The sequence below is a fragment of the Falco rusticolus genome, chromosome Z, assembly GCF_015220075.1.
Source record: "Falco rusticolus isolate bFalRus1 chromosome Z, bFalRus1.pri, whole genome shotgun sequence".
NCBI lineage: Eukaryota > Metazoa > Chordata > Aves > Falconiformes > Falconidae > Falco > Falco rusticolus.
The window spans coordinates 30,566,253-30,710,431 of record NC_051210.1 but is presented as its reverse complement, the minus strand read 5'-3'; the positions used below and the strand labels follow the sequence as shown (position 1 = coordinate 30,710,431).

General features: G+C 44.3%; 1 protein-coding gene across 1 annotated transcript; it reads left to right on the top strand.

Moving 5' to 3' along the window:
• The first annotated feature begins 38,621 nt into the window (after window positions 1-38,621).
• On the top strand, window positions 38,622-118,256 carry TRABD2A (TraB domain containing 2A). Its single transcript, XM_037373888.1, has 7 exons — window positions 38,622-38,759; window positions 46,508-47,068; window positions 90,790-90,936; window positions 93,104-93,278; window positions 108,133-108,223; window positions 113,546-113,803; window positions 117,333-118,256. The coding sequence occupies exons 1-7, from the start codon at window positions 38,655-38,657 to the stop codon at window positions 117,511-117,513; spliced, it is 1,518 nt and encodes a 505-aa protein (XP_037229785.1). The 5' UTR covers window positions 38,622-38,654; the 3' UTR covers window positions 117,514-118,256.
• Window positions 118,257-144,179: the final 25,923 nt, after the last annotated feature.

Below are 144,179 nucleotides of genomic sequence, written 5' to 3'. Positions count from 1 at the left end.
CATGGCAATGAGTTCTTTATAATGAAAACTGGATAGTAGTCCCAGTGCAGTGATGAACTGTCACATTTGTGCTGTTGCTCAGCCTGACTGGCAGAGGCTGTAAGAACCACAGAAATGCACCAGGATGCTTAGAAGACTGCTACTTCAGCTGTGTCATGCACATGTGCATACCACTTCTTCTCCCCCATATGACTTAGCAGCACCTGATGAGCTGAACAGTAAGCCCATGAGCGAAGGCAGTGTATCAATACATCACAAGTCAGATCTTCACAAGTACACACATATGTCAGATTCATCACAAGTATTAGATGTATTACAAGTCAGATCTTCTAGGCCAAGTACAGTAGATCAGTTTCATATATAAGATTAAGCATACACAGCAGGCCAACACACAGTGATTGAAGATCCCATCCTGTGCACTTCTGGAGCTTCCACATTGTCTGTGGGTGTTTTGTCCATTTCTTCTTGCTTTATTAGTTATTATTGCATACAGAGATGCAAGATATCTCTGATAAAGGACTCTGGCCTGCTTCCATGGAAATGTCAACATCCTTCATGTTAGTTTATGTGACTTTCTATTAGTCTTTCTAAGTGGTGATAATTGTATGTCACATGTACATAGTGACAGAACTCTGGAAAAGAGAAAGGGACCACTGAGGACAAACCAGAGTCCAGAGCTTCCTCCTTCCCCCCCCAGTATTGGCAGCAAGTGCATTAGAAAACCACCTATAACACACCACAGGACAGTCAGTAGGATAAGCTCTTTCCATAAGTAACCACAGCACTGCTGCCATCAGTTCATGGAAGTTTTCTTCTGAATATCCATTCTAGGTGATTTGTCCTGAGTTGAGCAGGACTGGCCTGTACCGCTCAATCCATTCCTCTATAACTTCATAAAGCTGCAGAGAGTCCTTGGGGTCTGGAACATCTCCTTGGACATTTGCTTCCACACACTCTAAATTCCTGCCAGTAATATTGACTGGGCATACCTGCTTGCTCTTTCACCTTAGATTTCACCTTATATTATCTGTGAATGATCTTGAACAGATCTGGCTGCTCTAGCTGAAAATGCCAGCTCATCACAATGAAGCAATTCTAATTAAATACATTGGGAGAGGCAGGGAAGGTATAAAAGATGAAAAAAAACCTGAAAACTTGATCTGGTGGAATATTTCAGTGAGAAATCTAGATCCTCTAAAATGGCTTTTCATGCACCAAGACTCATTAGGGATGTTGGTATAAGATTGGCTATTATGGAAACAACCAATAAGGGATGTCACTTCCCAGAGCTTTACTGGGAAATATAACCATTACTATATCATTACTTCCACCCCACAAGTAAATAAACAGCCTGAACCCAGTTCAGTATAACATGGGGAACACTTAAGCATTAGCAGAGCTCCAGTGTTTTCAAGACACACCTGAAGTGAAAAACTGTCATCAGAATACCAACTTTACACCTCAGACTTCAGGAAGAAAAAGAGCTGCACCTACATGTTCTCTGGCTTGAGTAGTCAAAAGTGGTCACCTAACTTTATGTTTGGCATAGCAGGCCATAGTATTTACCCGTATTCACTCCTTCACTTAAACAAGAGCACATTTTTTCCTGGACCATCCCAATGGCTGTAGTATCTCTTCTCTATTGAAAAGCGTCCACCACATTTCTGGTTCAAATTTATCTTAATTCAGCTTCCAGACTCTTCCCAAGAGGCCTTTGTACCTACACCTTTGCCAGCTCAGAGAGGCTGCTATGTTCAAATTTCCCATGGATGAACTTTAAGACTGTTGATCAATCTCTCCCTCCCTTTATGCCCCAGGAATCTCTTATTTTAATGCTTCTCAACTTCTAATTGTACTCAAGAGTCCTTGCTAGAAGCCTTTGTAGCTGAATAGCATTTGTCTGGAAATGGTGCTTCCTGAATTGTTCCCCACTCTTTTCATTTGTTGTACCCTTTTGCACTTGTTAAAAGAGGTTATGGATCCTTTTTTGCACAAGACTGGAAAAGCAAATTTCACTGGGGAAGACTGCCTCTGAAAATCAAGATCACTTTTCTTACTTTCGTATACTGTTTCTACTATACCGTATTTTTTTATGACCTTTGACATACCTTATTTGGTCTGTGCCTTTGCCAGATGGGAGATAAACTTTCCTTCGCGGTAGAAATATGTAGCCCATGCTTCACAAGTTCTTCTTTTGTACTTAAGCCCCCCTGCAAATGAAGATAAATGAATATTCTCTAAGATGCAACTTCACTGTAAACACGTCTGTTGCTGTGGGCTGTGAAAACATCTAACTTGTAGTCATCTATACTGAACCAAAGCCACACCTGTAACTGAAACTTTAGTGGTAATGTTTCCTGTCTGGACAGAAATTGAAATAAATTTCAGTAGTCCACCACTCCCGTTTACAGAAGAACATTGGCTGAGTCAATATAAAAATGCCTTAAACTTTTAAGCACGCTACCCTTTTTTGAGCATGCTAAATCTTTGTCTGTCTTAGGTAGTTTTCACATCCCAGTCCTTTCCATGCAACAGGTACTTTTTCTAGAGCATCCATTAACATTCAACTTCGTTGATGTGCCTGATGCTGTGCACACAGAGTGTGCTAAATTTGAGTCTCTGCAGCACAAAGGTGGTGAGCTGCCCCAGCTGTTTGAAGCCCTGTTCTTTCCTCCCTCAAGGCTGTACTCCCATACCTCATCCTTCTGACCAGCCCCCTTCATAGACAACCCTTTCTTCTGTCCCTACTTTCATGTATAAAATGGATGTTTTCTTACCACGTACTTACCACAGATGAATTCCTAACTTCAGATTCATCACATATCCTCTCGCACTTCTCCTGTTTGTGCCAGGCCCTCTCAGTGCTTGGTGATACTGACTGAAACATAGGCACAGAAGTCGTATTGAGCCACTCCACTGTACCAAAAGAAAGCCTGCCATATTCTTCCTTCCAGCTCACCTTTTTAGTCTCTTTCTCCTTGAAGAGGTCTCCATTTCCAAAGTGGTCCATGCACTTTGTTAGGGGCACTTTTGAATAGGAGGATGAAGGGAGACTGTGCCCTATGTGTTGTGTTAGGAATGACTGGCATGGAGTAGCAGCTGAAAACTTCAGGGAGTTAAGTGGGGAGTGTCGCTTGTACAAGGACAAGGGAGACACATGCAGCATTGGCAGGGGCAGAACAACATTCTATTGTTCCTTTTTGCATCATTACACCATTTGTGGCCTTCCAGCCACCCTGAAAAGATATAGTTTCCATGATGATGTCCAAGGTTTGTATGGTATGTAATCATTGAATATGATGGACACAGTGAGGGGCAGCAGCAATTCCTTGGAAAGAGAAAGAGCAGGGAACCTATGTGTCAGCCCTTGCAGGTGACTCATCAGTAAGAGTAAACATGTCTGACCTCTTCCCAGGATGCGGTATTCCCTTTACTACCATTTAGCCTCCTCTCTGCCCTGTGATACAAAACTAGCAGCCCAGGGTAGCAGTTAGTGGTCTGAGGTTCAGCACATTTGCAGTCTGCTGGGAAAGACTGTGGACCACGAGAGCAGAGGTGCTTGTAGGGGTGCTAGCTCTTGAGAAAAAGGGAGGTGAGGCACAAGTGGGCTTCTGAGGGGAGCTTCTGCAATGAAGGATGCCTGAATAGGGGATTTGTATCCTTGCCCAAAGTTACTGTCCAATTTCAGGATTCAAAGTTGCTTGTGCAGAACCTGAAGCAATCCTGCCAAGCTCTGACTTACTTTGTTGTAAGTATCTGCACAGAATAAGCAGCTCTGAGTCTCACAAGAACCACTGAAAAACACAGTTCCCTGCATCTTCTCCCCAGGAATTGGACTCACAGGTCTTCTGGACATCACCATGGCATTCAGACAAAGTCAGGACCATAGTTTGGCTCTGCAGAGGTCTGATAGGTTCATAGTGTTCTCTTATTTGAAGAGGCCTCAAACAAGCAGGACAGCCAGCTGAAGTGTCTAGGTGTATGGTGCAGCTCAACACTGGAGCCAAAAAACTCATTCAAGGTGCTAGCAAACATCCAAGAGTGTGCTACTCTGCAGAAAGTCTGTGAGCCTTCATTGTGCATTGACACATGGTAGTTTCCTCAGCCTGCTGGACTTAGGAGCTCTCCCCTACAGCCTGGCAGCTGCTGTTAGCAATCCCAACACACTCTTGACAGGAAGCTGGGTCTGCAGTGTGTTGTAAAGGTAGATATTGCTATTGCAAGTGCCTGGTTTGCTTTGCAGGTATATAGGGAATAACCTTGTGCACCAGGACAGGCTGGGGGCCAACCAGCTGGAAAGCAGATTTGTGCAAAAAAGCCTAGGAGTCCTGGTGGACACCAGGTTGAACATGAGCCAGCAATGTGTCCTTGCCACAAAGAAGGCAAATGGTGCCCTGGGGTGCATTAGGAGGAGCGTTGTCAGTAGGTGGAGGGAGGGGATCCTTCCCCTCTCCTCGGCACTGGTGAGGCCACACCTGGAGTGCTGGGCTCAGTTCTGGGATCTCCAGTACAAGAGAGATACGTACATACTGGATAGAGTCCAGCAAAGGGCCATTAAGATGATTAAGGAACTGGGGCATTTCTCTGGTGAGGGAAGACTGAGAAAGTTGGGTCTGTTCAGTCTGGAGAAGAGAAGATTCAGAGGGGATCTCATCAATGTATGTAAAGACCTGAAGGGAGGCTGCAAAGATGATGGAGCCAGGCTCTTTTCAGTGGTGCCCAGTGATGGCCAGGGGCGATGGGCACAAATTGAAACATAGGAAGTTCCTTCTGGACAACAAGAAATCATTTTTCACTGTGAGTGTGACTGAGCACTGGCACAGTTGCCCAGAGGGACAGTCGTTCCCTTCTTAGAGATATTCAAAAGCCATCTGGACATGGTCCTGGGCAACTGGCTCTTGGTGGCCCTGTTTGAGCAGGGGCGTTGGACCAGATGACCTCCAGAGATCCCTTTCAACCTCAGACAGACTGTGATTCTTCATGATTTAGTGTCACTGAAATCAGTATCTCTCTGCTGGAAATACTCACTTTTTGGTAACTGGTATAACTATGTTATGCAAATGTTCTGCCTGAAAGGTTTGGGCTGCTACAATATGAGCACATCACACCTCTAAGTGTGTATATTGGTTTGAAGTATGTGCTGAATGTCATCCCAAGGAAAGGACAGTACAGAAACCCTTTATGATATTTGATGCTGTAAATATATTTGTGAAGCAAAACTACTGCCCTTACAATAGACGGCAAAAACCCCCCAGCCATTTGCAATGTCTCTCTAAAGATATCTTTAGCAAAAAGTTAACTATTTTCTAGCATTTAAAATTTATAGGCATATGGGAACACCATCACCACCCTTCACCAAGATGGCTTTGAAAGAAGTTATTTGAAATGGCAAATCTAAAAGTTGGGGGGTGTGATATGACAGGACTCATGAAAACGAAATAACCAAATGAGGTGAAGTGCATTTAAAATTATTGAAAGGATTTACTGCAGCATGTAATGGAGCTGTCAGGCAGACTAGATATCTCACTTGGTTGTTACTGTTGCCTCATTGCATTTTCATACAACGAGGTTCTTATTCCTCTAAGGTGACTGACTGCTGCATCCTGACTGCATTGGATTCTGTGACAAGCATCCTTCATCCAATGCAGGAAACATCTGAGCAGTGCCAGGGGAAGTCTGAGCTGCAGTTAACTTAAAAGACCTACCTGACATGGATGCAACAGTTCCAGTGATCCTGGCAACATAAGTAAATCTACAGCAACAAGATGATGGAGAAGGCTTCTGGTACGAGCAGGAAGATGGGCCCTTATTTTCCAAACAGAGTTTTTTATGGTTTGGTGAGATGCTGAGCTTGTTTAGCTGGCTAGGTCTGTAGGAAAGGCTCAGATCATGCTGCACACAACATGAGCTCTCGGTCATCAAACACCATCCAAAACAGCATTTCTCCTCATAACTGCCTGTGACTAACCTACAAAGGCTCCATGACCAGAGGGCATGGAAGAAAGAGAGGCTTAGGCCAGACATCAGTTGTAAATGTGCTCAGTAGACTACAGAGCTAATAACCAAAGGGAATAGTTACATCAGGTAAATCATTCACAGTTCACAGACTTTGCTGGTCCTACAGGACCCAAGGATTGTGCTGCTATGCCTTCTGGAGTGCCATCCATCAGGATTATTTAAGTACATGTAAGCAATGAGTGCTCATGTAACAATGCTCTTTTTCACTGGTGACAGACCTAACCACAGAGTGGACTTTCTTGTATTGTAAAACAGTTGAATACAATGGGGCTAAGCATAGTGTAAATGCCAAGACAGATTACAGCAAAATAGTTTGGAAAGGGCTGGAGCGTGGCCAGGCAATGCATAGCTGTGCTGGGGAGCTGTGAGGCAAGACCAGGGTAGGGTACAGCCAGCCGTGTGCCCCCACCACCACCCTCCCCCGCCCCTCCAGTGGAATTGCTGGGCTTTGCCTTTGCAATGGTCTTCCACAGCAGTGTGCCGGCTGTGCTTCCCAGGCACAACACTGCACGTAGCTTGGTTGAGCCTTTTCCCTGCAATTCAGCACAAATCCAAGCATTCAGCCTTGCCTCCACAGAAACTGCCTGGAAGCCAATGCTGGGAGCTGGGCATTTTTCATTCCATTAAGTATTCACACTTTCTTCCCCTGTCTTGCTGTTGTTTTTAAACATGACAGACAATAATCATAAAACAAAAGCATTTACATTCTCTCCACTGGCAATGCAGCACATTCACAACCAACATCAAAGGTGGGGTTTAGTGATCATTAGTGCAATATCACCCTTCAACATGATCAAAGCAATCAGTGCCCAGGCACAATAAAGAAGATGGAGCTCTGATTCAGCTCCTCCATAAAAGGCAATGATAAAGAGGTCTAGGGAGAGGGTGAGAGCACAGTAAGTATATGAGGGCATGTGGCTGAGATATCCTTTTACATCAAAACCAATTCTCATTTCATATCCAATTATACCTCTGAGCTCTTCAGCCCAACATCACTGTCATCTCTGGCTTTCAATTGACATTGCAAATTGTGAAATAGAAAAAGCTACCATAAAGCATGTCTCAGTTGAAATTCCTTCTGAAGTTTGTCACTGCAGATGGGTACCTCTTTGAAAGCTGGGATATTTGCTTTAACCTTATTGATGCTGCCAGCCAGCCTCTTTCATATTTGGGTGAGGGCATAGTCAATGAAAATAACCTTTTTGCCTCCTGTCTGATACAGTGCAGAAAGCTCTGAGTGCAAGGACAATGGACTTTGCACTTTTGGTTCCCCATAGCCAGGGAAACAAACACCATTGAAGGCAGGCATAGAGATGTCATTCATCAGGCCACGGTAAGGGACTGATCTTTATGTCTCTTGGACTTGCGCAACTCAGGCTACAAAAGTGAACCTGGAAAATCCCACTCTCGTGTTCTGCCTGAGTGGGAGCACCTCTGAAGCACAGGCTTTTCTATATTCCAGGGGTGTTGTCCCAGTTACTAATTACAGCACTTACATATTCAGTGCCCTGTCCTTTAAATTCAGGTTCAAACGTAAGATTTGCGAGGTGTGGTGGAGAGGCTAGGAGAGCTTGTGGTTTGTGGGTGGGAGGGACTTTTGGTAGGGTATGTGAGTTAACAAGACCTCAGATTCTGGAAATCTGGCCCCAAAGTACGTAGCCCATGACTGCGACTGAGTCACCCTGTCTTCTCTTGTGTAAACTAAACTACAAGAGCTTCTTAAGCTTTTCTCTGGAAGATAATTTTTCACACTCTGAATGGCTTGTAAATAAGATGTTCTAAAATGTATCTCAGGGGGAGAATACAAACAAAAGATTAGACCCAGTAAAAAGAAAGGCATTTAGTGATACCTAGCAGGGCAGGACACTTGTTTGAAAGTAGCAAAGCATCAAGAAATATTGGCAAGTTGAGTTGGCAGCAAATTAAATATGGGTTTGTCGACCACTAAGGGACTAAGAAAGGGAAGTAACTGAGTCATGTGTACTGAAGAAAAAGAGCTATGGTAAGTTGCAGAGGATACAGAACAATTCAGGAACAGAACAGAGATGTTTTTCAGAGGGAGGAAACTATTTTGCTTAAAAGGATGAGATAGGTAATAAATTTAAGGCAGAGAGGTACTTATCTGTGTTGACAGTGAGCATAAAACTGATGCTGTTTCACTCATTCCCATAAAGCTTCATCAGTATACACAAGTGAGCAATGCAGCTCTTTGCCTGAATCGTGAAATGGCTTCAGCTAGATAGCTTCCCATCTTGCTTTAGAAATACTCTCTTCTGAGTAATAGCAGCATAAGATGTTCTACCTGCTGGAATGTCTTTAACTTCACCTCCTTCCTATTTCAGAAGTATAATGGGTTTTCTTTCCCAAAAGCTCCAAAGTCACGCATGAGGGAGTATAGTGGCCTGTGGCTCTTCAGCACTGAGCCAAACACCCATGTAATTCCTGGGGAAAGCAGGGTACTCAGGTCTAGGATCCTTGGGGGCTGGCATATGGAGCAGAGGGTGCAAACCAGAAAGCAGCGCTGTGTAAATTACAATCTGATCTGAAAGGTGCCTGGGCACTTTTTGCTGCTCTGGTTTTCCACTGTGAACCCCTTCCCCTCTGTCTGCACTCTAGGCCCTTCCCTTTGGAAACAGAAAAAAGCAGACATGCCTGTTTGTGATCTCCAGCCTGATGGGCAGAGCAACCTCCTGAGTGGCCCTGACTTGCACAGAGCAGAAGACCATGCTGAATGAGGCATTCGCAGGGGGTTTGACCTCATCTTCAAATAACGAGTTTGAAAATTGATCCCCATCTGACCTAGGGTTTTTGGCACCTGTGCACACCAATGCCTGGCCACACTGGGCAATGCTGAGCAACTCTGTTCTTCTTATGACTGTAGCCACTGCTGAGGCCAGCAGGACCTGCATCTGTGAACTCTGGCACCAATGGCATGCATAGCTTTCTGGAGCCTCAGCTTCAAGAACTTTGGTGCCCCTGTCATCTTCAAACTAGGATTTTAGCTTTCTGAATTGCTTGTATATTCTGAAGAATATAGCTTAGGCTCTCCACTGAAGCAAACTCTGACACAGCTCCTCTCATCCAGTGGGATCCTGGCTGAGCACTGTCTTTCTCCATTATCCACTGCTCAGCCCCCTTCCTGCTCTGCCCACAGCCAGTTCATCTGTTTTAAGTGGTTCTAGCTCTGCATAAAAGACAGTGTCTCCTTTCCACACCTTCCCATGGAAAAGTGCCTCTCCCTTGGGAATCCTGCCTACCAGCATTGGGCTGCAGGTCAAGTGGTGCGGCTCTCCAGAAAATATTCTGCTCACATCCTTCACTGGCAATCATCCGCTCCACTCTACACAGTTAATATTTTTACACAATCACCTCACATAACCCTCCTTCATTTGTGGCATGGTGGGAAACAGTAATATGTTCACACCTTGATCAGTCCCACTGTCTCTTCTGCTCAGATCCAGGCAAAGGCTATTACTGGAAGATTCCTGTCTCTTTGCTTCAAGTGGGAAGGAACAGGTGGAGCACTGGCACAGAGAGCAGTTCCTCTTTCTCTTCCTTCACAGCCAGGGCAGCAGAGCCCAAGTGCACTGGTTTTTTGTTGGGTAACAGTGAAACAATACAACTGTAAGAAAGGACCAGCAGTTACCTGTTTTCCAGTACCTTCACCTAAACAGTACCTTCAGATTCAGACTTTCTGCGTAGTCTGATCTGTGCTCAGAGGAAATACAGAAAGTCTCCCTGTCTGTCAGCCATTTTTGTGAATCTAACCACCATGTGAGAAGGGATGCAGTAGCTATGGGACAGCTCACCCTTGCAAAGGATGTGTATACAGAAGAGACATTTGGTATGGTCCTACAAATACAATAAAGGGGCATCTTCCTCCGGGCTCAACTCACACATGATTCCACATTCTGTATGCTGTAGTGGACACAAACTGGTCCTGCCACCCACCAGCAGGTGAATTTGAGTGGTGTAGGTAGTTTTATGCAGCAAGGGTGTGCAGAGCTTGACTCCAAGCCTGGGTATATGAAACACCTGAGGTAATGTGAGTGTTGTTGGCAGTGCTCTGAGACAGCATGAAGCCTTGAGGGAACCCTTTCAACCTACACATCTTTCCAAGCAGATTTTCATGTCCTCTGTGAGTCCCACATTACCAAAATACAGTGTTGCTTATTTACAGGGATAGCCAGAGATGTAGTGCACCATACACCACCTCACAGAGGCTGAATCCCTGTCCTGAGAGTGCTGTCATAGGCAGAGCTGACCCTGTGATTTGGGTCTAAGTGTAGGGCTATATACACTGCAGGAAAAGGCAGGTCCTGTGCTTCTTCCTGCTTTTCCATGTGCCTTTCTTTTCTTTAGCAGCTAGAGAGACTCCAATCCAGAGCACCAGACAAGGTGTTTGCCTGGAACAGTAGCGTATGCTATTCAATGACTCTTTTTCCATCTTCCCCAAGGAAAAGGCTTGCAGACCTAGGAAACAGAGACAATATGAGGAGAGCCACTGAGTCCAATAGTGATGGAGGGTTTTCAAAATGACTTTGTAATTAGGGGCTGGGGAAAAAGGGACATGGCTGGTTCCATCAGAGAGTTTGACTATTCTCTCCCCAGGAGCTCCCCGCTGGGCCATGCCCTGGCTGCTCACAGCAAAAGTGACTGTGAACACAGGCTCACAGTTGCCGCAAAGTGGTCTGTGCCCCATTGCATAGTGCCCTTGACCTGTCCTCTGGCCACCCTGGCTGCACACTCATGCTCTGGTAGTAGGTCTCCCCCTCCTTTGGTGGAGAGCTGGAAGGATCTGCCTGGCCCTTGCAAACAGAGTTGGAGTATGAGATGTGCTCATTTGTAGTCTCTTGGTGGATGGTGGGGACAAGGCCACAGGGAAGTGTGTGCACTCACATGCCAAGCAGTCCCACTGTAAGGGGGGTATGCACACAAGCAACAGTGGTCCTGTTGGAGAAGGAGAACACTTTCCCCACAGAAGAAGCAGGCATCAGCTGGGAATTCCTGGGAAGCAGATGCACTGCGATGGGAGGGCGACACCACTAACCACAATTGTGCATTATCTTTCAGAGCAGTGGTTTATTTGAAACCTGTTTCCAACTGACCTGACAAATTCATTTCCAAGGCAACAACAGATGGCAGCAGACAGATGGCTCAGTAATTTCAAAGCCTCTCCAGAGAAAGGAAGTGTCACTTTAAGCCCGCACTATCCTGACATTAGGAGAGAATGGGATCTTAACATCTGCATTAGCTGAAAACAGTGTTAGGAAGACATGTTGTAGGCTGGATTTTTATAGTTATTCTCATGATCTCCACTGGCATAGCTCTATGATTCTCAAGCCTTCTCCTTATCTCAAAATGGTACTTTGAGCCAACATTTAAATGACTTATTTCATTACTTTAGATGTTTTCTCTGCATCATCTCAGTCAAAACATGTTGTTGCTTGATGCTTCAGTTTCTTGTCTGCAAAGCAGATAAAAATCCTCCGCTGCTCCTGTGCTTTTAGATGGCAGACTCCTTGGCAGCGAACTTTTCCATAATTTTCTTTTTCTCTTTCTTTTTTTTCTTTCATGGTGCTGGACTCTACTTCGACTGCTTTTTTGTTATCTTTGCTTAATCCCTTGTTTGGGGGGTTTATTTTTTTTAACTATTATTTACACTGGAACAGGTTTGCTTTTCCTTGTTGCAGTTTTACTGCTGCCTGTGCCCTCTCAAGATTGAACTGACTCTTGTGATAGTGGGGGAGGGGGGTTCATTTTCGCCTTCTCTTGGATACTTTGTTGCTGTAGCTTTTTGAAAGAATTAAGTTTGTCCTTCCCCCCTGCACTCCTGTTGCATGGTACAAGGCCCACCAAATGCTGATTCAGTAACTAAATCATTCCTTTGCTTTACTAGAAGTGACCTCTTCTTACAGAATCCAAGTTGCTCTCATTCTCAGCTCTGACTGGTCCCCCAGAGCACATATAACTTTCTTGTCTTCTGAGAAGCTAATCAAACATCATCAAAAGGAATCAAAGGGCTGGCTCTGTCTTCTCATCTGGTGCCTACCCATTAAGCAAAGTCAAAAGAGAGGAGGATTGTGGCACAGCATAAATTCTGTTTAGGGTGAAATGGAAGGATGAAGTCACGAGCATCTCACTTGGGGTACATCACAGCTCAACCCAGCAGAGCTATATGCTTATGAAGTTTGCATAACTGAAAGGAGCACCAGATCAGTTTTCCTTGTTCCAGGAAGCCCAGTCCCTCTGTGCTGTCATGACTGTACTTCAGGGGTTAGAAGGTAGTTGGCTGTCCTGAACTCCCCCTTCTCCTTTGCTAGTGAGAACAAGCTTGGCCACTCAGAGGTACAGAGAAGGCACAGCTCCAGCCGGTGGTGATGGGGCTTGGCTGAGCTCGGGCCCAGAACTTCATGAGGGTTTCAAAAGTAGGAAGGGCCTAGGGGTGATAGAGAGTGGGTACTCTGCCATCAGAGGGAAAGGTATAAAAGTATAGATAAAATGGATGTGAGAAGGTCCTCATTGTCATTGAGCAGAAAACGACATTGGACACAGAACAAGAAAACAAACAGCATCAGGTTTATTATCTTGTGGGAAGATGCAAATGGTGTGAGGAAAGAACTAGTCCTTAGTATGAAGCCCACAAACAGTGGCATAACCTGAACCAAGCAAGGGATGAGCTGAGGAGCAAAAAATGGCAATGCCCATTGAAACTAGCACACAGAAAATGACCAAGCTGAACGTCAAGCAGTTACCACAGGTCTGTTCACTGATCAGAAAACGCGGGGGTGGGTGTTGCGATGCAGGCCCCCCAAACACAAAAGGGCAGACCACCCTGAAAGGGAACATGACTAGCGTCTGTATGCAAAGGTGGGTTTGGCACAGCTGTGACACAAAAAGGGCAGAGGCGTGCTAGGATGGAAATGGCAGGCCACTGCAGGCCTCCCATAGTGTGGAAGGGGGGTACATCTGCCTTTTGAGATAACATGGGTCTGCGAAAACTCTGGCTCTGCTTGCCGCTGCAGAAAGGATATAGAAATTTAGAAGGCAGGAGATGCTAGGAGCAATGCCATTTTGTCCACAGCTTGTACCAAAGTGATCTTACTGTGCTGCTGCCTCTCACCTTTCCTCATCAGCACTCAGCAATAAGAGCTATCCTGCTTACAGAGTGTACCCTAAGATCAAGCGTGATCTGGGAGCTGATGGATGTCATTTTGTCCCTCTAGCAGACAGCTGGGCTCAGGCCTACTATTATTCATCCAAGTGAAACTTCTGATCCTGGGCTGGCAGCTAGATGATGTGGGCAGGCCTCCACTGAGAACAATGGTGTCCGCTACACAGCAGTCTGCCTTGCTGGTTGAAGGTGGGACCTATAAAAAGATGTATGTGTAACTGTGGAAGCTGGCACAAGCTACTGTAGATGGAGGAGGCACCATTCCCTGGGGGTCGTTGGGGAGAGTTAAATCCAAACCTAGAAGGACAGGAACTGAAAAACATAGTGGACTGGGAAAAGGACAGGGAGGGAAATACAGTGGCCTAAACTTTTGAAAAATCAGCAGACTGTGTAAATTGCAGTCTCAGCTCCAGCAAGCATGCAGCTGCCTCCATACAAGCCGTGAAATTACAGAATTAACTGCTGGATCTGTCAGAGAGATTCAGAGTAAAACAGAGACATCCTGCAAATACTCAATAAAACAAAAAGCAGGTTGTCGATACAAACATTGCTTCCATCATCAGAAACAAGGCAGGAGAGCCCGGTAACTGCTCCAAAGATGTTGGCAAAAACAATGCAGATGAAGCCAGATTATTTTTCTACAATATGTTATTGACTCAATGTCCCCTGGAAATGAAATTTTTCTGCCAGAAGTCTACTTCCAGCCAAGAGCCTTCCCTCAGCAGACAGGGAGCAGGCACTGTTCTCAGTCAGCATGTGGCTATGAGGGTAATTAAATAGTGCAGCAGAGCAGGTTTGGGACACACCAGAACTCCAGGGATTTAAAATGAGGTTAGGCAGTTCTTTAAAAAAGCCAGTTGTACTCTAGCATCTAAGGAAAATGCTATTGCTGGGTGAAATATTTCTGGGTATTTAACAGGCAATGAGGTAAAGCAAACATGGCATCTCTGCTGCCCAGTGAGGTATTGGCAAGTCTTGACCGTGGGCTTGGAGGTCTGGTCATCACCACAGGTAAGAAAGGGAATTTATTGATGTCATATGCCATTCATGTTCTCCTATTAAAGCTTCCTTAGAGAAGGCTTTAAGATCTGCAGGTGGAAGAACGTCAGACAAGAACTGGACTTGATAAGACACCCTTCTGTACTTACAGATGTTATCAATGATACTGCACACCATCACACAATATGTAAGCTATTTCCACTTGGCAAAGGGCAAGTAACTCTTCACTCACAGCTGGTGAAGGTGACTTGTTAGTAGTATGTTTTGTGCGCCTGTTCAGAACTTGGCATCAGCCTTCTGAGTTTGCCTTTAATTTCTGGTATAACAGGATCAGATAATTCATTGGAAGAGGAACTACCATGTTAGATGTTGGGAATTTTTATGGTACCCCTTGAGGTGAATCAAATGCACATTTGTTCTTAAATATAAAAGAAACCTTTAATGAACAATGCACGGTGAAAAGTCCTACAGCAACAAGCGGTTCTACATGGAGTCTGCAAAGATACATCACGAGCAGATTCCCTATAAACGTTTGCACCAGCACCAATCCCAAGCGTGGTTGCATGGGGCACCTCAGTTCAGATGTGGATCCATCCTCCAGCCCAGGTCTGCTGCTCGAAGGTGGCCTCTGAGCTTGGGCCCCTGTCAGCTCCCATGCAAAGATGGCCACGAGGTTTCTTATCTCCTCACCAAGGGAAACTTCACTCTCTTGAAAGGAGTCCTGTCTCTGGCAGTCCTGCTTCCAGCCATCTTAACCCTTTTTTGGTTTTGGCCCTTTTTGCCCTCTATGCTGTATCATTCTTCAGTGACAAATCACCACTGCTAAGCAGTTACATTTAGATTTTCCACTTCATAGATCAAACAGGCTGATGAAGGGGACTTGTTAGACTCAAAAAATATTCCTGAGCAGCATTTTAAACAGGGGAACAGAGACTCTGAGCTGGGGTTTGTGTCAAGAGAAGAGCCAATGTATGCTTATTTTGGCCAGTACTGTTAAGGAGATGGGCTGCAGCCATTCTCATTTCAGTCCTGCTTTGGAAAAGGGACGTGAGGCCAGACTGTTGCAATTGTTTGGGAGGCACTAGACACAGCACGTGCAAATCAGCACATGCACAGACCTGCTGTGGCATGTCATGTACTCCCACCTCTGACCCCTGTGGTGTAAAATGGCACTGACATAAGCTCAGAGAAGCTATGTGCATTGCCCAAGGTCACACAGGACATGTGTTTGAGCTGGAATTGGTGCTGTAGTCCCCTGCGATACCACATCTCAACAATACCAGCCTCCTTCTACCCTTAGCCTGACTCTTCTCTGTCTGCTTAAATACTAGCGCATGTTCCCATTTCCCTTAGCAAGAAATTAATTAGCAAAAAATGTTATTTTATGAGAGAAAAAATGTCTTTCTCAGCCTGCTGTCTGTTTAGACAACTGTCAGTCTCATGAATAAATTGATTTAATAACTATAGTGAATTTATAAATCCTTATGGAAAATAACCATTACAGTTTTTATGTGAGTGTGTGTTTATTAACTCAACACCTCCCCAAGGAAGATGAGACCTGTTAGGCCCGAACAGGCACTGGACTTCCAGGCAGTGAGAGGCAGGGCTGCTGGTGCCTTGCACCACCTTGTGGGTGAGGAAATTCTGCTATGGAGTTTGCTGTCTTGCACTGCCCAGGTCCATAATCTCGTCCTCCCGCGGGCAGGGGCAATGCAGCCTACGGTGCCCTCAGGCAAGGAACTGGTCTGCAAAAAGTGGATTTGAAGAGCACAGGACAGAGCCCTGTCCATGCAGCCATCCCTGTGGTACACAGAGGACAGCTGCCCTTCCATGGTGTTACCTTCTTTATCGCTATGCTGTTCTAAAAGCTGGTGCATCGGCATTCATTTGAAGATGTGGTACCCCTGTGTTGATCCCGGTTTGCTGTGCTCTTATGCCACTCTCCAGTGAAGGCCAGAGCTGATGGCTTTTGTGACCGCTGAGCTCTTGCTCTGCAGGCTCAGTTGACTGTGAGCTGCTGTCGCATTAACAAAAAAATCAGTGAAACAGGTGGTGCCATCTACTGGGAATCGAGATTTTTACTCTGATTCACAGACAAGACCGTGGAATCTAATCTACTGCCATCAGTCAGACTCCCTCCCGACTTCATCTAGCATCTTTGCAGCAAGATGTTCGTGGGCAGGAGGCAAAAACCTTTCCCAGTAGCACCATTACGAGTCAGGATCTGAATTCAGTCTGTCTGCGCAGAAATTTCTGTGGGGCTCTGGTGTGGCTTTTCCCCACCACAAATTACTGATGCAAGAGTACATGAAAGGGCCAGGAAGAACTGCTTCTGGTTTTTTGACCTGGTCAGAGAAAATATTCATCCTGCTGTGGCAGAATGTAGATTAAATGCCCTGCAGCTGCGACAGACAGGTGCAGGGTATTATGGAAGGCTGATAACAGGGGAAAGCATTGAGCTTGCAAAAGAGTTTTTGGAGAGATTCTCTGCTGTGTTTTTACCCAAGGTGTTTCCCAAAAAACCTGATAGAACACCCTCATAAAACAAGGTATAATTTTGTCACTAACCTCTGCCTCAGTGCCTGAAGTGTCCAAGGATCAGAGAGCTCTGGAACCTGCGGAGTGACCTTTTGGAGTGCCCCCATCTAAGCATCTGGGAAACTGGATGTGACCATAGTTCTGGTAATGAAACAGAATGGTTCAGACTGCTCACCAGCCCCTGTGTCCTTCTGAGCAGCAATTTCTCTTTGCTGATTGATGAGATACATCTTTGCTAGTCCATAATACACACAGTCAAGCACTAAGTCAGGCTTTGCTGCAGCAAAGTGCCATTTAGTCAGACCACTAGGTAGACAGAAACTTTACTAAACCATTTGCTGCCTGCCTGAGACTGCCCTCCATTTAATTCAGTGGGAGTTTCATCTCTGATTTCTGTGGAAGAATACCTTAGAAAAATCCCTTCTGAACTGTAACTTTCTCTTCTTTGTAAATGTTTGAAGCCTCCCTCCCTGCTTCTATGTATTGCTAGCAGCTTTTGTCTAACAAGCAAGAAAGCAGTTAATTCGTACTATTTTAAATGCTGTCTCCAGAAGTTATTTTAGGTGAGCTATTTGCTGTATTAGAGCTGCAGCCCTCCTAGACACAGGAATTCATCAGAGCCATATAAACACTGTCAAACAGACCTGAGACATTATCAGAACAACAGATTAATATATGGTTTGGATCCTGACAGAATCTTCAAAGCAGGTACAGCACAGAGGTATGAAGGTGCACCCCAAACCATAGTCTAACAAACTTCTGTTGAAGTGAAATGCAGTCCTGTTAATGGAGGGACTTGAGAGCAGCCTTTTCCAACAGGCTTTGCTGAGATGGGCAGGCTTCTTGCCATGGTCAGTGCTCCTTCACCGGAAGAGGACCTGGAAGCTGGATTTCTTCATCAATGGGTTCTTGTCTAAAGACGGATGATTAATCCTTCTGTTCTCTGCTTTGCAGGGTTTGTTAGGATTTTATTTATTTATTTATTTATTAATCCAGCTGTCTGTCCTTGCTGCTCTTTCATGTGCCTGAAATAGCTGTCTGATATCAAAGAGGCTGTTTTGTGTTTGGGTAGGAAAAACAAAATAAAAAACCACATGAAATTTCTTTGACTCCAGGAGTGGTTTCTTTATTCTCTGTGAGACAAGCCTCACACATTCAACAGCCCAGATAAAAACTGAGCAGCCTCCTGGTCTGTAAATCTTTCAGTCTTGTGGCTTTTTTATGTGCAGGTGGAAGAAAAACCCTTTCAAAGCTTTACCTTGAAATCCCAGCCTGAAATACTACAGTTTCTGGAAGAAGCCAAAAGCATCTACAGGGAAACTGCCTTTGGATCTCTTGCAACTGCTGGATGTGAAAGCCTGCTGAAAGAAGGCAATATTGTCCCAATTCCCATGCTGCCTGGTCATTCTGAAAGCTTTAGAGATTTTTATGTGTAAGATTGGTTTTCTTCAAAAATACCGAAACTCATAGCCCCCCTTTTAGGAATGCCCAGATGCATACTTCTGTGTGCATAAACTCCTTTAATGTTCTTCCCATGCTTAATCCTTGACTTTGAGAAGGTTTAAGTGCCCCCTTAAAAGGAAGAGCAGGAAAAATTATTGATTTGGAGAAGAAACTTAATGCTTCTAGCCTTAGGAAGTGGAAATATACTGCTCTTCTGAAAATTATGCATGAAGGAGAGGGGACAGGGGTGCAAAGAAGCAAGGGTATGAGACAGCAGAGGAGGGGAAGTGGGGATGTGACACTTAAAATTATTTCCTGCTTAGCCATGATGCCAGCCTGTGTCACAAAGCCTCTTTCGACAGAATTTTAAGTGAAAACATGTCTGAATAATTCGTGTGCTCTCTTCCAAGATAATAAGTAGTCTCAGAAAAAAAAACCCACCACTGTTTTTTTCTGCTAGAAATGGTTTATTTTCAAACTGTGAGGCATGATGCCATTGTTGTTTATGTAGTTTTCACATTCCTGAAAATAGTTTCACTGGCTCTAACCAAGTTGCTCCTGATTTGCACCAGTGTCCAGCATGACATCCAAAGGACAGTAAGAAGACTTAGGGGGGAGGAGCAGGAGGGAGCCCCACACCAAACAAGAATGTCCCCACAAGCTTCAGAGTTGGAGCTTAAAGCAATATAAAGCATATATCATATCCCTTGCCTTGTGAGCCCGTGACCTCAGAAACTCTGGTTTATACACCTTCACCCTTCGTTTGCTAAAAGGAAAGGGAAAAGATTGTCATGGTACATTAACATAAAGGCTGTGCATGCAAGTGGCTCCAGGAAGATTTATAACCATGGAGCTTTCTTTACAAATAGCCCTTGAAATAGTGCTTTGGGATGGGAGAAGTCAAACGCTCTTCTAGTACCAGATGGAATAAGCAGCTGAGATTTTGTTCTCTTTTTGTGATCCAAGGAGAGAAGAGCTGGCCTTGTCTGAGTTGCCTCACAGAGGCAGTGGTAGTATTTACCCACTAACACTGGTTTGTTCCTATGTACCCCTGGAAGATTTTCTGGGGGCAGAGGTAGATATTGCCTCCTCCTTCCCCTCTGTGAGGAACAACTTTTACTAAATGTTGCTGGAGGGGAGTGGATCAAGTCTGAAAAACATGGTATAGGTTGTTAGGGGCAACGGAGATACTTGTATTGGTTTCAAGGACATGCAGAACTCATGCGATCAAAGGAGCAGTAGGCTGACAGTAATATAATACACACTTCAGAAGTGTTCCCCCCTTTAGCTAGTGAGTAACTCAGCTTACTGGATATAGTGCAACAGAGGGGAAAGGAGACTCGTGACATGTACCTGCTCTTCTTCCCCAAGTACACTTTCTTGGAACCAGAAACACCTCTCAGCAAGCCTACGTGAAGCTGTGTCAGACTAGCAACAATTCCATGCTGTACGTGTAAATCATACTGTGCCTTTTGACAACTCTGCACACTAAGTATTTGCATAATTTATAGAGAAATGGGGAGTTTCCACCCTAAAGCCCCTTCTTCTCCACATGACATGTTTTGGTGGAGCCCCACACAGTTCTGCCCATTCCTCAGCTGGCCATGCTTGGAGACCGTGGGGTGTGATTTCTGGCAGGACTGGGTGAGCCAGGCACTTTGGAAAGTGAAATTCAGGTTAGCAGCATCACGGGACGAATTTGTAAGTAGTGTGTTCAAGTGGCAAATAAGCCTTATCTCTAAATACAGTGGCTTACGGCCTCCTTTGGCTGTGAAGATGCCTGGCTATGAAACTCCACCCTCATGTGAAGCTTCTCCCACTGAATGCTTGGCCCTGTCTCCCTGTAGCATTCCCCATCCACCAATGTCTCTACCTCATCCGTCATCATCAGGCCAGCTGGTGATCCTTCATGACCTCCAGTGTTGCTGCAGGCAAGGGGGAGCTCGACACTGTTGTAAAGATGCAGTAATTCCCTCTGGTAACTGCAAAATAACTTCAAGGATCTTTCCCATCCTCCCTCCTTGCTAGCGAGGGCAGCACTGCCTGTCATTGCACACCAGGCTGTTGCCCAGGCCCCTGACATGTCCCACACTTCCTACCTGCAGTTGTTACGGCCTGCAGCACCTCCATCTTCTGGGAAAGAGCTTCTCTGTGGGCAGTCTGTGTCTTAAACAGGGCAAACCAGCTGTTTGTCCTTGTTCCCTTGCCCTCGCCCTGTAGGGACTAGCAGTCTAGGTTGGTTGTAGGAGTCCTGAGGAACCAGGGATGTGAGACCACAGTATTGTGGGGTCAAGCTTCCAGCTCTGCCTCAGCGAAGCTCTGGCACCCATGCCTAACTTTTCAGCACATGAAGACACTGGTTGGCTACTCTGCATATTTAAGGATTGCAGCAAACAAGGGCCAAGGCAGGGTAAAACCAAAGGGTTCCCTGTAACCTGACAGTAAAGAGTGCCCATTTCCCTTCTGGGATGACAGCTCCATGCTTGCAGACTGATTCCTGCCATCAACCCAGGCTACTAGGTACAACAATTTGGGAATGGATCTGTTTTAAAGGTTACTGTGGCGGTGACACTCCCTCAGTCACTAAGCCCTACTATTTGACTTCTCCAGAGGTTTATGGAAGTGGCACAGGCTGGAAGGACCTGGCGGGGACAGTCCTACAGGGGTGGATTGGATGCATTGGATGCATTGTCTTAAGGTTTGTCAAGCTGAGAGCACCACACAGTATGCACACGGATTTGGTGTTTTCATCTCCTGCTCTCAGATCATAGGTGTGTGTGAAAACCAGGGGGACTAAGAAATCCCCTCCTATATTAAGTCCCTTCCTGTTTCACTCTGGTACCATGTGCCTTTGGTCCCTCATGTACTTCTTGTGATCCTTGTCTCTGTGGGTACATTGTCACAGGCCAGACCTGAAAAGGAGACTCTAAATGGGAATCACTAAACAGGAATTGCATAAAAGGTTCAAGCGTGGAGACCTGGTCGGTCATCATCGTGCATTGAGTATGTTCCATAAGGAAGGACTCCGAATGCTTCAGCTTGTCCTCTAGGACATCTCTGTGATGAGCAGGTGAAGTCTGATGGTCAACAAGTATTCAAATGCTATTGGAAGTCCAGGAAAAAGGAATCAGATGACTTGGTCTTTGCCAAAATGTTTTCCAACAGTTCCCTGAAATGGTTTAATTTCTACATGGTAGCATGAATGCAGGTTATGCAGGGCTGAAGATTAGCTGCACTTGAGCTGATAATAGCCTTTAGCTATGCCCTGTTGAGCCAGAAAGGGCAGGTTTGTCTTTAAGAGGTATCTGTCTGAAATGGATATACAGCATGTTTGAAGGAGAAAGGGCAAGATAGATCACTTCTTTGAATGACAGGCTGGCTATTTCAGTGAGGAGCAATGCTGCCTGCTTTTGACCTTTGCAAGCCAGAGAGGGCAAGAGTTGAATGTACATCTTTCTGAGTCTGCAGCCTACCACTCGGAAAGCACAAATGGTGTAGGAGGCATGTTGTTTGAGGCTCCTGAGACAGTCACCATCCCCACAGCTATGGAGTATCCCTGCTCCCTGCCACAGGCAAATAGTTTTCATGAGGTTTTCCTGCCTTCAGAATTTTTTGGTGCAGGATTTGATGGCTCCCATGGAGGTGAATAGGACTTTGCATACTTAGTCTACATACTGTCCTCCCAAGCTGAGAGTCACATAGTCCTTGGTGACAAACACAGTTTTCATGAAGCAGGCATTTGTAACAGCTGAGATTCACAAAAAAGAAAGTGAAAACTGGATACATCGAGTACTCAAAACAACACAAAACAAATTGAACCTCTATTTATTTTTCTATCTGATGTTTTCAGGCCTGTGCCATGATTTTTCAGGAACCAGAACTGATGGTGCAGATATTGTCAATGCTAAGCTGAAGAGTTTAGTGTTTTCAGTACTGCTGCCAGGCTGATCGTGTGTGTCACCCCAGCTGCAGCTCTGAGTGTAGCTGCCCCTTAACTACACAGACTCTTGGACACGATCTCCAATGGGCTGCTTGAATCTCCCCACTGAGTGAAGCAGCCAGTTTAGCAGCTGTGACTTTAATTTCAAATGCAGCCACACAGTCCTCAGTACTGGCAGTAATCAAAGGTACCTTTGGAACAGCTAAAACAAAGTTCTCCATGCTTCAGAAATGGCTTCAGCAGTTTTCCTTTCAAAGGAGCAACACCTACAATGCAGCCAACTACAAACCCCCCCCATCCTAGCTGAGAATCCCAATTTGTTTTCCATAGGAGAGCGATGCTGTGGCTGACCAAAAGTAAAAAGTATAAACTTATTTGCAGTGGATGGAGGAATTTCTTTCTTTTTGCAGCGTCTGTGAATGATCAGCATCAGGATTCTGTCTGATTGCTGGATAGCTAGCAAATCCAAGTTAAAACATCTGTGTCAGATACTGCATCGCTGCTGATCCATCTGCAAAACACATCAGAAGTCAGTTGATTGATTTGCACTTGATTGGGCTGGGTAACCAACCAGCAGGAAAAGAGAAACTACATAGCACAGTAAGAGTAATTTCCCCTCACCCTTCTTTCTTTTTAGCTCTACATTTTTGTTCCTCTGCACGCATTTTTGCAGTTCTTTTTCTTACATGGTATAGTTACGGTGTTGAATATGGATAGGACAGTGAAAGCCCACATTCCGAGAAGGTGGGAACACAGCTGTCCCTGGCAAAAGCAAGTGTATCTGTGACTACCATCACCAAAAGCATAAATGAAACATGTAATGAAATCTTCCAGAATCTGCTTTGGGATCTCAGCAGGAATACTGGGGAGAGTTGTGGGTGTATTTCTGTAACAAAGATTTGAACACTTTTGGTTGTCTTCTCCTTTGACTTTTAAATCACATTGACTCAAACACAGTTGTGATACTGGAGTTTGTTGTTTGAAGTTGATGTCATATTTTCTGTCTTGCTAACCACCTGATCACATTTATGCTGGTCACCCCTACTCCTCATTGCTTCCTACTGCCTGCTTCCCTGGGTCACATGCACATGCAGTTGTTGAGGTCTTCATCAGAAATACTTTTGCTGTTCTGGGTGCTCCTTTTGTGACCTGTGGGGGTGCAAACACGCATGATGATGATTTACAAGACTTTCATTGTTTGTTTTTTAATATGATGTGCAAGGCAATGCAGCCTGGCTTATGACTTTGTATATCTGTCATAGCAACCACTGTATCAATGATTACTGCAAAGTTAGCCTGGATGCGGGGCTTGTCTCTGCCCTTCCAGAAATCAGTGAAGGATTCAGCCACTCCCACTTCAGCAGCAGGTCTCCTAACAGTGCTTGAGAAGACAAAATATCTGTCTTACTCACTTACCTTTACATTGTTTCTGCAACACTGTGGGAAGTGATAGCAGCATGTTGCTGTGTGGTCTCTGGGCAAATGCGATCATCAAGACATGATAGAGGCAGCAGGCAGTGAGTTAGAAGGTGATATCTTATACAGACAGCTTTCTGACTCTAACTGCTGTTGATGTGCAAATCTGGAGATCCAGCAACCAAATCCTCAGCTGAGATCATGTCATGCTCCAGTTCCTTATGCTGCTCTGAGAGCAAGAGGAAAAAAGTCTTTCCGCACAGGCAGTATTGGTAAACCCCAACATTTCTGAGACATAGATAGTTCAAGGCTTGCTTTAACAGCCTTATGGGATTCTGTGGCTGTTATAGCTGGCAGAGGGGATCTGCCATACAGTTTAAAATCAGAGCCACCGTCCTTTTAATTATTTTCCCTCTGCAACTCAATGATAGCTTGTTAGCACAGTAGTTCAAACTTCCCAGTATGACTGTGATGTCTGGGTAAGTTCTTTGCAGACTGCTTTTTAATCCTGGTAGGAGCAGAGCAGTCATTCAGCAGCTGGCTGGCCTAGCAGATGAATCCCCTCTTCTGTAGGCACCCCCTGCATGAGATCACAGATGTCTACATGGGAAAGGAAATCTTTTCATCAAAGGCTGTGGCTCAGATAAGTGTGCATGAGCTGTTTTATTTGTATCATGTCAGTTGGAGGAAGAAATCTTTGCAGGAAAGGTCTTTCTGTATCAAAAAACCCCCAAACAAACAGGACAACACAAATTGGGAGAAAAGTGTGAAACTCATCGATCTGTATAAAGACCTGAAGGGAGAGTGCAAATAAGTTGCAGCTAGTCTCTTTTCAGTGGCGCCAAGGACCAGAGGCAGTGGGCACAAACTGAAACACAGGAGGCTGCCTCTGAACATCAGAAAACATTTTCTCACTGTAAAGGTGACCAAGCACTGGCACAAGTTGCCCAGAGAGGTGGTGGACCTCCTTCCTTGGAGGTAAAGCCATCAGGACACAAAAGCCTGGGCAACTGGCTGTAAGTGGCTCTGCTAGACTAGAGGGGTTGGACCAGATGACCTCCAGAGGTCCTTCCAACCTCAGTCATTCTGTGATTCCGTGCCAGTGAGTGAGACGATCTCTTCAGACCAGTCTGATGTGAGCATGCTCTTCACCCAGGTACTGGGAGCAGGGTCTGTTACCTGATAGTGAAATGCTTTAGCCATGATGCTGTGTTAGTAGCAGTGCTAACTCCTGTGCAGCTCCTCTCTGTTAGAAACATGGAAGCACATTAACAACTACCTACATTTAACAACCAGGGGAAAAAGTAGCAGTAGGAAGTTGATATATCATCTAGATGCAAGACAGCTTCACAGGCCAGTGTACTAGGCAATACCACTTAGTGCATGAGGTTTTGCAGTGCCATCCTTAGGAACAAAGAAGCAAAGCATTTCAGCATTTTCTGCCAGGAAAACTCGGAGGCATATTCCTTTTGCTTCTCCCTTTATGCCTGGGGACAATTTGACTGGTACCTGACAAAGGTGAGATTGCTGAAAGTGTGCCCAGCTCAGATCTAAGAAGTCACATAAAAATGGAAGAGGAGCAGAACTGGAAAAGTCCCCAGACAATAAGCACTAGTAACAACCTGTTACCATCTATTAAACTTGAAACACAAGCAAAGGCTTGGTCAGTTTTGTTTCAGAACTAACTAATACTGCAGTATGAACAAAATGAAATCCTGCAAGAATGTTTTCTTCCACTATGTGGGGGAAATGTGCTCTAGACACTTGCAGTCTGTTGGTAACAAACAGCTGTATGATGTACCAGATGGATTTTGAAATGATGCCTCTAACTGATTTAACAAATATGCAATGATAAAATGTCCAGCAACTGGCTAGGTGGAAATAACAAATGGAAGATTGTAATCCAGGCCTCAGAAATGGCTTTCTCTGTGCTTCACTGGGGCAATTTTTAGAAGCCAGACTCAGAAACAGCCCCTAATGTTGAATGATTCATTCTCTTGATGTACTGATAGAAAAAGAGGCAATTTTCCAATGCCTGTCAGGTCTAAATCCTAGTCGCTATTTTGAGCATGCAGCACTGGAAATGAAGAAGAGCAACATTACTGCTGAGACAGTTGGCTGCCTGTGGAAGTCAACCTTGGGTCTGTGAGAGCTTTTGGGATCTTCTCCAGCAACAATAATCTAGTCTTGAGAAAGAACACAGGCACTGAGAAGAACAGGGCAAAGCATCTAGAGACATGGAGTTTCTGAAGCTGAACCAAAAGAGAATTTGGCCTCAGCACACACTATGTAAGATGCCAAGGGCATTCTGAAGGGGTCTTCTCCCTTCTGCTGCCACAGCAGAGCTAGTTTGTGATTCTGGCGGCAGGGTCAATCTAGCCTGTGCAAAACAAGTTGCATAGCAGGTCTCTACACAAGATCCTGTGTTCTCAGTGTTGGTATTTACAGACTACCTTTAAGGCAACCATGGCCCACAGTTAGCAAAGGTTTTATGGCTAGAAGACAAGAAAATGTGCTCATGTTGCAGTGTGGTGACTTTGGCTGAAGAAAAGATGTCCTGACTGCTGAGCTGACCACTGCAGCATGAATGTCCTATGTCTCCAGTGGTTTCTGCGGTGACTGACCTCTACTGCACTCACCTGTGTTTTTCATGCTTGTGGAGGTGCAGCCATAGTTTTTAAGTTAAGTGGGAAAACATTTGGTGCTATAGTTATCACCCAGTAATTCTGCTGCTAAAAAATTTCAGTTCCCCTGGGGGAATGCTGGGAAGGCACTGGAATACTTAGCAACATAAGGCAGAGAGTTTGTCTTGCCTAGCCTTTACCAATAAAGTCCATCTTCTCATGTGAGCTACTGCAAGACTCTGGGCTTCTTTGTACACAGCACAGACAGAGAGAGTGCCAGAAGATGATTCCTCTCAGCCAAAGATTTATTCCTGAAACCAAAGGAATTTCTTCTCAGTCCTTGTCTTTGCTACATGAAATTTAGGCATTACTAGCTCCAATGAAAACTATGTGAGCTCCAACAAGCCGTCCACCTCCTCTTCCTAGCTAGGTTTGCTTGAAGAACTGCTTAGATTAGGGCAGAGACTTCTCTCACATAGGTGAGAAAAAATAATGAGGGGGAAAAAATGGCCTAACTTCTCTGTATGTATATGTTCTCTGAATTGGGACCAGGGACAGTAGAAGGCTTTCTGCTCAGTAGTGAAGTCTAGCTTCAGAGAAAGCAAACGTGCAATCTGCAAGCAGCCCTGCACAGTATCTCTCCTGAATGAAAAAGTATCCAAAAATCCACAATCCTTTTTCTGAAGCAGTCGTCACAGAAAGGGAAGTGGTAGGCAGAGAGGAGAAGCCATCTGTCCTCAAGGATGTTGAAAGCAGCTGTTTTCTGCAGTTCCTTTGGGAAAAGACTCAAGAAAACTATAGACATGCATGGGTCCATGTGCCTTCCACTACTGCAGTGCACAATGTGCCATGAACAGCTGAGAAAGAGCAATTACCATTAGATTTCCAGTAGCACTGGCCTGACTACTTGCAGGACAGAGGAATGATGTGCCTTTAGAGGCAAGAAGTAATTCATCTGGCAAACAAGGTATAACACAGCCAGAATACTGAACGTAGCAGTGGGAATTTCTGTATGAAGGAACAGAAGAGTGTTCAAGTCAGACTAAACGGATTTACTTTTGCTTTATTTAAGCCAAGCCAAAACAGATTTCTGAGTTGCCCTCACTTCTTTGTGTAATCAGTTTAAGGGGACATGTTAATGTAAGCTGAAGCTCATCTGTTTGTGAGAAAGACATCAATATAGATTTGGATCAGGCAGTAATTCAGCAATGTTGATTTCAAGTGCAGTATTTGCAGGAAGAGGTGACCTCTTCTATCACGTGTGGTGGTGCAGCTGGGGTAGATGGCAAATGTTTAGGTGTATAGGCTTTTGAGCTAGAGAGCTGAGTAAACACTGCTTCTTTACCAGAACATAAGAGGAAACTAGTACTGTCAGCTGTAACTGGAACATTCTCTCCCTTGTAATATTTTAGTGAGGTTATAATAGAGAAAGTAGGTTGTCATATAAACAGAGACAGGTCTTGGATCCAGTCCTAAAGCTCCGAGGAAACATTACTATCCTTTCTGTCAGGCTTCCCAGTTTTGAGGGCAGCTTGTCTCTGTTAGTTCTCTAAGGCACCTACTGTAAGAACGTCTCAGTTCTAAACTCTGTTCTGCTGTTTCCAACACTGAATAATAACATTTGTGACAGGGGTGGCTGCCATAGATGTATCAGCATGCTTGATTGCAATGGTTTACCTTGAGGTACTTTTCATCCTCATTTAGCATGGCTCCATGTCTCTGGCCACCAAAGCAGAGCATGGATCACACAAAGAAATCCAGAAGAGGCATAGCTGCTTCAGCACAGTGCTACATGAATGCACCACGCAACCTGGCCCCTGCATAGGCTATACTGTTGAGTTTTGCAACCCTCCTAGCCTTTGAACTTTGTTTTCTCAACATAACACTACATATAATAGCATATTCATCCCGCTATGTATCAAGGACCGTAAACCCCTATAGCTTTCAAGTAAATTTGAACACCAGTGCATCGAGCTGCATCCCTCAACTATTCTGAAAACAAACTGTACCGTAAAATTATGTACAATTTCTTTCACAGGGTATGCTCTGTTGGTTAGAGCAAGGTGACCAGTCCCAAAAGCTGGTTAGATTTACGTGACAGCAGGCAGTTTGCAAATACTCATTGCTTCAGCTTTTCACTGTCTGCAACAAGACCCACCTTCAGATGGCAGAACAGGTGTTTGAGGACAGGCGAGTGGGCTAAGTTATGGTGAAAGTGCTTCTGGAGGCCAGAGCCTCCTCTGGGGTGTGCAGGCACTACCTTATTGTTAGCAGACAAGGGGCAAACTCACACTAAGTCTCCATCTCTACATTAAAAATTTCCTTGAAGAGGATCAGAGGTAGCAGGCCCATGAAAATCTGCTGGAGTCTGGCAAGAAACGGACCTCTGGGTAGGTGCTGGGTAGTGAGAAGAGTACATTAAAGCCAGGAGGGCTTGACTGCCAGGCAGGAAGTGACAAGGTATAATCGTGTCCCCAGGACAGGGAGAATCCCAGGAAGTGGGGTGTAAATTATCCTGCTTCCTCTGCTGGGGTCTGGCCAAGGATTAACACCCCTGTTTGCTTAGGAGAGGTCCTGCGGTGCTTTTAACATCTGCAAGGGCCCACACGCTGCTGCTGTCTCACGCAAATGTGCTGAAAGAGCACTTCTAAGCAAGCGTCATGAATCAACACCAGCCCAGGCTCCACAGGAAAAACAAATAGCCGGCCCTCCAGCCTTTACTGAGGGTCTCTCTATAATTTATGGGGGCCCAGGGGCACGCTTCATGAGGAAGTGTGATCTCCTCCCTGCGTTTAGGGTTACAGCCTGCAGGCCATTTTTAGAACCCGCCAGGAGTTTGTCCTGTGCCAGCACAGGAAGAACATGTCCTGGCAAAACTGAGCCTTGTTGTGGTCTCCAGTATAGGAATATTAGCTGCTGATGATGAGCATGTGGAGGGAATTTCCTTGTAGGATGACCTTCACTACAGCCCTAGAATTGTTACTGGAGAGTTAGCCCTTGTGTTTCTAAGATCACCATCTTGCAGATGAATTCATCATGGGTGATGAGGAGGTATACAGTCACCTTTTGCTATTCTGACACAACCAGGATTCACCATCAAAACCAGAGCAGTGGCGTCTTCCTTGCTCCCCTCCCAAGGCATTGGCCTCACCCTATGTGCCCTACCTGCCACCCCCATCAGAGGTCTGTCCTTTAAGTGATAATGTTTTTCAAGTGCTTATCTTAGATATAAAGGTTGACATTATATAAGCATATGGTAAGGAAAACCCCTTCCATACATAACTGATGCTTCAGTATCCACTGCAGTTTAGTCAGTCTGCACCTAAACCCTACCACTGAGTGCTCACTTCAAGGCCTCCCACACAGCCAGCCTGGGACTAGAAGTGATTTTACTGTCTGTGCAAAGCATTAAGCCCAAATTCACAAGCCATGCCAGGCATGAGTTGGCGTTCTGGCAGCATTGCAAGGCAGGATGAAGGAGTGAGAGGTTGAGAGAAAGAAGTCATTATTAGCAGTGTCTTGGGGGTGTGGTAAGTGCAAACAGGCAGAAAACTACTCCTTTGCCAGATAGGTCCAGGAAAGCAATCATGCGGGTGGTGCAAAAGATAACAGGGCAATACAAAGACTGGAGGTGCAGCAGATGCAGCAAGGCTGCTGAACTGCTGTGCACCATAGTCAGTGTGTAAAAGAGGTGATGAACAAAGCCATGTTCTGGAGCAATGGGGTTTGTGACAGAATTGTAGAATCATTTAGGTTGGAAATTACTTTTAAGATCAACAGATCCAACCATTAACCTAGCACTGCCAAGTCCACCAGTAAACCATGCAGCTGCAGAAAATCTCTTGCACCCTGGTCCCAAAACGTATGATGGGTATGTTCCTGATAAGAAACTGAAAAGCTGCTAGGGCGCATTTGCCTGGATTCTAATTCAGGCAAAAAATATATATAGGCTGGAGTAAGGAATCATCCAGGCTGGCTCCCTGCTCCAGCTTGTATTCGGCTTTTAGAGGCCCAGCTTTGCAGGATAGGTAATGAAAATGTTGTTTGGTTTTCATGAGTTACTCACTGTCAAACATTTGGAGAAACCTCTTCCTGCCCTCAGTTCCCCATCCATCTGACCTTCTGACTTGAGAATGATATATTCTGCAAGACTTGACATTCAGCTGAAAATATTTCATTAAATTTTTAGACATTAAGGAAATGCAACTGCTTTTGATGTTATCTCTCCCAAAAATCTTGCTATCTTTAGAAAACATTTTCTGTCCACTTCACTTACATGAGTGTTACTCCATCTCATTGCTGTACGTGTCCAGAAACAGCCTGACACATCTATATAATGACCATTCTTGCTTTGTTGTCATATTGCTTGAAAATGGAAAGAACCACAATCAAGAAGAGAGCAGTGGAAAGAAACGTTCTCAAACTGGATTTAAAAAGCTATCTGTAACCTTTCTCAGTTCTCTATACTGAACTGTCTGGCATTTATAGATCAGTCAAATAGTACCAGGAAGTGAAAGTCCAGAAAAAACTAGTACCTCCCTTATTCCTTCTAGTAGAACTGGGCAAGACTGCTGCCTGTGATGAACCCAGATGGTTTTATTTGTGTGTACGGTCCTCCTACCTTCTGTGCAGAGCTGTGAGAGCTGGCTCACCACGGCACTTGAATGCTTGGTACCAGTCAGCATGCTTTGTGTGGAGTCTATATATTGCCCTTCTTTTTGGCTCTGATGTTGGCAGCTGATGAGCAGGAGGACCCTGGGGCAGATGGTTCATAATGGCTAAAAGATATTTGGGCTCCTAGTGAGGTCTGAAGCCTACTAAAGTGGCCTGAAGATGGATAAGGAGGAAGACTGGCTGAGGAAAAATACAATCCTATGCTTTAGAATGCATCCACATAAATCATGTCATCTTCTAGTCAGAATACCTCTGTGGGTCAGAAGAGAAGTACAGGCAAAGAACAAAACATCCCAAACCCCTTTATCTGCAGAGAAGGAAGATTTGAGTCTATGCTGAATGCATTTTAAAATCCCCCTCAGTATCTAGTGCAGATCTTGCTTGTGCATGGGTGTGCACTTGGGCTGCAATCCTGTGCTGTCCAAGCGGGAAAATAGCTCTGACCCTTTGTGTGCAGTTTCAAGAAAGCAGATGAGATAAGTCTGTGGGTGGGCTCCTGTCACTGATAAAAGTCAACCCCATGGCCTGGGAAGAATTAGGGGGTAGCAGCTAGCTCAACTACTTCTGAGCTGTGGAGATGAAGAGCCTGGGAGATTCATGGAAGTCCTGCTTTGGACTTTGCATTTTCCAGCTATGGGAAAAGTGTCCTGGTCTTGCTGAAGGGAGGCTAGATGAGGTCCACAGGTCCTTCTGCTTCTGCTTCATATGTTAGAATTACTTTTTTCCATCCGGAATTTCACCGTGAAGTGTGAAAGCCCATGGCTCATCCTAGCAAATGCCTCTGAGGTTTAAAAAATGAGGCTTTGGCTTAAAAGAGTTGAAGATAGTCATGGCAACTATGTAGGAGTCCTGTCCTTCATTGAAAAGCAAAGAAACAGGGTGGAGTAGCTTTAGTGTGTGGGTCTGGGGTCTAGGGAAGAATGGGCTGGCTTGCTAATGGCTTGGTACCAGGTCCTGGTTTGCTAGTGGTGTGGTACTGATGGCTTGGTACCAAGTCTTTCACCTTCACATGATGGGGAGATATCCTTGGGGAAGAACTGTCTCCCCAGGAACCTCCATCCTAAATGGTTTTACTTGTATTCAGTATTAGCCACATAGAGCAATGGAGGGTTCAGCTACATTTGATTGTCCTTGGTTTGGTTTTATTTTCTGCACAACGGGGTGTTTGACTAGATCTCAGTCTCGAAGTAGAGATCTGGTTAAGCTGTGGTACTGTCCATCTGCTTCAAGTTAAGCATGCATCCCATAACCCTCCTGGTCTGCAGCTTGAACATGCTCCTGCTGCTTTCAAGTCTCTGGCAACTCACTTACTTAAAAGACACCATAATGATGAAAAAAGTTGTTTTATGTCACCACAGTGGGTGCAAAGGAGGTAATTTGGCCTCTGTTTGTAGCACATCTTTAACACAGGACTTAGGGGGTAATCCTGTGGTTGCTGAAGTCCTGGATAGAGCTCTCAGTGGAGAGAGTGCAAATCAGATCCAGACTGGCCAGGAAAGTTATACAGCATTTCCAGTAGAAATAGACACCCCACCTGATAAGGGTTAGATATTCTTCCAGCTCCTTGAAATTAACTGTTCTGCAAAGCTAGGTGTAATAGCCATGACTAAAGGGCAGTTATTAGCCCCCCCTCCACACCCCAAAATACTGTTTCAGTGAAGAAATTCAGCATTAAAAATCATCAGGCTAGAGTTGTGCCATTTTTTGGAACAAGTAGAAAGCACATTTATTGGCTTTTTTTTTTTTTTTTAAAATCCTTATGAGAAACTGAAGTAATTTTCCCGAATATTTAGTGGGGAGAAAGAAAATTCCACATTGACTGAAAGCAAAGAAAGTGCTGACTAAAAGAAAATTACCAATGAAAATAGAACTAGAATAGAAACTTAATTTCAGCTCTGCTGCACTGATGGGCTGACAAGAAAGAAGAATTTCTACAGTCGAGTAAAGCATAATCACTGGCAGGCTCATACCCAGCTATGTGGTCTCTTGAGAGAGCACAAGGCTAATACAAAATTGTATGGAACATTTTCAGTATGCTGTTTCTTTAATTCTCCTGGGGCATTTTGCAGTGTGTGAAGCAAACCATCTTTGTAAATCTTCACAGGGTCTGAGCTTTAAACCCCTTGAGGCAGGGACGGTCATCTGCTGTGCATGTCTGTATAGCAAATAACCCAGCAGGACCACCATTGGCTTACTGCCTTTCAAGGACACATTCAAGTGCTGCTGAGAAGTCAGGTCTGAATGGGTTGGCACATGCAGAGCCATTCTGTGGTGCCACAAATGCCTGACCTGAGGTCCACCACCCCGAGGAAAAATCCCACCCCCTGAAATCAGTATTGAAACTATGTGGTTCCCCTTGTGCTTGAGCTTCACCTCATGATGCACTCCGTGTGTCTGTTTCTGCCTTAATAACTTCAGGGAGTTGCTCACCACGTATTTATCTGTTTTTCCAAAAACGAGGCACCTTACACACTGCTAAGACAACATTTTGTAACAAGTTAAGAGTGTCACCTACACTGTTTTCAAACCTGACAGCTTTGCTAGTATTTTTTTAGAGCCAGTTAGAAAACCAGGACAAGATTAAGTGTTTTCTCTTGGAAAATTCCTCCCCTTTGTGGAAATCTTTAATTAAAACTGCTAAAAAATCAGGATAGCTTTTCTCCACCAAAGACATCCTGAAAAAAATCATGCTAATTCAATGCATTTCTACCCATCTCAGATCTTCTTCGGTTGTGCTGCAGTGAAGTTGTCCTGGTATTTCCTGGAAGCCATCAGAAATCTACCCATGCAAACTGAAGGTTTTGTGGATCTCTCCTGGGGCCTCAGACTTTTCAGCTGCTTCCCAGATGGATGGCTATGTGCACAGGACCAGGATCTACCTAGGTTTCCAGGACTGCATCTTTCCCTCAATCCAGTGAAGGGCTCAAGAAGGAGTGAGAAGCGGGACGGTTGCATCCTTCTCTTCCAGTGCCTAAGCAGCTGTTTTTCAGCTAGTGGGGCTGAAGGCCATGTATAGGTTAGTGGTGGAGCTACAGTTCCCAGAAAGAGAGAGATGGACTAGCCTTCAGGGACCTGCATTTCCCTTCCAGCCCTGCACAGCAGTTTTGGCAAACATGTTATTGTCCAGCATGTGATTTCATGACACAGCCATGCTCAACATCGAGGAGCACCAAAGCATCAGTTGAGAGCATAAACCATGGGCTGATTAGGGTGGAACATGCCTTTTGGTGGAGAAAAACAGTTAATTTTGCTCAGACTACTTGCGCTTCACTGTGGAGCTGTGGTCTGTTTCTGCTTCTCCAGTTGCTGTATGATGACAGTGCAACTCAGCCATGCCTTTAAAAAACCTCAAGAAATACAGTATTTTCTGTGTGCATGAGATATGGGGTCCCTATTTACTGAATGTAGTAAAATAACACATTAATTATATTTATTTTGGCAATGCTTTGCATTTTTTCCTCCTATTTTCCTTATTAGAAATTAATAGCTGAATAATTCACACTTTTCTTACTATTTTGTTAGCACTTTATTCTCACCTTTTAAACAGTTTGGGGTTTGATTGCTCTCTTATAAAGAATACTTTCAGTTTAGGGAAAGGTGTTTGTAAGCTGTTCTTTAACTCTTTCTAGCCTGGCTTCAAATGATCCTCTCCTTTATTTCTGAAGTGCTGGGGCCTAGTGCAATTCAGAGCTCCCTGTTCTGGTCATGTACTTTCCCTTCACCCCCTTTCAATGCCTAAGAGATTTCTCTCTCCATTCAGATTGAGATTACTATTATTAAGTTGCATTTAGAGAACAGAATTCCACTCTTTATTTTTGGCTTCTGGCTGACTATGCTTGATAATTACATGTAACCACTTCACTTTGTAATATATTCCCCATATTTCCCTTCCACCTGACCTAACACTTTCATACAGTAACATACTGCAAAGTTCACTAACCCTTTTTATCTAGAGGCATAATTGGGGCTCTGTGTTCCCGAATCTCTGAAGTCCACATCAATCCTTCTAAGCAAACTTCCTTTCAAATGCAGATAAAGTAGAGTACTTTTTCTCAACTTGATGAAGAAAGCTCCTTTGCCTCCTTTATTATCTGCTTTATGATACCTGTTTCATAATTTTAGATGGTAAGAAATCCTCATGCTTAATTTTCATGGTGTTTAAAATCTATGTTGAATGCAAAACCAGATGAGTCATGTTTGATAGTGGGTGAATCACAGCTGACCTGCCTGTTAAGGGAGTGTGAATATAATTCTGTCCTGAAGTCTGTGCAAATCTCTTTTGTGGCAGCTTCTTTCAGTCAGGGCTTGCTGTGTTTGGCTTTCTTTCCCATTGTGGGTTAATGTTGGGTAGCAAAGGCACATGCACAAGCCAGAGGTCTGTCAGGAGTGTGTGTACTGTACACACACTGTGCCATATGCACATGGATGTATGCCATCTGAATTAGCATGCACAGGTTTTGGACTGTGATCCTCTGCAGATCTGTCCGCAGTAACACCCACTTAAGGAGACTTAGGCTTCTGACAGCCTCTCAGCCATTTCCATGTAACTGCTCCTGTGGTCTGGGAAACTGACTCAAGGTAAACATCAGCTGACACACACACACACAAAAAGAAAGTTGCTACTTTTTACACACAGCCCAGGTCACAACTGGACCCACCTTTACGCACACCTGAAAGTGTGGGATGTGAGTGTGAGCAACTGCCTGTGCATGACAGCTACTTAAACTAGCTGCTTAAACTCTGTTGTTCTGAGAGACACAACTGTGGAGCCTGCCCCTTTGGTTACCTTGAATTAACTACTAACCAGACAGCTCAGGTCACAGACTGTCTTTTAAGGCCCTGATTCAGAAAACCATTTAAGTGCATGCTTCAGTTTACTCTTTCTGTACAATGTATGTAAGCAATGCTTAGCCTTAAACACATGCTGAAGTCCTATTGAAATCATTTTGCAAGGGACTGGGATAAACAAATCCCAGCCACTCAACAGGGAGAACTTTATTAAATGAAAATGTTGGGTTTATCTCTTCGGTTTCTTTTAATAGGTCTAGGATGTGGCTTTCTACTGAAATGTTGCAGTGAAAGTATAAATTACTTCGAAAGTGTCTATAAAACATTCCCTTTGTCCTTCCCTCGTTCCCTATTTTTCACTAGCAATTCATCACAAAGAACGTATTTCTCACCAATTCAAAAATGAAGCCAAGCAGCAGCTTAATCTGCATTGCCTGTATGCCTGCAAGCTGCGTGTCTCTGGGAGTGTTATGTATTTTGTTATTTTAGAATGAAAAGCAACTGAAATTGTCACACAGAAGGTACCTAAGCAGTCTGGCAGCAAATCTCTGTTCCATGAAAGATTTATTCTTATTCTCTATAGCTTGATCTAGGTATTGTATGAATGCTGTCTAGCTTCCGTGCCCAGAAATACATACAACCAAATACGGGTCTGGCTTACTGCATTACAGGGCGGAAAAATTTTGTTGCTATGTTTTATACCTGGCTGCTAAGAGTGGTGTCTGGAAAAGCTGCTTACCTGTCTCTGACTGGTGGGCAAACTCACTATTTGAACCCCCATTGTGGAATCAGGGTTTTTTTTGGAAGTGATGATGATGTCTCATCCTCACTTCTTGCTCTGATAGATACAGAAATATCTAAAGTGCTGGAAAATTGCAAGGTGCTATTTCCCCCAATGTAAAAAGGGAATAATAATTGAAATAGTTAGGGATTATAATTACTATACTATATATTGCATATAAGCCATATTCTTTGTCAGATAATGATTTTTGTTATAAATGGTTGGCATGACCTAGCAAAAAAAGACGCATTGCATATATTACCAGTATCATTCTCCTCATCAAAATCCACAGTATTCAGAAATAGAGTAATGCACATAACAGAAGTCAAGAGAATGAAGAGTTTTGGCTCTGGCTACCTTCTTCTGGAGGCAGTTACTTCACACAAAATTAGGTTCTCCCAGTAAAAGTAAAGAATGGCATCTTTACTTTCTTTAAGGTTGTGGGAAGTTTGCTGTTTACTCAAAACCAGAATTTAACCTTAGGGACAGAGATGTGGATCTCTGGGATTGAAAAAAAGTAAGAATAGAATAAAGCTAAAGAAGTTACTATCTGAGTCTGCAAAGAGCCTGAAACAGTTGTTCTGCAGCTCGCCTGTTGCTTTGCGCATGGTATTTTCAAACACACAACTTCAGAAGGAACAGTCAACACTGTAAAGAAATTACAGTAGTCTTCCAAGACCATCTTTGTATATCCAGTATACCCAGCCCACGGGTAGGTCAGGTCCACTAGCTATTACAAAAAAAAACCCCAAAAATGCAGAAGGATCTCCATTCATCCTCATAGGACAGTGAGCATGGCAGTGACTACTGAAGTAGAAATCATAAAAATGCTGAGAAAAGGTGGAGAAATTAACTGTGGAGAAAGGTCTGCATAAAAGCAACACCTTTTTCTGCTAAACAAGCAGACACTGGTTCATAAAGTGGCATCACTTTTTTGTCTTCATTTGACCTCTCTTGACTCTGTTTATGGCTTCAACAGATTTTGGCTTCTTTTGTGTTTGAAAATACTTAATTAAAACAACTGGGGGTGGTGCAGGAGGGAATGTACCATACAGTAGCACCACACACCGTGATGGTTAATGGAGAGTTAATATTTTAACTTTAAAGGTTTTCTTAGCTTAAGCCCTAAAAGCATTGACAGTTTTGCTATACGCGAATCACACAAGCTGTATTAAAATCATCAGGAAGATCCTATTGTGAATATTTTGAGAGCTATGGAAGTTCATTCTTTTAATTTGCGCCAAACTAAAAACTGGCATATTTCTGGCTTTGCTCAGTATTTTTAGACTGTGATTAATAGCAATATGTGCTTTTATAAGGCTTTAAATACGACTTTCCTCAGCAGATATGGCTAAATTTTACAATTAAAGATGCTGATACATCCTTCAGTGCATTTTTGATCTGAAGTAGATCACACTGTTTGTGCAAAGCACGCCGGACACACAGTTTTGGCACAGGCGTCCTGGAACAGGAAAACGAGAGCGAGTCAAAGCAGTTCCCCGATGCGAAGCTGGCGGACAGTAAACGAGACTGGGGAGAATCACAGTATTGGATGTCACACTCACTTCAGGAGGGGCAGGCTGGGCACAGACTGGCAGGCAGGGCAGGGGGCAGGCAGGAGCCGGGATGCAGCGGCAGGCAGGGCCGGGCCGGGATGCGGAGGGGAAGGTAGGGCCCGGCAAGGCAGCGGGCAGCGGGACAGGGCAGCAGGCGGGCAGGGGACGGGCAGGTCCGGGGCCGCTGCGCTCCCTGCGGGCTCCGGACGCGGCGGGGGGGCGGGGGCTGCCGGGGGGTGGGGGGGCGCAGCTGCCCCAGCCCCCAGGGCCAGGCCAGAGTCTCGCCCTATGCGGGGCGCCCCCCGGCCCCGCCGCCGTCTGCCTCAACCAGGCGGCGGCGAGACCCCCCCGCTGCTGCCCTGTCACCCGCCCCCGGTGCAGCGGGCCCCGCGCCCTCCCCTTCCTCCCCCCGCGCTCCCCCCCCCCCGCCCGGCACGGGACCCTTTAAGAGGAGGGGGCAGCGGCTGGAGGGCTTGGCTAGGGGACGGGGCCGCTTCTCTGAGGGCTCTGGGATTGGGTCGACCGGCCGAAAAAAAAATAATTAAAAAAAAAAAAAAAGAGAGGTGGGTGGTGAAGGCAAAAGAGGGGGAATTAAAAAAAAAAAAGGGGGGGGGGGGAGGTGTGGAAGCAGGACAAGAGGGGAAAAAAAAATAGAAAAAAGGAAGCCGTCCTCAAATTGTGCCAAGCCTGGGAGCGAGCAGGGATGGTGCACCCCGGCTGGCTCTGCCTGCTGCAGGGCTCCCTCCTCCTGCTGGCCAGAGCGCGGCAGAGCCGCGGCCCCGCCGGCGCCTGCCCGTCCCACGGAAAGGTAAGCGCCGACGCGTGGGGGGCACGGCCGCCCCCCGCCCCGCGCCGCCCCGGCCGCCGGGCACTGCCGCGGTCCCGCAGGAGCGGCGGGGGTCCCGGGTCCCGGCGCGGCGGCCCTTCCCTCGGGGGCGGTGGCGAGGGGACGGGGTGCCGGGGCTGCGGAGCTCGGGCAGCGGCCGGGGCGGGGGTGGCTGGCGGGAGCGGGGCGGGGAGGGCGTGCGCGGGGCTGCGGCCAGGTGGGGCGACCACCGCCGGTGCCGACGGGGCAGCGTGACGGAGGAGGAAGCCCCGGGACGGGCCCTGGCAGGACCTTTCCCTGCGCCGTGCGGGCGGGGCTGCGCCGCTCGCAGCGGGACGGGCCGCCGGCAGCGCCTTGCCCCAGCACCCCTGCCCGGCGGCGGCCCTTGCCCGGCGGCTGGGCGCCGAGCGGGCGGGGCGGGCTCGGGCCGGCAAGCGGCCGTGCCCCTGAGGTGGAAGCACGGCTGTAAGTTGTGCTCGGTTTTGTGCGTCCTCTAACATCCTCAGCTTGACTGGAGCGACCAGGAGCAGCACGGGCTGGAAGGTAGTGAGCGCAGCTGAGGGACCCTGCTGCGAGTTAGGGGTGATGTTCTGTCCAGCGTGAAGCTCGAGGGAAGGGTGTGATTTCTGTTATAAATCGGACACTGAGAAAAAGCAGGTCTTGCTGAAGTTTCTGGGATGAAAGGACCAAATACCATGTAGGAAAAGACTTCCTGAACTTTGTCTTAATGTGTCTGTTGGTGTTAACAGACCATCCATGCTGTCTGTTGGCATCTGCTTGCACCTGGAAGCAGCCTGACCAGAGGTGCTGTGCACCGAGATTTCCCTGGGACATGTGCCTTGCCATTTGTGTTCATCTGCACCAGGCAGGGTTACCTCATCCAGCACAGCTGGGAGCCCTTAGGAGTAAGTGCAGGAGCACTGCGCTGGGGAGGTGCCAAAGCCACAGTGGGCTCACTGCAGGGTAGGTGTGAGAAGGCTTCGCAACTATGAAGAAGGTCTGTTCTGTGACCTTTCTTCTCTTTCTCTCACTTGGAGGTGCACCTACATATAGCTGCTGGTCTAGGGGCCTCGCTGCTTCCAGCTAAGCATGCCAGCCTCCCTGCAGCTGTAGAGGCTGAGGCGTCTGTCTCCTCCCAGACATAGGGCACTGCCAGTTCAAACATATGCCAAGCTGCGTGTGCCTCACTGGACCTGTCTGCCTGACCTTGGGCTAGAGCTTAACCTTACCTTGGGGGATGGTGCCGTAACAGTTCGCTTGTGCCTGGAACCAGTTTGTCAAGTGGATTTATAGGTGGCCAGCTGTGACATTGCCCTAGAGTCAGCTCAAGCCTCTGGGGTGGGTGCCCCTTTCCTCCTGAGGGCATGAAATGCAAAAGCTGTGGGCTGGCATTAATCTATTGCAAGGAGCTAGTGAGAGCAAGAAGAAGAAAGGGGACAGCCCCTGAGAGCCTAAGCATACTTGTGAATTACTCATTTCCACTAGTTTGGTGGGACACGAAGGGAGTTTTTCTCAGGAGCCATTGACTAGACTTCTGCCAGTTACCAGCAAAACTAGAGATGAAATGTGTTAATGGTATCTCATTATCTGCTGATTACTCTGTCATTAAAATGTGAGACCACCTGTAGTTCTGGTATTGGCAGGTTGCTTCCTAGGGTCATTAGAACAGTGGTGGTAACCACACTGTCTAGGAATGGCAGCACCTGCCTTATTTGTGAAGCTGAGTGTATTCTTACCCTTACACCAACCCCTTGGGAAAAAATATTCCTCCTTGTCCCTGTGTCATCAGGGAAGGCTTTTTTGCTTGTTTTTATCATAATTCTTTATGGCACCTCTTTTCTTACTTCTCTAGGTTACAAGTATACCTTTCTTCTTTTTGTCAGGTTGCCTAAAGCTTCTGTCTTGAAAGAAATATGTACATCAGTGCCTGAAAGAGAGAAGCTGCTACTTTAAGGAATGAACGTACAATACTTGAGAGGATTTTCTCATCATCATTCCAAATTATAGTTAAATCTGCAACCAATAATGTGCACCACCCTCCTTCTTCTAAAAGGAAAAAAAGAAAGACTTTGAAAACAGTTAATCTAAAATAAAGTATGCTGGAATCCTTTGGGTTATGTTCCAGTTAATAAGTGGTGTAGTCTGGTGATGTTTTCTTTTTGCTTAACATTGGAGTGTATTGGTAAATTTAAAGCCAGAATCCAGAGATTAACAGCGGAGTGCTTATGGTTGTAGCCGGTTAGTATTTTGTGCTGTGTTGTACCTTACAGGGGGGTAGTTCATTGGAATGGCTACTTCCCCATGCCCTTCAGCAGGGCAAGTAATCTGTCTGCTCTCAACCCTTGGCTTTTTTGTTAAAAGTTTTATTTTTATTTTTAATCTATATCAAACAAAGACTGAATGTGTGTTCTTTTAATAGTTGTAGCCACTGTGGTGTTTATCCCCATGTGAATTCTACTTACAGTCTTAAGCTGAGTTTGAAAGCCTCAGTAATGCAGGTGAGCAAAAGCTCAAGACGGTGACCTTTGAAAGCGTCCCTAGCATTTCTGTGTGCATTGCCACAGATGCATGGGGCACTTTACATGGCGAGTAAAGGCACAGTCTTTGCCCCAATTAGGTATAAATGAAGATGACAAGATACAACACCAATATAGGTAAAAGGGAGGGAGCAAGCCATATAGGGAGGGTGATAGGGCTGCCTGCCTGGGTAAGATATTGCATATCACATGCTTTGGCTCCTGTAGCAAGCAAAAAAATGTTAAGAGAGTATTATGGGTTGAGAAACAGTGCAATCCTGGGCTGAGGTTTGGAAGATGTGGCTGTGGCGCCAAGTGGTGAGTATGAGTGTTAAGGGTTCTGAAAGACACTGAAGCCACAGAGGGCACCAACCTGCACGGCGAGCTACACACATTGTGCTGGAAAATCTATCGTCTACATAGATGAAACAGGCAGGAGATGGAAGGAAGCAGAAGTGATGTAGAAGGGAGCAGACGAGGTATAGGTTTCCCATGTCTGGAGTTTGCATCTGGTTCCTCAGTCTTTGGACAGCAGTTTTTCTTTCCCTCTGAACCTCTGTTCCTGTATCACTACAACTGTCATTATTAAATTTTTTTTGGCTTTTGAACTCCCATGCTCTTCTAGACACTGAAAGTGCTGCCACTAGGTGCATTCTTTGTTCCTCCTGTTTCTTGCTGAATTATTTTCTGGAAGTTTACCATAATTTTACTCTTGACAGTCAGTATGTCATTTGGCCCGATTTGAGCTATTTTCTCAGAAGAAAGATGACACTTTCTCTGATCCTCTTTGGCACCTCTCTTCCAGCAGAATCATTGCTGCCTTAGCTGAAGATGCATGATGTCTGACAAACACAGTATTTGTGTATTTGAAGACTACAGGTTGCATCCTATGGTGGACTGTAAATACTGCTAGAAAAGCAAGCTGCTGGGGTAGTTAAACAGAATCTGAGGCTTGGGGTTTGGGGTTTTTTTGGTTTGTTTTTGTTGTGTGGGTGTTTTTTTCCCCAAATCTTAAAAGAAACAACCTATTGGAAAGATAATGAAAATACTTCTCTGTCAGAGCCTGTGTTCTGCTGAAGCAGATAGAAGAAAGGCAGGAGGTCATGGCACTTTCCAGTGCCACCTGTGGACAACCAGCTATGTGATTAGAGGGCAGATGTGATATGGGATGAGCACGTGCTGGTTTCAGCTAGCAATCTGCAATGCATCATTTCGCTGTCCCTTTCTTTAAGTTTTTTGTTGTTCTTGCCTAGACCCCTCCTCAGCTCCTGAGGAAAACCCCTTGATGTGTACCATGCTTTTCCAGGATTTCTGCAGTGCCTGACGCTCTTGTCCATACATTTTAGGAAGCACTGTCTGGCCTTACATGCCCCCAGTACATCTCATGGGAGGCAGTGGAGTTTGTCCTTTGTGCAGCCCTGGCTCGGGAGGGAGACATCCTCAGTCTTTTGGTAGGGAGTGGATCCTGTAGCTCCCAGTATGTTGTCTCTGTTGACAGTGTCAGCTTAAGCAGCTCCTTTTTCTTCTCCCTCATTCCCCTGCTGGCTAGGGAAAAGACTTTCTCTTTTTCCTTTTTTTGTTCCAAGCCATTTTTTGGCTGGGCTGATACCTTGAATTAGTTCATAGCCAGCTGTTTTTCATCTGGGGAGGTGAGGTAGGGGAGAAGGCACTGTGCCATAGTGCTGAGCATTCAGAAATACCTTGATTTGGGATTATGTAGTTGGAGGTCAAACTTGAGGCATGGAGGAGGTGTGGTATGGCTACTGTGATGCTGCTTCAGGTCTTGATGTGCCCGCAGATGGGGAGACCTGTGTTCTCTTGTGGGACTGCTGCTCTCTTCATTAGGCTGCCCCTCATTTATTTTTTTTAACCCTTGTTTCTACTTTCTCCTGTCACAAGTAATGTGTTGAGTACCACCTGTAACTTGGAGAGCGGAGACAGAAATATGTGTCTTGATGTAATACATGAACCTGACTTTTGTTGTTATGCAGCCGAAAGTGAAATTCCTAGAGTTATACAATGCAGCTCTCTTAAGCCTCCAGGACACCACTTTGACTGTAATTTATGCTGGTTTTAAAGCACCCCTCTCTGATGTAACAGCTGTGTAGAAGGATCCTACTGCAAAGGAAAATTGGGTTGTAGCACCTTTATCTACTGAACGCTGTCAGGGAAGTGAGGTGAGGGAAAGGCAGTGCCAGTGACGGCGTATACTGTGATGCTGAGCAAGCCTCGGCACTACTCCTGTGCTGTCTCACAGCCACCTAAAGCATTGTTTTAATGGCTTCCCTTTTATGGTCTTGGGGAGAGATTATACCCTTGCTTTTTGTTCTCTGAAGAAGCTGTAGTGAAACGCGTGTGAGCTCTGGGAAGGGGGATGTGAGGGTGCCAGAAGGTATAGCAGGGGAAGCACAGACCTGCTCAGGCACACCAACGACTTTGCTCCATCCTGTCTCACATAAGGCAGTAGCAAGCTTTTTGTAGGGGTCTGGCATAGAGGCAGAGCAAAGCTGGGACTCCAATCTCCACCTTGTGCAAGAAAAGGAGATGCCAAAAGAGTGTGAAGCACTAGCATGTCCCGAGCAGCTGTAATGCTACCTTTTGGAGGGAAAGTGAGCTTTGTGAGCTCCTGTTGTAGCATCACCTGGTAAGGATGACCAACTGCTAGTGCCTGGAAACTGTCTATGCAGGGTCTGGGGAGGTTTCTCATGAGGTTTCTCATGTTTCCTGTAAGAAACAGGACTGTTCTCCAGCCCCTCACACTGGCTTCTAGCAGTTCTGAGAAGGGAGGTCTGAATGGTGCTTGGGGTGGGTTGCAAAGTTCGTGATAGCTCCTGGTGGCATAGAAGTATCAACAAGGGTGCCCAGCTGCTCCCCTTTTCAAGGTCTCAGTCTCTAGGACTGTGTGAGAAGTTTCATTAGGTTGAAGCCTGCTATCTTCTGCCTGCGCTGCAGGCTCTTCAAAGGAAGACTATTTACTGTGTGCCTGATGGCCTGTGTGATTTCCTTGGTAGTACTACTAATAGTTGGCAGTATTACTCTGCTTTCAGTATCTGATTGTGAAAGCTGGAGTGATTTGCAGAGCAAAAAAAAGTGAAAGTGAAATGCCAAACATCTTTCTGGCTGGGCTGTGTGAATTGTCCAGAGCAGCATTGATGATGGGCATTAAAGCCTGGTACCATCTATCTGGACTTGAACCTTCTGGCTTTGTTCAGGAGCTGAATTGAAGTTTTAAGCTGGCTGGTGACCACTAGTTCCTTATGATTCCTTGCAGTTGTGACTGCTCTTGTGCACTGCCATGTACATGATCAGACTTGTGTGAAGTGAAGGAGTGTTGACCTCTTGACCTCGTGCCTGTCCTAGATGCCTCTTCTGTCTTTTTGCTTGCTTATAGATAAAAAGTAGCACTTCTGGTCCTTCTTTGTTGCTGGCTGATGACTACTTCCCATTAATTTCTCACTGTAGTGGTGTGTCCTTCCAGTTTTCCCTCCTGAATAACAACAGGAGGGAACCCTGTGGTGTTCTCCCTCTTGTTTTACTTTGCATATTTATTTTCCTGTGTTCTTCCTGGGTCTATGTCATACTCATACTCACCTATTGCCCTGTATCTTAATTACCTCTCTGTGCTGCATCATGTTTTTTCTCCCTTCTTCCCGTGGTCTTCAGGAGAGTTTTTATGCTCTGTAAGTCAGGAGTGAACTCCAAGAGTGTCCTATGGGATCTGGAGTTGTAGCATGGTGTTACCAAGGTCTGAAGTATCCTTCAGACTCTTTACATGCTGCAGAAGCGTGTGAGGAGCTCTTTGGAGTATAGTTGGTTTGTGGATCTATGTGGGTAAACTGGACTGGTGGTAGCACTTCACTGAAGTGCTGCCTGATCCATGGCCTGAGTTTGACATAGAGAGCTGCTGGAGAAGGTTGTCCAGGATGAGCCGTTGCAGAGCAGTCCTTAAGATTAACCTTTCTGACCCTGGGTCTTTAGTATCAGAAATTTATAGGCAATGTGCTTCCAATAAATTCCTCTAAGCAGCCTGTTCTGCATTTGGCAGGCAGGCAGGCTGCTTAGATCAGCACACATGCACACTTAATGCTAACCTCAGCTCTGAGGCTATCTGCTGGCTAAAGGCTGACCAGATGTTTGAGTGCATCTGGAAGCCTGTTCTCTTACTTAGACATGCAAAGGCTACCTCTTCCTGTCTGCACAGAAAGATAGAGACTGTGTCCATTGCACCAGTAAGGACAACTGCACCAGCAGGGTGCACATGGTAGGTGATGGAGGTCATGTCTGCTGTTGGTGTAAAGTGACTTGGCAAGATCCATTTTGCCCCATCTGCTTTCCTGTCCCCCAGGATTGCTTAGGGCTCGAGCACAGCCCTGTGCTCTGGTATTCCTGGGGATGCTATGAGGCACATTTTGCAATGGAACAATCTTAGTCTGATTCTGACTTCCTGATGGCTGTGGTTTATTGAGAGACTTTAAAAGCTAAATTAAGAAAGAAGGAAGCTTTTTCCTCCTTTGTGTTTGAAATAGTATGCCCTGGAACCACAGGCCGAGTTTGGTCTGCAGAATTTTTTCCCTCACTTTCCAAGGTATTGCATGCATGTCTCTGCTACTTAAAAAAGGTAGCTCAGCTGGAAGAGGTCCTGTACATCCCTGTAAAATTTCTGCCCCATATTTCTGCCTGCTCCAGCAAGTCTGCCTGCCAGCAGTGTTGTTTCTCATTTGTTTGGTGTCTCGCTCAGAGTGGAAAGTTCTTCTAAGATGCTGTGGCATTCTCTAAGTGTCACATCAGTTTCTTTGAAAGGTGCCTTGCTATGCTGAAGTGCTTCAGCAAAGTGATGCCAGCTTTTGCCTTGTTAAAAGGTGGGAATGTCTGGAGCATGGCCTGCTTGGGCTGTGCTCTGCAGCTGGTTTTGCCAGATGCTTGGGTGACAAGCCAGGGGGTGTTACTGTTGAGAAGACCCAGTGTTAAGTTTCAGGAGGAGAAAGCCAAGGCCAATCTTCTTGTGTTTTTAATTAGTGAAATTAGAATTTTGACCTCAAGAGCTGAGAGAAAGGATGGTCAGAAAGTACTGACTCTGTGTAAGCAGAACCACCGCTGGCAAGCTGCTGAGACAGATGACCTGCTGGCTTGGCACCATGCTTTACTTAAGCCCTGGACTGCAGTGCTGTGGTGTAAATGTTTGTACTTACTCAGCTGTGTCTCCCTCTCCCCCAGCAAAGCGAGCTGAACTCCTTCCTGTGGACCATCAAGAGAGATCCCCCATCTTACTTCTTTGGCACTATCCATGTTCCGTACACACGTGTCTGGGATTTCATCCCAGAGAACTCCAAGAAGGCCTTCCAGCACAGCCACATTGTGTACTTTGAGCTGGACCTCACTGACCCCTACACCATCTCCGCTCTCACCAGCTGCCAGCTCCTGCCACAGGGGGAGAACCTCCAGGATGTGCTGCCCCATGACATCTACCACCGGCTCAAGCGGCACCTGGAGTATGTCAAGCTCATGATGCCATCCTGGATGACCCCAGACCAGCGGGGCAAAGGGCTGTATGCAGACTACCTCTTCAACGCCATTGCAGGCAACTGGGAGCGGAAGAGGCCGGTGTGGGTGATGCTGATGGTGAACTCTCTGACGGAGGTAGACATCAAGTCGCGAGGCGTGCCTGTCCTGGATCTGTACCTGGCCCAGGAAGCGGAGCGGTTGAAGAAGCAGACTGGGGCTGTGGAAAAAGTGGAGGAGCAGTGCCACCCGCTCAATGGGCTGAACTTCTCCCAGGTGAGACAGTGGTGTGCTGGGTGCCAGGCTGGCTGCTTGGGTGGATGTCGCAGCAGCAAGAGCACGGGCTGGGGTGTGTGCTAAGTGTGAGACTTGTGTTTGCTCCCTGTAGTCCCTGCCTTTACCTGTGCCCCCAGGAAAGCTTGCTAGCTGTAGGAGTTCAGGCCACATCCTAAATTTATTTAGAGCTGCCCTGGAGAGACCCCTGTCCGCTTCCCTGGGCCGCCTTGGGCAGGCTCCACCCAAGAGGCACCAGACCTTTGGATGTCTGTTCACTGACATTGAGTGAGCTGCCCTGCTGGAGCCCAGGGCAGGCTGGGGCTCACTGTCTAAGCTTGATTTTGTAAAAGCTAGTTAAGAAGAAAGCACTTGTGGGAAGCAGAGGTGCTGCGAGTAAAGCTGAGAAGTAAGTGCTGATTGGGAAAGTATGCCAGTGGACCTCTTAGTGCCTTCAGAAATAAGGGCCCATCCTTTGCATTGGGAAAAGCGTGTTTCAGTTTTGGGTTTGGTGGTTTTGGTTTTTTGCTTCCTTTAAGACCAGATGAGGGTCAGCACAGCTTCCTGCAGGGAGCTCCACAGGCTACTGTGGGCCCTTGTGCAAATGCCTTCATATTTTCAGACCAGCTGGAGTTTAGCACTGTTGTTCATGCAGTATCACATCAGGCAAGAAGACTGACCTCTCTTGCCCATGAGTTGGATGGGGCAGTTATGGGCTCTGCTTTCTGAACTAAATACACCAGGGAGCTGCATCTGTTGCTGTCCCTGCCTGCCCAGTGGGATTACAAGCAGGCATAAGGCAGCTCTCTGGCCTGGGGTAACTTTGCTGCAGGGAGGTGCTAGTCTGGGGAGAGAAAGTGGTGTTTGCTTAGGAATAGGCAAGACCGGCTGTTGCAGCGTGCCCTTGTAGCCCACGGTGGGGGGACCTTTCGTCGTGGGGTGAGGAGTTTCAACTGATGCCCGACCCTTTCCCCTGTGTTGATGCAGTCTCCCGTGCTGAAGGGAGCTGCAGCCCAGCAAAGGCAGGGACGGCAGTTTGGGGCAGATGTCAGAAATGCTGCTACCCTGGCCAATCTTGGCAGGGACCATAATGCAGGGAATGGCACTGCAGCCCACACTGCATTTTACTTATGCTGTCCTTAATTGCGTGCAGGATATCTGCACTCTTCTCTTCCCTTGTCTGGAGCTGGGCAGTCTCATTTGCATCTCCAGTCTTTTGCTTAACTGTGCTTTGAATACTTGTGCTGTCGCTGTTTGCTCGCAGCCGCCCTAAAAATGGCCTGGGAAGTTTCATCTCCACCACCTCTTACCTGATTAAGGCTTTATTAACATTGTTATTAACATTATTGCCTATGTTTTTATGTTGCTGAAACTGCCCCTTTGGTTTAGTATGATAGAAGTGGGAGGGCAGGGGCGTGTGCTTCCTCCACTGCCTTGTAAGAAAGTAGTAGGAAGGCTGAGAAATACAGGTTGCAAGTCATGTCCCTGTCAAGCTTATGCAACTGTTGACACTTGCTTTAGGCTGTCACACAGCTTTCTTCAGAGTGGCTGTTGCTGTACTGTTTTGCAGGCGGAGTAAATGCCAAGTGAGCTGGCAAACTGCATGGGTGGGAACACAGACCCGCAACATACAGCTGCCCGGCCTGGTGACATTGACTGTCAGAGCCCAGCTGAGGAAGTCAGGGTAACCAGAACTGCAGGAGAAACTTAGCTCTGGTTGGGAAAATCACAGCCCGTGATTACCCCATAGTGGGTCGAAGTGTGCACGTGCACCATGTGAGCTGTGGCTGCTCTCACACCTGCTCACTTCCATAGGGAAGAGGCATGTTGTCCCATGTGGGAGCAGGTCTGGAGCAGCTCTTGCACTGCAAATTCACACCCTCACTTCTGCCCACAGCTAGATTTCCAATATGGGCAGCTCAAGGAAAAGGAGAACCACAGGCAGATGCTTTTTGTGTTTCTAAGCCAATTAATTTCAATTCCAAGCCAAGGCATTTCAGAGTCTGACTTGTGAACTCTCATGGTTGGCAATTCTGTAAATCTTTGATTTCAGAGCTTTCTTCTCAGTTTGTTGAGGCAGTTGATTTAATTATGTGTTTATATTAAACCAAACAAATACTTTGAAATAAGCTCTTTGAAAATGATTTTCCGTGGTATTGTGCTGCTATCTGGGAACTTCCAGTATCAGGCTACTTCTGTGTCTATCTTTCAAGTGGGTGAATACACAGGGACAGCTTATAAACTTCTGCTGGGGAAAATGGGGACACAAAACCAGAAGGAATGGTCTAATCCTGTACAATGAATGTTTTTTGTTGCACAGAGATGATTTCCTTGCCAGAGAAGCAAGTTCAGTACTTTCAGTTTATGCTTCTGCACAGGGTTTGCTCTTTCTTTCATTTATGGCATGGTTGTACTACTTGATGAGGAGGACTCCCAGGCCAGTTAGAAGCAATACACTATTACTGGCTAGGTCCCACTTTTGATCCATACTGTTGAACAAGGCCCGTTTGGTGTGGGTAGTGGTTATTGCAGGTGAAGTCTGCAACAGTTTGTTATTGATTGTGTTGATGGAGTTTTACAATGCTCAGTAGCTGAAAAGTGCAGACAAACCCAGGCTAGAGACTTCCTCCTCCTCCTTGTGAGGAGAAAGAGGAGAAAATATACAAAAACCCACACACATACAACAGCTAACACTGCCTGTCATGGGGCTCTTTTTCTTTGACTGTATTTGTTCCAGTTTCCTCTTTATCTTTTGTTTTATGACTCTCTTATTTTACCTGCCAAATCTGTCTTGTTCTTGCTCAGCTCAGGCTGGCTGCCCACATAGCCAGGCCATAAAAGTATCATTTCTATATGGTACACAATGATGTGTAAACAATCTGTGAAATACCTTACTGCCTCCTAAATCCTCCTCTCTTGTTCAAAGATCTATGTAACTGTAGGGAGTACGGAAAGATTAGTCTGTCTCCATGCCAGGACCATGGTGTTTATTTTCCTGTTTCGCAACTGTTTCTGTCCTAGTTTGTCTTGAAGACTTTATCCCACCCCACCTTTTTTCATGGGTACTGCCTTTCTTGTTGCAATACCGTATAAGGATGCTGGTCTCACTCCTAGCAGCAACTGGGCTTCTAGAAGATAAAAGGCTTTGTAGCTATACACAATCTACCACTGCTGACTCCCAGCACTGGAGTCAATACCTCAGACCTCACGACTGTTCCTTTCAAGTTACGCATGTGCTTAGACGTTTGCAGGATTGGAGGCATTAGTGCTCCAGCCTAAAGCCCATGCAGCTTTGCTGTTGGCTCTAGCTGTAGCATCATGAACATCAGTTTGGTATTGACTCACAAAATGAGCTGGCCTTGGCCCTTGCTGTGCCACACACTTGAATTGGCTGTGCTTTGGCACACTCAGATGGTGTCCAGGCTGTGTTTCTGACAGACTCGTTTGAGCTTGAACACAGAAAGTTTAGGCTTGTGACTACCCTCTGCATGGGACCCCGGCTTGAGCCATCGCTAGTTCCTAGCCAAGACCATAACCTGTTTAGCTTCTCCAAGCTTGGGATGCTTGATGGAAGACTACCTGTTAGATGTTCTTGATTTGAGAATGGTTTTTGCCATGTGGCTTTCCTGTGTCCAGACCCTTGCCACGGCACTCTGTTCCTACCTAAGCATCTGAATACATGCCTACATCTTTAAAAGTAGTCTTCAAAGCTGCTGGGGTGTCAGTAGAAAGCAGAGAGCCACTAAGGACTGACTGCTCTTGAAATCCTTGCTCCAGCTCTGAGACAGAGCACTTGAAAGTCTTATCTTTTGCATCTTTCAGCCACTTCCCCAAAGAGTCAGTTGTAGATAGAAGATGAAGCAAACACTTCTAGGATTGATCATTTTGCATTAATTAGGACATCAGTTGTTCATGTTTTTACTCGAAGGGCAACCCCTGCAAGCAACAAAGTGGTGAGAGATTCCTGCTTTTCTCTAAAGGGTTCTCAGGTATTCCAATTTCTGGATCACTAAGAAGACTGTGAGAGCTGTAGACTCCTGCTTAGTAAATACAACCCTTCTGACTTACCAGTATAATTTTTCTTGCTTAATCTATGTACCCACTTGGGTGAAAGGACTAGCCTTGATTGCCCCTGGAATAAAACTAGGAGCACATCTGTGGGGCAAAGTAGGAAGCCAAGGCACCCACTGCCTTGTTAGGTGTGGAGGGGGGAGCTGGTTGATTTTTTTTTTCCCTAAGAAAGTTAGAGGAACGGCAGTGATGGCCTGCAATTAGGCCCAAAAGGCATGAAGTTAAAGGGAATTGTGCTAGTCTTCTCACTTCAAACAAAGGGCCTTTTTTCTACATTGAATTGATCATTTATAACATTCGTCTTTAATTTCTGGGGTGATGAGGTCAGATCTGGCAGTGTTTCCATGCATGAGACCCTGGTTCAGGTTCACTTTTGCCAACAGCAGTAACTGAGAACCTTGAGAAAGAAAGAGCAAGGAGAGGCATGTGGTGGGAGCTCTGCAAAGAGTAGTTCAGATCCAAACTTGGAGCAAAGTGAAGAGCAATTGCTTGATGAAAGAGCTGACAGAGGAGCAGAGCACTCACTGCTGAACAAGTTGGACAGGACACTACTTGTGGTAACCTGATTGCATCTTCTGCCCTGAGGGTGTAACTTCAAGATGTATGCATCAGGAACAGCCCTCCCTTCTCAGGTGATGGGAACATCAGGGTTTTCTGCACATGAACTGGAGCTGAAACAACTGCATTGATCCTATTTGCATCTTTGGCTGCTTGAGTCTATGACCTACATTTGTTTTTGTTTTCAGTTTGTATGTAGACACACCTGCAGCCTCCACGTCTAGACATCAGGCAAGGGGAATGGGCTGGCTGGTGGGAACCAAAATAGCTAAGGCTTCGCATTTCCATTGTCATAATTAGAGTTTAATTAAGATCTTATTAAATACCTGAAGAGTTCAGAGTTCTTTCTTTACTGAGAGTGAAAGGGGAATTCAGTTACTGATCTGCTGTCTCTGCATTCAGAAGGGTGGAGACTTTGTTTCAAACAGCCTGGACTCTGCGGTAGGGCTTTGAAATCCCAAACTGCATTTTGCTGTGGCACTGGTTTACATGTGCCACTGTAAGCTTCTAGCATTTGTACTCTGTGTGCCTGTCAACCAGCTGGATTTGCCTATTAAAAATGCCCTTTGTTCAGCATACTACACAGCAGAAACAGAAGACGTCAGGTGGTAAATGTGGCTTTGTCTCTCCTTGCAGCTCCCACAGATGGCCCCTTGCCTGGGCTGGCTCCCAGTGTTACGATGTGAGCATGCCAATACCTTTCCCCTTTTCCCAGTTCGTGAGGGCTGGGTGATGAGTTGTGTGTACACTGCTGTGAGTGTGCTCGTAACTAGGTTATCCTGCTCTCCTCTGACAAGTCAGCATTAGGTTGGTGAGCTGGTCGGCAGACACACTCCAATGACACTTGATATCCTCTAGCTTGGGTTGAGAGTACTGCTGCTGCAGAGGAGCACAGCCCTGTCAATGGGCTGAGGGGTCCTGGGCATTGGGGGCCACTCAAGGGAGTGCACAGAAGCTCTGGACTAGATGCTTTTTGGAGCAGCTTAACCAACAGTAAGGAGTGTGGAGCAGGAAGGGGATGTGGGCTTGGCTCATTCAGCTGGTCAGGTAGTCAGGTGTGTCCATACTAAGCTTTGGTCTGCACATCCTTAGGTCCTGGTGCAGACTTATGGTGACCAGTCGCAGTGGCCTGATGCTGTGGCTCTGTCTGACACCTGATCCTGAGCGCTCACTGCTTATTGCCAATTACTGAACCCAGACTGTGGGACTGTAGCTGCCAACTTTTCCCTTGGACAGGAAGGTTGCAAGCTGTCAGGACAACCTAAAGGCACATGCCTGCAGAGTTGTAGAAGACCAACTTCCTTTCTGATTGAAGAGCTGGTCTGCACTGCTGTCACCTTCCTGCCCAACAGCTGTAGAACAGTTCCTATTTGGCCCAGACTGCATTGCCAGGTCCATGGGTATACCACTTGGCTCCTGCATCCCAGTGACATGGTTTCTGTCCCATGGCAGTGGTTCTGAAGACTAATTTTTAGTTTTCTTCAACAAACCTAGACATATCCAGACCAAAAATACAGCCCAGCTTCAGCTCTCAGCTAGTGGAATTTGTGAGGGTTTGTGATTCGCTGAAAAGCCTCTACTATCAAATTTCTCTACCTTGTGCGGGTGCTGCAACTGTAATCAGTTTGCCCTTGAATGTTCGTTTTGTTAAATGAAGCAAGTGGAACCCCTTGAGCCTTGGCCAGCAGGGCATGTTTTCTATGTGTTAACTATTCCTCAGCTTTTCCCAGGCCTAGCAGAATCTGTCTTGTGTCATGGCACTCAAGCGTGTGCTTCGTGCAGTGCTGTTGTCACTACCCTCATCTTTCCTTGTTTATGCATCGGAGTTTGTCTGTGGTTCTTCCAGGCACAGTGGTTTTCTCAGAGCTCACGCCTGAGCGACTCAGTCTTTTTTACTCTTCACTGCTTCCCAGGAAAGGGAGAGTGTAACCTGTGGTGGTGTGGTCCAGTCTCTGCCTGCTCTGTGGCCAAGATGAACCAGCAGACAATTTTTGTTGTAACAGAAGTTCCAGATTTCACAGCACCTCTGCTTTCTTCCCCTTATTATTTTGCTCCTCTGACCTTTGTTTTACCTGTAAAATCCATTAATGATAGAGTTGGGGGTTGCTGGGTGTTTTTTGCTCTCTAGGTTGTTGACATGTATATTGAATGCTGTATGGCAAAGAATTTCCCCTGCAGAGGTGCTTAGTAGCTTACGTAGTGTTCTCATCTGCAGTTACATATTCAGGTCTACTAACTACCATTTCTTTTCTCCACGTCTTCAGTGTGTGATGTGTTGGGTTTGTGTTTCTCTAAATTCCTACTGCCCGTATGCTTTATTCAGAATTCTGTTCACTGATGCCATTGCCTTTACCAAGTAAACTTGAAAGCTCACAAAAAGCTATCAGGATTTTGGAAAGGGTATGTTTTCCATTGTCCTTGCTGTTCTGCAGTTTTCTATAATCTTGTAAGTATTTCCAATAATCTTCATGAAGGATTTTATTAATTAGAAAGGTTGATTTCAAGTAGGATGAGGAAGCTGAAAAACAGTTTTAAGATGTCTACTGCTTTATCTGGCCTAATGCAGAAAGGGAGCAGCAGGAACATTTCTTCATTGCTTTTGATAACCTAGGAAAGATTGGGTCCCTCAATAAAACTATTATCAGGCAGAAATCTTAGCAGGTAGATGCACATCCGCACAAGGCATCATTCATTTCCAGCGTGCTTGGGTGAAGGGTGCTTGAACACAAAGACGTGTGAACAGTTTTGAAAGAATTAGACAGATATATAGTCACACCAGGGAGTCTCATGTGATGTGTGTCCCACGTGGCATCTTTGGCTAAAGACATCCCTCAGCCCCTGACAGCTTGAATTGAGGGCAAGTGCTAGGGAAAGAGCCACTCTGTAGGTGCTCTGCTGACATTGGAGATAGGGTGCTGGGCTTCTGCCTCACTGGGCAGGTGTGGGAACATCATTCCCAAAATGTTACTGGGGCTGCATTTTCCAGAGGGTTGGCTGAAGTGAGCAGCTGAAACAAAGGGCATGACTTGTCTCTGGAGATGCTGAGCTATGCCAGCAGTGCCAGTGGGGACAGAGCCGTGCATCCACATGGGCCTGGCTAGGTGTCCTGTGTGGGAGTCGCCTGGTGCCAGGCTCAGCTGAGTGCACCGGTAGCTGGCTGCCCACTTTCCTTCCTCCAGGTCAGCCTGTTTGCTTTTGGAAGAGAGAGGCCAGGGTAGGCTGGGTGTCTGGGTTAGTGTTCCTGTCACCCCTGCATGTGCTGTGCCCTCAGAAAACAACAACCTTTCCTGCTGGTTTTCAGGTGAGATGGTGTTACCAGGGGTGCAACAGCCCTTTTCCTTCCAAAGCCTAGCCCTGGCACGTGTGATGGTCCTGCATGCAGTGCCTGCAGTCCAGGTTGTGCTCTGGGTCATGCTACATCTGTCCAGTCTCTTGGAGCATGCAGTCTGTGTGGGCAGATGCTTGGAGACTCAACCTGAGACAAGTGGCAGTAAAAGTTGGTGCTCAGACACAACAGCTTTCAAGCTCCATTGGCTCACCGGGAACAGGAAGTGGTCTTGGAAGTTGATAAGGAACAGGTCAGCAGACCTAACCTTGGCGGTGTCTTGGCTGGAGCACTCAGACTTCCACATTTCCTTCCTTTTCATGAAGCTTATCTTTATTGAGCGTGCAAAGGTCAAACAGACAAGCGTGTGAGGAGCAGTTAGCTGCGCAGTCTGAAAGCAGGGAGAGGTTTATGAAGGGGTCCATCCATGCAACTTAAGACCGGTCCTGTCAATTAAAAACAAATGTGTAACAGTGTTTAGTCTGCCACTTACTGTGATCACAATCCTGTCATAGAACCGTGTAAGGGAAGATTTAGGTAGCTGGCCTTGTGCATTTCTCAGTCTCTTTGCTCTAACAAGATTAGCAGGATTGCTGGTTTTGGCCAGAACTCAAATTAACCTTTGGCAAAAAAAGATAGGCTGTTTCAGACTTGACCTACATGAAGTGCCTGGTAAATGCAGTATAGGAATGTTCTAGCAAATATGTATATTTTTTTAAATGGTAGCTTTTATGTGGTTTTGTGTTGCTCTATTTTGTTTTCTGAGCATCATTCTTTTTGCACAGAGGCTGCATCATCAACGTACTCAGTACTCCTGTCTGACTTTCATCTTATTTACTCAAACCCTTAATTTCTGTGTGGATTACCTATAATTTATCAGTGTGTCCCACAAACTGTACCATGTGAGAAAAATATTTCTACATCTTTATGGACCATCAGGCTGTCAAAGCTCAAATGAACTGTGTTTGCAACTGTGCATCAAATCTTGCTGCGATTTTTTTTTTTTTGCTGCAAGTAAACCATACTACTTGATCCAGACAGCAAACATAGTCCCATGGATGATCCTCTCTCTCGAAGATATAAGCTGAGGTGTTGGCTACCTTTTCTGTGTATGTCTGGTGGTGAGGTGTCACACTCGCCACTTGCAGTAGCTGAGAGACCCCACTGAGATGCGTGGCTCTGGGAGAGCGTCCTGCCTTGTTGCTGTCTTGAGAGTGTCCCAAGTACAGTTAGCACCCTCCACCTGTCAGAAGTGGCAGTTGTTGGCTTACTGTGATGTCACACAGGATGAGCCATTTAACCTGCACCAGGGAGACAGGTTTCATGGTGTGTTCCACTTGGCTAAGCAATGAGCCTGCTCCAGGCATGGCTCAAGCTTATTTTCACTCATGCTTGAGGCAGGGCAGCAGAGGACTGCATCACTAGGGTCCTTGGCTTTCCTTTTGTGGCACCTTGTGGCACTTTGAAGAGTTTCCTGCAAGCTCAGAGAAAGTGTTTGGACTTCTTGTGGGAACCAATTATATAAATAAAACACCAGAAGCTCTGAACCAGCAGGAAAGCTGCAGCCCTGCAGTGACGTGCTGCTGGATGTGTCCCAATGCAGGGTGTTGTTGAAGTCCCTCTACTGACACTACAGCCCTGGATTCCTCTCATTCAGTGTAAGCTAGATTTTCAGTTATTTCAGCTAAAGGCTTTACCTTTTCTGAGGCTCCTGGATTAACTGCTTAAAGATTTTAAGTGCTGAGAAAATTTGACCTTTCTTCTGGACATTTTCCTAAACATCTTCCTGCCTCTCCACCTGCAAACCTTTCACCAGATCATGGAGTCTTGGCTCACTGGTACATCTGAAGAAACAGGGTGAAAAGCAGGTTTTATTATTGCTTTGGGCTTCTCTTGTACTTCTTTTGTAGCGGGGAGATGACTAGATCACTCAGGTGCTCGAAATCCACTGGTCTCTTCCCACAGTTCTATCCCTCTGCTGTGCACCCAGAAAGACAGGTAAGTTGTGTCAGAATCCAATGGTAAAGAAGGCTAAAGCAGGTTAGCTTTCCACAGTTGCACAGGATCAGCACAAAACTAACTCTCACAGGTCTTTCACTAGGCATCTCAGGGCTGCGCAGCTTTGGGAAGGCTTGACAGTGTGGTTGCTAGCCCACTTGACAGGGCTGTCCCAGGAGGGAAGACGTGTCCTTAGCCAGCGCTAGACAGACAGAGGTTTGCTGCTGATGTTCTGAGCTCAGTTTTGAAGCTCTTAGGATATTCTGGCCAAAGCAACCTGTTCTGCTGGGATTGTGCAGTAGTTTGACTACCTGAGTGTATTGATTAACTCAGCTTTGTGATGTCCCATGCCTATATCATATAAGAATCTCCCTAACTTCCGTGTATGCTGGGGGAAATTCCTGCCCATGGAGCTTTCAGGGTATCCCCCAAAATGCAAACATACCATATTCCTCTATAGCTCTTTGAGACAGGATCTGAAGTCCTGTCACTGTTGGTAAGTCTGGTAAAATGGTCTCTAGGGATATTTAGGGCTGAGATTTCTGTACTTGAGCAGTTGCAGACATCCTGAGGTGAGGTATATGTATCCTGTCTTTGAGACCATGGTGGGTACCTGGTAGCCAGATAGTGTACCTTTCAGTCTTGCATTGGTAAGAGATGACTAAGCAGATCCATTCTGCCCAGTCTGGCTATGTGCTCCCAACGGCTCACCAGTCTGTGCTCTGTGACAGATTGAGCGTTTAAAAATAAATTGCACTGGACCCTGTATTTCTAGTTTTCCATATGCCTGCAAAAAGGCTTGACCCTGCAAAATGCAGACATATAAGGAGTGGTTGGGAGCTGCTCATGGAGGCATTAATGCGGAAACAGTTCATACAGTATGGCCAAAGTCTGGACAGTCTCTGCTGCTTAGCCAGCATACAGTGACTTGTTAAGCTGGGGTGTTTTGATCACGTTTCTTCTTTGTATGAATTTATAAGGCCTGTTTATTAAGATAAATGGGCTATTGTTACAGCTGGAGTCCGGTGGGGTGAGTTGCATGTTTGGAATGTTTAAAAATAAAGTAGCTACAACCCTGCTTTCTAGGAAGGATGAAATGGAGAAGGAAGATGGAGTGACACCATATCTTTTTTTATTTGCTGTGAAGCTGTTGGTAGGTCAAAGGAAGAAGACTTGGAAAGCTCAAGGTTGTAGGTGATCAACAGCAACATAGAGGATGGAAATAACTTCTTAGCAGTGTTGCATAATGCCTGGGTGAGCAGCTCCTTGAAGCTCTGCTAGAGGAGAAGAAAGAGAAAAAATTCCATTTAGGTACCTGAGGTATGGTTTTGCAGCTCTGGAAGAAACCTGTTCACTTAAAACACATACGTGAATAACACTCTGTCTAGAAGGTATCACAGCTGGCTTGGAGTAATGCAATTTCAGCCCTCATCCAGGTTAATGAAAATGAAATAATCACTGAACTGAAAAGGAAGTTTGCTTAGGTACAAGTAATTGTGACTGAACTTCATTCGCTACGTGAAAAGGGAACATATAGTCCCAACTAATAATATGTATGATGGGTGCTTTTAGGGGGCTTAACTTCCCCAAACTGAAGATAATTATAGGCCAAATAAAGTGGGAGGAAGAACTTAAGCATAAAAATGTGAATGATAATTGGGAGTTGTTCAAGAATCCTATGTTAGGTCCCTGAGAAACCACAATCCTGCATTTGCAAAGATGAATTCTTTAGTAAAAAAAAAAAGCTGTTTTGGTTAACAGAGGAGATGAAAGCAGCAATAAAAACCCCAAAATACAATGAAAGGAAAAATAGAGGAAGCGGCGTGGACAAGTAATCTGCAAGGAAATGCAGACAATTGATGAAAGAACTGAAGGGTACCAATGAATAGCCTTTGGGCAGTGGGTTTGGAACAATAAGACAGGATTCTTTAAATGTATCAGGGATTCATGAAATCCTAGCAGTGGTACAGGCTCCATACTGAACAGGGTTGCAAAATTGTTGCTTATGAAAAAGAAAGGCAGAAATAACTAGTAACTATTTCTTGGTGTTTGGAAAGGGGAACACTGGGTATTCATAGCTTGGTCAAAAGGGAATATTTTCTGCTCCAGTAAGAAATTACTTCCAGTAATTAGGAAAAATGTTAAATGTCAGTGTTTTTGAATGTACGAAACATTAACGATGGTTAACTTACAGTCCAGAATATTTAGAGACTAAGCCAAGGAACTCTTTGAATCATTAATATAGGCACTTGAAAAGCTTCAGGGGAGTGGAAAAAACTTACTGTATCAGCATTATTCTGGGACAATGAGTGGGTAGCTTGTCAAGCTCCCCAAACTTCAGTTTGCTCAAAGCATAAAAAGGCTGATAAACTCTGCAGCTGGTGAAGAGCTGAGAGAAGGCAGGATGATGCTAGCCAGTTTCCCTTGAATGGGAATCTGGCCTTGTCAAACAAACATGATTCCACTTCTTGATAAGAGTATGACTTTTTGGTGATAAAAATCATTGCGCTGATTAATTATACATAGATTTGAAGGCTTCTGATTTTGTTCCCGGGGATACTCTGATACAGGAGTACACGCTAGACAAAATCAAAGTGGCTTATTGTAAATACCTGTGGGGAAGTGATCATTCTCATAAAATGGCTGCAGATGGAGAGTCATCCTCCACCAGGGAGGAGGAAAGCTAGAAGGTGCTTGTAAAGAAGTACTGAAAGTATCAGTGGCTTTGTAAGTGATGCAAGTACCAAATAAATGTTAGCACAAACATGGAGATCCTGCAGATGGATGGGACGTGAACAACGGATCAGCTGTGGGAGCGGAGCTGAGTCACCTGGAAAACTGGGCTGATCTCCTGCTGTTAAATGCAGGGCCGTACATCTTGGAGCAGAGCATGGAGGTCAAGCTAGCGAGGCTGGAGGAGGCCTTATCTGGAATACATTAAAGGTGCAAAAGGCTTGAAAGATAACTTGCTAACATGACTGCCAAGCCCAGTACTGCAGTTGAGAGGGAGATTTCCCTGCTCCTACCACTCACCTGAGGATGGCAGAAATGTGCTGAGGAGCCCAGTGCAGAAACACTGCGTAGTCCTGGTGTCAGCACTTCAGAGAATGTTGAAGAATTGGAGCAAGGTTAGAGAAGAGCTACACAGTTAATCTGGGACCTGAAGACCATGCTGCACAACAGGAGAGTGATGAAAATTATTCTACAAAGTTGTGTGTAGAGAAACTGAGTCATTTCATGAGCATGCTTGGGTATCTGTCTGAAGAAGAGGGACAATGCAGCAAAACCCCTAAGTCCAGTCGTCTGGCTGCTGAGGATACACACTATCAGAATCAATAGAATTGGTTTCTGAAAGTAGCCAGCTGAACAAATTTCCTTCATTCCTGGTGGAATTGCTGTTGTTCAAGCTTTAAATCACAACCAAATTGTTCTCTGAAATGGAAAAGATTTCTAGGTAGTGTTCAAGAGCTGCTGATTCACGCATAGGATCAATGTACATTTTGTTTTGTCTTATAAAATACCACTTTGGGGCATGTAGACATCTGTAATTAAGGCTAGACAAGCAGTTTCAAGCAGCTTCCAGTTATTTTTTTTTTAAGATCTTTCCTGTAGATTGAAGCTTCATAAGTTTGTTGTCAGTGCCAGCGTGACTTTCTTAATGCTGATCTGAAACCAGACCTTTTTTTTTTTTTTTTTTTTTTCTGACAGTGAGACATAGGACAAGAAATTATTCTAAAACAGAGTTACTGAGGTACTGTGACTTTTTTAGCATGGAGGCAGGCAGGAGTGGGAGGCAGCTGCAGGTCAAAGCTGTGTGCTTTCTGCTGCACATCCACTGCAAATGGGCTTGAGCTTTCAGGAGCAGTAGTACACCACCACCAAGCAGAGGGGTCTGTTGTGTGCTTGTGGTACTGAAGGCCTTTGCTAGCCAGTTCCAAATGCCCTCAGGCATCAGACAGATGTGTGTGAGTGAGAGGGACCAAATACTTGTAGGGCTGCATTCAGTGCTGCAGTACCTGCAGAGGAAGATCCCTAAGGAACAGGCGCCAGTTCTTCTGGGCTCTGTTTACCTGCTTAACAAGGAATGACGTGTGACCATAAAGACATAATGCTGCCTGTAAGCCACATTCCTGCTCAGGCTAGTCACGGGTGAGTGGTTAGAGTTCAATGCCCCCTTCATCTCACTAAGCTCCCACATTAAACTTGTGGCTTACGAGACTGTAAAGGGCCTGTCCCTGCCTGGTGCAGGACATGGATGCTGCAGAGATGCATGGCATGTGGGCTCTGAGTGCCCTGCCCTGCAATTGTTCGGTATCGCACTGCTCCCTTTATGTTCACGAAAGCCCTTGCCATACCTTGTGCTGTCAAGTAGAGGGCTGGGATTTTGGCAAGTGACAACAGCCCTTGGTGCCATTGGCTTGCCCTTGATTTGTGGCACTAAGCACAGGGAGCATCAGCCAGATGAAAAGTCATTTAAAAAGTACTTGTGTTGCCAGGTCCCTTTAGTTGGAATGCAAGACACTTTCCTGGGCACTTCTGTGAAGATGGCTTGAGCTGGTCCCCAGAGCAGTGCTTTTTGGTAGTTACTGGGACAGCAACAGTGGTGGGGAGCCTGTGATGCATGCAGGTGGGAAACTGAGGCATCAGTGATGCTGCTAAGTAGCAGAAGTTGCTCCTCTTGCTCATACTGTCTGGGAAACCTACAGCATGTCTGTACAGTAGCATTGTAATGGATCCTCAGGGTATAATCCTGTTTCCTTTGCCTAAAATTTGGTTGCTGTTTTAGGCTAGTCCACTTTGACATTAAGAGCTAAAATTTCCAGGCTGGATTCTTCAGACTGTACTGAATTCTGGCCAGCTGGCCAAAGCAAGAGTTGGAGGTCATTACTGCTGGTGCAAAACTGTTTCCAAAATGTCATCGTGGTGCCGCTGTTACAGATAGCATCGTGGATAGATGGGGATGTCTTTTCTGTCCTTCCCATGTTCAGTGAGGACTGGGAACCTGGCCAAATGCATTAATTGCCTTGCTTAGGCAGTTTTCAGGCTGGTAGTGTTTCAAGGCCGTTACAGTGTTTTGAAGACCTGTCTTGTATGTATCCGTCCATTCCTTGTTGTGGTGGATTAGGGAAGCTGGGTCACCTGCATAGCAACCCATTGTCTGTGACTGCTGGAGTGTAATGTTTTTGTAACTTCCAGAAGTCGTGGGGTCACTGGGGAAAGTCCTTGAAAGAAGGCACTGTCCTCTTTTTCCAGTGCCATCGTGTGTGATTGTGCATATGCAATAGCTAAGCAGACATCCAAAATTTAGAGGAATTACATCCTTTGGCAGCTCAGGAACCTTAAGTGAATCAAAGGCTGTGTGACACTGAGACAGGAGAAACAGGTATTCCCAGATACTGTTGCTTTTAAGAGATGTGTGCTGGTCCATAATTGATGTTTCTATATATCCTTCTGCCAGCTATGTCTCTCTGGAAGGAGCCACCCTGCAGGCTTCTTGCTGAGCTCCATGCTGGTGGCTTTTGTTTGGAAGGGAGTGTGCAGGACAGTATGCTGGCATAAAGCAGGTTCCCAGGCCATGTGGTGAAGTGATGGTAGTGGCTCGATGGTATCTGCCTAGCCTCCACCGTTGTGATCCCATGTGCCACATGCTTTTCTGTTCTTGCTCTTAAAATAGAGGATGGAGATCTCTTGAGAGATTGTCCATGTCTAGAGATCAAGCAGTTGTAGAGCTGCTGCATGATGCTAGACCTCCCTAAATAAGGTGTCTCACCATGTGATGTAGAACCAGAGTGGTGGATCTGGAATGTGTCCCCCAAGCCAGAATAGGCTTGGCTTAGGAAAGACTGTGAAAAGGAATCCTGCAGCTCTCAGGCTGTTAGAGAGTCCTGTGTAGCCAAACAGAAGGTGAGCTGCTTCAGATCAAATCTAAATTTTGCAGGAAAGCTCTGCCCTAGCTTGTAGTGCCATTTTCCTTGTTCTCCTAGCTTTGGTGAAGCTCAGAGCCTGGCAAAGAGCTACTTCTGCATGCAGATCAAGTTGGTCAATGGTGGAGCAGGTAGACTGTGGAAACTGGAAAGGTAACAATAGCCTTGTCTTAAGGATATTTGTGAAAAGTCAGCTGCTGTTTCTTGGTGCAAAGCTCGTGAAAGTCAGGAAAGGATCTCCTGCAGACATCAGTGGATTTCTGCTTCAGTCCTTTTAGAAGAAATGGGAAAAGTCCTAGGAATAAATTCTGATGTTAGATCTCTTTATACAAACATGGGACCTTTATGGGTCTTTATGGAGAGTATGTCTCTGGAAAACACATGGTATATGCTGAATTTACAGCTGCTCCTCTGGGTCAGGGGTGCTGCTGACCTTCATTTTTTAATCCCTCCTTGCACACTGCTTTCCTAAGATGTGTCCCAGCCAAGGAAAGCAGCAATTCCCTGTATCAAGAATGTTATACACGTTTTTGTGGTGTAACATTGCAGGGTGCTAGTTCTGCAGTCACATGCCTTAGTCACACTGGTTTACATCCTGAAAACTGCCTACTCATTAAAATGCTCAGTGGCTGCAAATCAACATTGATTTTACTAGAAATAGACAAGGTTTTTACACTCATCGCTCTCTTTTTAGTCTTTATATGGGTACCTGTGCACTCAGTGCTTGAATTTTCAATGGAGACCAATGTGTTACATGGGCTAGAACCAGCACAAATGATCTCAGCTCATTAGGAAACTGTTGCAAGTGACCCTCCTGTCTTCCTGCTGTTTCAGGTCAATCAGCTTTTCCTTGCTGTCCCTAAAACGTCACTCCTCCAGTTCATGTGGTAAAGAGCCTTACACATAGCGTTACGAAAAACATTCTTTGCTCAGTTGTGCTTTCCCTTGGCTTGTGTTTTTTTATTCTTCTCACCACCTCTTGACATAAATGCAGCTGAGGTCAGACTGCTGGTGATGCAGAAGCTAAACAAAATGTTACTTCGCACTCACGTGGTTGCAGGCACAGCAACAGCCCCCAAGGTGTATGTGCAGCAGGAGAAGGGGAGAAGTCAAGGGGACCGGGACTTGAGTTAGTCTGTTTCTGCCTTGGGCTGTCATTCTGCACTTCGTCCCACATCCAGGGCTTGGTTTTCTAGAAACTCTTTAGTCAGATCTGGCTTGCTTGACACCCTGGTACTGTGGCACTATGTACTATAGTGCTGCTGTCACTTTCCCCGCTGCCTCTGAACAACACAGGCATTGGGAAATACACTCCTGTTCCACTTCAGTGTGAACTGACTTTTTTTTAAACTTTTTTCCCCCCCTCTGGATACTGACCTTATGCCCTTTTTCGGAGTAAGAGTAAAGGGGCAGAGCTAGAACTGAGCTTTAACTACATTTCTGCCTGGCTCCTTTTTCCAGTTTAATATCAACATTTGGCCAGAATTTTGTTTTTTCCTTTTATTTCTTTTTTCATGGAATACAGAGACACATTTATTCCCAAGACAGTCAGACAGGTCTAGCATGAACCAGTGGAGTGCCTGAGGACTGACTCTAAGCAAGCAAACACTTTGGACTCCACCAGGGTTCGTGTTTAAAAACAAAGGCAACTGTTAAGCAAACTTTCCTGGACTGGTGGGTGACAGGCATCAGCTCTGCAAGAGCATCACTGCTTGCCCCAAGACACTTCAGCTCCTTGCTGAAGTGCTGCAGGCCTCCTGGGAGTCAGTGTCTGCTGGAAGTTTTCTTCCTCAGCATTGGGTGCAAGCACGTGTGACATTCTGGAAGATGAGTGCAGAGCTGGGGGCAGCAGGTCTTCCGGCTGTGCTCCTGCCCTTAGTGTGTGCACACCAGGTGGTGGCCCTACCTGCCAGGAGGTGAGTGAGAAGGAAGCCCAGATTCCTGGCAGTCAAACTGCCTGTCTCCCACGACCTTGTTACGCCCAACACAGAAAGTGCCCTCTGGGCAGGATTGTATTTCTGGCTGGATTCATACATCTGCACAGTCTGCAGGTTGCACAGCCAGAGCTGCAGGGAGACATCAGGAGGATGCTGAGAGGGGATGCGATAAGGCTTAGGTTTCCAGTCACTTACAGCCTCTTGTGAGGTAAAAAGAAATGGTCTTTCCTCCAGCTGGGAAACAAAGGATGGGGTGAGAGCAGGTGAAATGGGTTTACCAGGGCACGTGGTGTACATAGACCATGCCATCCCACAGAGGGTTAAATAGCTTCCCAGGGACTGCAGTGGTGTTTGCTGCGCAGACACCTATCAATTTCTACCTGGCAGAGGGAGTAAAACATGCAACTTGTTGGAAGGCTGGGAACAAGGCAGTTGCTCTGATGGGTGCTGCTGCATTTCCTCTGCATTTCCTTCCCAGCTGAGTTTCCTGGTCTCTGTGCTTACCTACCTTCCTCAGGGACTTCCACAATGAGCCAGAGGTTGTCCACATTGCCTTTTTGTCCCAGGGGACAATGCAGTCCTTCTGTCCGGAGCCTGTCTGTAGGCTTTTAATAAAGAGTATTTCCCTTCCTTCCTTTCTTCTTGTGTCACCCGTGCCAGGCAGAGGTGCAGCACTGCTGAATTAGGAGGAACATCTGCTTTGAAGCTGGGATCGCACACCTGATTGAGCAAGATCCTCTTCAGCCCCAGCATCTCTGCCTGCAAATGCCTGTCTCTAGGCTTCCAGAGCATGTATGTGCACTTCAGCACTGCTGGTCTGCTTGAACTCCTGTTTTTTTTCTGTTCCCACTGCTTTTTAATCCACCCTGGCTCCCCGAGAAACTAGTCAATGTATCATCCAGGGTCTAGCCACAGGTCGTGTAATGGAAACCTGGAGACCCACCAATGTATGAATCTTCACCTTACATATTGTAAGTATTATGTGGGGATTTCAAACATCCTGTAGATAACTTACTGTTTCTAATTGCATTTGCCCTGGCCAAGGTATTTTTTTCCATCCACTTCAGTCCCTAGGGAAGAGTAATTGCAGATTAGTTAGCTGATAACGAGAACTTTATCTTGGCCACATAAGAGTCCAGCAGAGGATTTTATTGATGGACTTTCATAGCTTAGACTTAATGCTGTTGGGAAAGCATCTTTCTGGAAGCTGTGATGCATTTACTTTTGATGAGGGCAGAAACTGTACTTACTCAGACTGATTTGAGTAGAAGCAGTTGTCCCTTATCTTTGCTATGATTTTTAAAAAGAGTGGGAGAGGAAAATTAAGGTACTGTCTTGTTGCTAAGAATCATAGGAATTTAAATGGGGTAAAGTCTCTAGGGCCCAGATAATGGTGCCTGAAGACAATCCGTTTCTCAGCCTTAGCTCCTACCAGGAAGGTGGTTTTCTTTTCAGTCACGTGCCATCTTATTTGTTGAGGAGGGGCAGAACTATGGTAGGAAATGGCTTTGTACCAGCATGAGTCAAACAGCAAAGGGATTGCTGGATTTGGCTTCAAAACTGCACAGCATGAGCAGCCATAGGAAGAGGGGTTGTGAAATAGTTGGTCCAGGATTGGAGATGGCTGAAATCAAATTTCTCAAGGACAGAGACTACTTAAGCCTCAGAGATATTAGAGAGTCATAAGTGAGAGAGTGTGCAAGGAATATAGCACAAGAGACTGGCTTCTGGTTTTGGCATCGCTGCTTTCCCCTCTACCTCCCCAGGCTATGCCAGGTTGGCAGTCGCTCAGCATGTCCTGTAAAGGTCTGGTTGCTCTTAAGAGTTTGCACTTTGCACATATCTGCTCATGCTGGTTTTATCTGATTTTCAAACAACGTGTAACCTTGCAGAGTTTGGCTCCAAAGCTTTTCAAGGTGCCTGGTCTTGGCTTACACCAGGCTCTACCACTGAAATGTCATAGAGGTGAGTCACTTGTGCTGCACATCATTGGGCAAATGGAGCGGCAACTGGAGAAAGCAATGCTCAACTGCAGAGTTAAAGACACAGGGTACAGTTTATGAGATAGGTGCTTGATGTTTTCACTCTTTATATATCCTTTAAAGTTTCAGATGTCAAGGTCTTTTGAGAGCCTCTGTGGAGAGCATCACAACTGGTCCTACTGAGACAGTGAGGACACCACGTGGCTTTGCTAGCCAATACTCCTTGTGCTAATTTGTAGCTAGGCTAGGCTTTGTAGGTTCAGTGCATCAAGAGAGGGGTGTGTTTAGAAGAAGCAGTCCGGTTGTGGCATTGAGAGACAGAAGCAGCCATAGGGGAAGCCTGTTATGGTATTTATTGGAGTGCAAGATTATAATGCTGTACAGCAAGCTGGCTGGAGAGGATTGCCTAACATTACATCAATAATTATTAGTGGTGTAGCCTATGGCAGCAGAGAGTCCTCTTACTTTGTAGTTGGTGAAAGTCTTTCTCACCTTCTCGTTCTCTTGTTTTGTGCTGAAACAACTCATCTGGCTGTACCTGATTTGCAGCCTGCTGTTCTGTGGACTGTGCTGAATTTAATGTACAGTTCTGTGCTCCGTCTAATCAGATGTGGCAAGGAATGCTCCTGTTCTGCTTTGCAGATCCGTTCACCTCCTCTGGGCTAGGAGTGTTTACAACTGCAAATTGTGCAATAAGGCAAATTTTATTCACTTAGGTTCTTTCCAGTGAGCAGTGAAATGGGAAATTCCTGGACAGAGAGTGAACATAGCAGTTCCCACTGTCCCAGCTCAGCCTGACTCTTTAACAACAGCTTTACATTTGCTGCTTAGCTATAAAAAATAGGAGTCATGGTTCCAGCTAGATTTCACCCACAGGGTACTTAAGGAATGAGCGTAAGAAATATGCCATGCATAAATTTACTTCCCCCTGTGTGATCTTTCAGTTTGTGGTTATCAGAGGCATGGGGACTTCCTGAGCTACAGATACATTATGGCTGAGGGATGATGAAGACATTACAGCTGCTCTGCTGAACTTGGCTAGCACAGAGATGCTGTCCAGGCAGGCACAGACATGAAGGAATTGTTTTGTTTCACTACCTTGTAATAAGATTTAGAGAAAGTTAACCTACATTAGCCAGGCAGGACTAGATAACTTTTCCAGAGCCACATATCAAAAGCATTATGGGTTCGGAGATACAGTACGTACTGGATTTGTTTAGCTGGAGAAGAATTCCTGAGAGGAGGTCGTGGGCAGAAGACAGTATGTGGGTGCAGCAGGTAACTGTGGGATGCAGCATACCATTGTGTTGCAAGGTAGTCTAACAGTTATGGCCTTGAAGACCTTGCTGGTTTGTCATTTCCAAGTCTAGGGATTTCATTACTCAGAAAACCTTTCAACCATCCAGGCCTGTTGGTGCTGTTGTAAAGAATGATACTTCAGTGGCTTACAAACCAGAGAAAGGTCCGTTGGTGACAGAGACAGCATTGTGGAAAGTGCATTCAGGAAAATGCAGTTGGGAGCAAGGAGGGAAGAAGGGCTGCGAGGAAGAGCCATACATGCTATTATCAGTGATGTACTGTTAAAATAGATCATTGTATCTTCTACTGTAGAACAAGGTGTGTGAAAGACTGAATGCTTCATCTGTTGTCTCCATTGGTATTTGTAATTTGAAGTGGAAAACCTCACTAGAAATGAGAAACCAGCCCAGGAAAAGGGGCTAGTTTGGGACTCTGTCTACAAGAAAAGAATTGCCCTTCAACCATCTTCCTTATAGTGGGTTTTTTTGTTTTGTTGTTTTTTGTTGTTTGGGGTTGTTTTTTTTTTTGTGGCTGCTGATCTGGACCTGTGGGTAAACAGTGTGACCTGTTCAAACAGGTCAAAGCATGTGCATCATATCAGCTGAATTGAGTAAGTGTTGGCCTCTTCTTAAATGTCTTTCAGGCTTAGTATCCTGTAACGTTGCTCTTTTCTAGATTTTACTTTGTCTGCTGCAGGCAAGCAGTGTAGCAGTTCACTGGGGAGCTGGGATGCAACGTGGTGGCACAAAACCAGCAAGCAGGCTTTGAACTCCCAGCAGCAGGTGAGCTGGTAGCACAGCTAGTGCATCCATCTGAGGCCTGGCTAGCATCTTGTCCTGGTTTAGGTGGGAGGGAAAGCTGAACAAGGTGCAGTCCTATAAAGGAGTGGATTGGAGTTTAACAAATGCTATAGGATAATTACCTCACTGTAATAGGTTCAGAGGAACAGCATGCTGATATATCCACCTTAATTGTTCACATATAATCTAGACTGGCCTGGGCCCTGTGGTGTAGTGTAGCATGTTTTGCTAATACCCTACCTGTGCAAAATTTGTCTTCCCTTGAAAAGAGAAGAGCACAGGACACCTCTGCTGTTGTAGGACTGGGGTATGTGAAGTGAGAGAGGATGCTACAAAAACATAGTCTACGTGTGAGGACACCCAGCTGCATGGTCTCTTCTCCCTTACCTCTCTGTATTTGTCTCCTCAGAGTGATTAGTTCTGACACATACCAGAGAGATCTCACCAGATAAAAGCTGACGTAGGCTGTGCCCAGGGTTCATGTACAAGAACACCAAGCAGAGCTTGCAAGACAAGTTCCAGAGTTGAGGCAGGCTTTGGTAACCAGGAGAAAGAGATAGAGAGCCTTACTTGCAAGTGGTGGCTGGAGGAAAGTTTCTGCAAATGGGTCCTGTGGGCTAGAGGGGAAGCAAATGCTGTTGTGCTTCTGTGAACTTCCATGTGTCTTGTTCAGGATGACAACACAGCGTAGTGCCTGCCACGTCTCACCTATGCCTGTTTTCTGGGCCAGCTCTGTGGCAGCACTGTAGTCCCTCATTGGCAGTTCTATAGAGGGCTTTGACTAGGTTTGGTCTGAGGATTTAAGGTAGACTCTTTTCTACCAAAAGTTTTGTCAAAAGCACAGGGAGTCTTCAGTTTGGAGGAAGAAAAAAACAAAACCAAAACCCCAAACCCGTCAAATGTAGTCTTGATGGTGGTTTGGAAAAGAAAATTTCTAAGACTGTTATTTGGGTTTTGTTTTTTGTTTGGTTTTTTTTTTTTTTTTTTTTTTTCCCCAGGAACATTCCTTCCCTTTGAAGGATGCTGTGGCATGGTATGTGATGAAAAAAGAGCCTGGTGTCTCCAGGCTGAAACCTTATAATTGGAAGACCTCACTTCAATTCCCAACCCTGCTTCTGTCTTCCTGCCCCTTCTTTGCCTTCTGTTACTTGTACAACATCAGGTTTAACAGTGCTGTGCATGGCTGTTGTGAATATGTTGCAATCAATACACTGTTTTGCTATTGCTACAACAGTATCAGAACAGCCCACAGGAACAGAGTGGGTAGCATGCTGCTTCTGCTGTTGGTTTTCCAAAATGGATATAGCCTGTCCACATGCTTTAGTCATACTCTAGGTTCAGTTTTTTAAGGACTCCTGAGGAGCTGATCCTTTCCTAGCTTGAGAATCTAGTTTCCTGAGTAGCAGCAAGCCATTTCAGTAGCCTTTTAGAGAGCTGGAAGTGTGGTTTTTAGTGCAAAGGAAGCTGAGGAGATGTGTAAGGTAGCCTGACTGCTTTGAATGAAAGTGGATTTAGCTCCCCATAAGTCTAGATTTTTCACATGCAGTGAAACTATGTTAATAAAGTAGATTTCAAATGTTTTCTTTCAGGAGCTAAGAATGTCTTTTTGGAATGGTGAAAGGTAGAAAACATGCGTTAGGATTACAATGGGTAATTGTAATTACAGTTCATTCGTGGATGGATACAAAATCTGTTCTGTAAGCAACAAACAAATAATTGCCTAGCAGAAAAGGAAGTACCAGAATAGAGTTGTTTTTCTTCCTTTCTCCACTATTCCCTTAATGTGTCTGTTAACCTCAGGTGATGCTGTTCTTGTTTTGATTGTTTCTATTTCAAAAAATGTTTTTCTGTTAAATGATTTGGTGAAGGTGGATTTTGTTAATTTATCTTAGTTTAATTTTAGCCCAGATTTTATTAGGATTGACAGTGGCCTAGCATTGCAGTGTCCCAGCTGTAGGGTGTATTTATTGTGTTTTGCCTCTTAATACATCTCTGTTCCTCTACAGGAATTAGATTGACATGTTTGAGAAGATTATCTTCTAAAACATAATTAGAGCATAGTGCTGCACCAGTGACTCTCTCTCTACATGCTTCTAGGGGAGGAAGGTAGGTGAAGTCTCAAGATTTCTCTGTTTTCAGGGCTCTGATCAGCATAAATTGAACTATTTTGGAGACTGGAACAGTATTTCACACTCTGTTGTCAATGGGCATGTTGAAAAATAGCAGGAGGGTAAATCCCTTATAGTAGGGAGGTTCTGGCAGATTGTGCTATGTGGTCAACCTAATGTTACTATGTCTCCCATGGTTAAATGAGTGACACTGTGTTGTGGTAACTTTTAGTTCAAGCCTATGGCTTATGTTGGTGAGTTTGTGCTTAGTGCAGGGAGTGATGCCCAGTGACTGCTGGTGCTGTAGAAGATGCAGAGCTGAAGAGAGGAGCATGAGACAATGTGTGCTGAACACAGTTGGCAAATCAGTGCAGAAGTCACCTAAGAAGTAACTTGAAAGTGCTTCTGAAATCCCTGTATGTTTTTCTGTAGATTTCTTGCAGAGTGAAGGCAGAACACACTGCTCCTGGATGTGATGTTTGCCAGATAAGAAAATATTTATTTGCTGAAGCAGATTTTGGAAAGTGCTAAGTGGATTAGAAGAACAAGTCCTGTTAGTCTCAGTGGGTTGGGAGCTCCTATGTCCTCTTTCTGCATCTGAAAATCTTTGCTCATTAGGGCTGTCTGAGATAGACCAAAATCTGTATAGTTTTGGATTGTTGAAGGAGTTCTTTAAAGCACCCTTGTTCTTTTTAGTGACACAGTTTGTAAGAGGATGTTGGGTCTGAATCTTGTCACAGTTACTTTGTGTTGTGACAGTCCCATCATCAGTGTTACTGCAGAAGGAGCTGTGAACAAGTGATTTTTCCAGCTGTTAAGAAAGTGCATGTATCTGCTCAGATTTCTGGCGTTGAGAAGACTCTTTGCTTCTTAGTGGTTTGGCTTTGCTGTCAGCTGTGTTGCTTTGTAACAAAGATGCAAAGAAGTGTCAGCATGCTTTTTGGCCTAAAGCAGAGGTGAACGTTGCTTTCCAAGTAAAGTGCTTTGCTGAGTATCTTTTCCATGGATTATGCTTATAGCAGAGACAGCAGGATAGGCAAAGACAGGTGCGAACAAACATCTAGTGAACCTGGGTGGTGGGTTTTTTTTGGCTTTTTAAAAATGTGTGCTTGGTGTAACTCAGATCAAGGGAAATTTGAACCTTTTACAGACACAGTTCACACTCTGTAAATAAATATTTTTATTTATAAAATGAATGAAACAGGGGGGAGCCTGAATTGGAGAAGAAAAGCCATGCCCTTGAGTTCTGCAGCTTAAACAGTCCTTCAGCACAGTCCTGGTAGCTGATGCTTATTCTCTGTCCTCACTGGACTGATCATGGCCCCAGGTCAAGGAATCATATTTTCTCGGCTATGGCTGTTAATGTTAATGTTACAAGTAAAAGTGGGTGGGAAAGGGTTTCTTTTTCCATTAGAATTGTCCAGGCTACAAAAAGTTCCCTCTGTTTTTAATTATAATGTGTGGCTGTAATCTCAAATTTACAAGAACTGGAGACATAAAAGGACTTTAACTTAGCTGAAAATCTTTTTGGTAGCTCCAAAATGACGTATTTCTAAATTGTTATCTCATTACATTTGTTTGTAAAAGTTAAATTTTGTTTTAGAGGTTCTAACTCCAATGATTTCAGTTGAGGTGAAAGAGGCACAGGATTTTTGAAATGCAGTCTCATTATATAGAGAAACTTAATCATAGGTTGACTTTGGAGAACCAGTTTTGAAAAACCTTACTATGACTTCTGGAAAGCTGGCTGGATATGCCTTGTACTGACTTCCTGGGCTTGTTCTGCAACTCTGATAGCTTTGATTTCCTTCTTCAACTCCAAGAGCACCTGCGCGCTTGCTATCTTGGCAGTCACTAAAAGATCCAGCTGTTGTATGCAAATTTCTTCTGGGCTTTCAAGTCACTGGCATGTAAGGCATCAGGGAAAGATTAGAAGTGTCTACCTGTGAATTGCTCTGACTGATGAAGGCAATATGAAGTTTATAATCTACACTGAAAGACTTCTGTTTATATTTGGATGTTGCAAGCAATTTTGTGGAGAATTAAGAGGTCTGTGTAAATGCTGTGTCACAGAATCCTTTTTTGTCTGCTTTTGTCTCCCACAAGTATGTGAACTTTTATAATTCATGGGGAGGTAAGAGCAGCTGGTACCATTCCAGTCAAGGGAAACATGCACATGTGGTAATACTAGGCATACTGCAACACCTATCTGCTACCAAGATTTAAACTTGGCTTTTGCTTCTGCTCTGCAGCTTCTTCTGCCAGTCCTCTCCTGCAGGAGCTTTTCCTCCTGCAGCCTGCTGATTGCTGCTGACAGTACCAAGCTTCTCATATGTGGGAGCTGGCTTTGTGGCAGCGTGGCAAAATATGGGCAAACTGCTAGTTATCGTTATTCCTTCTGCTGTTCAACATGCTGCGTGGCAACACTGGCATCCAGGTGGTTGTGTGGTGCTGCCTCCAAGTAAAAACCTTGAGCAGCCAGTGCTAGGGATGCAGCTTTAGGTGCTGCTGATGCTGCTGCAGTTGTGGCTTTTTGTGTGTATGCATGTAAGTGTAAGCTTGCTATTGTGGGCGAAGTCTTGCAGCTGCTGCTGTCTCATCAGCCTTAGGACTGGTCATCAATGCTGGGTGCATTGCCTACCATGCCTGAGTCTCAGAAGGAAGGTGAATGCACTGGATCCATCTCTCTTGGAGCTGTCCTGTGCTGGGGAGCAGCCTTAGCTGCTCCATCACACTGCTCTGAAATGGCATTCAGACTTCCCTCGGTGAATGTGTTGGTGTTCCTGGAGCATGCGAGCATACTAAGGTGAAGCAGCAGTACGATGGGAGGTCAGATGTGTGAAGAAGATCTGAGAAAGACATAGGGTTGAGGGGCAGGGTTTAGCAGAAACTGATTTATCAGGAAGGACTGGAGTGCTGGGAAATCATGACTTTTCTTGTGAAAGTTGTTTTTGGTTGTTTTTTTTTCCTCTGCCATAAAGACTTGTGGATGGGACCCATGTATGCCATCCAGTCCCTTGGCTGCAGTCACACTTTCGGCAACATTTTCTGGTTGCAGAAATACATTGTGAAGCTGCCTGTGCTGTACAAACAAACTGAGTGGCCTGTGAGCTCTGTGGATATGCATGAATGATTTCTGTTCAGTAACTAAATTAACAGCTAATTTAATGACACTTGGTATGTTAGGTTGGTTTATAAACTAAACTGATTTATTTAATTAATTTAATAAAATAGAAATTGAAGGACCAAGTAAGCGCCTGCAAGTTGGCAGTTATTAAAATTCCTGACTGAGCTGGTTTGCAGACCACTTCTGTGGGTACTGAGCTCATATGTGGGTGATTTTATTGTCATCAGGTGCCATGATCCAGAGAAAGTTCTAACCACCACTATGTAGACAGTCTCCATGATGAAATTATTCTGTCATGTAACAAACAGAAACATTTCAGATTTTGTGGGTTTACCAAGTTTAATGAATTTACCAGGTAAGTATCTTATTATTTTGGACACTGACTTTCTGCATACATTTATTTTCCTTATACTAGATGCCTCTTTAATTATTGTGCGTACAATATTCTGTTCTTTAGCCAATTTCAGTTTTGTATTACAGTAGCATCTGGAACTTTTTAAATAGGGACACACAAATATACAAAAAAGACTTGAGATTGGAGCAACCTGTCAGTCAATACATCTCTTGGCTTCATTTTAGTGCTGTTTTCCAGTGCTAGAAAGTTCCAGTATTCTGGTGTCACTTGAAACAAGAAGGTTCTGGGCAAAGTAGCTAGGCCTAGAAGATAGGGAACATTGCAGAGATAACTGGGAAAACAAGACTACAAACATCTTAAGATAAAATCCTCAAGTGTTATGTCAGTTCAAAATGGAGATGGACTTGAACAATTCAGTTGATACTACTACAGTAGGAAATGCCACTTTGAGGCACCTTGCTTGGTTTTGTCTGCGTTTTATAATACAGTTTATAAAAGCAGAGCTTGCTTCCTTTTTGTCTTTGATTTGCTGGACACAGTTAGTAACTTAGTATTTTACTTAGTTTACTGTCCAAAATGAGCCATTTTTTGAGCATCCATTCCTTAACAATATAGCCCGAGGAGGATGGTAAGTAAATGATGGTTTAGGTGTCAGAGGCTGCAAAACTATCACACGTGCCTTGCAACGCAAAAACATACAGTGGGAAACATTAGCAGGCCACTTCAAAGCATCCCCTATGCGCTGGACCCTAAAGACAGGAGACAGCCAGGAGTTCTAAACTCACGGCTTTCAGGGAAACTGTCTGAGTGGTTCACAGTGAGTTACAACGTGTGGTGGGAGCTCGGTGGCAGGAGGACCAGGTGTGCTCTGCACCCAGGCTCTGCTGAGCACACTCAGCCTTTCCTAACAGCAGTGTGTCTCTCTGTCTCCAGTTAATGTTTTCTTACCTGAAGAAGCAGTTACTTGTAGCATGTGAGCATTTGGCTATGACAGCTAAAGAGACTTGCTGAAGGTCTAGAAACCTAATAAATCTTCTTGTCCAGGCCAGAGAAGTACAACAAAATTGTGCCTGGGAAATAAGGCCAATGATGTCTTAGATCCTGTGGTGGAGACTGTACAGTGACCCTGGAGAATCCATCCCTACTTCATTCCTTCCCATCTTAGCTTCCCTCTGTACCTAAAACACTTGCTGTTGCAAGCTGAACTGGTGTCTTCTTGTTGTCCCCAAGCTGTGGACCACAACTTGATGGCCTTTTCCTTTGTTAATCACCTTTTGTAGGCAGGGTGAACTGTAGTGATGCCTGTCTCCTTCCTTGGGCTTCCTTTTCCTGAACTGATTAAGCCAGCTTCTTCGTCCTTTCCTGTAGCTTATGTTTCCAAACCTTTGAACAGTCTTCCTTTTCCCTTCTGGACTCTGAATTTGTTTCTGTCTCAGCAGCATTCAAAACTGGATGCAAGAGTCTGGCAGAGGCCTCGACAGGGATGGATAAGACAGGATAACTACTTCCCAATGTTTGCATGTTACACTCTTGGAAAATGTCTTTTGCAAAAGCATCATGTTGTTGACTCAAATGTTTTTGTGCCCTGCCACCCACAGATCCTGTGTGAATCCTCACATTTACTTGTGTATTGATTTTTGTTTTTTCCTCCCATATTTCTATTTGATCCATCTGAGATTATTTATTAATTTTGCCACGGTTGCTGTGAAATATTGCTGTGGCTCCAAAGAAGTTCTGAGGACCATTTTGACCTTGAAATTAAAAACAGCAACAAAAAACAGAAGATGGATTTGTCATAGTAAATCTCCCTGTACTAAGATAGAGAGCCAGGAGTCACAATCAATTTTGTTACTTTGAGCTCCTTAGCCTGTTACAGAAAGACTCATTTAGTTTGCAGTGAAAGCCCCTGTCCTGAGCAGACCTCATGAATTAGCTTGCTTGAGCATATTTGCCTGTTTGTAGGTATGAAAAATCCTTTGATTTCAGTACCCTTTCAGTTTGGAAGCTCAAAAGATGTGACAGACTTGAGACCAAATTTTGTCAGAAATGTTACAAATGAATTGTAATTATGCATTCATTCCATTAATGTAGTAAATCCCATAAGCTTTTGCTGGATAGGAAATACGTATTAAATAGTGTTAGAAAGTATCAAGAATAAAATGGAATGTGGAATGAGTAAGTTTCATTATTATAAATCTTATAAGATTTAGTATACTTAGCTGTACTAGTTTGTGCAGTGGTCCTGGACGAGTTATTGGATCACAGCATCTGACTTTTTGCAGTGCTGCACACAGGTCACAAGCCATGTGTGACTACGGATTCCCCAAGCCATAGTACAGCCATGGCTAGTAGCGCAGGGTGGTATGTGTGCTCCAGCTAAAGTCTGTGTTAGATGTGCATTGCTATATGGAAAGAGGAGCAGCAAAAGTTTTGGGAGATCTGTCCTAAACAACTGTAGCAGTGTGTGTGAGATCATGGTATTTCACATCTGCAGAGGAGGAAGAGGACTTTTGCAGTCAGAAGTGTTAGTGCCAGCAGCCACCCCAGGGTCCAAGTTCTTAGTAGTTCCCAATGAGCTGTTTTGGCAGGCTTGGTGCATCTGTCTGGTCACTCTTTGTGAAAAGGGAACCTGATGGTAGGTAGCATTTGGGCTGTTTGGGGTTTTTGCCCTTCTAGAGCGTGTGCTTTCTGCAAAAGTTTCTTTTGTGTGTTAGCTGTAGTGCTTGCCAACACCTTTGAAATACATCCCTTGGTCCATCATGTTTTTTTTAAAAAGATCAGGACTGAGGATGAGGTCCTCATGACAAAAGCAGAGGTATTTTCTTATGTCAGCAGTTAGGAATTTAAAAGACGCCAAGAAAACTTTACGGAAGCAGACGTGGGGCTTCTGCTGCCCCCTCCTGCCCTCCTCAAGTAGCCTGTAAATGTCTAGCTGCCACTCAAAACCATGGAAAAGTTTCAGAGGGCTTTCTGGGTTCAACCAAAGTAGTTATTACTGCAGCTGATGCTTTGTTGCTTATGTTCCCTTCTAAATGAAGTAAATTAACTGTACAAATTTGTGCTCATTTAAATTCAGCACTTTTTACTTGAGTTGTTAAATGAAGAATTTGCTTCTAGCATAGATAAAGCCATGCAGTCCAATGAGTGTGATAAGAAAATGGTGTAGGCAGAAGCAAGAAGTGTCTTAAAATGGATTTTTTGCTGGCCAGATTTTTTGAGAACTCTCCACCAGCAGGTCTGCACTGGTGGAAAGTCCCTTGTGCTGCGGAAATATTCATTACATCATTTTGCATCAGGGGAGCAAAAGTTGTGGAAGTAGGAAAGGAAAATATAAAGAGAGAAACTCTTGAAGGAACAGCTTTGGAGTGTCTGAGGATGGCAGAAGGGCTGAAGCAAGCAAATATTTACTAGTGCTGTTATGGAACATCTTGTAAGGAATGGAATAACCTGTTGGTTTAGCCAGCAAGTTATTGATGAGGGAAGGGTGAGAGGAAACCTGGTAAAACTAATCATTTCAAAACCAGCAGGACCAGATGACACAGTGCCAAGGCTTCGAAAGGAACTAGCAGAGGATACCATGAACTGCTAGCCAGCCTTTTTGAACATTCATGGAGAACAAGTGAGATCCAAGACAACTGGACTAGGAAAACATAGTAACAGCCTTTAACAAGAAAAAAGCATGTCCTTGGAAGTTGTTAAACAGAAAATGTGAATTAAAACCATTTTGAAATGTGACAAAACATCAAACATGGCAGCACTGGCATCAAGCAGCGTTTTTCAGCTATTTTAAGTTTAAATTGAATTAGCCCTTTCTGGTGGTGGAGAATTGCAGGCCATCTTGTGTAGTGCTGTTGCAACAATTCCATCAGCAAAGAACAATCATGCTAGGCTTAAGGTGTTAATTATTTTTATTTCATGATTGCATGGGTCTGGTTTTTGATGGCTTTTAAAATGTGCAGTCATCTCATGGGCTGATGTCCTTGGATAACTGGTCTGACTGACCACAATTTAAATAATCACTGAGCTGCACGAAATACATCCTTGACACAATGTACTGAGGGCTGGCCCAGTGGCTTTTGAGTATCATGAAGTCATTCAAGGTAAAAGATTGTGCTGACAAAACTTTGATGGCCTCTGGAGCAGAATTATGTGATCACTGAGTAAGCTGAAAACACGGGCCTGAATTAACTGGACCATGAGTAAAATTGTATGTTCCTTTCTGGAGCAAAATAAAGGTACTAATAATATTTTTAAGGGCCTCTGCAGAGGGGTGATATAGTCCCAGCAGAAGCTGGCTATCTCTAGTGGACAGACTCAGAAGGGAATTATGATTTGGATTGACATTTATTTGATTGTCTTTCTTGCAGAAAGAGAGCTTGGCAGAAGTCCTGTGTCCCAAAGCTGGGCTGGCTTGTCAGTTCCCATACCTGAGGATAGTGCCAAAGTGCACAGTTTCAAGTTTTGTTTTACTTGGTTTGAAGTGTTTGGAAACATATATGCAATTAGACACACTAGCTGTGAGCCTGGTGTATGACTCAGGTTTACACTCCTTAACCAGTGGTGCTGCTATTTTTATGTTCGTAAACTTGCACTTTCATCATGTGCACATTAGACAAGCAAGCCGCTTGTCAGGTAGCAGTGCTCTCTGCTTCGTGTGAAAGGTCTCCTGGAAGGGACTATACAAGGGGGTTGCAGTAGAGGCTGCAAAAGATTGGGGTTCTGGGTTTGGTACTACACTTTGATGCTGACCAGAGGGCATACCAAGGGAGTGAGTTTCCTCCCTTGGATCTCACTCTCACCATTTAAGGATAAGTGTTGAAGCACTTCCTTCCTCTAACGCTTCTTTTCACCTGGCAAAGCATCAATACTGTCATGTTAGAAGAATCTGATACATCAACATTGCAACTAGAATTTGATACTGAAACCTATTGCCATGGACTCTGGGAGGCATGGACAGCCTGATCATAAAAAGCAAATGTGATGGCAGTTAGCATTTGAGGTTGAGCACTGAGCATGTGACCATCAGGAATGGAACCTACCCTTCTCCTGTCCACCTTTGTAGCAGCAAAGAAGCCCAGGAGTGTTGCATTGAGTGAGTTCTGGCTGAGCTTGTCTGGTTTCAAGCCCACCAAGGGCACTTTCAGTGACTCTGGGGGTTATTTGAATAATCATGCAATCAAGCTGAATGCCAGCAGGTCACAAATAAGCAGGCCGAAAGGGAAGACTAAGTCTGGAAGAGGGGGCTTGGAATGGTAAAGGAAGGGAATTTATATACAGCTCAGGTTTGTGCAGTAGGACGAGGTGCTTCATCCAATGTATCAGAACCTACTCAATGTGCTTATGTAGTGTGAAATCCTATTTCTGAGTGCAAGAAGAAGAGTAGAAACAGTCAAGTGAGATTCTAGCAAGAGCGTTACACTTAATTTGCAGCACTGTTCAGCTGCAAGACTGTAGCTGGTTAGGACCGAAGTTTTTAGCCAGCAGTGTGGATGCAGGTGATAAAAGACTTTAATGTCCTCTATCCTTGGTATTCACGTGTCTCCCCAGTGTAGTTTATAGATCACCAGTGGGCTCACAGAGATCACAATGGGATTGATGTGCAAGACTTTCCAGGGGTTCTGAAACCTCTTGGGAAACTTAAATTTCCTTTTTGCATTAATTCCAAATGGGTCAGCAAGTTCTGGAGGCTTGACCTCATTTCAGGTTTTTTGGATTTATACAAAAGCTTGAAATGCTGTTCTGAGGGATAGTGATTTAATTCCCTTTTTTGTCTTTCAAACAGATGTTCTTCTATGTAAGGTTCCCTAATGAAATGCTTGTTTGCTGTGAATTTTCTTTTAAACACCAAGAATGTTTAACAACATATTCAGTATGACATATTCTGAACAGGAAATCTCTGTTGTCCTGGTAGGTTTTTGTTTGGTTGTATTTAATCATGAACAGTGCAGAACTTGGAGAACTGGCATAACATAGTACCATGCAAGAGTTGTTCTGGTTGATGAGTGGTTTTGGAGCAGCATTCCAAGGGCAATGTCTAGGAAGGTTCCTGCACCAGGAGGGGTCTTGTGGGCTTTTCTTCCAAGATGAAATATTGCTGTGTCTGGAAAAAAAATAGGGAAGAGGTAATATTGACATTTCTCTGTCTTTAAGTTCCCTGTCCTGCTCATGTGTAAGGAAGCAAAAGAACCCAAAGATAAGCTCGAGTGAAAAAGCAAGCTAATGACCCTGGGAGAAGAGTAGCAACTAAAAAATGAAGGGAAGGTTTGGACCTAGGGCTGCTTTGGAGGTGAATGAGCACCAAAATGGAAACAGAATCCTGATAAGGTCTGGTGGAAAAATACATCAACATAAGGATGCATTGTGTATTGTGGCATACTGGTCTGTGTAGTTTTCAAGAAGGGCTGAGCTGAGCTGCCACTGAGCTGTGACATGAGCTAGTCCAGTAGGGTCCCTCACTGTTCATGTCTGCGTTAAAAGAATGTCACTTTCCTATTTGGGGAAATTTGCACAACAGCAAATACCAGATCTCCTGTTCTAAGGAGGCAACTTTTTCTCAAGAATTGTTTCTAGTTAGAAAGGTTGAAGATGAAGATTGATCAGAAATACCAACAGGGCAGCATTTTTCCCAAGATGATAAAATTTAGAGGAGTTAATATATGAGATTGTTTCTTCCATCTGTTGGATTTTGGGACATTTCTTAATGCCAACTTTATTTTCCTTGATTATGAGTTTGGGCTAGCATTTTAATCCTTTCATATATATGAATATTAAAAAAAAAGCAGCAACAAACCCTGAGGAGATTTATAGGGGTGTTAGGTAGTGTATTTCAAGGGTTGGATAGCTTCTTTTTGTTATTTATTCTGTGTCACAAAACAGAGTGAGGTAATCTCTGAACTCTTTTATCCTTAATCTGGTGTCACAACACATCTCACTTTAACATGTAGTCAGCAGGGTAAGGAAAATAATAAAGGCCTGTTGTACAGCAGATAAGTATTGGTGTTAGCAAGGGAAATAAGAATCTTTTCTTCTGGCGTTGGATGTATTAAAACTGGCACAGAGTTAAAGTCCACAGGTTAAAATCTTCCAAACTTTGAAAGCAATAGCTTACCTGATCTGTAAGATTGTTTGCAAATCCGTTGAACTTAGTTGCTTAAAATTCCTGATGGGTCTTTGTTGGCATGCAGCAGTCCCTCTCAAGAAAAAGAAAAAACCTGAAAGAGAAAAACAAAATAAAAACCCCAGATACTTTTTAATAATAAACAGCCTGTCTTTCAGAAGTGCCAAATGCCCAGCAGTTCCGTGATTGCATTGGCAGCAGGTGGGTTTTCATGGGTCTGAAAATCAGAGTATTTTAGATTTTTCCACAAAAGCAGTTTGATGTGTTGGCTGAAGTGAGAACACTGCTCATGTCCTAATGTGGACAGCCAGGGAGGTGACGGAAGGTGCCATCTGGCAGCAGAGCCAGCTGGCTCATTCCAAGAACATCTTCTCAGGGGGGTTGCACAGCACAGCTGGTGGCTTGTAAATTCCCATCCTACCTTGGAATACGCTAATTTTTCTATGTGGCTGAGCTTACAGTTACTATGAAGCACAACTTTAGGCCTATGTTTCACTATGTGAAAATTGTCAACTATTTCTCTTGGAAAGCTTTTGCACTGAGAATTTCCAGCCTCTGATCTGCCTGAAAATAGCTAGGGACCATTTTAACAGTTCTTGCATGAGGTTTTTCTTGGCAAGTCAAAGTCTACCGCTAATATAAACTTTCTGTTTCACCCCTGTACCTTGAAGAAGTCATTTTGCTCTGCTGTGCTCCATTTGGAAACCAGAAGCTTCTTTTGAAGATGCTCTGAGTTGCTTTTGACATAAACACTGGTCAAAGTTGTTGTTCTGTTTAGAACAGCAGCCAGAGTCCTGGCCTAATTGTTCTCTTGAGTGGAAAAAATGTTTTATCAATGCCGAGTGTTTTATATGGAACATGCATTCCCAGCTGGCAGAACTTCAAGAAAACCCAAAGTATTTTGTTGCATGGTTACCAGAAGACATACGATAATGGTCTGAGCTTGTTCTTCATATTGCAAGGCTAGATTGTTTTCTCTATTAACTTTATAGTCTTTATTTGCTCATGCTTACATGAATTATGCAAGTAATGTACATCAGTTTTACAGAACAAGGGGGAAGCCCTGAAGCCAATGAAAAGTTTCCTTTCTGAATTACTCCATTCCACAAAAAGAAGTGCACAAGAACTGGGGACAGTTGTGTTAGTAGTCTGCATTTCTATGACATGCTACTTCTAGCAGTCTTCCAAATGGCTGTCAGGTTTAGTCTTTACCACAGGCCATGCATAGAACAAGTGAAAAAATAATCAATGCAGCCAAGAGCAGGCCTGTAAGACTATTTTTCTTCATCTAGCAGCACTCCAAAGAGCATCTGTGAAAGAGAACTAACTGGAAGCCAAATCCCAGGTCATCAATACCAAATTTGTTTAGTTTCAGTGATTGCGTTTTAGGAAGATAAAAAGTACTGCTAAATGTTGTCCTTGAAGGTGTGGAGATAGGCTGGGCTATGTAAGCTATGTTACTAGCTTGCTCCTTGCAGTGGCAAACACAGTGATGTCTTCATCATTTCTACAGTTTGGAAAGCCAACGTGTTTCCTTTCCAAGGGAATTTTCCTGTAAAGTTGTTTAAAAGTTAAGAAAAAAAAAGTTTGGTTTCTTTTGTTAACCTTGGTATTTTAGTTTTGCATCCACTAAATTTAAGAGTATCTAGTGGAAAAGAAGAAGGAAGTGGACTAAAGCAACTCCTATTGTAGTAGAAGATTAAAAAAACCAAACCAAAACCAAAACAATCAAACAAAGCAAATAAAGCCTTGCAGATCTTGAATTTTAAAAGTATAGCCAGTCTCAGCCAAAGGAAACCAAGTTTAAGATTTTTCACTTTCCAGCTGTTGGTCTTTTAATACAGTTTGGAGTTAAGTGTCTTGTAAAATAAATAATTGTGCAAAAGAAAGATACCCTTACTACTAGCATACTGGTTAAACAGTCCTCTAAATTGGAAAGCGGGCATACCCAAAGAGAAATCTGGATTGCTAGTAATTCTTTTTCATTTGGTTAATTGTTCTGATGCCTGTTCTTGACCCGAGTTTACCAGCTACGTAGCAATGCTACTCCAAAACAAGCTGGACATTGCTAACTGAAGAAATGCTGAGTAGGGGACAGGCAGGTATGCTAAGTGTAATGTGTTGAAAGTCCATTGTTTTGCCATTCGAGGGCTAGTCCCTAGTTCTGTTTGATGAGGTAACAATGTATCTGATGAAGGTTTTAAAAGCAAACTTTCTAATGTTTACAAAATCCTTAACAAAGATGAAATAAAAAAAAAGTTACTTCTCTAGTAAGGTGCAAACATGCATCACCCATTCATTTCTAGCACAGAGTGATTTTCTGCACAAGCATGAACTTCATGGAAGTTTCAGGCACTCCTGCAGCACAAGGAGGCACCCCAGTGAACACTTGGGTGGAGAGCTCTCAGGGATGAGGTGTAGCGGCAGGTTCATAGCCACGCTATGACCCTGCAGAAAGACGGGAGCAAGTTGCAGCAAGGTTATGGAAGCGTCTAGCTGTGAACTGCAAACTGACCTGTGAAAATGGGAACAATCTATTCCACTGCTGGTCTTATTCCACATTCAGCACATAGTGGGATGTTTATTTCTCCTGCTTTCAGTGGAAACATAAAAGCCTGTAAGTCAGTGTAAATTACTCAGGCAAAAGACTACATATTAATGCAATCTGTTACAAGTAAATGAGCTGCACTTCTTCTAGCAGTGCTGTAAGCAGCGCTTCTCTGATTCAGCATTATCTACCATCCTTCTGCATCAAAAGAAAGATGACAAATTCATTCACTACTTCAAAAGTGCCCAATGTTGAAAATTATTGGAAGTCCCTTGTTTTCATAGCTCCTAGTTGGAGAAAGGTTGGCTTGTGTATTCCCATATAAGTCTCAGATAGCAACAAAAAACTTCATGTCTTCTTATTCAGTTCTAGAAAGACACGCTACAAGAATCTGGCACCAGATGTGCCAGGGTGATTTTGTTGTCAGCAGACCAAAGTTCAAATCCTTCACTGCCATTACCTCTGTCAGCATCTGTGTGTCTGATTTGAGACAGTGTCATCTAAGTGCCTTGGATGATTGTGCTAGAGGAGAAGTGTTCCCTCTGCTTGCCATGCTGGCTTTTGAGAACACAAGTCATAAATAAAACCAAGTCCATGGGAAATTTGCAGCTCGTAGGTAACCTAGAACAGTTCCCATTTCCTTTTGTTTCATGACTTGTATTGTTTGTCTCTTGTCCTCTGGGTGCGTCCCTCAGAAAACCTGTCTTTTCTAGTCACCTGAATCCATCCTTTCTCACAGAAGTGATCCAAGTTTGGGAAGTTGCTCCCTTTTTGTTGTCTTTACAAAAGCTTATTGCAGGGGCCACAAGGAGCATCTAATCTGATGCAACAGCCCTTAAAGTGACTTAGGTTCTTCTGACAGGTGCAGATGGTGGGTTAAATCTCCTGTTGGCAACCTCAGCCCCTGCCAAAATCAGACTTCTCCTGCCTATTTGTGCAGGCTGGTGTTTGTAGGGCTTCTCATGGCAGGTGGATTCACTTTTCAGGCTCTGAGAATACCAGTCCAAACTTTCTGCCTTGAAGGCAGCTGAGGCACGGGCACCAGACATCTCAGGAGCTGCGTTACATTTGAGCAAGGAATCCTGCTTTCTTCTCAGCACTTGGTGTGCTGGACCATTACCATGACAAAGGAGGACTATTGACTTTCATAGTGATAATGTCTTTGATTTGAGGCTCGCTTTGATTTGGGGCAGTAGTGTTTGCTGGCCCAGAGAAGCATTGGTCTCCTCCAGGTGAAGAGCAAGGAGAGAAACACACTTTTGAGAAGGAGGAGGAAGAGGGAAAGAATTGGCTGAAGAGACTGAATGGAAAGCCATAATAGATGCAGTTAGTCGCTGGGAAGGGCCCAAAAGCAACCCATGATTCCTTAAGACAATTAAAAGCAAATTGTCCGGCTGAGCGATCCCAGAGCAAGGAAGATGCTCCCCCAGACTATAATTCAAGGGGCTGAATGGCCCTCAAAAACTGAGAGCAAAGAGAAAAAACCCCAGAAGATGAGGCAAACGATGGAACAGATGTGAGTGCTTTTGTTGGGAAGACTTGGAGGCTAGCGGGATGGCGATAGGCTAATTTGAGGCGCATAATGCCAGGTTCCTTTCATATGCAGAATAGCACTTTGATCCACTGTGGATGAAAGTGCTGAAAAGTGGAGAGGATGGCAGGGGGTCTTTTGTCTTTGACAAAAAAGGCATCTGCTGGGCTCTAACCCCCTTTTCCCCACCCCCTTAGCCTAGCGGGCCACTCCAAGAATGCTAGCAAAGGGGACAAGTGTCTCCTGACAGCTGAAGAAATCTCCAGGAGGAGAATGAGGCTTGCAGCAATATGTATACCAGAGAGCTTAATCGATTTTTTCCACAGTACAAAAAGGGAGAGAGTTGGGGAAAGACAGAGAGATCACAGTAGAAATGGGAGGTGGGAGGAAAAAAATCCCTTTCTAATAAACTTGTTACTTTTGTTCTCAGAATACATCTTTTCAGGAGATGCTTTGATGCTAGTATGAATACACTTAATGGAGCAGAGTAGGGTAGAGTTGCTGGGCTGGGGGGGTGGGGAGGTGTGAAGTAAGGAAGAATAGTTTTGCAAGGAGGATTAATGTAGAGTGATTTCTGTGGATTCTAGCACAGGAAAGATTTTGGAATTGGTAAAACAGTGCAGTGGAAGAGATACCTGGGAGACAGATGCATGCTTTCTGTACCGTCTGTTGGAGGAGCTCAGCTCAGCACAAATTCTTGGTTTTGATTTCTAATCAAAATTGAAAATTTCTCTTCAACCTTCCCTTCTTTCCTGTTGTTGTCTTAACTCCTTGGACTTCCTAGAAATGAAAGGACTGCATGATTGAATGGGGACCTAGGAAGGCAAGCAGTATTTGTGCCAAGCACATATAGCAGCTGCAGATCAACTGGTGATCTGGTCCCCGCTTCTCATGCTTTATCGACTTTCTTCAGCTTTTTGCATCTGGTAAACAAGACAGGGATCTGATCCACCGAGTCTGATGGCTGTGGTGTTCCTTAACTATTACTTTGCACCTAGTCTAATGTTTTCTTTGAGAAATAATGACAGATAAGAGTTACCAACCTCTGAGTAAGACCCACCTCAGGGTCTTTAAATATTTTCAGAACAGTAGGTTCAAGAATCTTCTTTCTCTTGAGATCCTGACAGTGTTTATCCATTACTGTTTACTGAAGATAACCTTCTCACGAGGGCACAGCTATAAGCAACACCTGGTACTGGAAACAGCTCCTCCCTCTTTAACCCCACACTCTTCTTTCTGCTGGTTACAGTTCCTCCAAGAATGTACGAGTGATGCAGAAATGGAGAGAAACTATTACATTCCTTTGGGAGGCTCAACACACAAACAGACACCAAATCATAATCCTGTGTAACTGTTCAGTAGGTGCCATGATCTCCCTCCAGCAGATGCCACCATTCTGTTCAGGCCAGCTGATGTGGAGAGTACTTTTGGCAATAGCATCTCCTACCCTCCAGCTGTGCAAAGCCTGATGACATGAATTACTGTAACTCATTAGGGAAGGCTAACTGTCAAAGACATTGATGTTTTTTAGATTTCTACCATTAATCGTATCTTGACTTTTCTGGCTCCCAGTGCTCGGGCTGTGGTGGACAATGGTATGCAGGGACTTGAGCTGCTGCAGCTGTTTTCAAAGGAGCTGAGACCACCACTGTCCCTTACAATGCCACGATGAAAATCCCCTCTCTGTGTAGACTTCGGGTTGTTCTTGTGTGACTTCTCTCTCAGTGCTATGTACACTGATAGGATGCAGATCTAGATCCAAATGGGCAAAGATGTTGCTCATGGGTACGTCTCACCTGGCAGGGAACAGCACTTTGTAATCCTCTGTGCCAAAGAAAAACAGCCCATGCAGTGTCATGCGAACCCACTGACTGGGCTATGGGTCCTTAGCAGCCTATTGGATGGTCTGTCCCCAGGCAGTTTGGTCAGAATGGAGTGTGGGAGTCTTGGGCAGTGAGCCTGGACACTTGTTATTCTTTGAGGTGAAACATGAAGCACCTCATTGTGAAAGGTCTTTTGTGTTTCCCCAGCTGGGAAGGCAAGCCCTTCAGCTGCTGCCATCCTGAGATTTCTTCACATTTCCAGTATCAACTCTCCCACCTCCATACCAGAAGGATGTACTCTTAGCAAAGACTGGAGAACTGCCAAAACTGCCTTACCAGGACAGCTCTGTGTCATGCCAGCAGTAGAAATCTGAAGTGTGTGTAGTGGGGCGGGATGTGAGTTGACTCTATTCCTATGTAAACATGTGTGGTAATCCTCCATAACTGCAGGTAGTCAGTGCAGTTTTAAACTGTGCTCTTGAGACACATTTATTTAGCTTTTTGCAGTTCACTGTGTGCTAGTTTATTGTGGCCGGTGTGTGGGCACAAGGAAGAAAGATGCTTGTGTGGCTTGACCTGACTGCCATGGTCCAGGCCAGGTCTGCTTAGAGGAGAGACTGAATCTGTTCCACCTGAAGCACACTGCAAGGGAGGAGGGAAGATATGTGCGTGGAGCAGAAGGTAGCATGCGGAGCAAGTGACAGCAGGAGTGCAGGTTGTGGGAGTGCAGCAGAGAGAGGAAGGTTTGCTTTGTTCTCACGTCTCACCCAGCAGGCTGGTGTTTTCTGCACAGAAGCCTGTTACCCTCCACTGTGTTCTGATGAAAATCGAAAGGTAAAAATTGTAAAGCCTCTTTGTTGTACTTACTGTAAATGGAGGCAGAGCTACCTGACCCGCTCAGGTGACCATCACAGGTCTTATTCCTGCTCTGTGGTCAGGGACTGCCTGGTTATTGTTTCAGAGGCTGCTGAGTCTAGAAAGGGCCATATTGCTTTAGTGGTAAATTGTCCAGGCAGATGCTGCGATGGTAGTCGCATAACTTACAAATCAAGCCATTCCCATGGAAGTGCCTTTGGCTGGACTGATTGTATGTATGAGATTTTCCTGGCATGACCTAGCAGTCCTGGCTGTAGAAATCCTGTGTTATCAGCATGGATTTGGCCTGTCTCTCAGTGAATCTTGTCTGATCATTAACATCCGTTAGGGCATCTCTGTGTGGGAAGTGAAGCCAAACAAATGGAAAATGATGGCTTCTGAGTGCAATGAGCCTCAGCCAGCATGCAAACTTTTGTTCAGATATGAAGTGGTTTCAATTAGTTTTGTTTACTTCCAAATTAAACAGGGGTCCTTTGCAAGATGGCCACTGGTTAGTTCAATATAACTTTCCTGAGTGTCTGCCTGGAGGTATTCTTTTAATCAGGTGCAGTTTGTACCAACAAAGTGAATTCTTGCCCTTTTTAAAAACATGAGATGGGAGCTAATGTTGCTATTCATGAACACCCTTCCAGAACTAATGCGAAGTTATGTGCTTTCATATTCAGTTAAATACACAGTGGTTTGGATCCAGACAGGCAACCCTAGCTGTAGTGGGGACAGTGTGATTCCAGGTTTGATGGGACCTGCATCTTTCTGTGGGAGATGGATTGTTGTGTGGGGAGAGGGCAAATTGCACCTGTTTTGTTCCTGCATCTGCCCTGTCCTGTAATCCCAAGATTTGGTGCACATAATCTCAGTACATCATGAGTATGCTTACTAACATTCGACTTTCATGGTGTTGACGAATACCTCCAGCTCCAGAGTGCTTTTGATGGTGTTCAAGGCAAATATCCAGGAGGTATTAATTACACAGAGCCCTTGTCAGGCTGCAGAGAGTCACGAGAGCTTGGAAAACAGCCCTCCCAAGAGTAGCTTGTGAAATGTGTTTCAAGACCTCAGTGATATCTCTCAGCTTTATGTCTCCTTTAGAAATAAAAGCAATATGCCAGTACGCAGTAGGAAAGCGTGTTCCAGTTGTCTAGTCTCAGCATGCAAACCAGTGGTACTTGAGTAAGCGCTGTTTGGGAGAGATGGCAGCATTTTAGTTGCCCCATGCTGATATCGAGCTGCTGTCTGCACAGGTGAGTAGCCAGCCCTGCGCCCCACCTGTGTGCCCACTGGCACCCTGTGCTCAGCCTGGAGGGGGTTCTGGACTTGGGGCAGAATGGGCTCCCTGCCCCTCCAGAGCTTGGTGGCCACCTGCCGTGGTGGCTGGAGCAGCAAGATGTACAGTGGTCCTGTATGGTCTGTTTGGCTCCAGAGGCCCCTGTCAAGTGTTGCTCCAAATGGCTGTCGTGCCTTTGAAGTGGCAGTCAGCCTGGTGAGGTGTGCGCTGCCCTGGGTGGGAGGCAGCTGGGGGGCAGCTCTCTCTGGGTCAGGCCCTGAGGCCACTGCCTTGGGACACCCATGCTGTGGAGGAGCTGGGGAAGCAGCAACACCTGGAGAAGACCTGGTCTTCTGGTCAAGGGAGTGGCTCACTGTGGCTAGGAGCTGTGGAAGCCACGCTGGTTCAGCTTGGGGTGAAGGGAATGAGAGTGTTTGCATTCCTGGGTGAATGCTGAGGAGGAGGAGGATGGAGCGCAGGCAGTGGCAGCCCCCTGCCTGCAGAGTCCATCACTGGGGGGAGACCGCTAGGCTGCTGTGGGACAGCAGCCACCAACCTTCCCTGGCCTGCTCCAGAGAGCCATTCCTGCCTGAAACAAATGGGGTGTGTAGGAGAAGGAGACACAAAGCAGGAAACAACAGCATTGATGTTCCTCACAGATGAGAAAGAAAGGGCAAACAAGGAGAAGCTGTGCTTAATTTAGGTAGGTAGCTGAGGAGCTGTGGGGGTGGGAGCCTGTCTGGGTGCTGAGGCTCTATGGTGGTCAGGCAAACTGTCACCTAGGGGAGCAAGACAGCCCCTGTTTCAGTCTGCCCCTTTGTATCTTCTGTATTAATCACATCATGGGCAAACCTCCTGGAGTTACTTGTGGTGAGCCTGTTCCCTGTGAGCAGGCTTGTGGGACCTGAGTATCTGCAGACCTGGAGGAGGCATGGGTTGGCAACATGTGGACTGACTTGCTCAGAGTGGGAGCAGCTTCAGAGAGCCCTCAGCAGGCAGCTGTGTGTCTGTGACCTTCTCAAGGGGCAAGATGAGAACTCACCAGGAACTCTGTCTTTTCCTCCCTCTTCCCCTTCCTCAGGTGGTCTTTGCTTTGAATCAGACTCTCTTGCAGCAGGAGAGCCTCCGAGCAGGGAGTTTCCAGATCCCCTATACGACAGAAGATCTTATCAAGCATTACAACTGTGGAGACCTCAACTCCATCATCTTCAACCATGACACTTCTCAAGTGAGTCTTGCCACCACAGCCCTTGTACTATGTACGTGTCCCCATAGTGTAACCCCTGTCTCACTCATGCTCATCTTTCCTCAGGCAGGCCCTTTACAGGCAAGGGCCAAGGGCACATTGCTGGCTCCCTGGCCTGTTGGCTTTCCTGTGCCTCCTGTCCCAGGAGTCTGCACCACCTCACCCCATTTTCCTGCATGCAAGAAGTAAAGGCACACCTGGCTTTACCTTTTGGATGAGTGCTGTGTTTGCTGTAGCATCAAAGCTCTATAAGTTGATCCTTTATTTTCTTAAGGATCCTGTGACATTATGCTAGCTTAGGTATGAGCAAACTTATCGCCAACAGAGAAAAGCAGCAGGCTCTTTTTGTGCAGACAGCAACAGAGAAATGCACTCTTGACTTGGACACTTGTGTAAGGCTGGGCAAGCTGCAAGCTTTTTAATATCCCCTATCAGTATGATTGTGTACTGTGGGCAAGGCCCAAAGAAGGGAAATGGAGTGAAACAAAGAAAAGATAGAGACTGAATCTTAAGGAGAAGAAAACCTTCTGAAGTCTCATAGACTTGGTTTATGGAGACTGTTTCCTAAGCAGCACAGTGGAATGTAATGCTCTGATCTTTAAACCACTAGAAAATGCCCAGCAGGGACCAATTTCACCTGTTTGGGCTGTTAGATTAGCTAACCTCAGACTGGGATATCAGGCCTTTCTATTCCTGTCTGTGAGGTACTGCCTAGCAGTTTGTGCACATCAATGAAAACATAGGTTCTAGCCTCACAGCGCTGAACAAGCGAGTGTTGGTACCTGGGCTTTCACTGCTGAATAACTATTTTCCTATGGCTTTTTAATATATATGGTGCAGTGCTGCAGAGCTGGAAATACTGTCATATGAACCCTTACTTCTCCAGTGCTGAGCTTTGTGCATGTGTTCTCCCCTTTCTGTTCTGCACACCCTTCAGCCTGCAAGTGCAGGCAACCTGGTCATTAATACTGCTTAGCTTTTACACAGTGCATTTGATTCGTAGATTTCAAAGGGCTTCTTAAAGGAGGCCAGCACTGTAAGAGCATACAGATGCTGCATCACTATTCTGCTGAGGTGTTACAAGCTGCAGACAGCTGGTGTTGCATTGAGGTCCTTGGAGAAAACAGCTCTTGCCAAGACATGTATGTCTCCAGGGAAGCAAATGCCCGTTACTTACCTGAAGGGCCCTACTGCAGGACAGTTTCCCTCACAGTGGAGCTAGTCTGCAACGGTATCAGCTAATGTTTTTAAGCAGAACTTCTTTGTAAATTGTATTTGACCCCATCCTGTCCGAGTAGATGACCCTCTGTGGGCTAAGAACCCTTTGGAAACAGTCGATAATAGTCTTTAACTGCCTCCAGATACTCTTTAGCTGCTGCAGCCTTGCAAGGGAAAGCATCTAGTTTAGTGTTTGCTCCCCAGAAACCACCATTTGCAGGCCCTTTCCTTAGTAGTCCCTGTAGCTGCAGTGCCTGAAGCTACTTCTCAAGAAGTCAGGATGACTGCAACTCCAGACCCATGTTTCTGTTTACTAGCAAGAGGTCAGGGTAGTGTGCAGCCACAGCTGTCCTGGGGGCCCCAGGGGAGGAAGCCAGTAATTTAAAAGATACCTTGAGGACAGGTGAACTGGAGGTGGTAATACTTTCTTTCCTGACAAAATCTGGCCCTCTTTCTTTTGGAAAGTTTAGGGATGTTTTGTTAACTAGTTCAAATTGCAGTTATTTTTTGACAGCCTGAGGGTTCTGATACCAGTCAAACTCTCTTAGAAGAGTGTAATTATCGTTACAGTTATGTCATACCTATGGCAACTTAGGGAAGAGGTATGTAGCTAAAGATAGCCCGTGGCAAATATTTACTTTCTTCAGCCAAACAATCAGAATTTGGGATCTAAAGTGTGGAAAAGGGAGGATATTTGTTGACTTTGTAAAAAAAAAAATAATATTCAGCCAGCTGACTTATGAAACAATATGTTGAGAGAATTGAAGCTCTGTGCATTATTAGAAATTTGCTGAGTAATTTTTTAGCTTTCTTTGGGGTTTTTCTTACTGGGCAATTGCTGCATTCAGTGATGGAGCAAAATACCTGTGTATGATGGCTGCCTGTGAAATAAATGCCCCTTTCATGAAGACTTTTTTTTCCCCTACCCTAGGTCCCAAATTTCATTAATGCTACACTTCTGGCCCATGAACGCATTACTGCCCAAGAGATAGACAGCTACTTCCGTCAGGAGCTCATCTACAAGCGAAATGAGCGAATGGGCAGGAGGGTGAAGGATCTGCTGGAAGAGTACCCAGACAAGAGTTTCTTCTTTGCATTTGGAGCTGGTATGTGATCGAGGTGCCCTTCAACCTGAACATATTCTTCCCACGTCTGCTAGAAGCGTTTTACAAATGCTTGTCTTAGTTTAAAGAAAGGTTAGAACTTTCGCCATGGTGGACACAGAACACAGCTTTACCCTGATAGTTGTACTCCAGCAGGAAAACTTTTTCAGTGTAGGAGACTCTTTTTATTTAGTATGCAAAGAGCTCAGAGTGTATGCATTGATTCCAATATTTAATAATTATAGACTTTTTTTTATATGCATAGCCAAAGATACTGAACGAACTACAGTGCATACACAAAAGGAACAGCTCTTGGGTATACGTCCTTGTGGTCTGGCCAACCAGGGTGGAAGGGCAGGAGAAACATGGAGCTGAGATAGAAGGTATAAAGTCAGATGTTGCACCAGTGCTTGAATAAACCTTTCAAGAACATATCCAAAAGAGTAACATGCCAAATCGCATGAATTTAAGGGGCTCAATAAATGCAAGGGGAGAGGTGAGACACACTTTCACCTTTCTCTTTGTGCTGCAGCTCCTTACGTCTTTCACTGTGCTTCCACAAGGAAATTGTGTCTGCCACTGTTTTGGAGGAGACCACTGGGCCCAGCTGGGGAAAACCTACTCCATTTTCTGCCTCTTAGCAGCCAGCAGGAGTCTACAGGCACATTCAACTCAGCGAGGTTAACACCCACACTTCACACTAGGGCTGGGTGCAGGGTGTAAATAGGATTGGTTTGCCGTGACTCCTGTCCTTAGCTCTAGCTCCAGGGAAGGGAAGAAGTGAGGATCAGTGTGTGAAAAGACACCTAGCGGTGTGTGAAATTCCTAGAGGAGTATCACATCCCATCACCATGAACCATATGGGCCTTGAGAAGGGGGGAGAACTGAAACTGGTGTTAGGCTCCATGTGATGTTTTCCAGTCTCAGTGGCTACTGCTTTAGTGAGGATGGAAGATCTAGACAAGGCAAGGAAAATATTTACTTAAACATTCAAAAAGCATTGGTATTTGAAGTCTGTGAGAATCTCTTCACTTGCAGCAGGGAGCTGTGGTTACAAACTTATCATAACAAGGGTCCTGTGACAGCAGGGAGGTAATGAAAGGTGGCTGATAATGTCTGTTCAGGCACGCATGAAGATTGTAACACACTATCTTCCTGCGCTATCATTGCTCTGTGCAACTTGCTGTCGCAAAGAACAGTGAAGCAGGCACAGGTTGTGTAGATTTTGGTCATGTCTGTCTGTAAGCTAAGACCAGAGCTTTGCTGTACTTTGCTGCTGATGTTTTGATTGCACTTGTCCCTGCTGCTGAACTGATGTGCATTCCTGACCAGCATATATGTCAGCCCTGACTGCCAGTTGCATCAGTTGCAGGTAGCTAGTCTTCCATCAGGAGGCTGGTCACAGATGTTGGGGCTGCAGTAACTGGGTCACAACTGTGCAATGAGTGACCCATGCAAACAGACAGTTGTGGGTGCAAGTGTCACTCTGAGTATGCCCTACTCCAGGAGCAGAATCCTTTGAGAGAAAAGAGCCTTTTCCTGCACATAGCCCCTGAATCCCAGCAGCTGCGTTGGACAAGTCACCTGTCTTTAAGATGCTTTTGTCTCATTTGTCTCATTCCATCAATTTCCTTCTCTTCCCGCTCTTCTGCCCCAGACTTCATTGTCACTAGTGGGCACAGCTCAGCCCCAGAGCCCAGAAACACTTGCAGGAGCAGGACAGATCCCTGTCCTTCCCCATCTCTCTTGTTTTCAACCTTCATTGACAGTCCTACAAACCATCCCAGGCTTTCTGAATTCTTGCTTTCCTCCTTCATCTTATTTTCCTTTTCCCAGTTGTCCCCTTCTTTGTCCCCTGATTTACACTTCCAGTAAAACAGATTCACCCAACACTTCTGTACTGCAGCACTGCCTGGAGCCTTGGGCCTATATGAACACCTTTGATCCGTGGCTTATGTGCACATGGCTTGTTTTCCAAGCAACATGTGTGGTCTTCTTGTGCTTTTCCATCATACTTTTGAATCCAGACAGGTTCTCTGTCTTCTCTGGGGGCTCTAGATCACCTTTGAAATTGTCCCCGATTACAGTCTGGCTTTGATACCAGTCTGGCCTCTGTTCTCATCTGCCCTTCCAAATAGCTCTGCTCAAAGGACAGTGCCAGCCTCCCACTTTTAGCAGCATATTATCCGCATTATCCCTTTTTTTTTTGACTGCATGGGCATTTCTTTTTTCTTTTTTTTTTATTATTTGTTTTGTATTATTTTTCTAAATGACAAGTAACATCACAGGATATAATGCAAAAAACAGATGCATTTCTACACAGTTTAGAGGTTTTCTGAGTGCACATTACAAATATGAGTGCATGCTTTTATTATTTTCCAGCAAGCTAATTTAGCCTTTTGCTTATCAAGGTTGCTGTATGTGATAGATAATTATGCAGAAGATTTATTTTTATGCTAGCCAGCAATGAAGATGAACAAATGTCTTCTGTTCCATTTGGAGCACTGCTTGAGTATTGTACAGTTGTTAATTACTGGACTAGGGTTCTGGGAAAGTGCTCACAGAAGGCAGGTTAGAATGAGCTGCAGAAGAGGAGAAAAGGGAAGGCCATAGGAATGGGACAAAATCATCACTGCATCGTGGCTTCCCCTCTTCTGGCCCACAGTGAAAAAAGTATCTCCTAGCACTGGCTGATAAACTCCAGGACAAGGTTGAATTAAAATAGTAGTAGGATACTGAAGGGTCTCCAGATTAGAAGGGAGAGAAGACTTTTAGTTGTTTCTTCCCAGATTTTTTTCACCCTGTGCTTTTTATTTTTAAAAGGGCTAGACTTTTTGTAAGGAAAGTTCTGTTCTTTTCATTAACCAAACATCATTGAAAAAACCACTTTTATCATCAATTACATCCAAGCAGGGTCATGATTTGTGGGTGGCTGTGGTATTACAAATACCCCCTCTTGTTATTTAAACTACTCTTTGTATTTTTATTCTTATGGAGGAAAAATCAGAAAAGATTGATGATTAATTTTATATCTCAGATGGGTTGATATAGTTCAGAGATGCGTAATGCATTGTGCAAAATAAAGCTCCTACCTCTTTCCAGATCTTAATACAGCTGCAAGGCTATAGAGGTTGATTTCTTATAGGGTATTACATGTGGTAATTTGGAATGTGATAGATTTGATCATTAGATCCAGCATATTTTATGCTTCTACTACATTTTAACAGATCAGAAAAACACCCCCTATACTCTGTTGAAAACATTACGCAGTCAGAGCTCATTTCTGGAATTGTTTTTGTTTGGAAGTAATTTAAGCTTGCACAAAATTGGAGAGCTAAAAAATAACAGATTTTGCTGCAACTGTCCAAAAAGCTTTGCTTCTGGCCAAAGTGCAAACCTGGAAAGTTTCAAGCCAATATAACTCTGTTTGAGGGAATTAGAGGGAAGTATGGGAAGAGAGATGGTAATGCCAGCGGCATTCCACCATGTTCAGTAAGTATTTTATTTTAATTGTAGACAGGCTTTTTTGTGTGGTGGCACTAAAGTTACAAGCCAAACCTACTCCCTGTTGCCAGTGGAAGAACCTGTGAAGCAAAGCCAGCTATAATCTCTCACAAGCAGTCTTTCTTCCATGTGCATTTTTAATTTCTCTGAACTGTAAGTGGAACATTCAGGATTTGAACGCTAAGCCAAAGTAAGTGATGTCACATGTGACTTCATAGACAGCCAGCTAGATAACACTATAGGTTTCTGGTTTGTCTAAGAGGTGTACATTGACATAGAGAAGGCTGCTTCACCAGTCGTACAGGTCTTACAAGGGTGCTGCCTTCTGATTAAACCTTCACAGAATCACAGTATAGCTGAAGCTGACAGGCATCTCTGGATATCTTGTGGTCCACTCTTCTGCTTAGAGCAGGATCATATAGAGCAGTTTTCCTAGGACTGAGCCTGGTCAGATTTTGAGTATCTGCAAGGATGGAGACTCCAGAACCTTTCTGAGCAAGCTATTCTAGTGTTTAACCGCTCTCACACTAAAGAAGCTTTTTCTTACATTTAATTGGCATTTCCTTTATATCAGTTTGTGTTCATTGCCTCTTTTCCTTTCATGGGGCACCACTGAGAAAGGTTCTGCTCTACCTATTTTACAACCTCCTATCAGGTATTTATACATCTTACACCCTCTGAACCTTCCCTTTGCCAGGCTGAACAGTCCTAGCTCTCTCAGCTTCTCCTTGTATGACAGATGTTCTAATTGTTCATAATCTTTGTGGCCCTTTGCTGGACTCTATCCAATATGTCCACATCTCTTTTGAACTGGGGAGCCCAGAGGTAGACACTGGATCCAGATGTATGTTGCTGGGGCTGAGGAGCAGGGAAGGATTGCCTCCCTCGGTCTCCTGGCAACACCTCTCCTAATGCAGTCCTGGAGGCCTTTGGCCTTCTTTGCCACAGGGGCACATTGCTGGCTTAAGGTCAACTTGATGACCACCAGGACACTACATCCTTTTCTGCCAAGCTGCTCTTCAGCCAGTCGGTGCCCAGCCTATCCTGGTGCCTGGAGCTATTCCTGCTCAGGCGCAGGACTTGATTTGCTGAGCTTCATGAGCCAGGACACCCCCATCATATATCCGTACCAACCACTCTCAGTCATCTGCTTATCCCTAATACATTTGGAAATGGTTTGCAGGATAATTTGTTCCATCACCTTCTGCAAGAATAGAGGTGTGGCTGACCAGTTTGTAGTTCCCCAGATCCTCCTTCTTGCCTTTCTTGAAGATAGGAGTAATACTTGCTTTTTTCCAGTCCTCAGGGACCTTCCCCAATTGCCACAAGATTTTAAAGATAATGAGAGTGGCCTCTTAGTGACATTGGCAAGCTCACAAGGTTCCTCTGGGTGTATCCTATTGGAACTTGCACGTCTTTTCTGTTTGAATGTACCTTAAACTCATTCTCCTCCACCCAGGGTAAACCTTTTCTCTGTACTTTCTCTCTAGTCATAGAAACCTGAGATTCCTGAAGGCTGGTTTTACCAGTAAATAAAGTGACAGCGGCACTGAGTACCTTGGCCTTTTCCATATTCTTTGCCATCATGTTTCCTGCCCCCTTCAGCACTGGGAAGATATTTTTCTAGCCTACATTTTCCTGTTGAGGTAGAAGCATTCCATGTTTCCCTTTATGTTTCTCACCAGATTCTACTCTAGATGGGCTTTCCTTCTGTATGGTCACTTTTATTCTAGGATGAGCATGGCTTGTTTGCTTTGGCTTACTTACTACAAGGGGGGGGGGGGGGAAGCATGGGATTTTTTTTTTTGTATGCAGGAGGAAGCATACTTAGTGGCATGAGATCCTGAATTTATTGTGACAGACAAGGCCTCAGGTGAAGCCAGAGTTTCTGGGAGCCAAGTTTAAATTCCCTCCAGTATCTCCTGCCACTTTGAACAGCTGAGAAACTCCAGAAGTGCCGGCTCGGGAACAAAAAGTACAGGGGGAACTAAGATGCCTTATATCCCTGTGGATGAAATGACTGACTTCACTGAGAGATGCTAGTTGATGTGACAAGATTAAAAGGACCAACTTCTCAAGCTGTAAACACTGGCAAATTCCTTTTTCTCTCAGAGCTCTTTTTTCTTTGCTGCTCCTGAAAAAAAAGCATGATTCTGAGGCTTTAAAGTATAGTGGATGTTGGCAAGCTACCACTAACACTAACAAAAGGGGGATGGTGGCGAAAACTTCTTCAGCTATTATTTCTTCTAATTACTAAAGAAGATAATGCGTGTGCTTATTTAGCATTGCTAAGGCTGTATGGATTCAAACTTCCAGGTACTAGCTGCTTTTTTTCCCAGCCTTTACTACCCTGCCCTTTGCAAGACCTCCCAGAAAGAATTGTTGTGAGCAGACTGATGAACCAGTATCCGAATTAGCAATCCAGCTAAGAGCTCCAGATCTTAGCTGTCTTCCTCCCAGCAGCTGAGTCAACTGATACTTGCTAAACTAAAATTAACTCATGGATGGTTGACATGTGATTCAACAACACACAGAAGAAGGATTTGGATATCATTATAGAAGTGTAATTGACCCTGTCTGAGCTGAAGGTGGGTGTGTAACCTATTGTCTTAGCCATCTGCACAAGGAAAAGAAAGAATGTGCTACCACGTATAGTTACCCCAGAGTCTGCCATAGTCCACCAAATGGCTTCTTCAAACTTCTCTAGGTTCTGAGGCAGCCCTTGGGATGTGGGAGATTGGTCAGTTATGTGTCAGTCTTTGGTGCCAAGTGCATTGGATCCACAGGCATGTCTGATGCCTTTCCCCTTTCCCCTTTTGTCATAAAAAGCAAAAAGAAAAGATCAGATTTTCAGCACAATTCCAGTTTCCCTTGAGTCTCTGTCCTGAGTGGTGTGTTAGGTGGTAGTGTTTCCATGTAAAGCTGTTCACTGTTATTTCTTGAAACCTGCTATTCCATCTAGCATTTTTGGATGGGAAATTATGCAAGAGGAACAAGATACATTGTCTCTGGAAAAGAAAAAACTGGAGAAAGGACCTGTCACCACTGTTTGTAAAAATAATCAACAGTGCTAAGCCCAGGATGTCTCTGTCCACTTTGTGTAGGTGTTTATACCTGTAAAACAAAACCAAACAAAAACCTGCCATGAGAATATGAAAGTTGCCCAGGTAAATGGGCCATTAGTTTGCCCTTGAACCTGCCATCAGCACATTTAGGATGGGAGATGTGGGTGTACACAGGTAATGTAAATTTATCTGTACATTATATAAAGGATTTGAAATGTTTAACCAAGGAAGTTCATGAGAACAAGAAGCTGAATCTTGGCAGGTCCTGGAAGAGGACAGAAATGGAGGGGAGGGCAGGACGATAACATAATGATAAAACAGATTAAATGAATCTTCTGGGGCTACATCACTTCTACATGGGCACAAAGGGCTTGCTGATTGCCTGCTTGCTTCTTATGTCTCTGCAGTGCAGCATCACTTTAGCCTATTTGGTTGGGAGGAAAGGCTGAGTCCCTGAAGGTGTGCCTGTACCTCTGTAATCTGAGAATGCCAGATACAACCCAGCAGTTTGAGACTGTTTTCCTGAGTAGCCTCTTTGAGTCTGCAGAATGCTAATGACAGGGTTTATTAGAACAACAACCCCTGAAGGGGATAGATAATGTTGTGTGGAGGCAGGATCCACATCCAAAGCCCCAGGGTTCACATGAAGGGCGCTCCTCCTGGCATGTCTGACACATGAAATAAGGAAAGCTTTGCATTTCTGCATTAGAGGCAGAAACCTCTGTTCCAATGTATTAGTAAGTACAACTGTTAAAATCAGCCAGGTTCAAACAACTGTGTGCTGTTTCTGCTCAAGTACTGACAGTGTGGTGACCATCAGCTGCTTCTCAGTGCTAGGGTTTATCCAAGCTACCTTTAGTGGGCAGCTACAGTAGGAAAACTTTCATCTCTTCTTGTATGTTTTAATATAGTGGGAAGCAGTGGGGTGGAATGGGAGCAGGTCCCACTGCAGAGGTGGCTATGAATACTGCAGCTCAGACATAGCATTCATATTTTGTTCTCTTACTGGTAACAAAATGCTGGCTGCTAACATAATTGCCTACATGAGGGTCTGCTTGCCTAATCAGACTAGAGCTTCAACAGTGGAAAACTCTGAGTAAATGCCGGTGCAGATGCAGCCTCAGTGGCAAAGGCTGACTAAACAGAAGCTGTTCCTTTTGACTCAGTTTTTACAAAATAAGTGATATGGAGCTGTAAACTTTTTCCTTATGTTAACTTTGCTGTAAATTTGGCCTTATGATCAGTGGAAAACCCTTCTCTAGCTTCAATTATCAGTCAGTAGTTATCAGAAAGTTTGACTTTACCCGAAGGTAAAAATGGGAATCCTCAGGACCAAAAGTCATATGTTTATGAGACCTAGTTTTTGACAGAACCTGGATGATAAGAGTGTCTTGGTGTCTTTCACAAGAAAAATGCCTTCATTTTGGCTCATGCAAATTGTAACTTCATATGGTTCTTTTCTGTGGTACTAGGCAATTTTTCCCATGTTGTGCAAGTCCTTCATCTTCAACTATTCTGAGAAGGATTTAATGTTTACATGATTCTCCTACAAACAAATATGGAAAATGAATCTTAGTAATTCCATATAGGTGAGTTAATTAGCAAAGCACATAAGTTTTAAAGAAATGGTGGGTTGTTTTTTGTTTCCTCCTGAGTGAATGCAGGTTTGAGGCACCTTTTTTAAATCTCTCCATCTTTAGTGAAATTTTTTTTCTGGGGCATAGAGATTACCAATGTTCCACAGTCTTGCCCACCAGATTTTCCGCTTTGGATTGAGAGTGACTGAATCCACCAAGATTTTGTACTAAAAAAGAGGTTTGAAGGAAATCATGGTTTTTGAAAACAAACACTTGACCTGGCCTCAGTGGAGTAAAACCTGAACTTCAGTGTTTATGGAGTAGTATTTAATCTTACAGGTAGTCACAGGAAGGAGTATGTTTGGAAGTCTGCAGTCTTAAAAGGATTGGAGGACACAGTAGGGCTGCTTGCTGGGGATTTGATCTACATGCATGCAGAAGTATTGTAATGCAACATCTTTGTAGTCCCTCACTTAATGTGAGTTCGGGAAGTCTTTAAGTTGATGTACAATACCCCTAGGGCCACCTCCATCACCTTCAATTTTTGTCATTCCCTTCTCCTGGCAGCACTAAATTTGTGAGAGTACCGTGCTCTTGGTCCTTTGGTTTGTGTTTTGGTACCTGAGCTTTTCCCAACTTGGAAAGCAAGAAGGTTTTATTACTTTTAGTGTTACATGTTTTCTCTTTGAGAAACTGTTTTAACTTAGGTGGCAGATCAGGAATACCAGCTACTTTATCAATAACCTCTGTTTACCTCCTGCACAGGACTTCCTCCCTCTGATGCTGGGAGAAGTGAAGTGTGAGCTCACCTCGCCTGGGTGCATGGTGCTCATGCTTGAAAGCAGTGTCTTTCTCTTGAACAGTGTCTACAAAGGCATGCATTTAAAGGAAACTAATGTAACAGTTGATCACATTACCTGCTTTCCTCCTTTTGCTTTGGATCGTATTAAATACTTTATTTTTTTTCCTCCAGAATTTTACTAACTGCATTAAAATGACTCCATGTTCTGCATCCCAACATGTAATTAAAAAGTATAACTATGTGTATGCATGAGGGATTTCTGAGCACCAAGTACAGCCTTATTCAAGGGTGCTCAGCTGGGAATGTTTGCCACTGCTGCCATTGTCAGCCTGTATAGGAAGTTCTCTGCATTTGTGCACAGATATTTTTGCAATCAAGTTTGGTAGTAACTTGGTTACGGATAGTTGAGGACTCTCTCTGTGCTTGCTATGGTATGACTACGGTATGACTGCCTCCAATATGGCTTGCCAAGCTCCACCAGTAAGACATGGTTAGGGTTATCTTTCTCTGGTCACTTAGTACTTTGTGGAAGCAGAGTGAGGTCACTTTGTGGTATGTGTGAAAAATGGACTTTGCCTGTTATTCACAGAGCATAAGCGGTCCCTTGTCCTTGTGCCAAAAGGTTAAACTAAGTAGAGATTTGGGGATAGGGAGGAGCATCCTTTTCTTTCCACAGGTTTGCTTCTATTTCTCTCATTCAGCTCCTTTCAGGGGATAACAGACCATGGGTTCTTGCCTGTGGGGATGCTGTGGGTAGTTATATCACATGACTGATTTTTGAGTCTCCATTCTTAGTCATTGTGTCCTAAGAGCTGTGTCTTTCAGGCGCTCATTTTAGTTTTGCCAGGTACCTGATGTCAGTAAGGATCACTTTAGCATTCATCAGCCCATAAGGTGGACAAAGTGATCTGTACCTGTGGGAGGAGTAGGATGTCTGTTTTGCAGTTTGAATTCCATCCAATGAAATTGTTTAAGAGTACTCTGCATCCTCTATGTCATTGGCTGGATCTGCCACATGTGAACTTTCAGCTCTTGACTGCACATACCTGTGGGACTGACTTGGGTCATGCATGTCCAGAGAAGGGTGATGAAGCTGGTGAAGGGTCTGGAGCACAAGTCTTACGAGGAGCGGCTGAGGGAACTGGGGTTCTTTAGTCTGGAGAAGAGGAGATTCAGGGGGGATCTTACTGTTCTCTACCACTACTTGAAAAGAGGCTTTAGGCAGGTGGGGTCTCTTCTCCCAGATGAGTAGTGACAGAACAAGAGGAAATGGCTTCAAGTTACACCAGGGGAGTTTTAGAGTGGATACCAGGAAAAGTTTTTTCACTGAAGGGGTGTTGAAGCATTGCAAAAGGCTGCCCGAGAGGTGGTGGAATCACCATCCCTGGAGGTATTTAAAAAACACATAGATGCAGTGCTTAGTGATGTGGTTTAGTGACAGACTTGGCAGTCCTGGTCGGACTTGATGATCTTAGTCTTTTCCAACCTAAATGATTCTATGATTCTTTGTTCTCCAGACCATCAGGAATTCTCCTTTGCTTGGTTTGCATACTTTGAGGGAGCACTGGCAGTCTTGAACCCTTCTCCATGGCTTCATTGGCTCACAGGCTGTTACTGGAGGATACTTTGATTACTGAAAGGGTAGGAGAAGAATCCTGCCATAGGTGTGACATAGAGAGGGATGAACTGTCCATTGTGCCTTACAGTTAAGTGGTAATTTTTGCTTAAGTTTCTCTTTTTTTGTTCATGGATAGCATAGTCAGCAGCCTCATGTCATGCCCTTTTTACAGGTCAGTATCTCTAATCCAGACACTCCAAGTGTTCTGTTCACCCTCCTGGGGCATGTTATATGAATTTATCTATACAAATCTTGGAAGCAATCTAAGAAGAATGATAGCAGATGATCGTTGCCATGGGTATTTGCAAGAAGCTTCTAAATAATAATAAGATCTGTACCTCTAAAACATTATTGAAAATACTTGTTTCAGTGACCCATAGACTCTCTGGCACAAAAAGCCCATCTGAGCACTCCCAGCCCAGGCAGAGATAAACATCCTACTTTACGATGTCCCCAGTGGCTAGAACTGTTTGTGCCGTTTTGTGGTTGCACTATTATGATCATGTGCTGTAGCTGTTGCCACCACTTCTTGGAGGCCAGCAATCCAGATCAGGTTTCCTAACAAACAGTTTTGTTATTTTATGCGTACATCCAGTGATTCATTGTCTTGGGATATTTGTAGATGGTGAGGTCCTGGCATGTTTCTGGGGCACATGGAAAGCGCTGTCTTTCTACCAAGGAAAATACAGCAGACATAAAGAATTACATGGGCTTGGGGGTTTCCTTTTACATGATTCCAAGAGAAGGCCAAGGAAATTTGTGTATCAGCCAGCCTGGAATTGTGGATTTTGTTGAAATTCAGAGAGGAATGTAGTTTTCTTCAGCCTTACAATCTTGCTTTAGATAAAAAATAACTATTCAGGAAAAGAAACAGAACTTCTGTTGTGCAGTATCTCCTTGTTCATTCAGCCTCATGATGGCTCAGACTGTGGTTCAGGACCCCCTGCTGAAACCCACAGTCCTCGCACAGTTACCTAGATGAAAACACCTCTGCATGCACTAGCAGTAAAAGCTGCAAGCAAGAAAAGTGGATTTTATGGCAATAGTTGTAGCCTGTGTTCTGCAAGATTGGGTATTGCTACTGAGGAAGGTCAGGAGAGCTCAATGCATGTCCACAGGAGTGTGTGGACTAGTCTGCAAGTGCACATTAGTCAAAGAGCATTGTTGTTTGAGCGTATTGCCTGTTGTGGTCCCTGCATGCCATCTCCTTTCAATGCAGATTAAAGGCTGGAGTCTTATTGACTCTCCAGTAGAGTGCATGGCTGAACTGGTGCACACAACAGCTTCTTAGTTTCTCTTTGAGCTTGAATACAGAAGAATAGAGATTCATGGCTCCCCAACCCCCTACCAGAGTAAACTGACCTCTCAGAGGAATCTCTTCACCTAGGGGTATGAGGATAATGCAAGGCTGTGTACAGAAAGAAAAGAGCAGGCTTTCTGATGGGACAGGGCCCGGGGCTTTTCTTTTGGGGGGCATTCAAGTGTGTTAGGCTAAAACAGAAAACAGGTGAAAGAGGCCTACTCCCTGTCATGTGACTTTGGACAAAGTCTCACTTGCAGTGTAGCTGCTTCATCTTAAACCTTGGAGTCATTATTTCTCATGTTTCTTACAGTTGTTTTTGGTAATCAGGTCTCTCACACACCACCAAGCTCTTTCTGTGACTATTCCCAGAAAAGAGGCAAAAGTGCTGATGCTAGAGAGGCTCCTGGTTAGGTCCTGTACCTCAAACCCTCACCCTTCTGTCTTTTTTTCATTTGCATCTAGCTTGGGTAGAGCTGGGTCCTCTGGGCGCCAGACCAGCTCTGTCTCATGGAGCACAGCAGCCCACCTTTTGGACAGCAAACACTGACATCACCTAATCCTTTTATGTACCTAGCCTGAGGGGCTCACGATTGATCACATCTTGTGAACAATCTAATGTCACATGCCTGTCTATATGTGTATGCCTCTGTTTTACACATATCTATTAATTTCATCTGTTCTCTTTTGCACAATATTGGCACACCATTTTTCTTTCACAGGCAGATATAACTTGTTGCATCAGCAACAAATGAGCAAAGTCTTCCTGTGAAGGCCTGCACATGTGACTGTGGTATAAAAGGTATTCTTATCATCCATCAAATTAAAAAGAAAATTATGGCCCAGCTTCAGGATATCGCACGAGCAGGTTGAAATCCATGTGCTACGGTAATTTCCTACATACCAACCTAAATCGCTGCTCTGAGCAAGGGTAACTGAAGATCGATGGGGGTAATGTGTTTGATGGTGTGATGTGAATGCATGTGACTGTAAGCTCTTAAACTGGCATGAGGAAAATTATTTTCACATCATAGATTGCCCTATATATTCCTTATCTTTATGTCTTGTCCCTTTCCTCCTGAAGGACTTGGATTAGTAAAATATGAGTTCAGAGTCTTGGCACTGCTTTTCATTGCTCAGCTCATCCAGCATTGCCTGCATGTGATGGATGCCTAGCCTGAACTTTCTATATACGTTGCCCCTATCCTTCTCAATAAAGTTAGTTCTCTAAAAGTCTGAATTGTCCTGCTTCACTTTCACAAGGGGTGGATCACCCTTTGGAAGCACCCCTTTCTTCTGCTTTCTGGAGGCAGGGGTGGAGGAGTTGTGAATCCCCTCTCCCCTTCCCTTTGCACATACCTCTCCTCTGTGTTAAAGGTGGGAGACAGCAACTAGGTCTAGCACCTTATATACCTAGTAGTGGCCTACCAGTGGCTAATTTTACTCAGCTGCAATGTTTAATTACAGTCATTCCCATTCCCTGCTGCATCTGGTCTTTCTGCTGACATGTGGAAATCCTCAGCAAACTACATGTGGGGCTGAACCATTGGCAAGTGACAGATACCAATAGTATTAGGTTAGGTCCATATAATGGCATGTTAGCTTTACTCTTTCTAAAGGCAAAAGATAGACCAAGGAGCTGAGGAAAAATCTGCTTAAGTAAGTGAGAAAATATGGTACCTGACAGGTGTGTGTGTTGCAGTGTTTGGTTAAAATATTTCATTTAAGCTAGATACATTTGTGTTCTTAGACTCTTGGGGAAACTTCATCTTGATAAATACCTGTGCTCAAATAAGCCCTGTGCTGTTGTGGCATAAGAAACTGGAATTTTGTGCTCCTAATTAATTGAATCCATTTTGGAGTGAAAAATCATAAATCCCTTGGGTTTAGTCCTGTGTTTAATCTCATCACCATTGAACTTCTCTTTCTATGTCCTTAGGTTTCCTGGCTACTAGAATAATTCTGGTGGGTTTATTGTCACGTATTTATGAATAATATTAGTGGAAAACAGATTTTCTGAAATTTATTATCAGTTCTAGCACTGCTTACATCTACCTACAGAGGCAAGAGATCCCCCTAATAAGTCATTTGCTCAAGCCTAATTTTAATTAATGTAGGCTGTTAAATGAACAAATGTTTTCGAGAAAGCTAGATCTATGAGGGACTGTACAAAGCCTCTGTTGTCCATCTGCTTCTCAGCAGCCTTGTCTGATGTGTTAGTGATGGTGGAAGTCAGTCAGTGTGCAGAGCATACAGTCCTTCAGGAATACTCCTGCATCCTTTGAGTAGTCATTTACTCATTATGCCAAATTATGGGCTGACCAACCACCACAACTGTATGGAAATGGAGTGGACACATAAATAAGAGGGGTAAAATTAGGGCAGAGCTAGCTAAGTCCTTCCAAAACTTTTGTCAACATGACTGAAGTGGAGTTTCTGTCCTCAGTGGCTTATACTGAAAGAATGAAAGGGATTGATTTAAGTCATTGGCTTTCAGAGCTGTTTTCAGTTCTCTGCAGTTGGATGATTCTTAACCATTTATAAATTGTTAGTGATGTTGACCAACATCTCAGATAGTGCCTTTATGATGCCAGAGGATATTAAAATGATGAATGCACTGCAGCCAGATTCTGACCTGGTTTGCACCACCACCAGTTGTAGACTCAGTGCTGCTCCTGAACAAGTGTCTCCTGACTTCATCTCTTACTGCCCCAAGAAATCCACAGTAGCTTGGTAATGCAACAGCCTGCGGGTCCAGAGTAATTTCAATCAATTCTGCCTTTTAGAAAGGCAGAATGTGTTATTGAAGTGACCGTGAGAAAGTTCAGTTATTGTTTGTTAGAGATCCTGTGCTTCTGGCGCATGGTGGTGGGGAGTGGTAAAGCACTGCCTGCCCTGAGTGTGGCACTCCTCCTGTGATGAGGAAGAACTTTGTTCTTTCTCTTTCCTTATGCTTGTTGAGTTCTGATGTCATTTTTCTCTTAACTGCAGGTCACTTCATGGGCAACAACACAGTGATTGATGTTTTGAGGAAAGAAGGGTACGAGGTAGAACACACTCCAGCTGGACAAGCCATCAACAAGTAATGCATGCTTCTATCTAGCTGAGCAGCCATTGGGAGGGTGGGTTTATAAGCAGTCAAGAAGAGGTAGTGCAAGATGGGACTATACCTACTGATGAGCCAGGCTCCCTCTCTCCTCCTCTGTTTGCATTTCTTTTCCGTGAGCCAGTTTGGAAACAGGATTTTATTTGGTTTGGGTTTGGGTTTTTGTGTGTTTTGTTTGGGGGAGTTTTTTTGTTTGTTTGTTTGTTTGTTTTGTTATGGGGTCTTTTTGATAAAATGAAAATATTTTTTCCCCTGTAAGTTTTTAACTCTTAAACTAACAGCCATACAGTATGCATGCTTGGTTCATCAGGTCTGGATGTTCTCTTATACCACATAGGCTTCCAGGCTCCTTCCTCCCTTTTATGTGTTTGACTGTCCTGCCTCCCTTCTCTTTCACTGCTATTTTTGATTCTTTCTGATTGCTCTCTCAGCCTGGAATCTGATTGCCAGAGTCCACCCAGCCTCTTTGCATGCAGTCCCCATGACTGATGGCTCTCATGTCCCCTGTTCTCTTCTGCATTTTTAAGCCAAGGTACTTCATTGGTTTTGTTCATCTTGGAGTTGTCCTTCGGGATATACCCTTACTGCCTCTTTTTATTTCTTACTGGATGCATGTATCCATCTCTATGGTTGCAGAAACTACAAAATGCCAAATAATCTACTGTTCCATGCTCTGCTGAGAATTACATGTGCTCTTGACTCACCTCTTCCTGGCCTTCTTGCCACCAGCTTAGGGTCTGCAATCCTTGTCTCCCCCTTCTCCGGACTCTTGCCAAACATGTGCTCCTGTCTCTTGTCAGACATTCCCACTCTTCCTTATGTCACTGCTTAAAGACCACAGTGGAAAAAAGGTTTGATCCCAGTTATGGTACTGTTTCCCTCTTATCCTCTGTGTCAGTCATGCTGTCCCTCAGTGCTTACATCTCTGTTCCTTTTCCCCCATATTACTGATATGAGGCTTTCAGGCAGGATGATCACCTTTTATACAAGGGGCCCAGTACAAAGGCTTGGTTTGTGCCTGAGGCTACACAGAAGTGGTGCAAAATAATAACAGATGTTTTTCTCATACTCTGGTTGCTTCATCTTTCTCTTTGCAGCATGTCTGCCTTTTTCAGACCATGAGATTCAAGTTCTGGCAGGTCATGTTTTTGCTGTGTTTCTTGACATGGACATATACCACTAACTCTACATGCAGTGAAACAAAATGAGCAAAGATTCATCCCCATGAGAACACGAATGCAACCCCTAAACCTGTTGCCACCTAATAGGCAGGTAGTCTGACATGGAGAAGCTCTCTGTGCTTAGGCAGAAGATTTAATGATCCTATAACACTTCAGTCATGATAGACAATTCAGTGTATCAGTGTTTATGGGGTTAATCAGAAACCTGTCTGCATTGATATTTTCCCCCTCAGAACATCATTAGCTTAGGTATTCCTAAACCCAACCATAACAGCTTCTTAAAGCTTAAAGAAAGAATGCTTAATATGCTTAATATATACTTGAGAGTAAATAAACCCCATCTCTAAACGTATAGCTGTAAGGAAATCAAGGGCAGACAACTGTGAAAAGGAGAGATAGATCTTCACACATCAGGCTATGCATCAGGAAGGTAGGTATCAACCTACCATCATCAGGGTAGCTGGGCACCCATTTCTCTGACTACATCATGGGAGTTCATTGTCCCGCCAGTGATTCTTGTGCTTTTGCAAGCCCTCAGTTTGGCATTGATTACATCTCAAACCTCTCATTAGAACTACTGGACAGAACATCTTTCATGGTGTCTTGGTTTTAAAGCTGAGTGAAGAAGCTGAAGAAAATTTCACTTTAATATTTTCTTTGAGAAAAGATGTTAACATTCCTGGATGACTTGGAAACAGATCTAAAATATGAAGTTTCAAGGAGAATGTGTGTTCTGAAGGAGAAGAGCATTTGAGGTGAGGGAAAGACCTGCGGCAAGAGTACGTCAGAGTCCTGGGAACTGAATGGAGGGTTTCACTTGACTGCTATCCTGGGCTTGTTCTAAGGACCAAAGTCCAGGGCAGTCTGAGTCAATAAACACAGTCCAACCCACATAAATATGGAAACATATCCAGCTACTGTCCTAGATAGCAGTGCTGCACACAGTTAAGTCAATACCCATGGGCTATTTCAAATGACAAAATTGAGAGAGGAAAAAAAACTGGCAAGTGGTTGAACTGAGACAGAGCATTCAAATGGCTGTTCTACTGTCCGATGCAGTAGGGGATATTAGCTGAGCAGTCCTAAAACAAGAAGATGAGGAAGTCTGCAATTGTCTCCATTCCCCACAACATGACATTGTACAGTAGCAGCACAGTCTGCTGCTGCTTGTGCTCTGGCTAAGCAGAAAGTCCCTCCTAAGGTATCTTGTAGATACTGCGTGCAGGAACACAGAAACATGCAGGAATAATTATGCATGTTTTCCTGTAACAGGCAAACTGCTGGATGCAGTAACACAATTTCACCTGCGGACAGGGCTGCCATCCTGCCCGTCTGCAGGGGGAGAGGAATGAGTGCCGGAGGGCTCCTTCTTTGTGGTGTCACCAAAGCATGAAAGGCAAAAGGGCTGCTCCAACTGCACAGCAGCACAAAGGACAGTTTATAAATAGTGCCACAAGTTCAATCAAGCTCTTACTGTCTTATTTTGGGCTTTAACTGTTGATCCTGATTTTAGAATACATATATATGGTAAAATATTCATCACACAATCACAGCCTTAATTAAGGTGCTTCCTGACTCCTCTGTTAACTGCTATGCTGGGAGAGGGAGCTGGCCTTGGGGAAGAAGGACATGCTTTTGCATCTGTGTGCTTTTTCCTGTGATTGCTCTGTCAGTCCTGGGAAGAATTGGCTGCAGGAAGTGTTGCAAAGGAGGTTATGTATATGAGTGTCTGTTGTTATTAGAGTTATGAGGCTGCAAGTATCAGAATAAATAACTGGCCGTGCAGGATAGAGGTCATCCTGTCTGTGCCTGTAGCAATGCTGAACTCCAGCGTGGTATGGACACGAGTTTGGCAGGGGAGGCTGCAGGCAGCAAGGCACTCAAATCTACAGGGGAGGGCTGGTGCCTGCTCTGTGACTTTCACAATTAAGGAAAAGGCACACAGTGGAGAGACACTGCAGGAAAGGGAACCATAAGCCGATGACCTTCAGAGAGATCAAATCCGTTGTCTCTGGAGACAACTGGGTGGGGTCACTCTGTAAGGTGGAGTTAAAAGGGTGGGTGATGTGAAGGTGTTGTGGAGGAGAGTGAAAGGGTCGTGAAACTTCAGGTGATAAAGTGAGAGTGTGACAGTCACAAGGATTTTGAAAGGGGTCAATAGCCCAAGACCCATTCTGCACCAGTCTCTGTCACATAAAGTTCACCACGTGATCAGTCTGTGATTTTCCTTGCAAGAAATAAGACTAAAATCTCTTCGTTTTCCCTCTACTGTCTTCCTCATGTTACAGTCTACGACTTCGTTTCACCTGTTTCAGGATGAACCCTTTTTATTCTCCATCAAAGAGATGTGCCCACAGTGATGGGCTAGCTTGAAAATGGCAGTCATGCTGAAACATGTCTCCTTCAGGACCTACTCCTTGCGATGCTATTGCAGGGCAGAAAGGAAACACGCTATAATTCTGGAAAAGTTTTACTGACTGAAGCCAGGTTTCTGCAGAGTGGTGTGTGGTCTTGTTACTTTTCTGAATTTCAGCCCAAGCCAGTCTTCAATTTTGTCTTCTTACAGATGACTGCTGCATCTCTTCTCTTTATGAAGTAGTCATAAAGATCAAACAGATATTTTTGTTGTGCTCTGTGTATCCACAGAGTGGACTGAATTTGTGCGTTTGTCCAGAACGCTCATGAACAAATGACGAGGGGGAATTGCTTTGTTCCAATGAGGATAAGTGTGGGCCAGCAGAGTGATGAATGGACAGGAGACTGCAGACTGCCTGCCTTGGAGTGTACATGAGGAAATGTTGCTTACTTTAAGTATAATGAAACAGATCTTGAGGAATCAAGGTAGAGCTGATTGATTGTTTCTTCAGTATTTCACCTTCCTATGAAGTTGGGTATGCGTAGCCCTTATAGTTTTTTTCTGAGGGCTTTGACTGAGTGCTCCTTTGGGCTTCCAAGATTTGCCTTGTGAGTTTGTGCATGCACATAGTCTCACTGCAGTATCTCACTTGCTGGAGCTGCTTTGTAGTGCTAGATAGTGGTGCCAACCTAATAGAGGATCTGTGCAGCCAGAAAGCTGAAGTCCTGACTCCTGCTCCCTCATTACTTGCTATAAATGTGGGCAAAGCTCACTCCTGCATTGTGGAAGGGCTATGATTCCTCTGCATTCTCCTCTCCACATTGACCTCCATACTTGTCTGATACAACCCTTTAAAACCACAATTTCATGCTCCCTGGTGTGCTTATCTGAGTGGTAGGACAGCATTATCTTCTTTTTTAGATCAGCATGAAGTCATCAGTGCTTACACTAGAAGTGAATGCCACAACAGTGAGTTGAGCTCTGGTCTCTTACGTGTCAGACATGTCCCCTGACCTGACGTTTTATAAAGGCTATGCATTCACTGCTCTGGACCACCTGGCTTCATGAAAGAGAAAATTAGATGATGGTGAACTTGGCAGCACCACAGCTAGTCTGCTTCCAGTTGCTGCAGACTAGATGGCCCAAAGAATTGCTTAATGGTATATTGACCCATTCCCTTCAAAGATGGTAATTCGCAAGATGCATTTCTGCAGCTATGACTGCAGTCTGTGCCCTAGCTCATTACTTGTCTTCTCCACCAGTGAGACCTGTTGGTCTAGAACTGGCTCCTTCAACTAGTGTGCCTTAGCTGTCCTGTCCCTGCCCCTTCCCCTAGCCCTCCAAGTTAGTTGGCTCTGGGCAGGAATTGCTGAAAGGAATAATCTGGTCTGTGTTCCGCAGTACAACAGACAACAGGAATGTGGTTTGACCTCTTATGACTTAGAGAGTGATTCCTTTTTTGTCTCTTTCTAGATACACAACATTATTGCCAAGAGTTATTCTACCATCAGCCAGACTGCATTCTTTCTGCAGTTCCAGGTTACCACTTTTCCAAAGCTTTTTTTCATTAAAGAGAACAGTTTTCATCAGAATATTGAGTTAAGGAAGGGAGGGCAGGAGCACAAGATAGAGAAATAAGCATCCAGCTGAGACATCAGGGAGAAATACTTGTTTTGTGTGTGTGCCTTGATGGCATCTGTACCAGGATTCTCCCTCAAAGCCCTTTCAAATATTATCTGTGTTCCCTCCTCCTTCCAGCAGAACCCCCCCCAAAACCTTGTTAGCCTTTTCATCATCATCACCGGCACACAGCGCCTATGTCACATCCCAAGAGCTCCCACTGCCGTTGCATGCCCGGAAGGAGGAGGAGGAGGAAGAAGTCCTACCTCACCTGCTGCTCCCTGACAGCATCGACATGCTGGAGAAGGTAGACAGGAAGTACAAAAAGAAGAAAAAGAAGCAGCAGAAGAAGCAAAAACTGCGACAGTTTAATGACCTCTGGGTTCGCCTTGAAGAAAGGTACCTAACGGCTGGGAAGGGTGGAGGGCTTGTCATGTAAACTGGACTTTAACTTGCAGTGATTAATCCAGTACTCCAGACTTCCACAGGGGCTAGATACATGCTGAGGGCAGGATGTGACTTTCTACCTTACCGTGATTCCTGCTGAAACATTTGCTCAAGGCTGCTTGTGCTTTTAATGACAAAACAGCTTCTGCTGCATGGTTAGGTTTGTGGAATATTGGGCATAATACAATAGAAGCCTTGTCTAGACCATTTTGCCTTTGGGCTTGAGGGATTGTGAGCATGTGGTAGTCCTCTATCACAGAAGGCTGGGTCCTGTGGTAGATGGTATAGATAAAAGCCTTGGACCTTTTTCCAAGAGCTGCTGCATATGTGGAAACTGCCGTATCAGGCATGTGTACTCCTTGCATTTGGACAGTTTTTGTGTAGTATTTTCAGTTTCTGTATTCTTCCAGTCTTAAAAAGCATGTGAGCCCTGTGGCATTACTGGAGATCTGGAAAGGGAGATGACAACCTAATGGATGATGGAATTGATATTAAAAATTGAGTGTATTGTATATAGGGGCAAAGGTTCACACATACCCCCTAGTTTTCAACCAGAAGAGCTTACTCGACTACAAGAACTACAGCAGCCTGCAGAAAAAGCTAACTTGTCCCTCACTAACTATATTTAGGCCTGTGGCTGAATGTGTACCTTAATGTTTCCCTCCTGTCTAATAACACACAGACCTAAGTCTGCTCACTTTTGTACTCTATGTCTCTGTATCTCTGGTATCTAATACTCAGGTTGAAAGCACTTTATTTTTGTGGTACTGTACATAACAAGACAGGTCAGGATGATGGGGAAAAGCCTGCAGTTCTTGAAATGAAGCTTCTACATTAATATTTTTCTTTCCTCTGAAGAATATTTCTTCCAGCTCCTTGAGGTACTGTGTATATCATGGTTCTTCTATGCCTCTTATATCACTTCCCTGGGTCTCAGCTGTACCACTTCTTTGAGTAAGACATTGCTCAGGCTGGATGCAAGCAGGTGCAACAGCTGTTGTTCTGCTCTAAGCATTCAGCCATTGTCAGACTTTTTAGACCAGACTCCTTTTCCTCGTTTCTACAGTAGTTTTTGGGTCTTATCTCTGCTCTTCCTTCCAACCCAAGTCTGAGTAGTCTGGAGAGAAAGAAAGATGAATAAATGTGCATGGAGGTTTGCATGCCCACTGACAGACCTACAAAGAGTCCAAGATTCACCAGTCAGCAAATCCTTATAGTCATCATATTTGATTTTGTCTTTTAGTGTACCATTGACTTTCTATTAATGTAGTTGATACCAGTTGTTTGTGAATGGGGTTTTGGAGCTTCTGTTGAAGTTGGAGTCTCTATGATCTCAAGATCCCTCCCTGCCAGCACACTGACGTGTTCAGTTTTTCACATGCAGTTGTTCATATGAAACTCAGGGAAGTCAATGGACACAGTGATGTGAGATACACATGCACTTGCAGCATCAGTGCCTTCAGAGGAAGAGGGAAGATGGGAGGATATGCTACTGTGACTAAATTGGAGGTACATACTGGATTGCAAGTACTGCAAGGCAATAGTGAGGTAAAAAGCAAAGGTAACCTTAGGAAACTACTGCATAAGCCTGGGAGCAGTGAATGCCTCCTTTCCTCCTTTTGTAATGTTTCCTTTTTTCTCCTGCTAATTAAGTCATCCTTTGTGCTAGAAACTTACCCAGGTACTAGGTGACAAATTCTTTTTAGGGGTGTGGGTCCTTAGCAGGAGAGAGCTTGAACTTCTAGAGGTGGAGGTGTTGCTTGGGAGTACGGGGTAAGACAGGTAAGTGATGTTTATTGCTGCCTTGGGAGATCGCTGCACCCTTGCTACAGAGGGAAAGCCGCGGGTGTCAGAGAGGCAGCTGCCGTTCGCGTACAGCCCCCACCTGCTCCGGGTCTAGGCTGTGCGAGGCGGGGAACGTCGGCCCCGCGGCCCCGCCGACACCCCGCGCCGCGAGCGGGCCGTGCCGTGCGGGCTGGGCTGAGCCGACAGCGCCACCTCGTGTCCCCACGGAAATGCAGCCCCCTGGGCTCAGGCTCACAGGTGCGCAGGGCACGGCTCGCTGCGAGCCTCAGCCCTTGCTCTAAGCACTCCCTGGGGTCCCCAGGCACAGGTAGCGCTGTCAGGTTTCTTATGTCTGGGCCGTTCACAGCTTTCCTCCTGTGAGCCTGAAAATGTGAAAGGCAGAGCTCAAGTGATTTAATGCAATCTTATAGTCCGCTTGGCAGAGTGGCTTTCATTTGTGCTCCTGTATGCATCAGCTGTCAGGTGTATTTCTTTGATGTGTGGCCAGCTGGCTTCTCTCCAGTTACTGTTCAAACCTTCTGTGGGGACCTTCGGGTATGGAAGGGTAAGTGTCTCTAAAAAGGATACTAATTGCCTTCAAGTTTCCCAAACCATTTTTCTTAATGGGAGTGGCCAAAATAAGGCAAGAATGGTGCACAGCAGCGGGGGGAGTGGCGGCAGGAAAAATTACTATGCCTTTTTATTTGGCAGGTAGACTTGCATTTAATTTTGTCCCCATTTGTCTTCTGGTTCCACAGAGCCCCATGAGGCCCTGGGGTGTACGTCAGCCTTAACAGCTGTGGGGTCAATCATAGTTTCCAATACATTGACAAAAAGAACGACACCTGTGCAGTATCTGACCCTTCTGACTCTTGACCTGCCATGGTGTGGGAGCTTCCTCAGTTTGGAATGGTTGGTGTTTTCAGTCTGGAGCATACAAATTTCTCTCCTCCATCACATGTTGCCATAATGGGAGTTCTGCATCACATAGCCTCTGACTCAGTTCTTGTTCATCACCACCTCAAAGTCCTCACTACCACTGGGAGATACTCTGGGATGTGGTGGTCGTTTCCCGGTGACTCTAGGATGCATTTCTGGAAGTAGCTCTTCCTCTCCTTAAAGCATGTCATGTAAACCCTTTGTAATTCTGTAGTACAGGAACAAGTTTGGTCCATGCTAAGATGCACATACAGACATGGCAGGGGAAGACTGATTCAGCTGAAAGCAGGTGCCTCACTCCTGCTGTGCTCAGCATGTTGCCACAGTTACAGTCCCCTGCAAGAAAGCTTGTTTTCTTCTTGCATGTTTTCTGCTTAGCTGAAAGGTGCTAGGAACATGGTGGTCCTGCCCATCTGAATGTGTGGGAGCAATGGGCAGGCTGGCTGGGTAGGCCTGTGTACAGGGCAGGTGTTCAAGGGCTACCTCCACCCTCCTCAATCTCTTCCCCCTCAAGACTGGTTTGCAGTTCAGCTGGGCAGCACCCTGGTCCATATGGGCTGTCATGGGAGCTGCCCACACCGGTGAGGAAGCGATGAGGCAGTGCTCTGCCACCAGGAGACAGTCCTCGGGTGAGCATGGAACCAGTACAAGAGACCATTCCCAGGAGCCCAGGAGACTGATGGTGGGACACAGAGGCTGATGACCATGGAGCGGTTCTGGGCTGAGTCTGGACTGATGTTCTTCTCTTGCCTTGCAGTGCTACGGACCCTCCTCCCCGGATCCGCATCATTAACGGCTACATCACGGTTGAACCGCAGCCCCGGGGCCACAGACGGTCTAGTCACGCTCGTGCAGACACTGGCAGCGCTCACCAGCTTTCCCGTTCCATTTTCCTCCCACTATTGACTTTGACTTTACATATGATAAGGCTGCATTGAAACACAGGGGGAGACAAACTGCAGGGAACTCACCTTAAAAAGCGAAAAAAAGAAACTTACATGAAAAAAAACAGAAATAGAAGACTGAGTGGGACACCTGTTCTTTCAGGTGTTCTTAAACTGCCTCCTTTTCCTGAATCTGGATCATTAACACTATTAACTGGTTTGACCTGCCCAAAGCAGGAGAAGATATTTTAATGAAAGTGTTAGTTATCCTTCTCTTGCAGAAGAATGATTTCATGTTATCCCATAATGCTTTGGGGAGATTATAATGTTTGCTATAACATAGCTGTTGTTTAGCTGTATGAGCCCAACTAAATTACACTTTTTTCACCTTCAGTGCCTTGTAAGAAGATTTACACACACTAACTTGTTTGTTAGACCAGAATATCTTGGTCATACAAGCACAGCTGGGAAAGAGAGGTTAGTATTTTATGTCTCTACTGGGTAATACTTTCAATTCTTGCTCGTTAGGGCTCCAGATTACATTTAAAGGTTCATGACAACACCTTCTACAATAGAATAAACCACTAAAGACTTCTGAACACAGAATGTTTCTGCCGCCTGTTTGGTGCTGTTGTAAGATGGGTACACCTGGACCTCCAATGGCCAGACAAGTTTCATAAGCACAAACTAATATATGTTTAAGAAAAAATATAACCTGGGAGCTTCGCAATCATACTGTTGGATGCTTCCAAAACAGGAAGTTCTCAAGAGCTGATCTGAGAAATCCAGATGCAGGTTTTCCCTCTCTTTCTACATCACAAATACATAGTTATTTTATAGATGGAATCACTTTTGGGGATAAAGGGCTTTCTTTTCCTTTTCTGCACAGTTAGACTTCATTCTAGGAAATCCTTGCAAGTTTTCCACCAATTTCAATGGAAATTCTCAGACTTTCCAAATTGTTTTAAGTCCTTTGCTGTCTACTTAAAACGGACATGCTGTTGACTGTTGAATGTAGGAGGCTTGGAAGTGGTGATGAATGGTTTTCTCTGTTTGTGCAGGACAACCTCATTATCACACTGACTTGTTTAGCGAGCAACATATCCCTCCCTCATCTGAGGAGGGTTTCATTGCCTGGGAAGGTCTCATAGGATTCACCCATGGGAAGGCTTGGAGCCAATGTGCTGAGCCTTGTACCTTGGAAACACAGCAGTCACCTGGCCAAGCGAGACAACAGACCCTCAGGTTTTCCTTCCTGTGCATGTACATATGCTTTGCTGCTTTTTTCATTGCCTCTAAAAAGTACCTCTTCTCATTCTTCTACTGCACATGGGAGGAGGAAAAGCAAATGGTTCTAGCTCTCTTAACAGTTCTTTAATCTCTTAATCTCAGATTTCAGACCCCCCTTCGGAAGAACTGAATCTGAACAAATTCTCAATTTGCTGAGGAAAACTGAGAAAGGAGAGGCTAAATACCACAGTTTGCAGCCACACTGTGGGGAAAGAAATATATCTAGGCTGAGGCAGAAGATGGAACCATCTTATTGTATGTTCCTTCTTATAGGGACTACTACAAGACTTCAGGGTCCTGAATGCGTTCTGGCTTCCTTGGCTTTACACAGCAGCCGGGCTGGTGATGTGCCGTCCCTTGTCTCTCTCTCTGGTTGATCTTTCACTGGTGTAAACTGTCATAGGCCTGGTGGGTCCAGAGCTGTTTTCCTTGGCCTGAATATGACCTGAGGGGAGCAGATTAGATGGCAGATAGCGTGGTTACAAGATGCACTGCAGGCCTGACAAACTGAGCACGTGTGTACTTACCAGTGCACCTGAAGGGGCATCAGATACATTATGTCCAAGTGTGTTCTGCCACTTGCTACTCTATGCATTGGTAGTGCTTCTCCTCCCCCTCTCCTCTGTCCTTCAGAAGTGCATGAAGAGGTATGGCACAGGTCCAAAGGGCTCTGGAAGCACTAGGAGAAGGGGCTGAGGCATTTCTTTTCTCCATTACAAGACAAAGGCTGCTGTGTAAAATAGCCCCAGACTGACCTTTCCCTTTGTTCCCTCCTCCATGGTTGCTCCTGAGTGTCACCTCTGTGAAAGGAGCTGAGTTGAGTGGAACAGCCATGAACGTTTTTCTTAGGTTGGCATGAGGGAAGAGTAATTATAAAACACTCAGGAGTAACAGAGACCTGAAGCAGCACTATGGATAATTCAGTTCTGGTGGCATAACTTATTTTGTAGCCTGTGTCCAAGTGCCTGACTATGTCAGGGAAATAAAGATGTCCTTAAACTGTGATTGATTGTGTGCCCACAGAAGCTCCATCCTGGGGGTCTTTCTGCAAAGTAATCAGATTCTTTCAAGGTATTCTTGAGGGTCTCATGAGCTTGGCTTGGTACCTGTGAACTAACCAAGTGGTTCCTACCCCTCACTTTTTCTTCCAGAGTAGTCTTTGCCGACTGGCCATAGGACACCAAAGTCTTGAAACTGTGACTGGTATGGAGAGCAGAGCCTTACTTAACTGCACGTGCTACTCAGCTGTTTACAGTGACCACTGGGGAGTGCTACACTGAGGTCCAGTTGTTTCTCCTTAGTTCCAGAATAAGAAAAGTTTACCAGGACTGGAACAGCCTGAGGAGCCATCCTAATGGCCAAGGTCTGCTCAGGTATCACCCTTCTTTGAGCAGGAGAGCATCAGGAAAGCAACCGGTCCCATCATGTGCCTGGAAGACTTCACTGTCCCTCTATCTGTCCCTCCCAAGCAGCTGAGATAGTTTTTGTGGCCTTGCAAGTGAGATACTGTCAGGCTTGTGATGAGTAGCAGACTTGACTCAGAAATAACTGTGAAAGGTGCAGGTACTCCTTTCGTCAGTGCAGGGGCTGAAATCTCATGTTGTCTCCTGAGCTAGGTGCCTCTGCATTCTCTAACTGCTATTACAAAGTGTTTGTTACATCTGAACATCCTGGTCTCCCTTTTCCATTCTCTTTCCTTTGTACTTACTGATTAACCTGTGCACTTTGCTGTTCCCCTTCTTGCTTAAATAGTTCTCATAAATCCTCTCTCCAATGTTCTCTGTTAACAGATCTGTTTTGAGATGGTTGGGACTCTTGCCATGGGTTCCTTGTGGTCAAGATTTCTCTTTCTCTGTTGGGAGGCTCCTATTTGAAAAGTTATTAGCAGAAATTAGAAACCTACTCACTTCAAAATGTACTAGTTTGATAATATATTCTATACACCACCTGATCAAATTGTAATGTTGGAGAGTATATGTTATAACTATTGCTGATTTTCAGCAGTGTATTGTGAATTCTTGTGAATATTTGTTGCTTGACTAAGCTTGACTAATGGACTACTGTATTTTGATATATATGCTTTTTAATTATGTTAAAACTTCACATTTATGTATATAGCAAGGAAAAAAAAGGCAGACAAACATCCTCCTTGGGAAAAGGGCTTGCTGTTTCCTGAGATAGTCAGCACTTGCACTTTATTTCTACTTGCTGATAAATGGACCAGGCGTTAGACACCATTTATTTTGAACTTATTTACCTTCCAACAGCTACCTCCTGCAATTTCACAGCTTTTTCTTTCTGCTGCTGCATTGAAGCTTTATTTTCTGATATGGTATTTGGTTAGCAACTAGGATTCCTTGCAAAGCACTGCAGGAGGCATGACTTCACTCAATGTGCTTTAATACACAGTAATGTGCTCCTACCTGACACAGAGTTTCTGTGAACTGTGAATGCTCCTTAGCAAGCTGGTGATGCAGTGCTGGTTTACTTTCAAACTCTTTCAGATTGGGATGTGAAAAATAAAAACACTTAAAAAAATAACGTTCTTGTTGTTTAGATATGGTCTAAAAATGTACACATCCCTCCTAAATAATAATTACAACAATGTGAGAGGGGATCAATAAACTTTGTGGATTACCTCATTCTAACTTCTGACATGCCTTAAGGACCTTGCATGGTTTTGTTATTTTAAAGGTGCAGAAGCATAAAAGAACACAAAGTAATGCAAAAAACCTTGCTCAGTGATTTGTATTTCTTTCTTTTCACTTTGAAACTTTTGAAAGTGGGTGTTTTTTCCTGTTTTTAACCATTCATATAGCAAAATTACACTTCTAAAACAGATTAGAGGGAAGAACTGCAGGAGTTACATGAGGCAGGTAAATAAATAAAAATTAAGAAATCTAAACATATTGTTTCTTTTTTTTTTTTTTTTTCCCTCTGTGTTCCTTCTGTACTCTCTGCAACAACACTTCAGGGGAAAATATCGCACTCTTTAACTAGGGAAAACAGCCAGGCACTGAAAGAGCAGATCCCTCTCTTTGAACACCACGGTAGTCTTGTGGCTGATCTTTCTTGTCTCAGTAGAGTTGAAAGCACAATTACTCCTTAAATATGATAACAAGCTAATATAGTTCAGTGGGTTGTTATAGCCTCTTTTGATCAGCTATTTAAAACACTGTGACACAGCCAGTGTGTAGAAATCAGGCTGAAACCTCTTAGATAACCAAGAAATGTGCTTTAGAAGATGTATTTCTCCAGTGGCTTGCTGTCTAGAAAACGTGGACAAAATATATCATTTACCCTTTAACACAAAAAATAAAATCTAAGCCATGAAAATTAATAAAAGGTGATCTTGTTATATCCATGGTGAAACTGATTGCTATTTTCTACCCTCCTACTCTGCTTCATCCAGACTGCTATCCTGTAACCACCAGTGAATGCACATGAGGTTTATTCAGGTCAGGTCTGATGCTGAAATTAATTTACCTTTCAAGATCACAGTCCTGTTGTGGTGCAGGTTTGTTCTTATCAAAAAGACTGTGTGTATCAGTAAAGGCTGGAAAAAGTGTCTATCACAATGTATTAACACTCTTGCACACAAGCAGGTCACAGCTATACTGAGTGGGTTAAATGGCATAAAATTAGAAGCACACAGTGTTGCTGGGTGTTCCCTGTGCTTCAGGATAGCAACAGCCACCCAGCATTTGTGCTCTGAGGACTGCTCTGAAGATACTTGTGGTCTAGGCAGAGAACTGAGGCCCCTGCCTTTGATCCTCTGAATCTTTCTGAGGTGTGTGTCTTTCTATATGGGTATTGCCAGCAGTGTTCAGCTATACCTTACCCAAGAGCTAGGTTTTCCAGTGCTCAAGCAACCAGGTACTACATGGGAAACTGGGCATCAAACAGTTCAGAAAACCTCCACCCTGCAAACACTCTGACCGTGGTAAACTTACCTCTAATTATACAACTTGTGTCTTGAGTCATTTGATCATTCAGATTGCGACACCCATGGAGAGTTTATTCCCTCCAACACTGCAAACAAGTGAAAGCTTTGGATTTTAAAATGTCATTTCTATGTGCCTTGATATTATTTTTTTGTAGATGCATAAATAATTGATACCCAGCATAAAACATACTGTTACTGTCACAGCTCTTTCTCTGATACCTGTGACAAATGACTACAGGTCTTTTGTGCATTCTTCCATTCTGATAATTTTAACACCTCCCTTTAAGGATGTAGCTATGCATGTAGCTTTAGCTTCATGCAGCTGAAGACAAGAAACAGTATTTTAACTTCATTTCCTGACAAATGTTACTATTCGTGCATTGTCTCAGATCTCCCTTCTCCTCCTCTTCACACCTCACCCTGGCTCTAAATTAGTCTGTGCAATTTTAGGCAGTACCAGCAGAAGGTCAGGGGACCTGCTTTCTACATGTGGATACCTAGTGTGGGAACTGCCTCTAGGGTCCCCACAAAACAAGGAGCAGAGCTAATGCCTTTTTGCTGTCAGGTAGCTCTGGGGTTAAAGTACTGGGTAAGACCTGTTTTCAGCTCTGTCTTTGCTAGAGGAGATTTGAAGCCACAGCTCCTCCAGGTGCAGTCTAGCATCCACTGAGAAGTTCACTGGAGGGAGGTAGTTCCTCTCTGTGTAGGGTGCATGGAATATGTAAATGTTTGTTAAGCAATAGGTGAACATGACTTACAAGTTTAAGAGCTGATTACCAGCATCTACCAGGGATAGCTGTGATCAGCCACTGAAAGCCCACCTTCCTGCTGCCGTTTCTGTACCGGCTATTTGATATTCATTGGATCCAACATGTAAACATTCCTGGGACATATTTGAGGTTATCAAGTAGTGGCAGAGTATCTCAAAAGACACAACACTAATGATCAGCCCCCTGAATGATTCAAACCTTGCATACATGCAGTACTTATCGTTCAGGGTTAGTGCACGTGACAGAATGTATACTGGGAGTACCAGTCCTGTCCAAGATGGTTTTGCCTACTGTATGTCTTCTCAGTACAGCACAGTGGGCCAGTTTGAGGCTGGTCTGATTAGCTGCTGGTGGAACTAGAGTCTTTGAGGAGAGCTGGTGCTCCTTTTGTGGAGCAGCACCTGGTGGTATAGACATCTCAGAGAGACAAAGCAGCTCTGACCCTGTGATTAACAGGGAAACAGAGCTGTCAATAAAGCTGCACTGAACACTTCAGATAAACCCCCCCCTTTTTTTATCCTCAATAATTTAGTGAGTATTCACTATAAGCTTATAAACATTCGTCTGTGGAGGAGTGGAAGGAGGTGGCCCCTTCTAAAGAGACGGTCAAAATCAGGTATTTTGATTAAGTTCCAATTAGCCATAGAAGAAACTAAATCTGTCTTTTCAGGTTGCATTGCAATAGATGTGCTGCTGCATGCCCTCACATCTCATGTTATTGTGATTGTCCATCTGGTATGCAGCTTTTGAAAGCATCCCAGGAAATGCATTTTGTATGTCTGATTTGAACATAGTGGAATGTTATAAATAAGTAGGAACTCACTGGCCCGCCCCAGAGTTTGCTAGCAGGCAAGGCAATCTTCTGAGACCTTCCAATAGTGGATGCCAAGCCTCAGTTCCGTGTGGAAGGCACATGAAGTTTTGTGCTGGACTTTTATGACATACTGGGTAATTACCTGCCAATATAGCTTCAAGGATACAAACTCACACCTACTCAGATCAAACGGACAAAGGCTATTAAAAGAATTGGAGCAGATATTGCTACAAGCAACAAGAATCTTGAATATCAGGCTCCTACCATGAAAGGTAAAAAGATGCATAACCTAAGTACAGCAGTTACACATCTGTACTTAGCAGGCCATATAAACCAGCTGTCTTTGGGCTTTAACGTTACCAAGCACTGTGCCACACCCCACCCATTCAGAAGAACTTAGGCATTTCCATTGCTAAGTAGAAAACCCGTATCCAGGCTCCTGTGAGACATGCATGTACACAGGCTCTTTTCCCCACATTAGACTTACGCCAAAAGGTTAGATCCTTAAATGCCACGCAGCACTATTTCTTTTCCACAGTGTTGTGTACTTCCCCTGTAGCTTATGCTGCTCGCCAGTAAATTTGTGCTGCCTATAGCATTAGAATATAATAATGAAAATAGTGCTTTGCAAAGGAACTTTTCTCTAGAAGATCACTAGAGACCAGTGTTACTCTGGTGAAGTTTCTTCATATTCATAATGATTCAAGAAAATATGAAGTCCTTGGCACCAGAAATCACCAAACATGGCCTAGGATCCACTCATATTTTTCTGAAGGGTCACAGGCTAGCAGGAGAACCTCTTCAGGCTTGCTCAAGCTTTTTCAAGGTTGGTGTTTAATCGTCTTGATGTGTGACAGTTTAAACAGAATAAAACCACTCCACTCATCTGAATTTATGGCATTGTTTATTTATTTATTATTGTGGGTACAGTTATCCATTACCTGCTGGAGAAGCTGCATGGTACTTAGTTACTAGCTGGGTTTAACCCATGACAGAGGTAAAGCTGTCATGCTGGAGTTGTTTTACATGGCAAGACTCAGATATGAGGAAAATCAGTTGTGTGAAGAATTGTGAAAATGTCACTTACGGTTAGCCCAAAAACTCAATTGCTAGAAAGGAAATTAGGCAAATAAAGCAATTTACAGAAGAGCTGGCAACCTCTGTCTCAACAGTTCAGCACCTAGACAGCAGGAATAGAAACTGATAATCCAGGAAACATTTAGGTGTACCACCCTGAACAAACACACAATAATTTGCTCAGGAAGCCAGGTGTCAGTGATGAATTACAGTACAGAGACTGGTTTACTGCCTAAAAAATGACAGAAATGCCCTTCCTAAGATTTCAGTGGCAGCTGCTAATAGCAAGCTGAATATTCTTCAAGTACCCAATTCTTTACTGAATTTGTTATCTGTTTAGTCACAGCAACTTCCTCTGGTAACGTGTCAAAGATCTGACTTTGAATTTCCTGCACCTGCACTTCATTAAAACTCAAACTTGTTTCAAAATTTCTCCATGCTTGCAATTCGGGGACTGCAATTCTTGATGCATTAGTTCTCTTTTTTTAATTCAGAGTTACTGTGCTGTAGAACCAGAGGTGTTTAAAGCCAGTCTGTTCTTTGTGTGGACAACCATAGCTCATTAGAGGTCTCTGTGCACCTCTGTCTTGCTGCGTACATCCTGCCAGAACTCTTTGAGGAATCTGTTACTTCATGATCTGTTATATCAAAAAGAATTAGGGTTCAATCCAGGCTGACTGGTGGATGAGCAAATCGAGGATGAGGAAGTTTCAGTGATTTTTACATACTCTGATATGATGGGGTCAGTCTTGAAACTGGGAGATCAAGAAGTGAGTTAGAATTTAGGCTTGAAAAGCACAGACACATGTTAAACAGTCTTAAAAGTGGTCACTACCTCTAGCAGCTCCAGATCCTGAGGATTCCTCCTGCCTGGTAGCTGGAGCCTGGTCCAGGGACCCAGAGGTCTCTGTGCCAGACCGATGGATGTAGCTGCTGCTTTCCTGTTTGCAGGTTCAACCTGCAAATAAAAGCGGCAAAGCTGAGCACATACTCCAGAGACAGACAGACAGGCGGACACACACATGGACAGAAGACACTGACATGGCCGGTTACCCACACTGACACAGATGAGACACTGCCTTCAACAGCACCCACATAAAACATAAGCACAGGCAGCCAAGACCCCTCTTCCTCTTCAGTGGTAAAGACAGACATTTGCTACTGAAAATGTCTGCATCCTCACCCGGAGTTCATGAGCACATACACAGTTGTGGCTTGTACGGGCACGGCCCACTCCTCTGTCCACCTGCCACCACCACCCAGATCCTGAACACTTTTACATGCTTCATGGATCTCCTACTCACCATCTTGTCCAGCTAACAAATCCAGAACTTACACACTCATCTGACAGGTATCCGCACTCACGGGTCCCCTTGGTTAGCAGCACAGACCCTCTGCCTACTTGGTACCCCTGCCCAGATCCAGCACCTACTACTTGCTGGCTGGTACAGCTGGAGGTTTGCCAGTTGGAAGTACACACCACCCCTGAACACAGTAGGTGTGCGGAAGATACAGACCCTCTTCGGCCCCACAGCAACTGGTGCTGGGTATGCATCTGTGACCTGAGATCCCACTCCAGCTGCTGGAGCTGACCCTCACCTGCTTCATTCTGCCCAGTTCCTCACAATTACTGGTTTTCAGGACACACACTGTTCCCATGCCAGTGCCTAGTGGCCAAGACCACCACCTGCTGTAGTTATGAAAAGATTTAATGAGAAAATAGGGCAAATTTCAGTGATCAGGCACAGGGTGTGGTCAAACAAGCATACTGATGAGCAATGTTTTACATGCAACCAGACCCTTTTACACCACTTTGTCCATTCCTCCCCTTTGCTCCTTCCCAATCCCCTTTCACCAAACATTCCTTTGTAAATTTTGCATAGTCCCTCAGACCCCCCTTGAATTCCCAAATCCTCACATTATCTTTTTTCCCCTTTCTTATCAGTTACAAAGTCCAGGTGGCCATCTCCAAAGCTGTGCCTCGGAGTTTCTTTCAATCATCCATCAATTAGTAACTAGAGACACTTAATCCTTGGCATGGTCTCTTTTATCTGTTGTCTCTTTATGTGTTCTTGCTTATCATTTCACCTTTTATTTATTATCCCCTTTGCACTGAAAAGGCTCTTGATCAGATAACCTTCATGAGGCAGACACACTTACCTTCCACATAACCTGACAATACATACTGCACAGGACATTCTTTTAGCAGAATGATGGAAAGACAAGTGATTTTTTTTAATTATTATTTATTTATTGACAACTTCTATTTGTGTCACAGCAAGAGCACAGTCCAGGGCACACAATGTACCAAACTCATACCACCTTGAAGCTTCCTTCACTGAAACCAAGTCCATGGTGCTAAAACTGAGAAACAAAACTGTATCCCCGACTTTGGAAATCCAGCATGGAAGGACAAACTGCAGGTGCTGCTATAATCATGTCTAGCATGGCGCTTGAAGCTGTTAGCTTGTGTGACCCCCTGATGCAGCTGTAGCCACTAGCACCTTGCACTGAGCCAAATGGGCTGAATCAAGGTGGTGTGAAACAGGAAGCTGATGACACCATCTCAGAATCTTTGTTGGCAGCTTATTCGTAGCTTAAGAACCATCCATAGCTTGCTGGGAGTGTGGCTGTTAACTGGCAGATACAGGGATAAGTCTCTGCAGGGACGGGGAGTGAGTTCTGATCCTGTCAAAAAAGCAGAGGTGTTTTCCCCAGGGCCTCATACAGCTATGATTTGCCATGCAGGCAATTGCTGTTTTGGTCTGAAGCCACCACATGAACTGCATCATGGGATGTGCCTGCTGGAGGCAGTTACCTGTATATCTTGGGTTTTGGGACCTGTTAATCTCAGGCCAAAACACCACATTTGGTTGTCTGGGGAAACATACCAGCTGAGCACACCCTGCCTTCTCCCTCCCCACCAATTTTTCTCTTTGAAACAAATTACAAGGTAAAGGTCATCCAGAGCTGTGATGTAAAACTAGTGAATACGGTGTTTGGCTGACCAGACTGTTGGGATTCAGCAGATGTCAGTATAACGTGCTGCTGAGATAACAGATTCTAGTCTAGTATTGAGGCCTGGATAAAAGTTTTGGGGTCCAAAATATCTCCCCAAGTCTTAGAACTTGTCCCCCAGACAGGGCAAGGGAAAGATTCTCACCATCTTAGACAACAGATTGTTCTGGAGCACCAGAGGAAGGCTAGACCCACACAGTAAAATGCACCCATTTTGGCTACAGCTTGATTGTGATCTGGCCAGTGCTAAACCTATTCAGAAAGTTTGTAGACATTTGCTGGTCCTAGGGCCTTGCTGTTGCACTATGGAAGAAAGATGGTCATTGGAGGAGGTGGGTGACAGATGATGAGGGAGGAACGGGGGAGAAAATGGGCTGACTGGCACCTCACCAAAGGGAGTAAAGGCTCCTGCAGAAGGATCTGAGTTGTGCTGACCTCTACATGCCAGCATCAGATGACTTTGTAATGATCTCTGCAACACAGCCTCCTCCCTTTCTCCATCATTCTAAAAAGCATGTCTGGAGCATGCACATCATCACTTATGATCTCGTCATTCCCTGCTTGAAGCTCTGAGCACACTACTCAGGCTTTGCTTACTTAATCAAGACATCCATCCATTCCCATTCAGTTACTGCCCTGCCTCGTTCTGCAGGTCAGTAACTCTCCTCCTGTCTGGCAGGACCAGCGTGTTTCTGGCTTCTTGGACTGTAGTCATCACCATTAACTGATACTGGAGACAGAAACTCTGCATGTCTCCATGTAGATTTTCTAGGATTTGCAGCTCAAATGATGGTGAGACCTTTGTTATTCATTTTAGCTAGTTCAGCATAGCATTAGTCATGTGGGTAAGAAATTTATCTAAAACACATCACTTCTGAGTTGATACTGTTCCTTTAACCTGCTTTCCCATGGCTCCTGACTGTTTGTTTATTACTAAGTCTAAACAGGATACCAACAGAACTGACTACTAACAGCATACAGGCATTGAGAAAAAGCAAGAAAATATATAATGTGTGTCTTTTGTGGTAATGCCTGCCTGATCTCTGGGATATGCCATCTTGACTTGAGGTAAGAAGACCTGGTTTTCGTAGAAACTCTTTTATAGTCATTGATTATGAATGACAGATGTTTAGCCATCCACGAAGATCCTGGAATATGCAGTATCCCTCAGCTAACACTAGATGTTGCTGGATGTGCTTTAGAAGCTGACACTCATCATGCAAAAGGCAGCAAAGCTAGCTGGAGGGCTTTAGGACAGCTAACCCGGCTGCAAGCTATGGGCATCTTATTCCAGAACTGTTTCAGTCAGCAGTACAAATATATATATCTTCCGCAGTTTATCTGGCAGTTATTTCTTATTTTTCTCACCACTCTTTAGGCCTGGCTAGTGCCATATGAATGGTGATTTGGAAGGAAATTCTTGGCTGCCTTCTTAAAATATCCACTCTGGTTTTTGTTACCTCTGTCAGAAGCAGTGGTGCCCACAGTGGAAGTATGTGCCCTTCAGATGAATATGTCAGAGTTGTTACTAAGCCTCAAAAATGTCCTCATCATTTCTATACCCTATAGAGCATCTTTGTCATGTTTTCTCTCAGGCAAGAAAATGCACATGGTTAAAGCACTGGAAGGGTTAGTTGGAGTACTTTGTTCACATCCTTGCTTCAGACACGTCTTTTAACTGTTTTAGGTGAGTGATTTTCCTCTATTTGTGCTTTGCTGTCTCTTTTCTTAACAAGAGGCCTAGGGGTGCTTCCCTCCCACATGGGAGTGTTACATTCTTAAATATATACCTTGGATGGGAGTGATAAAATCATGTGGGAGAAAAGTACACGTAAAAGCATCATCTGTGTTAATGATGGAAGTCCATCTCTGAATATTCAGCTCTCCAGAGTATCATGTATTTCAGGGAATTAATGGCCAGTGTACAGTCTTCGTAGCCAATTCCCCTGAATCCTGGCCAGATGACTGCTCTTCTTCTGGTGAGGGATACCTTGAAGTGAAGTCTTGTCCATCTCAAATCCTTCAAAATGTTTTTATCATCACTCTTTCAGAAAAAAAACACCAAACCACATGTGCTCTGAATTCCGTCCTGACCTAAGGAGGCAACAGGCTGGCTGTATACTCATCACCATACCTTAGGAGACCCCAGGTTATTCCAACCTCTCCCCCCCCCCCCCCCCCCACCGTGAAAGCAAGCCACTTCCCCTCCCAGCCCTACTGCCTTTCTTGACAATAAATCACTTTCTTCCTGATGTGCCAACAAAAAGTGTCAGCTGTGTTTTTTTGATTTTACTGCTTTTCTTCTTGGGTTTAATATCACTCCTGGGTTTTGTATCAGTTATTCACCTAGTGGAATCGTATGCTGCATCTTCACTGTGTGTGTCACACAGCACTTCAGACGCAGCCTGGCTGGGTGATGAATCTAAGCACACAGTCCGGAAGGCTGAAGGCCTGCCCAGCGCATGTCCTCCTGCCCAGCGCTGCCTTCTGGTCTGCTGCGCCTTCCCCAGGTCCCTTCGGTTTCAATGCTCTGGGGCCCGGTAAGCTCCTCCGTTCCCGACGTGAGGCTGCATGCTTCCGCCGCCTCCGCGCAACGGTCGAGGCCGCAGCCCGCGGCACCGCCTCCCGCCCCGCCGGCTGGGGGCTGCCTCGGGGCTCGGGGCTGGCCTCGGGGCTGGCCTCGGGGCTGGCCTCGGGGCTGGCCTCGGGGCTGGCCTCGGGGCTGGCCTCGGGGCTGGCCTCGGGGCTCGGGGCTCGGGGCTCGGGGCTGGGCTGGGCTGGGCTCGGGGCTCGGGGCTGCCTCGGAGCTCGGGGCTGGGCTCGGGGCTCGGGGCTGGGCTCGGGGCTGCCTCGGGGCTGCCTCGGGGCTCGGGGCTCGGGGCTGGGCTCGGGGCTGCTTGTACGGCAGCGCGGCGGCGCGTGGAGCCCTGCCCCGGCGCGTGGAGCCCTGCCCCGGCGCCTCCCTCCGTCCGGGCACAGCCGCTGCGCAGGGGAGGTGGCCGGTGGTCCTGTCGTGAGAGACCTCCGCCGATACCCTCAGGGGAATGCCCCCGGGAAGAGCTGGCCTCCCCCTCCTGTGCATGTACCCCGAGGCTCAGCCTCCGCCCTCACGGCGGCGAGTGAGACAGCTGCACCTCGGCTGCAGGCGGCCAAGGTGATGAGGATGGTCACCCTGCCGCTTTCTTCTCCTGTGCCTTCCTCCACCCCCAACTCCCCCTGCCCCAGTTTTTGGATGCTCCAGTTCTCTAACTTCCAAGCCCTAGCTGCTGACTATTGTGATTCGCCTCGCCCACAGAAAGAGGCCTTTAAAAAGGTAAAAACAATGATCTATTAATCAAGACTCTCTGTGCAGTCATCTCCCCCAGGTTATTCTGTTTCCCCTGGACAGGGCTGTGAGGGGCTCCCTGTTGTCAGAAAAGATGGAACTGGAAAATCTACAGTCATAGACTTCATCTGCTTGAAGAGAGAAGAAAGATCTGAGATTTAACCACTGCAAATTTAAACAGAAAAAGTGTTAGAACTATTGTTGTATGTTAACCCTGGCAGGCAGTTGACTTGCTCAGTCCCTTGCAGTGGGATGGAGGAGAGAGTCACAAGGGCAGAAGTGAGAAAACTCATGGGTTGAGTTAAAGCAGTTTAGTAGGAAAGCAAAAGCTGTGTGTGCAAGCCAAGCAAAATAAGAATTCATTCATCACTTCCCATTGGCAGGCAAATGTTCTGCCAGAAACAGGAAAGCAGGGCTTCATCACGTGTAAAGGGTTACTTGGGAAGACAAACACCGTAACTCCAGATGTGTCCCCCCTTCCTCCTTCTTTCCCCCGGCTTATATTGCTAAGCATGATGTCATATGGTATGGGTCATATGGTATGGGATTCTCTTTGGTCATTTGGGTTCAGCTATCCCAGCTGTATCCCCTTCCAACCTGCTCACTGGTGGAGCAGCATGAGAGACAGGGAAGACATTGATGTTGCACAAGTACTGTTCAGCAATACCTGAACATATGTATGCTGTCAACACCGTTTTCAGCACAAATCAAACACATACCACCATACCAGCTACCATGAAGAAAATTATCCAGTCACAACCAGTACAAGTACGGAGGAAGATAGTATCTGGGCATTTAAAGTTGTACCTGTTAGATTTGAAGTTGCCAAGCCTTTGGGTTTGGTTTTTTTTTTTCTTAACAGATAGTATGTGCTTGCTTTGTAGGCAATGGTGTCTAAGAAACTCTCCCTGTCATCCTTCTCCCCTTAGTCACCCATGAGTGAGAACAGCAGGAGTGACAAATATCCAAATGAGGAGTTAGTTAGTACTGTTAGTAATCCCAGCAAGCCAAGGGAAAAGCTGCTTTGTATGGCTCCCAAACACACAGCAACAAACCCAAGTGCTTTGAGGTTTCTGTGTAACAGAACAAGGAAAAGACAGCAAGCTGTGAGTGTGAAACACTTGGATGGTAAAGGCTTTAATGTAATTTGAAAGATCTGCAGTGAGACCTGCTGCATTTATAGTCTATAGGACAAATGTTGTCAGAAATGTTCTTTCAGAACTGATGGTGACTCATTAGAGGAATATCCTCTGCTGAGGTCTGAGGGAGGATGACCTGGTGCTGCCTACTGGGAGCTTTTCTCTAGTTGCTAACAAAGGTCACTAGAACTAATTATTTTTTGTATGTATAATATTGAGCAACATGCTGATGTCTTCTTCAGTATTTCTTAATAGAATGTATTTAATGAAGTCATAAAACAAACGTGTGTTAGCTAAGGAATTTTTTATTTTGTAGGAATCTTCAGTTGGACCTACCATGCTCAGATGGAAAAAGTGTATTGCAATTTAAATAGTTTTTTATCTTATCTGCCACAAAATAATATTTTTTTTATTATTATTTTTTACTTTGCAGGATACTAAGAGCTTATTTTCCATACACACATATGCTCAACAATAACGTATTTCACATACTACTCTTCAACTGCAGTGTGTTACTAATGTATTTAATGACTGAAATGTTGCCACTCAATTTCAAGATTCATAATAGTTTATATGAATCAGAAATTCTACATTTCTGTTTCATGTAAGCAAAACCATCGTTGTTGTGCCTGATAAAGGGACATTGGACCAATAATCTTTACATCACAGCACAAGTATTTGCTGCTTATACTAAGTAATAGTTGCATATAAGAAGAAGCTATTGCCCTTTGTGCACTAGGCAGTAGAGGAGGAGGTGACCCTGTCTTTGAATAGTGGCAGGTATTTGTAGGTATAATGTTCAGAACTGGAAATCTTGATTCCTGAATCAGTACTGTCTGGAGGATTAGGAGATCAGATTTCCACAGTAATTGATCATGTTATTTATTCTGAAAGTTATTATGAATAAATAAGCATATCTCAAGTCCACAACATTATAGACCTCTGCCAGGGTCTGTTTCTTGTTACTGACACATTAAGTGTTTTGTCTGTGTTGATGTGTTGAGAAGTGGCTAGAGCAGCCTGCTCAGGAATGTATAGCACTTGGCTGTGTGTGGTGGTTTGACCCTGGCTGGATGCCAGGTGGCCACCAAAGCTACTCCATCACTCCCCTCATCAAATGGACAGGGGAGAGAAAATATAACAAAAGGATCATGGGTCTTGATAAGGACAGGGAGATCACTCAGCAATTACTGTTGTGGGCAAAACAGACTTGACTTGGGGAAATTAGTTTAATTTATCACCATTCAAATCAGAAAAACACCCTTCCCTTCTTCCCTGGCTTAACTTAATTCCTGGTTTCTCTTTCTTCTCCCTGCAAGCAATACAGGGGAATGGGGAATGGGGTTTACAGTCCATTTATCACACATTGTTTCTGTTGCTTCTTCTTCCTCACTCTCTTCCCCTGCTCCAGCGTGGGTCCCTCCCATGGGAGACAGTTCTCCATTAACTTCTCCAACATGAGTCCTTCCCATGTGCTGCAGTTCTTCACAAGCTGCTCCAGTGTGGGTCCCTCATGGGCTCACAAGTCCAGCCAGCAAACCTGCTTCAGCGTGGGCTTCCCATGGGCCACAGCCTCCTTTGGGCATCCACCTGGTCCAGCATGGGGTCCTCCATGGGCCACAGCTGGATATCTGCTCCACCATGGACCTCCATGGGCTTCAGGGGCACAGCCTGCCTCACCGTGAGCTTCACCATGGACTGCAGGGAAATCTCTGCTCCAGCACCTGGAGCACCTCCTGCCTCTCCTGCACTGACCTGGGTGTCTGCAGAGTTGTTGCTCTCGCATAGTCTCACTCCTCTCTCCTGCTGACACAGATCTATTTATTTAACCACCACCACCACCGTGCTCCCCCCCTTCTTAATATGCTGTTACAGAGTCACTACTGCTATTGCTGATTTGTTCAGCCTTGGCCAGCAGCGTGTCTGCCTTAAAGCCAGCTGGCATTGGTTCCATTGGACGTGGGGGAAGCTTCTGGCATCTTCTCACGGAAGCCACCCCTGTAGCCCCACTGCTACCAAAACCTTGCCACGTAAACCCATTACACTGTGTATTGGGTAATAAAGGGAAAATATTGTCAAAGGGCTGTGAAGTAGAATAAAAGGCAGTGATCAGACTGCTCTGCTCTTGGTAGCCCTATGTGGTGCAGAAACCTGTAAGACTTCTGCAACTAGTGTCGAAAGCTGCTCTTATGGTAAGAACATTGAATACACAGAGGCATAGGACAGACCTGGGATTTTATACTCTCCCAGTCGCCAACAGTTCTTAGCTTTAGCACTTTTTGTCTGAATCAGATGTCATTTCTGTGTGCCTAGTAACCTCTTATAGATTTCTCTTCCATAAATTTGTTCAGCCTCCCCTTGGACCCATGTAAACTTAGCATCTGCAATATGTTTTGGCAAACATTTCCAAGATCTACTTCTTCCTCTGTGAGGAACCATATCCTTTCATTCATTTTTAACCAGGCTTTTGCTAGCTTCAGATGTCCTTGGAAATAGCTGAACTGTTTTCAAATTAAGATTTGAACAAATAATTTCGCAGTGGGCAAAGAGACAAAGTGGGATATGCTCTGACAGCAGCATATTGTATTAGCTTTGGAAACATTACTGCACTTGCTAGTACAGCCTAATGGAGTAGCATTAAAAATTCAGCTATAGTAAGTCAGAGGTTAGCAAAGGTTATCTGTGAAAGTGCTTGCCCTAACTTACTTTTCATTCTAAACTTGGATCTGTGCTGCTTCTAGTGTCTGACTTTTAAATCACTTTCACGGCAGTACTTATACAGTGCTACCACAGCTCAGATACCTCCAAGGGAAAGGTTTTGTCAAACACCGGTAATGGTACAGTTATAAAATAACTGAAAACAAAAGTTCATAATGGAATTGTTGAACAGTATCAGTTCCAGTTACATTTGTTTCCTCCATTTATAGTATTTCCTTGGTTATATGTTTTTTTAACAAATATTTAATTTCTATTACTACAATGATTTAATTAAAGTACTGCATATCATCCCTGAGTATTGAACCAGTTTTCGGTTTCTTGTGTTTCTTGGCAAGTTTACAGACTGATCACAGCCCCCATTCCCCATCCTCCTGCACCACTCGTGGGAGAGTAGGTAGCAGCATTGGCAACAAAGGAGTGAAGCTGAGCCTGAGGAAAGGATAACAGGTTGCTTCAATTTCTTTGCCTTTGTTTCTGAATACCCAAATCTATTTTATTTGGAAGTAAATCAAATTCATTTTTATCAGTTCAAGTCTGTTTTGCCCTTAGTGATAAATGGTAAGCAATCTCTCTGTCTTTGTCTCCACTCACAAGTTTATTCACCCTGTTCTAAAAAAAAATGTATTTCTGAAAGTGTAGCTTTATCTTGATAAATTGCATTTATTGACTGCCAGCCCTTGTAACAAGCACTGTAACATTCAAAATCAGTGACATGGGACTTTGTCATGTTGAAAAAGGTTACACATGCAGCCTGGAGGAACTTGGAGTTTCTCACCTCAGGCAGCTGGAGGAGGTAATTAATTGTCACTGGCTCAAAGCTCTGGCACTTTTTGTTGGTTCTGTTAGGGTTTTGGTATCTCAATTCCTGAAGTGCACTACTGCTTTCAGGTCACAATCTGTCTACTGGAATTCAGACAGCTTGCAAAACTAATTGTTGGAAATGCTCATGAGGCTACTCAGGCTGTATTCAGATTAGCTTCTGATGATTACATGTGTAGAACAGAGTATTACAGGTGTAAAAGCACGCTGAACATGGTGGAGGTGGCTCCTACTCAGATACAGCTTTCCAGTAAACTTTTTCTTTTTTGCAGCTAACTCAACATTCTCTGGAAAGTCTTAATATTCCATTTACTCAGCTTGTGATTTTATAATTTTGTAAAGAAATACATTTAGCTGAATATTCCCAAAGAATATTAAATTATTGGAGAAGATAATAATAGCAGTTATGAATGCTTGTTTGAAGAGGCTCCTTTTGCCCTTCTCTTTCATCAGAGAGGTTCTGCATTACTGCTGCTGTAGGATAAGTTGGGAAAGTTCTTTTGCTGGCTTATGTATGTTAGGTTTAGGAAGTGGGAATGGTATAAAGCTGCATTTCTTCATTTCCTCTCTCTATTTTTCAATTAGAGCTATTTTGACCTCATTGTCAAATGCTATCTGCAAGTCTCTACTAAAGACTTCAGATTCTGTGCCTATACATGTTTTTATGGTTTTGAACTGTCTCCTATCTTAAATTTGTCTGTAAATATACTGTTTGGGAAAGGCAGAAGTCCTCTCCAAAATAAATTGTGACTGTCTGTAGTCACTGCAGGATCACTTGACACCTGTCAGAGAACTTAAGCAATTTGAAGCCTTGCTGTTCTCTGGAGGAATCATAAAGGGCTAGGAACTGTGTAATGGGATTGTCCATCAAATTTCTTGTAGGCGCTTCAAGGTCCTTTAATATTGTGGTTTTACATATATCAAAAATGACAGTTTGTTTCTAATTCAAGCCAGAAATGTTTGATTGGTGCACTTGTGTATTTTAATATTTGTGGCATTTTTATTAACAGACTTTATTTTATTTCCCACATTGAACAGGCATCAACATTCTCATACAGTCTGTTATCTAGACTGAATGTCCATGCTCCCAATTGTATAAAAAAACATTGCAAGGAGTCAGCTGTAAAATTAATTTTGTGGAGCAGGCCACAAAAAGGTCTTTTTTGCAGGAGGTTAACCTGGTTAATGATTGCTGCTATTCCTACAAAAAACTATTTTTGTGCTTTCTCCTCTATTATTTCATTACCATATAAATTCCAAATAACTTGCACAATAATAACTGTTGAGCTGATGAATTCTCTAAATTCTGAGCTAATTAACTATGTAAATAAAACCTGTATAGTAGATCAAACGACACACCAATTTAGTTTCTGAAAGGACTGAATATTAAATACTTCAGAGTGTCTGTATGTGTGTTTCAGATTCATCAAATAGCAACAAGATTCTCTCGTAATATTTTTAACCAGTTCTTCAAATCTGATGTAGATGAGAGAAATCTACATCCTGATCCCCTCAGCTGAGAAAACAGAGCCTAAAATATGTTAACACTGTTTTTAGATGAGCTCATAGCTGCAAAGGCATGTTTTTTGCTTTTTTCCTTCATTTTACTGCAGCATTTTGTATGTGTAGTATTATTTACTTTAAATTTTAAATGTCAAAATTAGTTTTTTAATTAAATTTGAACCCTTCTATGTTTAATTAGAGCTGGGAAAGAAAACTAAAGATTGCTATGGTTATGTGTCTATACATAACTATACTGAAGACTGCACTAGGTCTCTTTAAGAAGCATTTCTGTGTGGTCTTGTGAAAACGGTGGTAAGATCCTGTTCTTCACTCACAAAGTTTATGGTCATAGTCTGGGCTAACAAGGACTTTCAGGTCCTCTGTTCTGAACGTCACTGAAAGACAGAGACATTTACGGTACGACTTAAACCTTACTGTGGATCTAAATAATAGCATTTTTGGCGGGCAGCCCTACGAGTGGCAGCATGGCCTGGAAACTTTGCAGAGCCGTGACCTTGACTATGACATTCCTTGTTTATACAGCCACACAGCACTGAGTCCTCAGCGCACACTCACCCTCAGAATTGCAGAGGTCCTCTAGATGTAGCATTATGTCTGTCTTCTGCCTGTACCAATGATGAGAATCCTCCTTTTCCTGGAGATGAAGTTTTCAGAACCTCTGCTTGTGGTAGAATAACCACAATAAGGCTGAAACAACCAGAAAAAAACAGAAACAACCAGAATAAGGCTGAAAGTCTTACTCCATGATTATTTGATGAGAGTGCTGAGACTCCAAAGATGAGATTCAGACAGTCTGAATCTTCTCTTTGCCTGATATTTTCTATGCCAGTACTTCTGAAGCCTGGAACCAACCTGAATGAAGTGTATAGTCAGTGAAAAATAATGATTGCATGTGAGGCTGGTGCCTAAATTAAGTAGTCCTAGCACCTGAATATCCTGGGGGTTCTCATGCTTCCTTGCTTCCTCTCTTTCTTCATTTGTACCTCTAGCCCCAGAGTACATAATTAATTATGTTAATTTTCATGTCATTTACTTTTGTTTTCTATTATGTCAGTCTATTTATCATTCTCAAAATCCTCCTGGGGATTTCTCTCTACCTCATCCTCTTAGACGTTTTGTAATCCTCCATGTGAGGGCAGTGTCATAGTTTTCCCATAATGCCATTGCTTTGTGTATCCTGTAATTAATTTAATTAATCTTGTAATAATCCTGTAATATCCTATATATTTCAGCATTGCTGAGATCCTGAGTCTTTTCATCATTCAGCTCTTAACAATGCCAGCATTGTGTCTCATGTCTGTTTGTGACTATACAGGTTGTCTACCATTCTCTTGGTCTTATGCTACCACTATAAATAGTAGTAATTAGGTTAATGTAGTACCTTTGAGTTAAAAAAATTGAAAGTCATTCAAAGCTCGGGAAAGATAGGTCATTTGCCATCGATTTAATATAACGATGATGCTATGTCTTTGGTACAGAAAGTCCAAAGGATTGCGAGGATGTCACAGAAGAGTAAAAACAGCTTTCCTGCAGTTTTCTTCTGTATCCGGGAGTGTTTAGTGCTGGAGATAATACCCTAATTTACCTTAGCAAAATAGTGAGTGACTTCTATGCTTACCATTTACACCTGGACAATGACTAATGGGAGAACCAGGGAACATTTTATGCCCCTTTTATACCTTTTTTATGCCTCCCTGACTCCAGGAGGTTTGGAAGACCTTTCCCTGCCTACAATTTTTTCAAAAGCACATTTAGCAGTTCAGTTCTGAAGGTTCTTTACGCACATGTTATACATTAAAACTGCCATTATCTATTTTTGGGAACAAAATTGATTTATCTGATTTCAGAGATGCTCAGTGCTGTATGATCCCAAATAGTGCTATGAAGGACTTAGCTCTTATCTTGTCCCTGCTGGACTGCAGAGACGACACATTTTTCTGTCTGTTTTTGTCAGCAGTACCCATTTGGATGAGCACTTCAGAGTGTCTGAGAGAGTGTCATGGAAGGGAGTAGAGGCAAATGAAACTGTGTGTCCCGTTTTCACTGTAGATGTAAGTCTTCCAGTGTTTGAAGAAAACATCACTGCATGACAGTGAAGGTCCGTTACAGATTCAATTTTTTCTTCATTTGGAGGGGCTTGAGCACCCACTAATGTGGAAGAGGCAAGGGCATGACTGCTCAGCTGAATAGTTAGAGGACTTTCCTGTGAAGGGTGGGGACCTGCACAGATGCAAATCTATTGCTTGAAATGGGACAGGACTGTCCCAACTCAGTTTCACATACAGCTTATGCCGATATAAGTCCAGGCTGGGGCCAAAATGAGTGAGTGTCCTGCTTATAACTGTTCTGTCTCATTGCCCCCCTTATGGACCTGTGGCTCCAAATAGACCAGGCCAGACATACGGGTGGGTAGAAATTAGTTTACTGCTATTTTGATTAATTACAGAGGCTAAAATAGAAATTCATAGTAGACATTAATTTAGCCTCAACCAAACAGTGTAATTGTTTCTTTTTATAGTAAGACACAGAAAATGGAGTGTTCCAAAGCTGAATGTAAAGACATGAAGAGGCTGATGTTCAAAGGACACTTTTTTGGGTTATAGACCTTTTTTGAACAGAATGAATGGGCATATATGTTAAATATATTTTTCGCAAGACAGGTAACTGAATGTGGTTAATGTCATTTATGGATGCCATTAGTTCTAGAATCCTTAGATTCTAGATCCTTACTGTGTCCCTACTGAAGCTAAAATCCTTCTAGCATAGGACAACAGTTTGCTTTAGCAAGATTTGAATGAGTATTTCAGGATTCACCCTATTAGAAATATAGTATTTGTCTTTCTACCAGCTGCTGACATTGTAGCATGGAACACTGAAGAAATTATAGACGGGGAGAAAAGGTCATTTAATTTCTGCAGAATTGAAGGTAAATGTTTTGAAATATGAGCATTTAAATGTTTGATAATGAGGCATCTTGAAGACAACATGACTTTCAAAAGTGCTGAATCTCACAAGAAGTACACATATCACCAAAGCTAGTCTAGACAAGGTAGGACATGTTCACCTTCTCACACTGCCAGTTTCAAAAATTAATGTGAAGGTTAATCTTTGGTATGAAAATTTACAACCCAGAAACTTGCTAAGAAGTAGGGTGTATTTGCTAAGATTCTTATAGAGAAAAACCTTGCTAGTGCAGTTGCTGAAGTGTTACTCTTAAGAGCTATTGTTCACTTGCATGAGTATTTGCTACAATTCTGACACCAAAGCAAATGAACAGGATTGGCTGGCCTGCGTACAAGCTTTGAGACTTAATTCACATTTAAAATTTTACTTTCTCTCCCCATCCTGCTGTCACACCTGAAGCCAATATGTGCCAAATGCAGATCTGCTATAAAACGTGTGCTTAAGCTTCTAGAACTGGAGCATTTCCTGTGTTCCTGGATTGAAATGTCATTTTTTTCCAAGAAATCTCACTTCTAAATATTTTGCTTGGCGCCTTGTCTGTATAGTACCGAGGAGCAAAAAGATTCGCTTGTACTCATTTGTGAGAAAGAAGTCTCTAGATGGCAGCAAAGCATAGCAAAATTGCTGCTCTGACATTGGCAGAATCTCCTGAAGATTTTCAGCTGACGTAGTGCAGCAGTAATCACATATAATTATTTTGTCCCCAGTGGTGCTGTTCTCTAATTCTTCCTCTTTAACCGACATCTGATACAAATCTCCTAAAGTTTGTCCATAGAAACAAACTTAGAAGAGGGTGAAAGTTTTGCTTCTGGCTTCTGTGGTATCGTGCCATCAGCATTTAGCTTGCACTAGGCTTTTATTTTTTTCTTTACACCTTAAAAATATGCTCAAAACAATATAGTGATTTTTCATAAAGGATTAACTATTTATTATTTAGTATCTTCCCTTTTTGGATCTTACAGCCATGTTTTAAATGTGACTTTCACTTCCCACTTCTTGGCTTCCTAGCCAGAGGGATCCACATAAGCACTGTCAAAGAGCTATTATTTACAATATGCAAGATTTTCTTCCTTGGGATGTGTTGTCTTAACAGATCCCATGATCTACTCTTCTTCCCTCTTATTAGAGTTTGAGAAGGACATGGAGGCCTACTGGGACAGCTGTTTTCTCTATCCTGTTGAAGGGGAAGAAGTAATGCTTGCTGGAGCTCAGCCCAGGTGTATTCCCCTGGTGAGTACACCTGGTTGGAAGGCAGCGGCAAAGCATTAGAATAACTCATGTAATACCGTCACTGGAGAGCTGGTGAGAGATTTCCACTTATGTTAACGGTTTCTCAGATTTGGGGGCATATACTTTCAATAACAACCTTTTTGGATGAATTCTGGTTTGTTTGATTGTTTGTTGTAAAGATTTTGTGTATACTATTAGAAATTCCTCAGTTTTGATGCTTTAAATAAACAAACGATAATGACACATCCCCAGTCTGAAGTTCACTTGTCCATCTAAATTCATCATGTCATTAGACAATTACTGGTAGTTTTTTACAAATACGCTACTTTAGTCCCCAGGTTTTTAGCATGGTTTTCTTACCTAAAATTTTTATTTTTTAGATTTCATAAATAACAGTAAAAAAAACTTAGAGAAAGAGCTCTGCTCTCACACTTTGAGAATTCAACCAAACACTCATTTCCTTGTGTAGTGCTGAAGCTTACTTTAGGAGTAAGTTACTCTAGAGTATATTTTCACTGCTACTTTCCTCCTACGTGATTTTCAAATACAGAGTAAACAGTGCTGCAGAAAAAAAAGATATTAGAAATGAGTCCCTAATCTGAAATGGTAAAACAGGCTTATATGTGCTAATGCTAATATAATAAAACCCATATGAAACCAAATTGTGTCTGGAATTGCTTTTTTGGAGTTGTGTTTACATAATATAGTTGGTTTTTACTTCATGCATTTTATATTTCATGATAAAAATTCAATGGGTAGTACTCTTCAGTCACTCAGTGAGAAATCAGCTTCCAAACAGGCTCTCACATATGAAAGGCCATGGTAGATCTGTTCATAATAGGATACATTTCCTCATGAATTTAATACATTACTGGCATAACAATTACATAATGCAACATCACGTAACTCCTTTTTTTTTCCTGTATTAATTTTCTGGATATGGCTTTATCTGGCTCAGGACTTGGGAACTGATGTGATCACTTTTTTTGGTGTGCTTGCTTGTTTGCATGCTGCAAGGGAGTACCAGGCTGAATGAATTATTAGCACTGCAAGAAGCACAAATTTACTTTATGCCAAGTATACCAGTGTTGTATAACAAAGAATAAAAGTGCAGCCTGACATTTCACCAGCATTTATTATATAAGCAACTTATAGTAACAAAAAAGAACTGCAAGATGTGTAACTGAGCTCCTTTCCTCATGCTTTTGTAGCTACTCTTGACCTCTTTGCTCTCCTATTCTCACCAACCTAATGCATTATCATGGAAGGGTGTTGTTGATGTTGGTTCCTGCAGTACCCTGCCATGACTCTCTTCTGAGGAAAAAAGGCCCACTGCAGTAACGCTGTTGTGAAGGGGAGAAAAAGAGAGAAGATACTTTATTTTTCTTTTCCTGTAAATATATTGATATATTGATTCAAGATTATGCAAGCTAACAGACATTCCTTAAATCAACGTTCCCATATTGAGAGGATGCTAAGACATGATTCTTTGCATTATTAAGGAAAAGATAAGAAGAAATAATTTTGATTAGCAAAAATGAAGTGTTAGCTGTAATACTAGGGAAAAAGTCTTTATGGAGAGGGTGATGAAATTCCACCCAGAAAAGTGTGGAATTTTCCTTTCCTTAAGTTTTTTGTTATTTTTGTTGTTGTTATTGTTATTAATTATTATAATAATAGTAATGACTGTTGTTATGAATAACAATAATTAATAACAACAACATATTAGACAAATGTCTGTTCGGAAGGTCTAACTTTTCTTAGCTTTCCTCAGAGCTTGTTTTTGCTGGGTGGTTTCTATAGCCCTGTGCTTCTCTTTCTAGCTACACAGGAAACGTAAGTCAGAAGTGGTTTTGCCTGCATGCAGGCTCGGATTCTCCAGCTACATTAAGTTTCTGAAGATGTTTGACATGAATCCTGTGCCAGTGCTGGGTGGTTGTGAGGTAATGCAAGTCCCTGCCTGTATAAAGAAAAAACCAGATGCCATCTATATGGACTTCTGTAAGGCCTTTGACATAGTCCCCCACAACGTCTTTCTCTCTAGATTAGATCTGATATGGATCTGATGGATGGACTGTTTGGTGGA

Bases quoted from the DNA above. Each gene is read 5' to 3' on its own strand.
- TRABD2A (XM_037373888.1), top strand. From the start codon at position 38,655: ATGGTGCACCCCGGCTGGCTCTGCCTGCTGCAGGGCTCCCTCCTCCTG. The intron at 38,760-46,507 runs GTAAGCGCCGAC...CCTCTCCCCCAG, and splicing joins CCTGCCCGTCCCACGGAAAG to CAAAGCGAGCTGAACTCCTT. The intron at 47,069-90,789 runs GTGAGACAGTGG...CCCCTTCCTCAG, and splicing joins ATGGGCTGAACTTCTCCCAG to GTGGTCTTTGCTTTGAATCA.